Source organism: Canis aureus, chromosome 25 (assembly GCF_053574225.1).
Source record: "Canis aureus isolate CA01 chromosome 25, VMU_Caureus_v.1.0, whole genome shotgun sequence".
Classification (NCBI taxonomy): Eukaryota; Metazoa; Chordata; class Mammalia; order Carnivora; family Canidae; genus Canis; species Canis aureus.
The window spans coordinates 7,447,171-7,591,349 of NC_135635.1; the positions used below are offsets into that span (position 1 = coordinate 7,447,171).

General features: G+C 41.9%; 1 protein-coding gene and 1 long non-coding RNA gene across 16 annotated transcripts; one reads left to right on the top strand and one right to left on the bottom strand.

Annotated features, from left to right (window-relative positions):
- Window positions 1-22,187: 22,187 nt before the first annotated feature.
- On the bottom strand, window positions 22,188-83,444 carry PCED1B (PC-esterase domain containing 1B). Of its 8 annotated transcripts, none has more exons than XM_077870332.1 (8): window positions 83,291-83,444; window positions 71,254-71,512; window positions 57,947-60,403; window positions 46,676-46,837; window positions 37,119-37,241; window positions 34,458-34,662; window positions 27,015-27,114; window positions 22,188-23,785 (listed from the first exon to the last, which is right to left on the bottom strand). In XM_077870332.1, exon 8 carries the CDS (start codon window positions 23,729-23,731, stop codon window positions 22,493-22,495), a length of 1,239 nt encoding a protein of 412 aa, XP_077726458.1. In that variant the 5' UTR covers window positions 23,732-23,785; window positions 27,015-27,114; window positions 34,458-34,662; window positions 37,119-37,241; window positions 46,676-46,837; window positions 57,947-60,403; window positions 71,254-71,512; window positions 83,291-83,444; the 3' UTR covers window positions 22,188-22,492. The 8 variants fall into 8 exon arrangements, with proteins under 8 accessions (XP_077726458.1, XP_077726460.1, XP_077726459.1 ...); XM_077870334.1 differs by having other exon boundaries at window positions 22,188-23,788; XM_077870333.1 differs by lacking the exons at window positions 34,458-34,662; window positions 37,119-37,241; window positions 46,676-46,837; ... (1 more) ...; window positions 71,254-71,512; window positions 83,291-83,444 and adding exons at window positions 28,445-28,645; window positions 30,219-30,389; window positions 30,507-30,949.
- On the top strand, window positions 30,399-91,966 carry LOC144296937 (uncharacterized). Of its 8 annotated transcripts, XR_013363871.1 has the most exons (8): window positions 30,399-30,735; window positions 31,376-31,610; window positions 33,460-33,580; window positions 35,038-35,157; window positions 36,752-43,743; window positions 80,412-80,483; window positions 82,982-83,020; window positions 87,874-90,440. It is a non-coding gene; the product is annotated as an uncharacterized LOC144296937 (long non-coding RNA). The 8 variants fall into 8 exon arrangements; XR_013363872.1 differs by lacking the exons at window positions 82,982-83,020; window positions 87,874-90,440 and adding an exon at window positions 90,447-91,966; XR_013363867.1 differs by lacking the exon at window positions 82,982-83,020.
- The last annotated feature ends 52,213 nt before the right edge of the window (window positions 91,967-144,179 follow it).

A 144,179-nucleotide genomic window follows, 5' to 3' on the forward strand; every position in this document is an offset into this window, starting at 1 on the left:
GTCACGTTCCTCAGCATTTCTTCACAAAGCCCTTTGTCCCTTAGCTGGGCTTCTGCTCCTTGTCTCTCTCAGCCAAGACCCAAGGCCAGCTCTCAGGAGACCTGCCCCATCTCTCTCTTCTAGAGCAGCCACTCTGAAGACATGTGGTTTCTAAATGTCTCCTTTAAGCTTGGAATCCACATGCACAGAACCTCTGATTAAGAAAAAGACACTTCAGGGGCACCTGGGTGGCTCAGTGGTTGAGCGGCTGCCTTCGGCTCAGGGCGTGATCCTGGAGTTCCAGGATCGAGTCCCACATCAGGCTTCCTGCATGGAGCCTTCTTATCCCTCTGCCTATGTCTCTGCCTCTCTTTTTCTGTGTCTCTCATGAATAAATAAATAAAATCTTTAAAAAAGAAAAAGAAAAAGATATTTGAGGCAGCTTCCCAGAAGTCTTCCCCTGAAATATTGTCCTCGTGGTGAAAACAAATCCAAATCATGACCAGATAGATGTATCGGGGGCTCCACTCATCAGACTTGGTTCACAGAAACTGAAACTGATAAATAGAAATTTGCCCAGACATCTTCCACATATGCTTGTTCCTTTCATGCGTGGTAGCTCTGGAACAACTGCTCTTACAGAAACAGGACGTGTTCTTCACTTGGTCCCCTCCCATCACTGCAGTGAGCCCAAGTTCCTCCTGCCCATGATCAAACAGGTTTTCCTGTCTTTCTGTCCACTTAGGAAAATGCCTCTTGCTTTCCTGGGGCTGGCTTTCCAATGGGAAGAATTTAAAGACACCAAAGAGCTCAGTTGATAAACGTGATCATCTTTCACTTCAAAACGGACATACTCTTTCCCATATGTTGGGAATTATGGAGAGATTCTTTATCATCCCATTATACTCAGCTGTTGTTTACTTTTGGTGACTCGCATGTTGACAATTATAGTTCGAGTGGTTTTTTTTTTTTTTTTAACAGCATATGCTGAACAAGATAAAATATTTAGAACAAGTTACTTTGGACTTAGTAATTATGCTACATTCTTTCAGCCCATTTATGACTAAATTAGAACATTTAGTAATGTTTGGTGACAACTCCCACACTTTGTAAGCACCAAGAGGAAAAATATAATTTATTTAATTGGTTTTCATTTGGAAGGGAAATAATCCCATTTCAAGCATCTCCGTGTTAGAAAAGACGCTATATTCTCCAGGAAAATACACAGATGCTCATACATTTGGGAAATTAACATATATCTTCCTTCAGGAAACTTCTGAAGGCTATTTCGTTACATTACAACCGCTCCTCTATCCATACATTTTTGGTAAGATCACTGCCTGTCACCTCCCATGCACCTCCCATATTCTTCACAGAAGCTGTGAACTTTAGACAAGAGATGAAGCTATTAAGCTATTGTTGCTTTTGGTGTCACCATAGACAGACTACATGGCATCATACAATCCGTAAGCACGTGAGGAATGCTTGTTCTATTAGGCTGGGACTGTGCTGGGCACTGAGATTCTGAGATGAGCCAGATGTGGTCCCCTCTTCCAAGACCTCATGACTTAAAGGTAGAGACAACGAGGAAAAGGCACAATTACAGCTCCGTAGAGCAGAGGAGACACAGAGTGACACCTAAATCAGCCAAAATGGGAAGGGAGCTGGCAGGAGGGCAGCTGAGAATAGTACAAAGAGCACAGCGGGCGATATTTGAGTGAGGGAGAGAGCACAGCAGGAAACCCCCCACTCAAAATCCTGGAGGCAGGAGAGCACATCCCCAAGTCCGTAACAGCTATCAGGGGCCAGTCCGTGCTGAGCTGAGGGGAGAGGGGATTCAGACTGAAAAATTATGTGCAGAGTACATGGTGCTGGGCTTTGCACTTGAACTTGACTCTGAAGGCTCAAGGGTGTGGGGAACCCATGAAGCACTCTGCATTTTTTCCTGGTGTCTGAGAGGATGGAAGGAAGCCAGATAGAGGGCAGTCCGTGCTCCAGGAACCTGAAGAACCAAGACTGTGACAAAGGGGTGCAGAAGCGAGGACGGATTTGAGTGAGATTTCAGGGTGGGTCAAATATGTCTTAAATGTAGAAAATCTTGTTTGTAGGGAAGTGTGGGTAGAAAAACTGGAGAAGAGACAAAAGTGCTTCTTCTTCTTTCCATGCCACCCTTCTGGGCTGCCAGGGAGGGTCATCTTTGACTGCAATGATGGGTGATTACCCAGGAGTGACCACACCCAGGACTAGGCACTTCCCACCGACAGGGATCAGACTATGCCACCCCAAAATGGCCAACATCTCTGCCCCTAGACCAGGGAGGCAGGAATGACTCTAAATCTCTAGAAATGGAGAGTTGACATCAAAATGCGTTGGCATAAGCAGACCTTGCTAAAATAACCCTCATCTTCCTTTAGATCCCCCATATATTTCCTAGCTACCTTCCCATGGTTTATCACTGCTTGAAGCTCAAACCTCCTTTCCTTAGTTAAAATGGTATGTAAGCCCCTGAGTCTGTTTCTTGGACCTTCACTCCTTTCTGTGGACTCCCAAGCATTTAAATAGAAATAAGCACGGTGTGCCTCTTCTCTTGATAATCTATCTTTTGTTAGTTTAATTCTCAGGTGCCCAAAGACAAAACAGAAGAGTGTGGAGGGCAAGTTTTTCCTCCCTGACAACATATATCATCTCACTGAATCCTCATCCCTCTTAGTGGGGAAGGGACTGCTATTATTCCATTACATGGATGCTGGAACTCAACCAAGAGATGTTAAGGAGTTGGTCAAGTAGCTACTGGGTAGCAGATCTGGGATTTGGACCCCTGGATATGTCTACACAGCCTGATCATCTAACAACTATGCAGTAATCCCAGCACGATGGAAAGACAGCCTAACAGAGCCGGCAGGGACGGATTAGGTGCCAGGAAATCCAGTCTAATCCTGGTCCTGCCACTACCGACGATAAAGTTAACCATGTAAATATCTGTGTTGTCCTCCATAGTTCAGATAATAAAATAATAATAATAATTACTGCATGAGATGTGGTGTGACTTTGAGCAAATCATTATACTGGGCTGAATTACGTTCCTCCCCCACACTTCACGTTGAAGTCTGAACCCCTGCACCTCAGAATATGACCTTACTCCAAGATACGTTAGGTTGAACCCTGATCCAATCTGAATCGTGTCCCCATAAGTAGAGGACATCGGGACAGATTTAGAGGGAAGAACCTGTGAAAACATAGGGATAAGACAGCCATCTGCACAGCAAGGCCTCAGAAGAACAAAGGCCCCAGAAGAAACTAACCCTGGCCAGAAAAAAAAAAAAAAAAAAAAAAAAAGTCTTGATCTCAGACTTCTAGCCTCCAGAATTGTGAGAAAGTAAATTTCTGTTGTTTTAGCCACCCAGGATGTGGTACTTTGTTATGGTAGCGCTAGCAAGCGAATGCGATGGCAGAATCTAGCTGTGTGTTACCGACACCGTTTTCAAATTCCTGTCATGTCCCAGGCGCTAATCTTTTTCATCCACCTTGAAATGGCAGCGACTACCACCCTCCAATGGTGATCCCATGAGCTATCACAGACATCTAAATTCCGTGGTTCCAAGAAAATGAAACCAGAAAGAGGTCCTTTCAGTGCTCTTACGTCTAAAGCAAATACCCAGGCAGCCCGGGTGGCTCAGCGGTTTAGCACCACCTTCGGCCCAGGGTGTGATCCTGGAGACCCGAGATCGAGTCCCACGTCGGGCTCCCTGCATGGAGCCTGCTTCTCCCTCTGCCTGTGTCTCTGCCTCTCTCTCTCCCCCTCTCTGTGTCTTTCATGAACAGTGAATAAAAATCTTTATTTAAAAAAAAAATAAAGCAAATACCCATGTAGATGAGGCTGGGGGGCCTCAGGGGTTGTGCTTTGACTGAGGCCTTAACCAGGGTAACTAAGTGGTCAATTGCCCTAAATTGAAAGAGGAAAAGGAAGCAGCGGGGCTCCTGCTGAGGACCTGAGTTTGGGCAGGTGAGTACTCCGCCCTTCGCTGGGTAATTCGATTGCCTCGACTAAACTGTGATGAGCCGGTGGATCACATTAATACCCCTCACCCAGTCTCGAAGCCCTGAGGGTGGGCAAGAGAGCCTCCAAGGAGAGTCATCTTTGATAGGGAAGGTGAGTAGGGGCCAACTGAAGTCCCCGGGACTTTTGGACAAGGCTCTGGTGGAAAGGATTCAGAGGGAGGGGTGGGGGAGCAGAGGACAGCCAGGGGGAGAGAGAGAGAGCTCAGCAGAGAGGAGAGATGGGGAGAGACATGGCACCTGCTGCGGGAGAGAGATTTGAAGAAATAAAGAGAATTTGGAAAGGTTTTGTTGTGTGATAAGTATATGAGTTCCTCTTTAATTTGTTGACAGAAATGGACAGGAATAAAACTCTTCCTTGTAAAGGTGGTGCTGGCTGGTCGCCTGTTTGCTCTCAGATCCATTCCCTGCCTGCGCTCTGTCCGTCTGACTGTCCATCTGGCTGTCACAAGCTCTGCTTCTCGGGCTCTCTTGACCACCAGCTCTAGACGAGGTTTGCCAGCCAGAGACATTGTTGGAGACTGGAGTTTGGGTCAAGGTATTTCCCACGCTTTCCCTCTGCTTCCGGAGGCCTAGCCAGTGGCAGCCACAACACCTGTGTGGCTCCAGCTCTTGCCCAAATAGGCCCCTTTGATGCTAAGGATCTACAGAGTGGTAATACCACCTTCTTCATATGTCCCCCCTGCCCTAAAAGACATGTGTAGTGGCTTCCCAGTTGTTGGTCTTCAGGATGCTTCCTCCATCCAGAATATTCTTTCAACAATTCTAACACCTTTGTAACCAATCCCCTGTGTTACATACCCTCTACTGAATAACCCTGGCATGGATTTTGCTTTCCTGGCAGGGTCCTGCTTGATAACAGGAAAGAGAGGTATCTTTCTCCTTTCCCGGTTTCTATGAGGATTTCCCTAAACACAGGTCTTGTCTCTCTTTACCCATTTACTCATTCCACTCCTGGGGCACTGAAGTGAATAATCTGATCACAATTTTGGAAGAATTCCTGGACTTCTTGGTTCAGCCCTGCTTCTTCCTTTTTGGAGTGAACCTTCCAAGAGAATACAGTATCTCTCTGTACTATCTGTCTTGCCTGGGCCTGCCCTGGTCCAGCAAATGCCTGCCTATGGGCAAGTCTGCCTAATTTCAGCCCACTTGACCATAAACCTACTCTTCCAGTCTGGTCTCTAAGGGTAGCAAAATTGATCCTCATATGCTCTACCTCTGCTTCATTTCCCCAATTTGCTCAGAACCCAGGTGGGGAGGATGAGTCTCCTCAAATGAGACTCCTTCAAAATCCTAATATTATTCACCAACTTTTTTGAGAACTGGATATATGGAGCTTTTCCACTTGTTTGTTTTGTTTGGTCTTTGGCTGCTAAAACAGCTGAGAAAGGCTAAAGGCGGGGGCATCTTGGTGTAGCTAATTAGACAGTGTTCCCCTCCTCAGCAATTTCAGGAACCCTCCAGTCGGGCTCACATGTGTCCGTGGATCAGCCCTGCTTATTGCAGACTTCCTAATTTCTCAGTCCCTGGCCCGATAGGTCTATAGTGATGTCACTGAGCTAGAATATTGCCCCTAAATACCAAGTTGATGTGACTAAAATTAATGTCTGCCTCTGAGGTTAGAATCCCACCATATGTTTTTGCTGTTAGAGTCCTGCTATACTTGAGTTTCAGTAACACTGACTTCTAAGAAGTATAAGGTTCCTAGTGATTCCTAGAATCACCAGTGCCTGAGCTCCCAGGGCCAGAGAACTTCCTTCCTCATGGAGTGTTCTCCTCAGTGATCACCATCATTATCCCTGTAATCTGGCTGCTTCAGAACCACTGGAATGTTTTGAACACACACACACACACACGCACACGCACACATGCACGCATGCATGTGTGTGTCCAGTCATCTAGGGTATACACGATTCAAGTCTTTTCTGAGGAGGCTCCTCAGCTCCCATGTAAATCAAGGATTCACATATGTGTACCAAACTTTCTTCAGAGCATCTGAGCCTCTGCCAATGACCTTGTGCCAAAGTACACTTTAAAAGTTGAGCCGAAGGTGAAAGAGTCCTGCCTTCTAGAGAACTCCTGTACTGTCTCCCCATCCTCCATTCTCTTTGGTCAATTCACATGAACATAGTGGAAAACATCTGAGCTCCTGGAATGAGGTCCGATGAGAATATCTTACATAAGAGCATATTTCTTCACAATTCTCTTTGAATCCCATGGTGGGGCCAGGATTCCAGGACAAGAGGTAATTTAACTGAGACACAGATTAGAACTCTGCTGCAGAATTATTTAGTATTTATTTATTTATTTATTTATCTATCTATCTATGATAGTCACACAGAGAGAGAGAGACAAAGAGGCAGAGACACAGGCAGAGGGAGAAGCAGGCTCCATGCACCGGGAGCCCGATGCGGGACTCGATCCCGGGACTCTAGGATCGCGCCCTGGGCCAAAGGCAGGCGCCAAACCACTGCGCCACCCAGGGATCCCACTGCTGCAGAATTCTAATGCGCTTTGACCTCCAGCTGGATGGGTGAGGTCACTTGTGATTGTTGCACCGAGAAGCCCTTTGGGCTGGGTCGAAGCTTCTGGCACTTATAACAAAATTCCAGCGACAGAGAATGATTTGGAGTGTGGACTGTCACTTCCTTATGTACCTGTAAGCCCAGCACCAGTGTAGGGGACACCCGGTAGCCGAGCAATCCATGATGAATGAATGAGTGATGTTTTAAAGATCTGCAAATTCGAATGCTCTGGTAGAGAGGACAGCCACGCCTGGTGCAGCAACCCAGGAGCAGCTGCTCAAAATGCTGATTTAGCTTTTTTCTTTTACTTCTCAGACCCTGATTTGTCTTCTACCCTCTTCGATCTCTGTCCTCATTTTATTTCATTCTCCCTTTAGACTCTTCTATGGGCAGCAAACTCCTTGTTGTGTGATATGACTGGAGAAGAGAAAATTATCTTCTGGTGAACAGATTTCAGAAAGAGTGGAGCAACCCTATCCGCCACCAAGTTGCTTAACCGGCCTGGGACTTAAAGTTCTCACCCCTAAGTGAGGGTAGTAAGAGCAGTTCTATGAGTCTCCTGGTGGAGTGTGAGTGGAAGATAAAATGACAATTGAAAATATTTTCTTGAGGGGGCGCCTAGGTGGCTCAGTCGGTTAAGCATCTAACTCTGGATCTCAGCTCAGGTCATGATCTCAGGATTGTGGGATTGAGTCCTGCACTGGGCTCCCCACTTAGCAGGGAGTCTGCTTAAGATCTTTTCTCTTTTTCTCCCTCTGCCTCTCCCCAGCTCGTACTCAATCTCTCTCTCTCTCTCTCTCTCAAATAAAATCTTTAAAGAAAAGAAATAACTTTCTCGAAAGTTTAAAAGTAAAGGCCCTATCGTATTTGCCCTGATCATTGCTTCCAGTGTAACCAAAAGGGGCCAAGTGTGCACAACTGAGCACAGTGGGAGCCAGTTAAAGTAAAGCTTCTTTCTCAGAGGTCATGTGTGTATGCATTTGTCACCAACATCTCATCCTCTGAATGAGAGATGCAGAAAAACATATCCGTGAGAGAAACAGAGATGGGAAAAGGTGTGGTTTTAATGATGCAAAGTTCAGGAAGGGAATACCTTTTCTCCAATGTAAGTAGGGGTTACGTGGGAGCAGGGAACAAACATTCCTGTGTGGCTCCCATGAACTGGGCAGTGTTGTGTCATGTGGCCACATCCTTCTGCAGACAGAGGAGAAAAAAACCACTGAGCAAGGAAAAATCAAGGTATATGTATGTAAGGGTGAGAAGATTGATGGTGTGATGATGATGATGGCGATGGTGGCAACACTGTCATCAAGTGCCTTCCACATACCGGGTATTTTACTCAGCTTTGGGCCCTATTTACCTCATCTTCCCACAGCACTATGACTTAGGTTTTCTTATTCTCATTCTGTAGATCAAGACACAAGCTCAGAGAGGGTCTTTGCTCAGTCGTATGACTACCAAGTGGTGGAATCATGATTTGAGCCTAGATCTGTGGCTCAACTCTTAAGCCTGTGGGGTGTTTTGGCTTTGTGCTTTTATTTTCTACTTGGCTAGACTAAAATTTCCAAGTTCCTGGAGAAGAGGGGAGCTATTGGTGTTTGAGAGGAAGAGAGGAGGAAAGGATGGTAAGCATACCAAGAGATGTTCAAAGGGTCTCTGTAGGGATCCCTGGGTGGCGCAGCAGTTTGGCGCCTGCCTTTGGCCCAGGGCGCGATCCTGGAGACCCGGGATCGAATCCCACGTCGGGCTCCCGGTGCATGGAGCCTGCTTTCCCTCTGCCTGTGTCTCTGCCTCTCTCTCTCTCTGTGTGACTATCATAAAAAAATTAAAAAAAAAAAACAAAAAAAAACAAAGGGTCTCTGCATATTCACAGGGAAGGAACTGTGTCTGTCTTTCCACTGTTGTATCCTCACACCCATTCTCCACACAAAATAGGAGCCCACCAAACATTTTTGAATGAATGGATGAATGAGTAAATTAGTGAAAACATAAATAAAATAGCACAGAGGCTTTTCAACGGGTATAGAAGAGAAAATAAGGAACTTTTTATAAGAATTAAGTCTTGAGCGGAGATGTGAAAGACTATAAAAAGTAGGTAAGATGCAGAATGGCCGTTTAGGGAGTAGGAAAGAGAAGCCAATAAAAGGTCAAGTCCAGAATGGCTGAGCAGTGATGACAACCATCCAGAAGTGTGTATGAATTTGCCAATTATTTCTGAGTAGTACCCGTACCCTCTTGGTCAGTGGGCTATAGAGAAGGATTTAGTGTTGTGCTCTAATCCCACATAATCTGATATTGCTATCATTAATTTAAAAAAAAAACCTCTCATTAAAAACCTGCCCCACACAAGGTAATTTAAAAAACGATGATGATGAGAATTATGATTTCAATTAAGTCTTCGAGAAAGTTAATAAAAGTGCCGATAGAGCCAGGAGTCAGATTGCTTTTACTTTAAATACACATCTTTACACGTGTATTTAAATTGTAATTACTGCTGTATATTTCCCATCGCACCCATAAATCTTTCAGTGTGTATCTATGGATGGTGTGGTCTCTTTTTAAAAACATAACTACAATATAATTATCACACGAAAAAGAAATTAATAATTATTTAAGAGCATCAAATATCTAGTCCATGTTCAAATGTTCCCAGATTTTATTTTTTACAGGTATCTGATCAAATTGGGATCCAAACATGATACGTTCAAACATTACTATTAGTTTATATGAATCTTTTAATCCTTAGGTTCCATCTCTTTCTTTTTCTCTTTTTCTTTCTCAGCTTACACGTGAAGGAAATCAAGTGTTTTGTCTGTTGAGTTCCCCACGGTCTGGATTTTGCTGCTCATGCTGCCATGATGTCATGTAACATGTTCCACTGGTCTCTTATTTTATTCCAAATGGTATTTGGTTATAGAAACTTGAAGAGATTTGATTCTTCTAGCAAGAACATTACAGAAGAGGTGATGTGTACTTCTATAAGGAAGAACCTGGACACCTCTTTCTGAGAAATCTGCATCCATTGATGGTCATGGCTTAAATTCATTACTTTGTTGAGGACTGTAAAATAATGATATTCTAATTTTATTAACTCATTCATTTATTAGTCAAAAATTTCCTACAAAGAGAGATCATTAGCTATCCTAAGGTATAGTTTAGACACATAAGGGCAGAATAAATACCTGCTTCTATGTGTTTATTTGGCATTTTAAAAAATAGTGGGTTGGTTCTCTAGCATCCTCCAGAGGTTACCAGTGAGGCTTTTCCTTGTGTTTGCTTAATTTGTTTTGTTTTTGTTTTCTGAGTAGAGACTCTGAAACCAGACTGCCTGGATCAGAGCCTCAGCTTTGTCACGTGACTTTGAGCTGAGCAGTTAATCCTTGGGAGCCTCACCTTCCTTATTTATAAATCGGGGATACTTAATGATGTCTTCATCACAGAGTTGTTTTAGGATTAAATGGAAATATTTGTAGCCCTCGGGAAAATGTTTGGCACATTGTGAGCCTAGTATAAGTGTTTGCAATTATTGGTGTTCCTGTTGTCGTTTTTAAGTGGTCCTGAGTGGATTCCAGGCAGTGGTATTTTATTAAAAGTCCATGAGTGATTCTAATGCCAAGCCAATGTGGAGAACCACAGGATTGTGGGTTTTAAAGAGATGATGTTTGCAAAGCAGGGGAGTAAAATGACCACATTTGTGTTTTTTAAAAATTGCCCAAGGGGACATCTGGATGGCTCAGTGGTTGAACGTCTGCCTTCAGCTCAGGATGTGATCTTGGCGTCCTGGGATCGAGTCCCTCATCAGGCTCCCCATAGGGAGCCTGCTTCTCCCTCTGCCTGTGTCTGTGCCTCCCTCTGTGCGTTCTGTCATGAATAAATAAATAAAATCTTTAAAATATGTTCTATACCAATGGCTGGAATAGAAAGAAATCTGTGCTCAGTGCAATGAACAGCTACATAATCTCACACTCCAGTAGTTCATGGTAGGACATGTTAACTGCAATGATGTTTTCAAAGGGAGAAACTTAAAATTGACTAAGCAAATAAATAAAGGCCACTAGAACAGCTCCGTGCCCAAGACCAGATGGATTTTCTGTTATCTCATTTGTGCTTCTTGCTTTGTCAGATATTTCTTCTGTCTTCCTGTTGTATGGCTTTAAGTCATTAGTTTTGGTTATCTACACACTCCAAATTTGGGGCATTTCGTTTGAGATGCCGTGTGCTTTAAAAAGAAGGTATTTTGTTTTTTAATACCCTAATTTGTCATCCACAAAGACAACAGAGAAGATAGTCTTTAAGAGACAGATGCTAAGGGATGAATTATTGATCAAATCATAAACAAGCTGGAAGATGAAATGCATTTGCCAAATCTATTTTTTCGAATCTTTTCCTAACTTCTCATCCTGCAAGCCTAGAGATGTGTCAACAATAGAAAAAGAATGCTCTCTACTATGGATGGAACCAACTGGAATGCTTGGAAGCCACGTTTTTTAGGGTAGTAGTTCCCAATATTTCCAATACTGGGATCCTCTTTTATGATTTCCTCTCCCTATGGGCTCCGTGTTTGGAAAAACTGAACAGACCAACCTGCATTTATCAATATTTAATTTATTTCCCCATGTTTTATTAATCAAAGTCGTCTATAACCACCAACTGGAACATTCAATCAGTACGAGACAGCCTGGGTCATTATACTGAATTGCTGTAATTCCAGCTAAAAGCAAGAAAATATTTGCTTTAAAAAATAAAACATCTTTAATCTGAAAACAGACATTGCGTTTTCTACCCTAGTATGAAAAATGAGGATGACAATCCTGACACTCAGGGCCTTTGAATCTGTGGTTCCAGTTTATGGTAGGCAGAATAATTCCCCCTCCCCGCACCCACACAAAGATGTCCATGTCCTATTTCCCAGAACCTAGGAACATGTTAGATTTTGTGGCAAAGAGGAATTAAGGTTGCAGAAGCAATGAAGGTTGCTAATTGCTGATTTTGAGATGAGGAGATTATCCTGGATTATCTGGGTAGAGCCAGTGTCATCACAAGGATCCTTAAGTGTGGAAGCAGGAGGCAGGAGAGGCAGTGTCAGAGTAATGTGATTGGATATGATGTGGGAAAGACCCAACCAGCCATTGCTGGCTTTGAAGACAGACGGGGTAAGGAGTCAATGAAGGGGAGCAGTTTTTAACTGGAAAAGACAAGAGAAAAATGGTTTCTCCTTTAGAGCCTCCAGAAAGGTTACAGTCTGGTGAAACTCTTTGGTTTGAGCCCAGTGAGACCCATTCTGGACTTCTTTCCTCCAGAATTGTGCAATGGTAGAGTTGTGTTATCTGCATCCACCAGTTTGTGGCAATTTGTTACAACAGCTGAGAAAACTACCACAGAACCCTTTCCCCCAAATTCTTGACCTCTCTTTCCCTTATAGGCCCTGTGCTCTGACCAAGAGTGACTTCCTCAATCCTCCCCCACCCCAGCATGCTTTCCTGCCTGTTTCTGGATCCCTGTTTATGGTTTCCCTCATTAGGATGACACTCGACCTCAATGTCAGTGGAGGTGACTCCTGTCATCCTTCAGGATGCTGCCAGGATGCCTCCCCTGCCACAGGCTTCCATGGCTCCTGCACCTGTTGGATGCATGGAATCTCTTCCCTTGAACTCCCATGGTGCGGTAGCTGTCTTTTCCAGCACTTACTGCATTTCTCCCAGCCTAGGGTTATTTGCACCTATGTCATACCTTCTCTACTGGATTTTAAGCTCCTTGATGAGAGGGCTGGTTTTTATGCATCTCTAAATCCTCTACAATCCCTAGCCCACCACATTTATGTCCTACCAACTTATATAATTGCAGTCCTTTTCATGTGCATAAATATACATACACATGCATGTGTATGCATATATATGTATATATACATATATGCAAATGACATTATAGAACATCCGTACGCCTTCACAAGAATAAGAGGAAAAAGAACACTCAGGTTTTTTTTGTTTTTTTGTTTTTTTGTTTTTACCAACTACCATACAAATGTTAATATTCCAGGCATGCCTATTTTTTAGAGCCAGAAGAGCTCTTGTCTACAAATTGGAGGTGGAGGCATGGGTGAGTATGGGGGAGTTTATTTCTCAATTGAGGAGATTGATAGTAAAAGTAGAGAGCTGTACCAGAGACATGCCTGTGTTCATGCAGAGGATCTGAGCAAAAGAGGAATGGAGGCCCATGAGCAACTGTAGGAGGTTTGGGGCCAGCAGTGTAATTTTTCATCTTGTTTGGGATCCAGCTACCAGAAAAGAATGCAAAACATTTTTTTCCTGCCGAAGTTGAATATCTTTCTAGAAAGAAAGAAACTAAGAATGAAACTAAACAAGTTATGACATCAAATGGCCGATGACACGCTTGGCTTGTACATCTGTAAGACAGGGCATTCTTAAAAAAAGAAAAAGGAATGTTTGTCTCCAGGATAAGCAGGTATCTTTGTGATACCATAACTTCCAGTTCTGTGAAGACAGAAAAATTGTTCTTGTTAATATTTTGCCTGTTGGAGCAATTACTTTAGCTATTTTTAAGACTTTTGTTCTTCAGAAATAAACATCAGGCCCAAGAATACACTTCCCTCCAAAGACTATCCTAATCCCGGCCCATTTTCAGTCTTCTAAACCTTCTGGTCCATTTAATGTCTTCTCAGAGTTGGGAAACGATAGCTCACGGATGCCTTTTTAGTTCATTTGTATTCCTCGACTGTTTACTACATGCCAGACACCATGCTAAGTGTTTTATAGACACTTGTGCTATTTACAAACAACAATTCTGAGAGGTGGGTTTCATGTTACAGTTTGGGTAGCTGAGCCATAGCATGTTTAACTTCTTGCACAGGCTTTCATCGCCAACAAAGGGCACAGACTCAACTTACCTGGAGGTACGGGCATCCGCAAGCCTGTGTTCTTGACCTCAGTGACGTGCAGACCTCTCTGTGGGCTACTTGCTGGGCAGAAGAGGCAGTTGTATCCCTCCTGTACACAGGTGTCAGCTTCTGTCCTTAGATATTAGAATTATAAGGAAACTCCAGAGCTGGACTTCCCAGCTTTTTGGACAACAACCTAAAATGAGAATTATGTTTAACATCTAGTCACTGAACACACACCGTGAAATCATACCATTACCGCTGGATATGTATTCTGATGTCTTCCTCTTTTATTTCATTTTTTAAAAATTCTGGTCTGGATGCACTAGATTGTTTACATAATTCACTGATGGGTCATTACTTTAATTTGAAAAAAAAACACTGCACTAGAAATAGCTGGTTTATCTTACACAATTATCTTTTGAAGAAAGCTCTACCATCTTGGGCAAACCGTCTGATTTCTGAGTCCTGTGTTCACATCTGTAAGATGAGGTTGGACCAGATTTCTGATTCTTATTCCTGGCTGCACATTACAAATATTTTGAGAGCTTTTAAGTACACTTATGTCCAGGTTTTTGCCCCAGAATTTCTGATAATTATTTGTTCTGGAGTAGGGCCTGTGGATTATTCTGTTGGTTTGTTGGTTTAACTCCCCAGGTTACTATACCATGCCACTAGAGTCAGGAACTACTGGACTAGATGATTGTTACATTTTCTTCCAGCCAACAATTCTAGGCTATTCTGATAAGGTACACTGATTACATTTTTTAAATCATTTTTTAAGTTAGTATTTGTACGGAGAAAAGGGCATTAACCTTGAGCAGTATCCCTTGCAACAATGGTTGTCACATTCTTTTTTTTTTTTTTTTTTAAGATTTTATGAGGCAGAAGCAGAGAGAGAGGCAGAGACATAGGCAGAGGGAGAACCAGCACCCTGGGATCATGTCCTGAGCTGAAGGCAGACGCTCAATCACTGAGCCCCCCAGGCGGCCCTGGTTTTCACATTCTAGTTACATAAGGAATTGGTGTTTGTTTAAAAATCCTGATGCCCTCAGTGCAGCCCCATTGATTCTGAGTGTACACATCCAGGCTGGGGCCACGGACACTTTATTTTTAACGAACACCTTAGGTGATTCTAATGGAAGTGGTCTATGAAACACTGCATCACATCATCTCAACAGCTGTTGTCGCTCCCGTAGTCCTCAGTACCTGGGAACTCGGCCTGGGGCTGGTGCTCTGAAACGTTTGCTAAAAGCTATGCCACCAACCTGTCCGGACACCTCTACTCTCTGCCAGGCTCATGCCTTCCTGTCTGTTTCCCTCTGCTCTTTGATTCCTTTTGTAAGTGAGCCCAAATAAACGATCACATTCTGTATCTTCTCTTACCCCAACCGCAATGACAATCTTAAATATTAAAATCACACTCAGGATACCTGGGTGGCTCAGTGGTTGAGCATCTGCCTTTGGCTCAGGTCGTGATCCCAGGGTCCTGGGATGAAGTCCCACATCAGGCTCCCCATAGGGAGCCTGCTTCTCCCTCTGCCTATGTCACTGCCTCTTTCTGTGTCTCCCGTGAATAAGTAAATACAATCTTAAAAAAAAAAAAAATCACACTCAAACCGGGTTACTAACACTACATGAGGTATGGTGATAGGTAAAAAAAAAATAGGATGAATTTGGAAAACATCTTTAATTTTTTTAAACAAACACTTTATGGTGCCAACTATGTGCCAATCACAGTTGCAAGGACTTTATAAATATTAACTGTAAGAATCCTATGAGATGGGTGCCTTCCTCCTGTTTTTATAGGTTAGGACCCTGAATCCCACTGAATTTCTGTAGTGCTGATTCTATTCAATGCTTTGAAGGGCATTTTTACTATTTTAAAATATAAAACGAATAATGATACCGTATGGAGTTGAACATAGAATTTCAGTTAATATATTTTTAAAGATTTTATTTATTTGAGAGAGAGAGAGAGACAGCACATACGAGCAGGGGGAAGGGCAGAGAGAGAGGAACAGGGACAAGCAGACTCCCCTCTAAGTGCAGAGTCAGACTTGGGGTTCGATCCCAGGACCCTGAACTGAAATCAGATGCTTTACCGACTGAGCCCCCCAGGTGTCCTTCAGTTAATATTTTTTTTTCCTTCAGTTAATATTTTAATAGGAGGTGTAAAATAAATTTGATCTTGGGGTCAGCTGCTACAGGCAGACCTTCTGTGAATAGAGGTTCAATCTCCTCCACCATTAGAGGTATTTCAGTGAGAAAATTTGAGACTTTGGTATTAAGGAATTAGTAAAGCCTTCTTAAGCTAATCCACCCAAGTAACAATTTTCTTGAATAATATTATATAATAACGGCTTTCTTATTTAAGTTTTATCTCTAACCATGAAAATTGAATGTTTACCCAATATGTTTTTTGAGTTAATATGTGTTTCTCAATAAACTAATAAAAGACTAGTCTCTCATTTGCCAATTGGCATAGATACATATATACCCTCACTCTGATATGCAATAATTTATTTATTGGTCAATTAGGAAAGATACAATCCCCAAATGAAGATGACTTACAGGCAAAGGGAATTTTCCGCTTTTAACATTCACTTTAACTAGCCTATGGGGTTGGTTTTCTATAGTCTTTCTAGAATTTTCCAGGAGACTTTACCTCTTTCTCATCTTTAAAACCAAGACCACTTCATCCTATCTGCAGTCATCCCCATCTGGTCTATCTACTTGCTGCCAGTCCAGCTCTGAGCTTATTCCCCAATGTCAATATCGGGTTTCTTGTGTTGTTTCAAACACCCAGCTTCTCCTTAGAACCACACTTCAGATGATCAGTGTTATTTCTTTTCCTCTGTGTCTGGGTCCTTGCCAATAAAGCCCCAGCCGATTGGGAGGGGGAGTCTGAGAGTAGAATCCAGTTGTACCCATTGGCATGTCTTACAGTGGCCACGTTTTTCTGTAGGAAGTGTATCTCAGAGTCACCAAATAGTTCTGAATGATGAAAAAATTTCTCTTTTACAAAAGAACGTCGGGTAAGAATTATATAAGGAATGGCAAAACTAGAAAATCACTGCTTTTCCATCCCTAATGAGGTTACCATTTCAAGCAAGAACCATCAATGGTTGCTAACACCGTTAAGTGAAAGATTGATGAGGAACTGGAATACTGACGTGGTGCCAACATATCACCCACAGGACACTTGCTGACTGCAAGTAGAAAAATAAAACTAAAAACGGAGGCTCAAGCTGTCACCTTTTATTTGGTGATCAATCTTGGTACTGAATACTAGGAACCCTGCTATGTGCTTCTTGTTGTGGTACAATGTGAAATATATTGCCTTGCCTGTGAAGTATTCTAACAAAAATGTTTAACTTGCATCTAAACAAAACTTTGAGGCTAACTTTCACTTTACAGGAAGTACAGGGGATAAAGTAAAAATTAAATTACATCAGACAAACTCAAAGTGGAGCATTCTATGGGACATCTCTTCAATGAGTCAATATCATGAGAAAAAAAAAATCACGTGGTTGGGTTCTCTTCTAGAATAAAGGAGATTCAGTGTGTGATTCTTTAGTGGCTCCCAGTTTGAATAGCCTTAGAAAACATTTTTGGGATTGAGCATCTGTTTTAGTTCAGGCCAGTGTAACAAAGTACTGTAGACTTTGATATATAAACCAATGGCTTATGAACAATAGAAATTTATTACAGCAATAAAATAAATGAAATTTATAAACAATGTATAGAGAGAACTTTAGAAATTGATTACGTTGATTAAATTAAAATTGATAAACAAATTTCTCTAGATGCTCGAGATCGAGGTGCCAGCATGGTTGGATTTTGGTGAGAACTCATTTTCCAACTTTCATTGTATTGTCAGGCGGAAGCAAGCTCTCTTGTCACTTTTATAAGGGCCCTAATCCCATCCATGAAGATTCCAACCTTATAACTTCATCTCATCCTAATTATCTCCCAAAGACCGCCCCCCTCATCACAGTGGGGGATAGAATTTCAACATTTGAATTTGGGGAGAAGGGGACACAAACATACAGTCCATAATGGTATCGTCATTGTCAGTTTTGTTAGATTTAATACGTATGGTTATGTAGGAAAATGTCCTTCTCTCCCACATACAAAATATTTAGGGATGAAATATTATGAAGCAATTTCCTTTAAAATACTTCAGAAAAAAAGGTAAAGAAAGTATGGCAAAATGTTAACAATGGTTATAAATTTAGGTTATGGCTACAGAAGTGGGATTACATGCTTCTCTCTACACTTTTGTTCCTTTGGTGGTTTTTTTTTTTAAGTGTGGAAGTTATTAGAAATGCAGATTCCAGGGACCTACTGATCAGAAACTCTGCTGGGGAGACGGCAACAGAAGTGTCTTCACAAGCCCTCCAAGATATTCTGACAGACCCAAATAAAGTTTGAGATCCAGCGCCTTCTGGCATGGTGCGGTTAGGAAGGAGAGGATGGTAGGGAAAGGATCCATCTGGCAGTGCGACGGAATACTGAGATGAAATATAATATCAAAAATTAGTCCATGTGACGTAGACATGGGAGTGGGAAGGGAAGATAAGAAGCCAGGTACCTCCCAGGTCTGAGGCATCACTGCAGCATGATGGAGGGGACCTGTTTACAGCCTGGACTTGATGTCCCAGGCCACATGGCCTGGTGGGGTCTCTTCTTCATTGAGGGTGTCTGGCTCTGCCACAGCAGCTTCCGTGGGTGCTCTCATTCTTCCAAGACAGGCCCCTTCTTAGAGATTTGGGGCCTGCTCCCAATAGTCTTACATGCTGACAGAAGGTGCTGTGTTGAATGAATGTCACCTCTCCTGCACACCTTACTCGTCCGACTGGACTGGCCCAGTCTTAGCCCCAGCCTCCCACCTCAGAGCAAGAAGAGGGCCATCATTCCTGGTCCATTTCATCCTACTTCAGTTAACTAACCAATCTCCGACTTGTCACAGGCTTACCTAATGAGTATTAGCTCATATTTGGGCACAGATTATAATGCTCCATTGAAAAAGGGCTTCATATAGCACATGTCACTAACAAGCCTTCTTTTCACTTACACCAGCTATTTTCCTTGGCATTCTCTAGAATGATGTTTCCCCTAACATGTTCCTAAGAGCTAATACATATGAAAATGGTCTGCGGCTCAGTAAATCTGGAAAATACTAGGCTAACCATGTTTAATCAAGTGCATTTCATGCAGAACTTCTCAGAGCCTCTAATCCACTAAAAGCCACTGTAAATTTCCACACCGGGCAACTGTACAACAAACCCTTACAAGTATCCTTGCCTGTCGAATGCATGTACAGATTATGGCTCAGAGAGGCATGTTTTAGGAAATCTTTCTTTAAAGTTTAATGGGTAAACTCTTACGAAAAACTCTACGAATTAAGGAAACAGCGATAAGAGGCCTTTTTTTGACGTACTAGTAATGAGATATTGTTTCTAGAGTTTTAAAAACAATCATACAATAGTTTAAAATAATGGCAGATCCTTTCGATAAAGATCCAAGTTTTCAAAATAACTTAACTTTGCAGAATTCATGAACGTAAAGAGATGGAGCTGCCACCGTGAACAACTCAAGGAAATAACATGAATTTTGGGTCCAGGCATCATGCAGTGCAGAGGCCCTACAAACAAGAACTCTGCAACTGACCAGGGGAGAGGGAGCAGATTCCCACCCTATGGCAGGATAGAAGATTCCATTTGTTTTCAAATGCTGGGCTTTGCTTAGTGCTTAGGGAAAAATAGTTACAGCTTTGAAGTTTTGGCCTCCGACAGAACAGTATACCTTATTCTAGAATAAGGTGAGAATCATATACTGCTTGGATAGTGTTAATTTAATCATTAATTTTACTTTTTTCTCTTCTTTATCCAAAGGATAAAAAGCTTTGAGCACTGTCATTTCTTGACACTGGAGAATAGGCCGAATGAACCCTGCATTGTAAGGCTTAACAATAAAGCAATTTCTCCCATAATTGTTGAATAATTTAGGGTCTTTTTTACCAGACAATAGCTTGATTGCCTTGCTAGGTTTCTTGACTTAAGGAGAAAGGTAGCAATAGCAAAAAATGGGTAAAGAAGAAAGCTTGAGGCTGGAAGATAAGGCCAGGATATGTATGCAATTAGCACTGAAGGTGCTATCAAGTTAATCCTCTGGGGGTGAAGAGACTCTGGAGGTGTCAGACACCCAGGATGACTTGCAGATCAAATTAGGAGAGAATTCTAGAGACATTTTATTTAAAAAGGCATCAAATACAGCTCAATTTTAATATAAATTATGTCTTTGTGAGTACACAATGTGAATTAACTACGTTCTTGAACATTTACCTGCAGTAGGTACATTTGGACACCTTCCTAGCCAGGCACTGTGCAATGAGACACGGTGAGTTTAACAGTGAGCAAGACTTGGGGAGCTTACTTTCTAGTGGGGGGAGGGGCTAACAAGCGAGCAACCACTGAAGCCACTAATGAGAGTGGTAAGCCATACAAGGAAAGAATGCATACAGTGATAGATCCTAGTACTTTCAGATGAAATGACCCTATAAGGCCTTTGAGGAGAGGACTTGAAAAGTGTGAATGGAAGGATGAGAAGTGAGATATCCAAAGAAATACAGGGGATGTGGAACATTCTAGGCAAAGGGAATAATAGCAAGTGGAAAGACCCACGTTATGAAAGAGCTTGGCAGGTTGCATATGAACGGAAAGAAGTCCAGTGTGGTCGAAAGTATAAGGATCAACGAAGAGAGTTCCAGAAGATGACTTTGCAGGGGCAGACAGAATCCTGATCCTGTAGGACACAAGGAAACCCTGCACAGATTTTGCTGGGGGTGGTGATAGTGGATTTTGGACTTTTGAGCTCCAGAACCGCTAAGAGAATCAGTATCTGTTGTTTTAGGTCACCAGGATTGTGGTAATCATCACAGCAGCCCTAGGAAATTAATACACTTCGGCAGGAAAAGATTTTCCCTGTCCTGTGCGCGTCTACCCGCACCCCTACCCATCTGAGAGAAACAGGACCATTAGGTGATTAGTACAATCAACTGAATCTATAATATAATATAGTGGATTCCTCATCGATTCAGTGTATGGTCCTCAGTCCTAGATCTTGAAGAACTTTCTCCTAGCCTTATCGGGCATGATCAGATTAAGGAGGAATAATACACTCGTAAGAGTGTATAAACCACACCGCTGATTAGTTGGTTTATTCATGAAAATATAAATACCAAATGACTCTGCTTACTCAGATGGGCCCCTAATGCACTGCTCTGTCTGGTCTGGGAAATGCAAAGTCAGAATGAGGCAATGAGTTTATCTCGATGGCTGATGTTACCAAATCTCACAGCCTGGTGCATTCACCTCCTCTTTGGGATTAGAACATTTACATTAGACAGGTGCTCTCTCTCTCCTGACTTCGCTGGGAGGTTCTGGCAAATTCTGTCTTGCAGATACCATCTTTCTAGAGTCCTTGAATGCTGTTTCAGCAATGTTCCTTTAGATGTGCTACAACGATTCAATGTCCATATATAGTGCCTCCTCCGAGACTTGGGTCAGTGTCCCCGGGAACGCTCGTACATCACCTCTTCATTGACTCATGGATTCATTCACAAAACGCTATTCAGTACTAAGTGCTAGACACTGCACTAGGATTTGAGACACAAAAGTAAGATGAAGGTCTTATTCTTCATGAATTTTATGGTTTCTTAGTAGATTAAATGCTTCTGTGTATTTCTTCTCAAGAGAACTGATCTCATCTATTTGTTGTGATTTCATGAATTTCGTTTTTTGCAGGATAACATTTCCTGACACTGTCAACTTTAGGAAGGGTTCAACTGAGGACTTACAAACCAATCAAATCAATCCAATAAAATAATCTATAATTCAATGTTAGTTATGTCCTGTTTTGACTATTTTATACAAGTAATAACATTTCACTAGTCTCGGGTGATAAAAGCCCTAGCACATGAAGTCTTCATGATGTTAACATTTCTACAAAATGGTGAAGAGATGGTTGTGGCTGTCTGTCAGAGTTGTGCCCTGGGTGGTCCCTTCTGAAGGGTAGTTTTTATTCTCTAAGGGTGATAGACATTGTCATTGAATGCAACTTACTTTTTCCTAGTTTTTCTCAAATCCAAACCTCAAGACTATTCAAGCAAATCACAAAGTCCCAAGCATGCCATCCACTGTAGTCTGCATACCTTGTACATCTAACCAGTGAACTTCTGGAGTTATGGAGCCATAGCGGTTTTCGCCAACATTTTCACAGAAAGACCCTGTCTGGTAAACTGTACTTCTTGGTTTGATATTATACGTCAGTCCCTATGGTTTAAAAGTCAATGTCGATCAGAAACGAGTATAAACTAGGAAAGACTAGTGGAAGAGGGATTTTGTGTGACCTAGAACAGGTTATATACGTCTGTTACCTTGTTTCTCCCTTTTAGTTAAATACTATATAGTTTTCCCAGTTTTAAAATTGAACGATTCTTCGAGAATCTCTGGAAAATATGATCACAAAAAGCAAAAAGTTCTTCTGTCTATTTGTAAGGAACCAGGTCCATCTTACGGAAACCTTCAGAACAACTTCAGACAAATTCCACTTTGAGTGGTTTATCAAGCAGATGAACAGCAGACAGTATCCTCGCTTTTTAAGAAGCTAACTCTTAATGGAAGGGAGAGACACCACTAAATATAGACACACCCAACACCCACGGCTACTTTTAGTGAAACAACTTCTTTATTTCAAAGTTCTGTTTACAAAAAGACAAAAGAGGACAGGGAGTGGGGAGGCGGGAATAATGCTTGGTCACCCCCCAGAGAGTAGGGGAAGAGGGGGGTAGTCAACAAACCTGGGTGTGAGACAGCCTGCCCTTCCCTGCAGTTATCAGCGACCGCAAAGACCAGAAAGAAGTCCAGGCACGGACTGTGGGCTTGAGTTAACCGGATCCGTCTGTTTTCGGGGTGGCGGGGGGATGTGTCCGGTCCACGGACACCAGGGGGAGAAAGGCCGCGCGGGCAGGTTACTGAGGCCTTGGCTGTGGGCGGGAATGGGCCCGCCTCCTGGAAGGTCTGGGCCGCCCACCCCAGGGCCCGTAGGGGCCACGCGGGGCATAGCGGGGGACACCCCTGTGGACCACAGGGGCTCGCTGCAGGTAGGGTAAGGGGAAAGGGGGCCCAGGGGGCCCAGGGGGCCGGGCATCCATCATTAAGTCATCCTCAAAGGAAAAGCCCATCTGGGCAGGGAAGGGGACATCTGAATGGAAGTAGTTGGAGGAAAACTCATCCGACTGGAAAGACGGGCCGGAGGAAAAGTAAGCATCCTGGGGACCGCACAGGTACGGCGGCCTGGGCTGGGGGAGAGGAAAGGGCCGGGGCGGCGGGGGCGTGGGCGTGGGCAGCAGGGGGCAGCACCTGGCGCGGGGGGGCGCGCGTCCCCGCACAGGGAACCCGGGGCGGGCCCTGACCCACGTGCTCACGCGGTCGCGCCGGGGCAGCTCCACCCCCCAGGCGTCGGCCACGTGCGCCAGCAGCAGCTGCGACAGGTGGCGGTGCGCGCGCTCGTCCCAGTGCACCCCGTCGCGCTGCAGGTGCTGGCCCGCGTGGCGGAAGTGGAAGTGCAAGTCCAGCACGTCGAAGCCGTGCCTCTTGGCCTCGGCGGAGCTGTAGAAGTTGGCTTCGATGACGCGCTCGATGAGGGAGCCGTCGCCGGGCTGGTGGTCGGGCGGCAGGAAGCCCGCAGTGATCTGCTTGCCCACGGGCATGGCCGTGTTCCAGACCAGGAGGCACGACTCGGGCAGGACCTGGCCCAGGCGCCGGAACAGGCTCGCCAGGTTCTCCCGGTAGCTCCGCCAGGAGTCCGGGCCATACCTGGAGAGGTCCCAGAGGCAGGAGTTCATGATGACCACGTCCGGGGGGCCGTGCTCGCTGCCCTGCAGCTCTTGCAGGACGGTCTCAAGGTAGCTGGAGTACACGCGCGTGAGGAAGTAGAAGCGCACCAGGTGGTGGGCGTCGCAGAACTGGCGGACCTCCCGGTACTGGACGCCGTTGTGCATGGGGCCCATCTGGCCTCCGTCCACCAGCTCGTCCTTCTCGAACGTCTCCTCCCCCTTGGCCTTGAGCTGGTTGGTCGTGAGCAGGCAGTCCTTCTGCAGCAGGAGCACCAGGTCCTTGTACACGGCCCTCTGGACGGAGTCGCCCAGGATGACCACGAACTTGTTATGGAGCAGCTGCTGCACTTCGGAGGCCTGCAGGTGGACCATGACGCCCCGGGCGCGCGGCCTAGGTCTGTCCTTGACACGCGGCGGGTCTGCAGACTGCTGGGACACAAGAGAGAGCGGCTGGGAGGGCCCCACCCGCACCCTGGGCAGGCCGTCCGCAAGCCCAGGCCTCGGGGAAGGGGATGGAGGGTGGGCCTGGGGAGTCCAAGAGCAAGAAGGGAGCCGGAGCCCCGAGCCCTGCTTGGCCTGCTCTGCCGGGCCTCCCCTTGAACCTGCAGACTCCTGCCCCGAGGCTGGTGGAGGCCCGGCTTCCCCCAGGCCCTCCCCTGGCTGGAGGCGGAACTGCCCCTGGGAAGGCAGCTCGGGTGCAGAGAAGTGGAGAAGGGCGAGGCCGGCTCTGCAGCTGCTCAATAACCGGGACTGTGAGTGAGCAAGAAAGCACAGAGTGTTGTGATACGTTAAGCTGAAGAAGTTGCATGCCCCATGGGTGCCCTGTGCGGCTGAAACTATAGAAGAATAAGTAACATTGGAAGAAAATATCCCAGAACATAGTTTTTCATAGAAAACGAGGATTACGGATGACTTGCCTTCCCTCCTTTTTTTGCAAATGTATTTTATAGAATCGTACATTTCTTTTAATAACTTACAAAGAATTCAATGAAATGCAACAAACAACAGAAAGGAAAAGTATGGGGCGGGTGAGTAGCTCAGTGGGTTAAGCGTCCGCCTTCAGCTTGGGTCTTGGCATGGATCCCCTTGCAAATAAACAAAAATCTTTTTAAAAAAACAAGTACGTGTGCCAGGTCAGAAAACACAGAAACAGATTTAACAAGGAAGCAGCTGGTTTTTGCCAACAGGACTTGTAAAAAAGGGCAATAACACTGGAAATTGTTCACATGTTGCAGCTGTAATATTCTTTGCTTCCCACAGGAAGATCAGAATCTGCCATCCCCAAATATGCCATTTTGGCATAAGGATTATTTTGAGCTCAAGGCAACTAAGAATCAAAAGACACAGGAAGAGTTCTCAGCACTTCCCGTCTCTGCCCAAAAGCGGTGTATAAATTTCCCTTTGAGGCAGGTGCGCCTTCCCCCACCAGGAAGAGTAGAGTCAAGGAAGAAGACGGGGAGCTGTCGACACCAAGATGAGTTTGCATTAACAGATTTTACTAAAATAGCCCCCATCTCCCATTAGTTCCCTCATAGATTTCCCAGTTCCTCCCCACAATTCTTCATCCCGTGAAACCCAAACCCCTTTTCCTTTGTTAAAATAATAAGCCCCTGAATCTGCTTCTTTGAATTTCCATTCTGTGAACTCTTGTGCACACAAATATTAATAACAACTGTGTGCTTTTTTAAAAATTTTCCTTTGAACCCATCTTTGTTTAATTCACAGGGCCCTGGGTATTGAACCTAAGAGAGTAGAAAGTTTTTCCTCCTCAGCACATTGCATAAGATGTTAAGAGTTGTGAAAGCCATCTTCAAAACTTCGGTTTATTTTAAAGCTGCCATTTGTAACCATATCCATTAATGAATAAAAGGTAAAAGTACACTTCGATATCACCAACAAATCTCAGAAGGGGAGGACCACGGCATTCACTTGATACACTTACACAGAAGCCAATAAAATCCATTGTGCCTTGATATTTGTAGGCATTTATGCATCAGTAAGCATTTCAATAGGGCCGGGTGGATAGCTATGATGAAATTACACATTCAGTTTTTAAAAGCTATATTGTGTGTGTTTAAATGGGTACAAGTACAAAAATGAAACCATGAAAATGGGTAGCATATAAGAGCTGCCCTAAGAGAATAGTCGAAAATAGTAGCTTATTTTTTTCCCAAAAGAATCTCCATTCAAATGTTTTTGCTATCAAAAAAAAAAAAAAAAAAGGCTTAAAAAGAGGATATATAGCTTAATGTGGTGCAATAAAATAAAACCTTAAGCAAACTCCAAATCCCTTTGGGGCTCTGGGATGTTCCTTTGTTGACAGTCATTTGTCACATTTGTTAGGTGTCTACCAATTGCTCCATGCCGTCGGGGATATAAAAATGAGTAAAACCTGGTCACCCGGCAGGAGCAGATCAGAAATATTGACTGGTGGCTAACACAGAGTGCCAAGTACCTGAACGTAGAAGGAAATAGGTGCTTTGGACTTTCAGGGTCTCTGAACAAACAGCACTTCCCTGCTCTAGGTCCCAGTCTCCAAAGTGCTAAGTGAAGGGGGAAAACCTCCTCCTGGGGTTTCTTGGGTCCTCACGGGGCGCCCGACCTGCGTGCCCTCTCTGGGCTGGCACTCTGGTCCCACCGTGTGCCTAGTGCCCTAGGATACCAAACACCGTCCCCTGCCATTAGAGTTCTCTCCCTGCGGCGGGCAGCTCTGATGACCTGGTGGCTCTCCATTAGGGTACTTTGTTTCCTGGGCCTAATGCATCCCTCCTCTGGGTGTGAAGCGCTCTAGACTGGGACTCACAGGTGGGAGTCCAATCCACTACTTAAAAGCTGTGGGAAAGAGAGGCACTGAAATGCAGTGGTGAAGAGCACTGCTTTCGGAGCAACACAACTTGATGTGAGGACTAAGTGTAAAACGGTTAGAACAACGCTTGACATGTAGTAGGCACGGATAAGGGTTAGTTATTATATGACTGAGCAAGTTTCAAAACACCAGGTTAATGATCTATAAAAGGGGGAGGAGGGCTTACAGTGTTTGTCCTGTGCGTCTAGCAGGGTTCTGTGAAGAGCAGAGGAGATGATCCAAGGGAAAGGATAGAGCAAAATTAATGTTTGTTGAATGGCTATGGGATGCCAGTTGCTTCACGAATGAAATCCTATTTATGAGATGACTTTTATGATTTCTGTTTTATAGGGAAGGATATTGATGGGATGGAGCTAAAATTTAAAACCACAGACGCTGAAGTCTGTCTCTGTAGGGAGACGTCCTTTACAGCAGATGCCCTGCGGGCTGGGTCTGAATCCAAATGCTTGGCTCCAGTAGGGGAGATATCGGAGACAAGATAGAAGGGGAGTGCCTCAGTGTGTCTCTCCCCACAGGCGGGCAACCATTTCCTCTGCCTGCCCAGAAGAGGTGGTTTATGTGTATTTAGCAGGCTGGGGTGTGTGTGTGTGTGTGTGTGTGTGTGTGTGTGTGTGCTTTGAGTGACAGTATACATATTTCATCCCATACCTTGATCTCAACCAAGACACATACAAAAATTAAGTGACCTGGATTTTAAAATAACCAAAACACAACTCTGCAGACTCCCAGGCCCCTCAGGGTTTGAGAAATCCTGGCTGCCCTGTATCCCCACCAGTGCACTTAACCTACCCAGATGCTGCTCCAAGAGCTCAGAGTCCACACTAGGCAAGAATGTCTCCCTGGGAATCTCTCATTGTTCTTCTGGGATGGAACAGGAGAGCGGATCAGACTGTGGAAAAGAAGGGAGGAGGAAATGACTGGAAAGAGCCCTCTAGTTAGAAGTTAAACTGAAAGGAAATTCATGAAATTCTTGATAAAGAGCACCGGAGACTGTAACAGGATTAACAAATCAGACACCCACCCCCAGGACTATCGCCCTGAGAATCATTTAGACTAAGATACCATGCGCTAAAATCAAAACCTAACAAAAACGAAGTGACTTTTTTGCAGGGGTGGAGTGGTGAATGAAGACTAATTGAGAGCTAGAGCTGCTTAAAAAAAAAAAAAGGTTGGTAAGTTCCATTTTCAAAGCTTTTTATTTCCCAAAAAATGAAACAAAAAAGGGCTTTGAAAAACAGATTACTGGTCTTTTAAGCCTAGGCTTCTTTCTTCAAATTTGCTTAACTCACTTATTAGTTTTCATAAATATTTTAGAGATAAGAGTGACTCATTCATTCATTCATTCATTCAACATCATTGCAAACCTGACACTATGCCACATGGAGGGCCTAGCATAAAAAGGTAGTCTCTTCTTTCAAGAGCAGCAAGGAAAAGGACGAGTAAAAGGCAAATACAGAAGAAGGTGCTAGCAGCTACAAAGGATGTATGCAAATCAAGTGCCAAAGCCAGCGGGAGGAGGAAAGAGGGAAGGAGGAGGTATGTATACGCGTGATCCTGGCAGTCTTGTTATTTCAACCTCAAATTAAAACCCCTTCCCCTTAAAAAAAAAAAAAAAAAAAAGGGTTGCATGATGATTCCTAAAATCATAAGTTAGTTCCATGCTTTCTATTTGGACTTTGACAGAAATGTGCATTAATAATGGCTACTGCTATAATAAATGACTTTCGAGCACTTTGCTTACATTTCTTTGTTGGGGGTAATTAATTTTTCAAGAGCTTCATAAGCCATGACCTATAAATCACAGACTATTGCTGTGTGACTATCACAAACCAAACACGTAACATTTGTTCTTCATTAACCAATGTGTTGTAGAAATTAGGTTTTTTTTTTTTCTTTTCTTACTGATCTTTAGTTACAGGAAGACGGACACAGAAATAGGTCGGTTGCTCTAGAGACCCTGCAGTGAAATCTTAAATCAGAGGTAATGGCTAACGATTAGGATGTTGTTTTGATTAGTTGTAGGAAGTACTTGTAACTAGTTTAAAAGTTTCTTGCATAAGACTAACCATCTGAATGCAACATTATACTGGGAATACAAACAGTTCATTTCCTTCTAACTGCATTTTTGGTAATCAAAGCAATGTTTTGAACTTTCCAGGATCCCCCTAGGTTTTAACAGAAAAGATGATACAAAATAAAATTATTTTCCATGAATTCACCTCAATGTCTTGGCATTTGCTTAGTTTTCGAAGTGGGCTTTAAACCTGTCACAAATTAAATCGCGCGTCCTATAAAATTTTCAAAGAAGAAAAACGATTCAAACTTCTCCTTTGGGAAAGCTTTACGAATGGCCTGAGGTTTGCGGATTCTCAAGAGATTCATCTTTTTGCTCTGGGCCAACTCAGGTAACACACACTCTCCTATATAACACAGAAAGGGGGAAAATAATGCAGGCCTACTATTTTAAAAAGTGCTTTTAGGGGTAAATTTACAAAAACACAGAAAAGTACTGTGAGATGCTATGGTAAATAATGCAAACTATTTGCAAATATCAGCTACTAGAAAGTCCCATTCTAATCCCCCACTCCAAGTAACCTGGCCTCTAAAAAAGGCCTCAGCTCTGAGAGCCATTTGGCCCATTAAGTCAGTAAAAATTTAGAGAACACACCTGTGTCTACCTGGCACTGTGACAGTTGTCATTCTGCAAATGTGACCCATGCCCGCCCCACAACCACTGTCAGGGTTCCTCTACCCCGTTCCTGGGTCACCCAACCCTACCATATGGCCCACATTTCTAACTTGGCTCTTCAGTGGGTCCTCACACACCACATCTAACATCTCAAACACACGTGATGTAAATGGAAAACTGAAACTAGAATCATAATCTTCAAAGTGGGCTTCACGTAACCACAAGTCTTCCCGGTGGAGGCAGGAATCACTGCAGGCCTAGGCAATTTGCATCATCTCCATCCCTCCGGGGCCACACTCTTAAATCTGTGATTCTTTGGCAAATAAAAGATCCACGGGAGAATTTCACACATTTTCAGGGTCTGAAAATTACCAAGTTTAAAAATCTGCAAGGCGGCATCATTTTCCCCTAGTGATAATCTAACCAAAAGTTCTTCCTGGGGACTTTAGAAAAAAATGCAGGTGACATCCCTTACAAATGAAGGGGGGAGGGTTCATAATACCTGATAAGTGGGTCACTACCATAAAAACGAGGGACGCCTGGGTGGCACAGTGGTTAAGCATCTGCCTTCGGCTCAGGACGTGACCCTGGAGTCCCAGGATCGAGTCCCCCCATCAGGCTCCCTGCACGGAGCCTGCTTCTCCCTCTGCCTCTCTGTGACTCTCATGAATAAATAAATAAAATAAAACTCTTAAAAATGAAAGCCTTTATCCAAATAGCCCCCATTTAAAAAAACAAAACAAAACAAGCCCACACAACGCTTGTTGGATCTCCTAAAGTAAAAACAAATCAAAGCAATTCACATGAAGCAAAATAGGATTTCAAATCCTGTACAGCCTCTGACGAACTTCCACATTCTGGTCTCAGACCATTATTTAAACTACATCCGCTAACTTGCTACCCGTTACTGCTCTAAGACTGAGAGATAACGGGGAGGCAGCGGGCCGGTCCCCCTGCCGGGAGGCGGGGAAGTCACACGTGGACTCTGACCCCACACAGCTGTGTGCTCCTGGGCCCAGGGCCCACTGCCAGGCCACCGTTCCCTCCGCTGTCACACGGGGGGGGGGGGGGGGGAGGATCACCTACCTCCCTGGACAGCAGTGAGGATGCAAAGAGATCACCACTACGTCCTGCCAGAGCCTAGAACGGAGCCTGGCCCAGGTCAGGGACCTTTAAACCTGGGGCCCGGCGCCCCCTCCCCGCTGGAGCCTGCAGACGGCACCTCTCTCCCGTTGCCCCCGTGGAACCTTCCAGCCCACGCCCCCCCCACCCTGCTCCTCCCTCCCTGGGGGGCAGCCCGGTACCTCCTCAGGTGTAAAGGTAATTCCTCAGCCCAGGTGGCTCGCCCTTCCACCTCCTCAGGAACTTTGCTCCAGAATGTCCCCTGGAGAGGGGATAATTATGCATTCTGCTTTTTCTTCACCCTCCTTGGGCTGGTTCCTTCCTTTTAGCACTAGACACACTCTAGTTTCTTGCTTTAAAAAAAGAAAGGAAACTTCTTTGACTCCACCTCCAGGACAGTCCTATCTTTTGCTTCCCCTTCAAGGCCACTTTCAAGGAGTAGTTTGCACGGCCTGTGGCCGGGTCCTCACCTCCCACTCACTCCTCCTTGGACTTTTATTCGGCTTCCAGCTCCACCAAAGCGGGGAGACGTCGGGCAGTAAATCAGCAGCGATTTCCCGGCCGCTCCTGTCCAGGGCCACCTCGTGGTCCTTACCCCGGGCAGCAGCATCCCCAGGTCCTCGGGCCGGGGCGCCCGGGGTCACCTCCTTCCGAGAACTGACACCCTTGGCCCCTGGCTCACCTGCCCCGCGATCCTGGGTGAGTTTCTCGTTCTCGGGCAATCCCCCAATTGTTGGGCTTTCTCAGGAACCCCACGAATGGGCTCCTTCCTTCTTTTCTTCAACCTTCTTCCCTCGGGTAAATCCCTCCAGCTCTTGGCTCCAAGACGGCGATCCTGCTTCTCAGTCTGCCCCCAAACAGTCCGGGCTTACCCCCTGTTTTCCCAGAGCAGTAATTAAGGGCACCCCTCCCCCCCATCACCTAAAGCAAGCCCCCCCCTCCTTTGGGATGAAAACAAATTATTCGGTCTCCTTATCAATCACCATTTGTATGCAGATGCCTCCTGAATTGAGGCCCGGCCCAGGGGCCCCTAGGGGGGCCTGGAGGCAGCCCCCTGGGTTTATATCCGGTTCCACCGCTGGCTAGCCCCTGTGGCCCCTTCCAGTTTCAGCGCATTTGGGGGTTTTTTGCACTTGAGAAGCCTCATCAACAAATTGAGAACAATACTATGAATTTCGTAACCGAGCATTTTTTAAGTGCTCAATAAACGTAGCCAGCCCAAGCTTGTCCCTCGAGCTCCAGGCGACATTCAGGTGCGCAGGCCGGTGCTCCCAGGGGCCGGGGAGGGGTGGGGGCCCAACCGCCTGGGTGGGCCTCTTATCACTTTCAAATTCTCCAGAGGCCCATTTATCCTGCCATCAACCTGGGACTGAATTCCTAAGATAATTCTCCTGTGACCTTTGGATCATCCTCCTAGAGGTAAAAAATGGATCATCTGTTGGAAGGACGGCCGCAGGTCCTTGCTGGGCGTTTTCTGAGAGCTGCTAGAGAATGTTCTCCGGCAACGTCGGTCGGGATAACCTGGTGCAAGTAACCTCTGCTTCTCAAATGCTTGGATCAAGTCATTGTTTACGGTTCGTGACCGGTGGCTGTTGCCACTGTATGCCCCAAAACCTCAAAAATCCTTGAATGATAGCCCAGATGGAGAACAGTTCAACTGCTTCTTGGCATTAAAAATAATCATCATCATAATAATAAGGTGTAATTCTCGGGGCTATGCTTTAGGGAGGAGGATGTGGCAGTGTGTTTTGAGCGCAGTTGACCAATGTCACCTCTGTTGTGGATTTTATGATGAACTTTTTTACTTGCCCTCAATTATTTTTAATTCTTGAGGAAGTGCGTCTTCACTTTGAAAGCCTTCCAGAATGGTATGGTTTCTATGTTGGGTTTTCTTCATCTCAAACGCGGTCATCTAGGGTTTTGAATGTTGTGACTTCACTTTGATTTGATAATGCTAGCCTAGCTCCAACATTCTGTATTAGGAAACTTCGTTTTTTTTACCCTAGGATAGGATCCTGCCTCGTGTGCAGCTCCCCAACACCCGAGGATGGATTTTTTTTAGAGCCCGTGTATACCCGGTGAGCCTTTTCTCACCTCTTCGTGTTTACCCTGTGACTCAGCATCAGTGTCCCCCCAACCCTTCCAATACTGAATTCTGTTTCTGCCTTAAGATCCAGTTTCAAACGCACAGCTGTCTGAAGACCTCCCCCTCTGCCCCCTCAACAGAAAAGTCTCGTTCTTCTGATTTTAGTCCTTGATTCTATTTTGTACTATGATTAACCCCTCATGTGCCATCCCACCCCTGTATATCCTAGTCCTGGATGGCAGAAGTAGGTCTCACCCATCCTTCTAGAGCCTTCGCAGCCCACTGCCTTCTGCATAATGGTTAGTGTTCACTGAGCAGTTACTATGTGCCAGGCCTGCTGCTCTCTGCCCCCAGCCTGCTGAGGGAGAAACAATTATTGTCTCCATTTTATGGATAAGGAAACTGAGGCCTGGGGAGGTTATGGACCTCCCCCAAGGCTGTCCAAGCTAGCAAAGAGCAGAACTGGTCTGTCATTGCCACTGAATCTTCTGATTGATTAGATCAGCTTAAGATACTGTTTTGTTGTTGTTGTTGTTGTTTTGGGAGGAAATAAGGCTCCAGCGCCTGAGCTTTTCAACAACCCAGCTATAAATATTAGTTGAGGTTGAGAGGAAAAAAATAGTCTTATCTAGAAAAAAATATATTTGCATATCATTTTCCTTCTCATTCTCTGTTGAAAACCCAAATGAAGCCATGTTTTGTACACAGCTTTAAGGGTTTTTTTGTTTTTTGTTTTTTCCCCCTGGAAGAAACCGAGCAGAGATGAAGTTCACTTGGTTCGGCCTGCATCCCTGATGGTTAACTGTTCCCCCTCGTGGGTCGGTGGAAAAGCCAGTGCTGTGCTAAAGCTCTATTTGTGCTTCAGAGTTTTTTTATATTTATTTATGCTGACTACTCCAGATCCTAACCAGTGGCTGAATCACAAGTTCCCATGGTTGCAAAAGAGCCAATAATGACTAAGTGGCTTTCGACCGATGGACAGGTTGGGTTCAGAAAATTCTATCTCCGGGAACGACCACAAAAGGCAGTTTCACCTGTGATGTGAACATTCGGCTGAGTCAGCAGGTTGGGGTTTCGCCACCCCCAGAGCTCACTTCATCTCTGTGTCTTCAGCATTTCACCGGGAGAGGTGGCCTCCAATGCTCCTCCAAGGAGATTGCATGGAAGAGCTTTTAAAATGGAAATTCTTTTATGATCGTTGTTATTATTATTATTAACAGTGTAGTGTCTGAATGCCAAGTACAATAGTGTTTCTATGGGGGAGAAAAAGGTTTTGAATTTAAGAATGGGATGCTAAGAGTCGGTCCCTGTCTGCCTCCTCCTCCCTGCCCATGCAGTGTTGTAGAAGGATCTGGAAGGCCTATGTGGCTACTGCTCAGTGTGCTGGCAGCAGGACTGAGGATTTCTCCAGTGTGAGACCCTGTGGCTTGGAATCAGAAGAGAGGCAAGGTCCAAGAGGTGAGGAGCTCTGCGGGAGAAAGGAACGTGGGGACTCACTCTGACACTGGCTTTTCCCCAGTCCTGTTGTCTCCCTTTTGAACCCATGAGCCTGTCTTCCTCCAGCTGGGTTCAGCAGGCCTTTCAGCTCCTCCCCTACCCCTCGGTAACAAAAATACGTCAGCAGCTCTCAAGCTGCCTACCTTAGGGTTAATTGTGGAAATCAGATGAATGCTCTGTAAACTTTACAAATGTTAATTATTGTTCTTCTGAGCCGCCTCAGCACATTCGAGGGATGGGTTTTACTAGTTCAGAGAGCTTTCCAGTTGAATGAAGGACTTAATTTATCATTTAGAAACCCTGATTTAACTTGTTATTCAGTGACATTTAGTATCCACTCCATCAGCGCGGTAAGTGTCTTACCTATCCATTCCTCTTAAGAACCCTGTGACATTTGTAGTTCCTTTTTCTCCATTTTACACATTCGAAAAAAGTTTGGAAGATTGAGTCATCCGCCCAAGGTCATCTATTTCAGAAAAAGCAGAGCTGGGAGTCAAAACTGATGCCAAGCCTTTGTGGTCAACCACAACATACACGATTGCACAGAAAACAGATGCTTCTCATCCTTTCTCCTGTTCACTACTGTCTGTCACACTTCTGTACGTTTTGAGAGAGAGAGAAAGAGAGAGAGAGAGAGAGAGAGCAGAGTTCATCCAGCACGAATCCTTCCTTTGACAAAGTAACAGTTGTCCCTTGCGGGCTGTCCAGTTAGGTGGGGGGTGCAAGGGGTTAGGGTGCTGACTGCTCTAGGCCCAAGAAAGGAGGATCCTAAGAAAGGCTGGTCAGAGTTGGGAAACTGTTACTTAAAATAAAGTGGAAAAAACTGGAAAGTACTTACTCATTAAAATACCTGGTGATTAAAACGTGTACCTCTCGGTGGACTCTAGGTCTCTTCCCCAGACAGGGTCCTTTCTCGGCCGGAGATCAGAGAGGCCGGGGTGGAGAGCCCAGGGCCCCGCGCTGCTCGGCAGATAAGCTCAGGTCTGGGTGCTGCTGGGTTTGTGAGCCAGCGGCTGGGGTGAAGATGCCATTTCCGGTGGTATCTGAGGCAAATGACATGAGTCAGCATTTACTTCTCTGCATTAGGAAGCGGAAGACTAATGACCAGAGCTTTAAGGCCTGACAAATGTGAAAGCGCAAAGTGGCAAGGAAATCCCGCGTGTAGCATCTTCCTGGAATTGGGCGCTGAGCTGGTTTGCAGTTGGCATTTCTCAGTAATCGGGGTGGAGGCCCCATGGACTCTTCAACTTGGTCCTGTTTGCACAATTCAGACCCCGGGGTCTTAACTGTCTTGGAGCTTGGGTGCGCGGAGTGGGGAAGGGGAGAAGGACAGGCGGGGAGGGGAGGCGAAGGGGAAGTGAGAAAGAGAAATAAGGAAATGATAAGAGGACTGCTCCCTTTTCTAATTAATTTTTCAGAGTCGTGATCCTGCATTTTGGTGTGCTGCATCAGCTTGCCTTAGTGCTTTCGAATCCTTTCCCTTGACCTTCCCGCGGCCCTGTGGGTGGAGGAGCAGCCATGGAGAACCAGGGGCCTAGGTGAGCCCAGCAAGTGGCAGACCCATGAGGACCCCCCCCATGTGGCCTCTGCTGTTCCCCACGAACCAGGCAGGGAACTGGGGGCCAGAGGGCGGGGTCTTTGGACTGGTTAGGTGTGTGCAGTGCTCCCTTTTCTTGGGTTTGGAAGGATGTGACTTGGAGGCCCAGGAGTACCCTTCCCTACAGATGCCAAGATCAACGAGGAGGAGGAAATGAATGAGAAAAAAAAAAAAAAAAAAAAACAGGAAAAATGAGGAAATGATGCTCCAAAACAGTTTTCCCTAAACTGTGAACCTTTTATAGGTGTCTTCAATGCATTAAGTAGGGCATTTCTCCATCCCATCTAATGGCATAAAATAACAAGAGTTATTTTATTTATTTTACAAGAGTAAAAGGCTCCAGAACAGTCCGGAAATACATGCCCTGTGCACTTAATTTTTGTTCTTTTTTTTTTTTCTTTAATACTATGCTATTTAGGTAAATTGGCCTATAAGGAAACCCAACTACCTTTTCTTAAGAAATGTCATTTGATGTTACTTCATTGACTACTCAGTTTGTGGCTCAAAGATTCCACTCATTACATATTGTTTTTATTCTCTTATAAGTATCCATAAGTCAAGTTATTTTGCATTTTTCCCCATGATTTTTCAGATTATCATTATGTTCCCAAGGCAAGGCTGCATCTAGAACCCAACTGATAACTTCAATATTTTAAAATTCAGAGTAGTATATTACACAGCTGAGAATTTGCCTTTATTTGATTCTAGGAATGAGTTTCATATCTTTCCAGTTCTCTAGGTTCCAGCTAGTCTGTGCATTGTGAAGGTAAAAGGCCTTGCCAGGTCTGAGGAAGCATGAACAAAATTGGCATAATTCCAAGACCAGACACTAGAGGAGCTGGAATCATGCAGATGATAATCTTGGTTATACTCTTTGAATTTAAGATAAAATTGTTTAAGACCAAACAACAGATTTTCTACCCATTTTCTTACGTCTAAGAACTTATAATGGTATATGGAGACAGTTACTGCTGTTCTTCTGGCCCCGTTTTGTGTTCCATAGCTCAGTGAGCTGGCTTTCTTTCTTATCCACCAAACTTTTCCTAAATGATAATGAACACTGATGCATGTATAAGGTTTTATACTCAGAGTCTCACAATAGAACCCGCTCATAAGGTCAGGCCAGCTCTAATCATTATTTTCACATTGCAGTTGGTAAAACTGAGGCTGGGAATGACCTCGAATGCCTGTGACCTTGATGGAGTACCCAGGACTTGGGCACACGTAGACAGCAGTGTGTCCTCTTTTCTGCCCTCTCAGTGGGAGGCCAGGCAGGGCGCACAGCCATTATTATTTTGCTTATTTTTGGAAGGTATTTAATACTAGGGCACAGAACTTCCAAATGTACAAGTAAGAGTGAGGGGTCCCTCTCCCTTTTTTGTTTCCTAATTCTTCATTTGTTCTTACAGAAGTGGTACGGTCATGGGCTTCTCATCTATTCCATCAGAAATATTCTATGCAGATAACCTATATCTCTCTGAAATATTTTATTCTCCTTCTTCCTTCTTAAGAGTCAACTTCCCTTTTTATTTAAGGCAGATGTCTGGAAAGAAGAATACAAATACCACTTAGAAGAGATGTTCAACTGCAGAAAGTCTTTGGTAAACTGACCATCCAGATTGTTCTGAATATTTAGTTGTTTGAAATGGATCAGAGAACTCATGACTCATGACAGCCTCTAAAAGGAGTTAGGTAAAAAAATAAAAATAAAAATAAATAAATAAATAAATAAATAAATAAATAAAAATAAATAAATAAAAGGAGTTAGGTGAAGCTGTCCCTATGGTGCGGTACTGTAACTGACCCAGACCCTCGTACTCTGTCTGGAGACCACTTAAACCTTGATACGGATTTGAGGTATGGTGACTGCATGGCTACTGATGGTGTGAATTGAAACCAGACCTATGATGCTGTGAATCAAGTAGCTTTGGGGCCACACAGACTTGAGTTTGATCACGAATTATGTCATTTATGGCTGCATGACGTTGGTCGTCACTGAACTCCTTGTGGCTTGATTTTTCTCATCTGCAAAATAATGACAATAACAATCACTACATAGAGGCAAGGGTTAGATGAGAAAATCGACTTCGAGCACCAGGTATATACTAGTGTATTATAAAATATATCCACATCATTAACTGAGGCCATTAGTTCTTTCATTCATTCAATAAATAATGTGGCAGACACTGTTCGAGGTATAAGAGATACAGCTGTGAATGACACATTAAGAAAAAAATAAACAAACAAAAAAACCTTTCCCTTATAGAGTTGATATTTGGGTTGGGGGAGTCAGACAACTAAATAAAAAAAAAAAAAAAAACCTGATAAGGAAAATAATATGTTAGGTAGAAGAGGAACATGATTGTTGGATGAAGAAGATGCAGGGGCTGTGGGTTGGAATTTTAAATGGTGTAGTGACGGGGTTTGAGACCCACTACCCCAGAATATGGTACCTCAGCATGCTGAATATTTTAAGACCAAGGGACTTGAGAAACAGCAGGTGCTAGAGTGACTCTGACCTCCCCTGAAGCAGGTCACAAGGCCCTCTTGTGAAAGGTGCCCTCCCCTTACCTGGAACAAAGTAGCATCCTTATCTCTGAAGACACCAGGACTCAGAGAGGAATCCAAACAAACAAGTTTTGTTAAATTCCCCCAGTTTATCAGCCTTAGCTGGTACCCTGTGTTCTACCAGAGTGAAAAACACTTAGGCTTAACCTTGCTATGTGTCTTCCGTTTTTTTGTTTGTTTGTTTGTTTGTTTAAGATTTATTTATTTGAGGGAAGAGAGCAAGCAAGTGGGGGCAGGAGGAGAGGGAGAGAGAATCTCAAGGAACTCCCCACTAAGTGTGGAGCCTAATGTGGGGCTTGATCTCATGACCCGGTGATCCTGACCTGAGCTGAAATCAAGAGTCAGGCACTTAACCCACTGAGCCACCCAAGTGCCCCTCTGCTTATAGGCTAATTTGCATGCTTTTCTCTTGTTGATCTGTCTTTTGTTAGAGACCCAGCTGGGAACCTAGAAAGGTTAGAAGGAACCAATAGTGGTCTGGAGAAGGCCTCCCAGAGAGGATGACATTTGAGCAGAATCCAGAGGGAGGTGATGGAAACACTGTGTAGAAATCGGAGGGGGGAGGAAGCTCCAGGCAAAGTGAACAATAAAGAGGTGAGTCTGACTAGCTTGAAGTGAACTAAGAGAGGCAGACACAGGAGATGGAGTCAGAGGAGAAAGGGCGGTAGGTTGTGGACCATTGAAAGAACTTGGGCTTTTATTCTGGGAGCCACTGTGAGGGGCCTGAGCAGAAAATTTCCACCACCTTACTACAGACTGTGTGGAGCAGGAGTGGAAGCAAGGAGACTACCTCAGAAGTTATTGAGTAATTCAAGAGTTGAACCAGAGTCACATTAGCTGAGGAGTGAGGAGTGGTCAGCTTTTGGGCCATTCTCGCCCATGGAGAACAAGGAGGGAAGGCAAGCCTAGCTCTGTGGTTTTCTGGCCTGAACAACAGAAAGGATGGAGTTGCCATTTACTGAGATGGAGAAAATTTAGGAGAAACAGATTTGGGGGGTGGGAGTCAAGAGTCTGATATGGGGCTTGTTATATCTGAGATTCCTTATAGATATCTAAATTGAGTTGTTGAATGGAGATTTGAATATATAGGTCTGGAGCTGGGGGGAGAGGGCCAGGCCTGAGGTTTCAGTTTGGCTTGGATGCTCTCACCACAGGAGTAGGTGAAGCTAGAGAGGAAAAGAGGTCTGAGAATTGAACCATGGGGCACTACAGGTAGAGGAAGCCAGGAAGTCGAGAAGGAAGGCCTACAGGAAGGACTCTTAGTCCTTCTCAAGGAAGAAAACTAGGAGAGTGGGAGGTCCTAGAAGCCGAGGGGAAAGAGTTTCAAGGGAGGACTCAAGAGACGTTGTCTGTCTCAGAGATAGTTGATAAGTCAAGTGGGATATTTGGCCATTGGCTGTGCAGGACATTGGTGACCTTGACTGAGTGGTAGAGACAAAGGCTGCTTAGAGTGGTAAGAAAGAATAAGAAGGGGCAGCTCGGGTGGCTCAGCGGTTTAGCGCCACCTTCAGCCCAGGGCAGGATCCTGGAGACCCGGGATCGAGTCCCACGTCGGGCTCCCTGCGTGGAGCCTGCTTCTCCCTCTGCCTGTGTCTCTGCCTCTGTGTGTGTGTGTGTGTGTGTGTGTGTCTCATGAATAAATAAATAAAATCTTAAAAAAAAAAAAAAGAATAAGAGGAGAATGGGAAATGGTACCACCCTGGAGGAGTTTTACTATGAATAAAGCTGGAAAGTGGAGGAGAAGTCAGCTGGAAAGTGGGGGAGCCCAGGGTAGGATGCCCCCAATGGCATAATGATTATTTTTAATTAACATTATTTAGGAAACAGCCAGTATAACAAAAACACTCTGACCCTCTTAGGTCTCTAGAAAGCAGATCATAAATCTCCCCTGTGAAAGGTCCCCTCCCTACAACCAGGAGGAAGAGAGGCATCCTTATCATCAGAGACAGGGAATCCGGGGCTGAAGAAGCCACATAAACAAACCTTGTTAATTTTGCTAATTCACCACCCCAGCCCAAATTCTGCTTAGATTCCTTACTAATTGATGGTCCCAAACATAAAGTATTCTTTGTCCTGTCAGTTCCTCATAAACCTGTGTCCCTTTGTCTAGAAAGTATAAAAACTGCTGCCTTAGTCACTTCTGAGGTCCCATATCTATGAGACCTCTGTGTGTATGAATTAATTTTTTTGCCCCGTTAATCTGTTTCATGTTAATTTAATTCTTATACCACCCAGAAGAATCTTGAAGGGCAGAGGAAAATTTTTCTTCCTCCACAAGGGGGAAGGGAGGCCAAGAGAATTTTATTTTCTTTTAAAATAGGAACGGGGTTGGGATAGGGGGCAGCCCAGGTGGCTCAGCAATTTAGCGCCGCCTTCAGCCCAGGGCCTGATCCTGGAGACCCGGGATCGAGTCCCGCATCAGGCTCCCTGCATGGAGCCTGCTTCTCCCTCTGCCCGTGTCTCTGCCTCTCTCTGTGTCTCTCATGAATAAATAAACAAAATCTTAAAAAAATAAAAAATAAAAATAAAATAGGAACGGGAGCTCCTGGGTGGCTCAGTGGTTGAGCATCTGCCTTCGCCTCAGGTCATGATCCCGGAGTCCTGGGATCAAGTCCCACATCAGGCTCCCTCTGCCTGTCTCTGCTTCTCTCTCTGTGTCTCTCATGAATAAATAAATAAAATCTTTAAATGAAAGAATGAAAGAGATGGGAACAATAATAGTATGTTTGTATACTTACAGGAATAAGTCAGTGAGTGGGGAAAACCAGGTGATGCAGGAGGAATGCGGTGAAAGGGTTGGGATCTATGCCTAAGTGGAGGGGTTGACCTTGGACGGGAGGACACACAGGTAAAGGCTGGGTACTGGGGCCTGAGGCTGGTGTATGGCTAGGTGTGGGGGCGCCAGCTTGTGGAGTTTTTGCTGACTGCTATGTTCTCAGTGAAATAGGCAGCAAAGACAAGGTCACCAGTTGAGAGTGATCCTGCCTCAGGCCCTATTAGAGGTTTGGGGATGGAGGAGAAGGTATGAAATTGTCCTCTGGGAGATGAAGGGGGCTGTCATTACTGAGCAGCTTGGAGGCCCACTTCAGGCTGGGAGCCCCTGGTCAAACTGGGAGTGTTCAGCATGGATGCTTGATTTTCTCTAGTCTATCTTTTGTTGTTGTTGTTGTTTTTAAGATTTTATTGATTTATTCATGAGGGACAGAGAGAGAGAGAGAGAGGGGCAGAGACACAGGCCGAGGGGGAAGCAGGCTCAGTCCTCATATGGGACTCAATCCCAGGACTCCAGGACTCCAGGATCATGCCCTGAGCCGAAGGCAGGCGCTCAACCACTGAGCCACAAAGGCGTCCCTTCTCTAGTCTGTTTTAACCACATGGAAGGCAGATAGGAGATTAGGCAAAAATTGTATTTAGTTAGGACTTTTGGTCTCTACTGATGTATGTTAAATGTCATTACAAATTCATAATGTGTTTTACACTCTGATTTATTTAGAAGCAAACCCATAAAAGCCAAATATTTTAGACAGTGAAAAATATTATGAGTATCGGGACAAAAAAATGATGTTCCTTTAACATTAACAACTCTTTTAGTAGTTTCAGCCACAGATTAGTTTAAGTTGATCTTTATATGAGCTAATATCATTTTATTCACATTTCCTGTTTCCAAGAACACTGATTTTTCTTATCTAATTGGAACGGAGTGCTTCAAGCAGGCCAGAAATCAACCTATGACATATGTACTTATAATATACTTATTTCAGCAAGCTGCTGTGTGTTTATGTGCAAATCTGTGAGTGGCTACCTTAAAAAAAAGGATCAAGTTTGGCAAATCACAAAACACTATGTGTTTTCTTTGCTTGTATGACTTGAAACAGTCTGCATGTTCTTGATAATTTCTCTTCAAAGCACTTGCATTTTGAACTTTTAAGCACATGTGAGTAATTTGTTTCTACTGAGGCACAAAGTCTTCTCTGATAGTATACTAAGAATTTTGAGACTGGATTAAAACTTATCATGCGTTCAGTGTAGTGATTGAATTAAGTTCTGCACAAAGCCAATCCCTGCAAACTTCTGTGTTGTCGAGGAGGGAGGCTAGAGTTGGAGTTTGGGAGGTTATAGGTTGAGAAGAGCCAAATTGGTGGTTTCACCAGGATGCATGGAGTGAGAGGTGAATTTATAGAAGACCTCATTCTGTCAGGACTTCTTAAAATTTTCTATGAACTTTCTTAGAATTCTGATGTTTTATGCAAATTTTCTGTCCGGGTCCAGTATTGCTTAGGGGTTCAGAGCATGGCCTTTGCAGGCAGAAAAGTTGAGTTCAGGTCTGAATCCTCCAAGCTGGCTGATTTGGGGAAAGTTCCTTAACTTCCCTGGCCCAAATCCAGCAGTGGAGATTGAATATGCAAAGCGCTAAGCAGAGCAGTTGGCACTTAGTAAATGCTCAATTTGTTCTAGAAATTAGTATACATATATCCATGCTTTAGTAATATAAAAATAGGCTTTAAATGACTACCACTGAATAAAATGTAAACACTGACAAGTATCCCGTTCGGTGGCACAGCTCTGAACTGGTGTGCCCTGATCCATGCAGGAACAGACTTGACAGGTGGGTAAGATGATGGCACCTTAGGCCAAGCTGAGATTCTAAGAAGGTCAAGCAACTGCCTGAATCACAGCCAGGCTAGCTGCTGAGCTTGGACTAAGGACCAGGCCTCCTGAGTCTCAGTCTCAGTTCCAGAGCCACAGTTCATAAATTCCAGAGGGGCAAAAAACAAACAAAACAAAACACAAAAAGATGGTTAACCTTTTCATAAAGAATAATTTAACATCCTAGGAGAATTGGGCCTTGAATTATTTAGCAAAGTCCCTTACCTCTAAATAATATTAAATTTTTTTTAGAGGACTCCTAACTACTGACTTAGTCTTCTGATTCCAATTGTCTCTCTCTTTTGTCTTGTTTTTTTTACCAACTAAACCATGTGTAAGTGTGCCGTTTGGTAGTGTTGAGTGTATTCACAATACGACAGTATCATGCAGCACACCTCGTGAGGATTTTCATGTCATAAATCTGAAACCCTATATCCACTAAGCCACCACTCTACTTTGCTGATCTCCAAAGCCTCCAGCAACCACCCGTTCCACCCTCTGTTTCTCTGAACGTGATTGCTTTAGAGACTCCACCCAAGTGGAATCACATGATATTTATTTATTTACTTATTTATTTGCATTTTATTTTTTATTTTTATTTTTTTTGTATTTGCCTTTTCTGACCGGTTTAGCTCACTTAACACCATGTCATTGAGGTTCATCCATGTTGTATGTGACAAGATTTCCTTTTTAAAGGCTGAATAATATTCCACTGCCAAGTTCACTACAGTTTCCTGGGATACCATCTGCATAAGAACATAGCTATGTCAAATCCCAGGCCAGAAGCTTTCAGATCCTCTACTTGGGCTGTTTTATGTTACAGGTCAGTTGATTTAGCTATTTATGAGCTACAACAACACTTCCTGTCCTTGATCCATGTTCGCATAAACTATGCAAAACAAGAAGCTCCAACCTAGACTCAAAAAATGCTGGGAGCATCATCCCTTTCCCAATCAAAGAGGCTGGCAAACAATCTTTCTTCACCTTTCACATTTATGATCTGCATTTTTTTAAAGATTTATTTATTTACTTATTCATGAGAGACACAAAGAGAGAGGCAGAGACATAGGCAGAGAGAGAAGCATCTCCATGCAGGGAGCTCGTTGTGGGACTCGATCCCAAGGCCCTGGGATCATGACCTGAGCCAAAGTCAGGTGCTCAACTGCTGAGCCACCCAGGTGTCCCCATGATTTGCATTTTTAAAAAGGTTATTTTTAAACTGTCTTTTCCTTCAAGTCGTCATATTGGAAGAGGCTATCCACAACACTGTGAATTTTTTAAAAACCTGGATATTTCAAAAAAATGCATGCTGGTAAGTGCATTTTAAATTAATTCTAACAGGGCTAATATTATTTTTTCCTGAATCAAAATGCTATATATATATATATATATATATATATATATATATATATATATATAAAACTCTTCCTCTTCCTATATTTACATGATGGGATGTGGATGCGGGAATTTTATTTTCAGAGCTATCTGAAACTTGGCCAAACTACATTTATAAAGAAAAAGTTCCAATATTTTCAGAGATATTAACTGCTAACTTGCTGAACATGAGGTTTCTTTGTCCAGGAAGGTAGACATTGCTTAGTATTTTTGACGCATGCTAATTTCCCTTTTCTCCTTCACTGGATAAACTCTGGCTGGGGGGCTCTGGGGCCAGGCACAGTGCTTGGCCCCCTGCTAGAAGGTCGACTAAGGCATGGTCTCTGTGTTCAGAGAGGAAAAAAAACAGAGAAGTTGATGATTATAATTCATTGTTGGAAATGCAGTTATGGCCTTATGTGAGAGTATCACTTCTATTATTGAAAAGGGTTTTTAAAAATTTTACTAAATATATGAAAATAGCACTGGGAAAAGTGGTCTCTGGTCAGACTCTTTACACATGGATGTTTTTGCTTTGTAATTATGATTGACCCAAACTGCATTATATATATTGTTTTATATATCAACTGTGTGTCACTATTCCATTCTATCAATAAACAGTAGGCTTTTAAATATTTTTCCAAATTACAATTTACAAAACTAATGTCACTGTGTATGTTTTTTACTTTCCCCTCTTTCTCCTTTAGGATATTCTTTTTCTTAAAATTTTGTTGTTGAATCTCTGAAATATTCGAATAAATGAAAATGGAGAATAAAAGGGCAGCTGGGTGGTTCAGTCGGTTAAGCATCCGACTCTTGATTTTGGCTCAGGTCATGATCTCAGGGTCATGGGATCGAGCCCTATGTCTGGCTCTGGCTCAGCACAGAGCCTGCTCGAGATTCTCCATCTCCCTCTCCCCCTCCCTCTCCCCCTGCCCCTCCCACCACTCATGCTCTCTTGCTCTCGCGCTCTTTTCTCTAAAATAAATAAATCTTTAAAAAATGGAGAACTATAAATTACTTTCACTTCTCTGACTCTGATGTTTACCAGTTTCACTGACCTCTGCCTATAAATCTTTGAGTCATATGTCAATATCCCATTTTCTTAGTCATGATTTCTAGGTGTTGCTTAACTGTCGACTCAGTCACCTTATATATTTGTGTGAGAACAAAAGACTGTTTATTTTCTAGATAGGCATTTACTCTTGGTGATGCATGCTAGTTAAATCATGGGGCAGTGTTAAAATGCATGACAAAAATAGCTAAGAAGAAAGAAATGTCTCCCTGTTCCCGGTTGAATAGACTCTGTGATGGTGTAAGGATCCAATTTAAAGTAAATTCTAAACTAATTATGTTACTCCCCAAGCTTGTTCCTCCTCTCAGTAAGTGAAGTCAATATTTACCTAATTGCTCCATGACAGAAATTGCAGGATCATCTGGAATTCCTTCCTTGCCTTCATCCACCAGGAGTAGAGTAGATGCTCCTTTCTAGACCATTCTGTGGTCAGTCCACTTCTCTCCCTTAGAGCCTCTACCTTCGTTCAAATCTGAAATCCGGCTGTGGCTTCCTAATTTATCTTCCCACGTGTGTTCTTTTCTTCCCCTACCCCATTCTCTAACCTGCAGCCTTTGCTCTTTCTGGATGTGCATCTTCTCATTTCATTTCCCTTTCAGAGGCTGAATACAACCTGCTAAATCATGTCAAGATTTCTCTGAAAACACCCAGCCTTTTGCCTTTTCTTAATCAGGCGTATTAGTCAAATACCTCCAGAGCGTTACCTTAGTGTGAGGTCGGAAGATCCCAAACTGACAAGGCATCTTAGATCATGATAATAAATTACAAATATATCCCGAGTATATCCTTCTGAACACACACTGAGTATATCATGGACTGAATGTTAATAATTTATATTAACTCATTTTACAGAGTCTGCAACAATAATTACTCCGGCCATTTACTGGGCGTCTCCTTTACATTCCAGGCATAACATGTTCATTAGCCGTTACTTTTTAAACCACCCTACAGAGTGCCAGCCCAGGCCAGTTCCCTAGGAAGTAGCAACTTTGCAGTTCCAGCCTGCCTCAGCCTCCCCCTACACCCCTCCCTCCCCCTAATCAGGCACTGCACACCTCCTGTTCTGAGGCTGCTTCCATGCCCACAGGGTGCCCCATAGAGAACGGTGACATGCAGGATTAAAATATTGTGGCCAAAAATAAATAAAATAAATAAAATAAAATAAAATAAAATAAAATAAAATAAAATAAAATAAAATATTGTGGCAAAGATGAGCAGACTGCTTAATTATTTCCTGTGGGGGCAGAGAGGCTGGCCCCGAGCGGACAGCAGCACCTAGTTTACCACCTAACCTGTCACAGCTCTGGTTTCAGGCATGCATGTTTGGTGACAGCAGGTTCACAAGTCCTTGACACTGGGTGGAGTTGCAGATGCAAGACCCTGGGAGAATTTCTTGTTCCTCACTTATTTTTGTTATTCTGATTGCTGATGCTCCTCGGGGAAAAATCAAAGAACCAAATGTGGAGTATTATTCATTAGCCCACAGTCTGAAGGAGGAACTGTCTTACAGAGCTTACCCAACCACAAACTTAAATTTTAGGAGGAAATAGGCAAAGAAAAAAATCTGAGACCTTGCCCATCATATGCTTAGTTCGTTAAAGGAAACTAGAGAGGGAGCTTATTATTTCTTCAAATGGGAAAGCCCCAAGCAGGGGAAAAATACTAAAATGTTTCATCTGGGTAGGTTCTCAGTGGACCTCTTAAGAAAACACAACCTGTGGGCCAGGACCCAGCTCCCAAGGCTGATGCAAATTCTTTACATTGTGGTTGTGTCTGATGAGGGACCCATACTTACCTGCTTATGCAAGGAAGGTTTCCTTACTGTCCTGTCCTTTTATCACTTGGTCCAGAGGAGGAAGGAAAAGGGGGGGGGGGCATGCCACACTGTCACCTGTGCAGCAAAAGGCAGTCGGGAGCTCCCCTTGGCCACTTGCCACTGTGCCTGGTCATGGTTGTCCTATGAGGAGAGAAACAGCACTCCTGTCAGCAGGCTTGGCGGGAGGCAGCAGCATCAGCCGGCTGGAGGGCATGCCCCCCCCAACCTGACCTCCCTGGGGAGGTGGCTCAGGGCTTCCTCTTTGATGGCACTAATTACAGCTACTTTGGACTCCTCTGTGGTAGCGGATGAGCCCAGCTGCCAGGTCCCAGCTTCATCGTGACCAGACCAGCGCACTTACTCAAACCAGCACTGACTATCCTAATCATTTCTTTTGCATTCTGGAGACAAAGACTTAAACCCTCAGTCTGGCCACTTTAGGCTAAGGCCTCTTTACTTCCTTGGTGCTTTGACCACGGGAGGCCACCTAGGACCTGAAAAGATGTACCCTGGGAGGCCTTCAGTCGGAGCCCACACCAGGGTAACCTCGGTCTACACCTTCTCCTGATGAAATTTTGCTGTATCTTGTCGTTTGCTAACATCCTCTGAGTGCATGCAGATCTGTTCCTCGCTTTCCTTTCCAAAATACAAGGTCCTTAAAAACTGGGATTTTTTTTTTTTTTTCAAGTGCCAACTCATTAAAGAGAGAGTGCAGAAAACAGAAGTGAACTTTTGCCTTGTCTCCTGGAAGCTGAAGGAATTACCAAGGGGAGAGGAAGTTGAGCACAAACCCCTAGGCCTGATGCCAACTAATGATAATATAACGGTTTGCTGAACAATTTGTGTTCTGTTTCCTTTCTTCTCCCTCCTTCCTAACTTTTCTTTTTTTATAAACAAACAAACAAACAAACAAACATAACCAAAACAACAACAACAAAAAACTATTGGCTAAATTCATTGATGGTTATAGTATAATCTACACACAACCACAGTTATAAGATTAAATGAGTAGGGAGGTAAGTGAGCTAGGATATCCAGATTCTTTTATACTAAGAATCATGGATTATCTACCATTTATCACTAAATTAGAAGGAAATGTTATGGCCCATCTGCGGAAATCAGCTTATATGTAGACGATGAGGAGAAGCAATTGGAGGCACCCAGAACCTTTACTATTAGATGTATGATTTGTCTCTCCTGGTCTGTAGGCAGGGGCAAGTTAAGGAAACGAGGCAGCAAGTTAGGATTGGGAATAAATCCAGAACATAGTAACCACTCCAAGAAAATCCAGATGTCTAAGAACTAGACCAGGAGTCATAAACTCCAATGGCTGTAGGCATAGACATGAGATATAAGAGAGTACATGGGCAAGGTCTGTTCTTTGTGTGTATACTCATTTTTCATATTAAATATTTAGAAGTAGTCTTTGTTTCCTCCAAGAAAGTATTTTCCTCCTTGAAATTCTTAAAACCTCACATATCTTGTTCCTCCACTTCTTCTAAAAACGTGGGAAGAGAGAAACCCCTCTACCACAAAGAAAAAACAAAAGTGAAAGTAGAGTGGTAAACGACAACTTATTCTCAGCCTCATTGTAGGGGACAGTAGGGAGTCGCGGGGATTGTGGCAAACTGGAAAACGCACGTCATTCAAGTAGCCATTAGCCATTCTGTCCTAGCAGATTGCTCCATAAGAGAATATGGTTTCAGTTATTGACAGATATTCCAATGTTTCAAAAAGAAGAAAGCCATAAAAGTTTTTAAGAGATATATCCTGATTTTTAAACATTGGTCCAAATAAATAAATGAAAGTACTGTGCAGGCAAAACCAAACAACTTTGCAGCCATTAGGTTTTTACTTCTGTCTAGATAGTGAGAGAGTCCAATTCAAGGGAACATCTGGGAATCACGGACCACACAGAATCAAGTCAAATGGGATCTGGGATAGAAAACAGGTAAGCAGGGAAAACCGCAGAAACTACAAAAGGGCCGGAGACAGAATTCTGATGCCATTCCTGCCTCAGGAACAGACATTTTCCCTTTTAGCTGTAGCAGAAACCAGTAATGGTTTCCTAGGCAACATCCAGTCTGGCTCTAGCCTGGAAACCCACGTGCTTCTGCAATGCAGCGACATTTCTTGATAGGCAAATTTGGGCACAGTTTTGGAGTCTTACAAGCCAAAGGAAGGAAGCTGAGATGTGCTATTGAGTAGCAAGTCCCTGTCATGGCAAATTTTAACCTTTCCATTAAGTATAGAGTTTTTCAGGAATACTCATTTGTCTTTGCAGTTCATTGAAATCAGATTCTCAAAGCCTGAATCCATCATAAGCATCTTTTAGGTTTTGTTTTTATTTAATTTGTGGTGCTAACAATGAAGATAGATAATGAGATATTTGTAACACCAATATATTGATAGTGTAGTTGATCCAAATGGCTTTTAATATTTCTTCACAATCGGGCAGAGCTCAATGGCCTGTTTTCAGATAGAAGCTCAGGTTTACTCAAAGATAAACTGAAAAATACTTGTTTTCTTTGCTAGGGAATAATAATAATAATAAGAAGAAGAAGAAGAAGAAGAAGAAGAATATTGTTAGGGCAATATTGATAACCATACTATGGAGAACTTTAAAAAGCCTTCTAAATAACTTCCAGCAATTCTCTATTCTGTTTGTAAAACACTGGGGAAGTAGAATTTATTTATTTATTTATTTTAATTTTTTAAGATTTTATTTTTTTATTCATGAGAGACACAGAGAAACAGCAAGAGAGGCAGAGACACAGTGAGAGAGAGAAGCAGGCTCCATGCAAGGAGCCCGACGTGGGACTCGATCCTGGGACTCCAGGATCACGCCCCGGGCTAAAGGCAGGCGCTAAACCGCTGAGCAACTCAGGTATCCTGGGAAGTAAAATTTAAATGAGCAACTGTGCCTTTTAATCCACATCTCATGCATCCCTTAATGTTTAACTGTCATCATTATTTTTCCACCTATTCTGACAAGCTGGACTGAGATCAGAGTTATTTATCTGACATACCAGGAGAATGCTATAGGCACATTGTGTCCTGATCAAGGCCTTTGGAAACCCCTGTTATTAAGACCTTATAAATAAGAAGGAGAAATATGGCTGTGCTACATGATGACGCACTTTAGTGCGTTCAATATTCGACTATCATTCAACAAACATTGAGTTAGCAAATATTTATTGGGTATCTGCTATGCACTAAGTAGTGCAGTAGGTTCTACAAGCATAGGAGTCAATAAGGATTTTTTTGTAGAGGGCACTGAGAAGCAAATAGAAATTTTAAAGTAGGTACACACAGGGGCGCCTGGGTGGCTCAGTTGGTTGAGCATCTGACTCTTGGTTTTGGTTCAGGTCATGACCTCATGAGTTGTGATATTGAGCCCTGCCTAGGGGCTCCAGGCTCAGCGTGGAGTCTGCTTGTTTCTCTCTCCCTCTTGCTCTGCCCCTCCCCCCACTCTTGTGTGCACTTTTTCACATAAATAAATAAAATCTTAAAATAATAAAGTAAATACATACACACAATTATATATATAAATACATAAGTGTAAATGTATACTGTATTTGAGTGGAGAGTAAATTTCATCCTAACAGTAATATTCATCCTCACTATTATAATATAAAAATAATTTTAAAATGTCATAAGTAAAACATGTTATATCTTTATATATAATGATGTATAAAATATATATTAATCGACTATTTTTAGAGTAGTTTTATGTTTATAGAAAAATTGAGGGCAGCCCCGGTGGTGCAGTGGTTTAGCGCCGCCTGCAGTCTGGGGCGTGATCCTGGAGACCCTGGATAGAGTCCCACTTCAGGCTCTCTGTGTGGAGCCTGCTTCTCCCTCTGCCTTTGTCTCTGCCTCTCTCTCTCTCTCTCTGCATCTCTATGAATAAATAAATAAAATCTTAAAAAAAATAAAGAAAAATTGAGTAGGAAGTACAGATTCCCATATACACTCTCCTCACCCCGACCCCCAAAGTTTCCCCTATTAAATTTTACATTAGGGTATATTTGTTACACAAATATTGTGTATGATGAACCAATCTTGATATCTCATTTTAACTAAAGTTCTCCGTTTACATCAGGGTTCACTCTGTTGTACATTCTGTGAGTTTGGACAAATGTATGTTTGTATCCACCCTGTTTCCTGGTGTCACAAGTCATCATGTATCACCATATCATGTATCCACTATTAGAGTATCATACGGAATAATTTTATTACCCTAAAAATCCTGCCTGCTTCACCTACTCATCCTCCTTTCCCCCAGGAACCTTGGCAACCACTGATTTTTCTATTGTCTCTATAGTTTGCCTTTTCCAGAGTGTCATATAGTTGGAGTCGTATAGTAGGTAGCCTTTTCTTACTGGCTTCTTTCACTTAGCAGCATGCATTTAAAGTTCAAAAACCAAAAAAAAAAAAAAAAAAATAGAGGCTTGGTAGAAATCTTAGCTTTGTAAGAAACTTTGAAGAGGCTGTGCTATTTTGCATTCTCACCAGCACTGATGAGCTCCCGTTGCTCCCCATCTTCGTCAGCGTTTGGTGTTGTCATTGTTTTGGACGTTGGCCATTCTAAGAGGTGTGCCATTTTTGTTTTGTTTGTAATTCCCCAATGACATATGATATTGAACATCTTTTCACAGGCTTATTTCTCATTTATATCTTCTTTGGTAGCGTTCACATCTTTTGCCTACTTTAAAAATTAGGTGGTTTTCTTACTATTGAGTTTTGAGAGTTCTTTGTACATTTTGTATATAAGAATTTAATCAATTATACGGTTTATAAACAATTTTTCCTAGGGGCGTCTGACTGTTGCTTTCAGCTCAGGTCATAATCTCAGTGTCATGAGATCCAGCTCCAGGATGGCCTCTGCACACAATGGGGAGTCTGCTTGAGATTCTCTGTCCCTCTCCCTTCCCCTCTGTACCTCCCCACCCTTTCTCTCTCTCAAATAAATAAATAAATAAATAAATAAATAAATAAATAAAATCTTTTTTAAAAGATATTTTCTCCTAGTCTGTGGATTGTTTTTTTCCTTCTCTTAATGATGTCTTTTGTAGAGCAGAAATTTTTAAATTTTAATGAGGCCCCACTTACCAATTTTTCTTTCATGGATTATGCTTTTGATGTTGAATCTAAAAACGTATTGCCAAATACAAAGTCACCTAGATTTTCTCCTATTTTATCTTCTAAGAGTTTTATAGTTTTGTATTTTGCATTTAGGTCTGCAATCCATTTTCAGTGAATTTTTGTGAAAGGCGTAAGTTCTATATCAATTCTTTCTTTTTCTTTTTGCCTGTGGATGTAACTTTCTTCCTGAAATATTTATTGAGAATACTATCCTTACTTCACTGAATTGCCTTTGCTCCTCTGTGAAAGATAAGTTGATATGGGTCTATTTCTGGGCTCCTTATTTTGTGCCATTGATCTGTATTTTTTCTCCAATACCACATCACTACAGCTTTATAGAAAAATTTAAAGATAGTGTCAGTTCTCTGAATTTGTTCTTTTTTAAAAAATATTAAGTTGGCTATTCTGGGTGTTTTTCCCTTTCCATATAAACTTTAGAATAAATTTATCAATAGCCAAAAAATAACTTGCTGGGATTTTTGTTAGGACAGAGTTGATCTGCTGATCAAATTGGAAAGAAGTGGTATCTTGACAATATTGAGTCTTCTTATCCATGAATACCCCTCCATTTATTTAAATCTTTGATATCTTTCATCAGAGTTTTATAGTTTTCATCATATAGATCTTTTTTACATCTCTAATTAAGGATTTTTTGGTGTTAACATAAATGATGTTTGGTTTTAAATGTCAAACTCCAATTGTTCATTGCTTCTATATAGAAAAGCCATTACTTAAGTGTATTAACTTGTATCTTGTGACCTTGCTATCATCACTTGCTATAGTCACAGGGTTGTGTTGTCATTGTTGTTGATTCTTTGGGATTTTTCTACACGAAGTGTCATGCTGTTTGTAAGCAAAGACAGCTTATTTCTTCCTTCTTAGTCTGTATACCATTTACTTCCTTTATAAAAAATTATAACTGCATAACTTAGGACTTCCAGTACAATATTGAAAAGAAGTGATGAGAGGACATACTCTTGCCTTATTTCTAATTTTAGGGAGAAAGCATCTAGTTTCCATTATGTAGGATGTTAGATGCAGATATTTTGTAGTTAGTTTTTATTTATTTATTTATTTATTTATTTATTTATTTATTTAAATTCCAGTATAATGATTATACAGTATTATATTAGTTTCAGATGTCCAATGTAGTGATTCAATAGTCGCATGCATTACTCAGTGCTCATCGTGTACTCTTAATCCCTTTCACCTATTTCCCCTATCCTCCTTTCCACCTCCCATCTGGTAACTATGTTTGTCCTTTATAGTTAAGAATCTGTTTTTTGTTTATGTCTTTTTTCTTTGTTCATTTGTTTTGTTTCTTAAATTTACATATGAGTGAAATCATATGCTCTTTGTCTTTCTCTGACTGATTTCTTTCACTGAGCATTATACCCTCTCGATCTATCTATGTTGTTACAAATGGCAAGATTTCATTCTTTTTTATGGCCGAGTAATATTCCATTATATATATATATATATTATATATATATATATATATATATATATATATATATATATATATATTACCACATCTTCTTTATCCATTCATCTGTCAATTGACACTTGGGCTGCATCCATAATTTGGTTATTGTAAATAATGCTGCAATAAACATAGGGGTGCATGTATCTTTTTGAATTAGTGCTTTCCTTTTGTTTGGGTAAATATTCAGTAGTGGAATTACTGGATCATATGGCAGTTCTGTTTTTAACTTTTTTAAAAATATTTTATTTATTTATTTATTTATTTATTTATTTATTTATTTGACAGGGTGGAGGGAGGGAGAGCACAAGCAAGGGTAGCAGCAGGCAGAGGAAGGGGGAGAAGCAGGCTCACAGGGGAACAGGGAGCCCGATGTGGGGTTTGATCCCAGGATCCTGGAATCATGACCTGAGCCAAAGGCAGACACTTAACTGACTGAACCACCCAGGCGCCTCTATTTTCAACTTTTTGAGGAATCTCTATACAGTTTTCCAGAGTGGCCAAACCAGTTTGCATTTCCACCAACAGTGCACGGGGATTCCTTTTTCTCTACATCCTCGCCAACACTTGTTGTGGTGTTTGATTTGTTTTGATTCTGACAAGTGTGAGGTGATATCTCATTGTAGATTTGATTTGCATTTCCCTAATTATGAGTAATGAGGTTGAGCATCTTTTTGTGTGTCTTGCATATATTCTTTATCAAGTTGAGGAAGTTCTCTATTTCCCTCTATTTCTAGTTTGGTAAGGTGTTTTTTGTTTGTTTGTTTGTTTGTATCATGAATTGGTGTTGGATTTTTTTCAAATGATTTTATGCATTTATTGATATTATATAATTTCTTTTTATTGGTTGTTGATGTGATGAGTTACATTAATTGCTTTCAAACGTTGAAGCAGCCTCACATACCTGGAATAAAACCCATCTTGTCATGGTGTGTAATTCATTTTATATATTGTTAAATTTGATTTGCTAATATTCTGTTGAGGCATTTTACATCTACGTTTATGAGATACATTGGTCTGTAGTTTTCTTTCTTTAATATTTTTGTCTGGTTTTGCTACTAGGTAACAGTGAATTCATAGAATGAGTTAGGAGGTATTTCCTCAGCTTCTATTTCTGGAAGAGACTGTAAAGAATTGATATCATTTCTTCCTTAAATGTCTACTAGAATTCACCATTGAACCCATCCAGGCCTGGTACTTTCTGTTTTGAAAGATTATTAATTACTGATTCAATTTCTTTAATGGATATGGGCCTAGTAAGACTATTTCTCCTTGGTATGTTTTCATAGATTGTGTCTTTCAAAGAAATAGTCTATTTCACCTGAATTATATTTGTGGGCACAGAGTTATTCATAATTTTCATTTGTTATTCTTTTAAAGTCCATGAGATCCATAGCAATGGCCCTTATTTCATTTCTGATATTAGTAATTTTTTCTCTCATTTTTTGTATGTGATTACATTTTAATATGTAATTCTATTACAAGTGAGGGCAGATATATTTCCATATAGCCAGTTTTATTTCTTTAATAAACTACCAAGGCATGTACCTTTGCTTGTTTTTCTACTTTATCTAAGGCCTATGATATATTAAATGTTAACCTTTTGAGTGCCTGGGTGGCTCAGGTGGTTAAGTGTATGCCTTCAGCAGAGCCAGGATTTGAAGACAGATGCTCTAATGCCAGAAACTTAATCCCTGAGCTCTACTGGGCCCTGAACCCAGGATCCTGGGATCAAATGCTGCATTGGCTCCCTGCTCCGAGGAGACTCTGCTTCTCCCTCTCCCTCTGCCTGCCATTCCCCCTGCTTGTGCACTCTCTCTCTCACTCTGTCAAGTAAATAAGTAAAATCTAAAAAAATAAAAAATAAATAAAAAATACTAATGAAATAAATACAATTTAACCTTTTGTTCTGTCATACAAGCTGTAAATTTTTTTTTTTTAAGACTTTAGTTATTCATGAGAGATAGAGAGACAGGCAGGGAGAAGAAGGCTCCCTGCAGGGAGCCTGATGTGGGACTCAATCCCGACATGCCAGTATCAGGACCTGAGCCGAAGGCAGATGCTCAACCACTGAGCCACCCAGGTGCCCCACTGTAAATATATATTTTTAAATATATTTAAACTGGTGCCCCGGCTTATTATCTTCCATTTAATTGAGTGTTCATATTTTTTCTTACATAAGGTTTACATAAAATCTTTTATTTTTGACTATTTCTTCCTGTGTTATTATGCTAAACAATACCTCACATTTTCTGACAATTTACTATGTGTCAAGCATCTTATAAAGTGATTTACAAGTATTATTGAAGTTCAACTTCAAGCAGTCCTGATGGTAGGTACTATTATTTCCATTTTATGGATGAGAAAACTGAGAAAACAGGGACACCTGGGTAGCTCAGCAGTTAAGTGTCTGCCTTCAGCTCAGGACATGATCCTGGGGTCCGGGGATCGAGTCCCACACCAGGCTCCCTGCATAGAGCCTGCTTCTCCCTCTGCCTGTGTCTCTACCTCTCTCTCTGTGTCTCTCATGAATAAATAAATTTAAAAATAAAAAAAAAAGAAAGAAAGAAGGAAAGAAAGAAAGAAAGAAAGAAAGAAAGAAAGAAAGAAAGAAAGAAAGAAAGAAAGAAAGAAAACTGAGGAGCAAATAGGTCAGCATCTTGTTTTAGGTGAGCAGAGCCAGGATTTGAAGACAGGTGCTCTAATGCCAGAAACTTAATCCCTGAACTCTACTGACTCCTAGTAAAGTGCTCCCACTGAAAGATGATATGGTTTACCTATATTTTTTATGGTTTGCCTATTTTTTTAAAAGGACACTCATAAATATTCTATTTCAAAAATGGCAATATTTTCAAATTTCATAACAGAACTATATGTCATAGCCTTCATAAATCTAAAATAATTCATTTTATTTTTAATATTAATTTATTTATTTGAGAGAGAGAGAGAGTGCATGGTAGAGACAGGGGAGGAGCAGAGGGAGAGAGTCTCAAGCATAGAGCCTCCTGTGGGGTTCAATCTCAAACCCTGAGATCGCAGCCTTGAGCTGAAACCAGGAATCAGATGCTTAACTGACTGAGCCACCCAGGCACCCCTAAAATAATTTATTAATTTGGAATCAGAATTGACACATTTCCTAGTTTGACAGATCTTGTGGAAAACTGGTCTAATAGAATCTTGGAAGGTGTGGGAAGAATTGTAATGGAGACAAAGAAAACAGCAATATTTTTTAATGACAATTATTACTTACAGGAAAAAAGAAAATGGTAAGAAAATTTAATAATCACTGTGCACTCAATATTAAGTTATGAATGCTATTTGCATGGGCATAATAGAGTGAAAAAATAAATATTTAACTACACACACACAAAAAAAATAGAATGGAAGGTGAGGAAGTGGAGAATAGAAAAAGTAGAGGAGATATCTCTGATGGACTCAGGTAAGATTTTCTTAGATCTTCCTGACTTGCCTCGTGTCTGTTATGAAACTGGACTGGGCTGCTCTGAGCCACCTTGTTTTTGACTCTCCCTGCACCATGTTACTTATGGCAACTACACCTTCTAGAGAATAATGCTCACCCCTCCTCCATCTACCACCATGTAGTCTTTTGGGATTTGCTGCTTCTAAATGAATTTGGACAATCAGAGGAGGAAGAAGGGTAGGTAGAGGGAGAAGGAATAGCTTTACAGTCATCAATTATTAGATGGAATTGAAATGTAATAAGGGCACCTGGGTGGATCAGTGGTTAAGCATCTGCCTTTGGCTCAGGGTGTTATCCCAAGTTAGGGACTGAGTCCCTCATGGGGCTCCCTGTGCGAGGTGTGCTTCTCCCTCTGCCTATCTCTCCCTCTCCCTCTCTCTCTCTCTCTCTCTCTCAGGAATAAATAAATAAAATCTTAAGAAAAAAAAGAAATGTAAACATAATGAATATGGAGAGAGATCGTGTCCTCTCCTCATGACCCTCATTTACTCCCTTGAGACAGCTCCAACTTTTAGAAATATTCCTAAACACTAATTCCAAAAGACGAAAGCAGGCTTCTTTTCCTTTCACATAAGAACAAATTTCTTCATTTAACAAGTGAAATGCATAAGGCTAATAAATAATTCACAGTACTCAAAATGAAGACAATAAGTTTAAATGGAATTACAAAACAGAATAAATGGCCAGTGTTATTTTTGAAGAGCACAGTTTCATTCACTATCTCATATTGCCACATCACACCTTTCCCTGCCTCATTAAAACCCTGGCCATCTATTCCTGCTCCCCCATCTAAGGAACATCTGTTCTTTAAATAGCGTATGGAACTCCTACCAGTGTGACCTTCCTTCCTGGCAGGTCATCTGAGAATATTAACTAGACTACTTTGTTCCACGGTTCCCAGAAGAGCAGGAGACCATAATATTCGGAGAAGCTTCATTGTTGCAACAGTCTGAGCAGTCTGCCAAGAATGACCGACTCCTTTTGCTCTGAAGAAGTTTCTCTTGTGTTTGCAATAAGTAGATATCAATGGGACATTTACGGATCTGAACTTGTTCTCATGCTTGGAAGGGGACCCACCTCTGAGATGAGGCAGGCAGCGGGGAGACAGATCTGTTTCAGGGCCATGTGAGAAGGTTACCTGAAGGATGATGGCAGCAAAGGGCAAGCTGTCAGCACTGCAGGGACGTCTCAGGGCAGCGTGACCAAGTGTCCCCCTTCTGGGTGGCAAAGCACAGGCAAAGCACCTCCTTGTGGCATTTATTCAATGGTAGGCAGGCAGGACACCAGGAATTCCACCTGTGGAGCAATACAAGGCTCCAGCCTTGGAGGAACTCAAGCAATGAAATGGGTTAAAAGCAACCACAACTCCAGAAAACAAGTGCAGTTATCACAATTAGGTCCTAAATGGCAATGACATAAACTGGTGAAATGCGATGGGCAAACGAGATTAGAATCCTGGAGACTATCCGGCTGCCTCCTATGATTTATAGGACTAGAGCAGTGTGCTGATCCTCATACCAAAATTTATGTCAGTGGGTGAAAATACAACTCTAACTTCCCAGTAAATCATGATTTAAGCGATTCAGGACCGAGGGTGTGGAAGTGTCTTTGTCTCTAAGAGAGACAATAAGAAATGCTTAGAGTTTATCAAAGTCATTCCCAATTCTTTATATCTTTTTGTTTTGGAGGTCAGCCAGTCTTCTCCTCCAAGCTGTCATGGTAATCTGGGTAAGTGGAGGCAGGAATCTGAATTACAGTGGCGGGGGGGACAAAATGATGAACCACACGGTGAATGGAGTAGAGAAGAGCCCAAGAATCACAGCCGAGGAAGAATTGCAGAGGACATTTCCCTGGTGTTAAAAGATAAACTGAAGCATCCAAAATGTTAAGAGTTTATTTGAGCAAAACTCAGTTCTCATGGGGTGGTGTCAAATCAGAAGTGGTTAAGGGGACTCTGCCAACAGGAGTTCCCATAGAGATTTTACTTATAGTAAAAAGGTAGAAGCCAAGGGAACATGTCACTGATGGGCTCTGGCTTAAAGCCCAGCTGGCCCATTGTGATCAACTATCCTTAATTTCAATTTTGTAATCTGGGCTTAGGTTATGGTTTGCTTACCTAGGCTGCCATGGCATCAGAGCTGTTTCAATCGAATGGCCTCCTAGTTTGGCTCATTTAACAGGGGTATCTGGATTGGCTTGGACAACTGAATGGATGGTGATGCCAGTACAGAATAGGGACCTTCTAATCCCTGGATACAACACCTGACTCTGCTTTTTTATTTTCTATGCCAAGTTGAGCCATTACTTAGCTTCTCAGAGCCTTTATCTGTAAAAGCAAGAATAGTTCCACGTACAGATATGTTGTGAGGACTAAAGAGTTTATACCGCTAAATCGGCGCATTTATTGTCTCTAATTGCCAAGCCAGGCGTTCAAAGCACTCTCAGGGTGCTGGGGGTACAATCCACACACACCAAAGGGAAGAAGCACTGAAATATCAGTGCACGTGAAGTGTTCGAGGAGTGCAGAATCATGCACTCTGCTGCACATGTGAGGAAAAAGGGCATTTGAGCTCAGGTTGACTGAATATGGTTTCACCAAAATGCATTTCCCCATGATCCTGGACAAATTAATCTCTGTGAGCTTCAGTTTCCTCAATTGGGGATAATGATAGTACCTATCTCCAGGAGCGGTTGTGAGGACTAAGTGAAATAATCCATGAAAAATGCTCAGCACAGGACCTGGTACGCTGCAAGTACTCCATCGGGGTTAGCTATTTTTATTAACATTATTACTGTAGAGACTCTGGGAGTCTGTGAGCTCTGATGGCCTCAATGACATATCAAGGTCACAGCTAGTTCATAGCAGGGCCTAGACTAGGATACAGGCTACCAATTTTATGCCCCAACATGAACGTAGACCTGTGGCCTCATCCAATTCAAATTCTTCTACTGGAGATTCTAAAGAGAGTGTTGGAGCCTTTTGGGTAAGGGGGGGACTCCAGCAACTTGTCCCAAAGGGAAGTTTTGAATGAGATCATTTAACATTTCGGTGAGTTCATAGCTAGAAGAATTACCCCCTTGAACAGGTCATCATTCTGCGGTATTTATAGATTCACTTTTGCTTACTGGACATCTTCAGGTTTTTTCCAGGCTACATACTTCTCTTATTTCAGCCTCTAAACACCCTGTTCTCTGCAGTCTATTTAATCGACTTTCATTACAAAGGGAAATGAAAGCAAAAAGAATAGGTTTTCTTAAAATCAGCATCCATTTACTGTCCGTGGTGGTTTAGAAGCTATTTGCGGAACCACGGAAAGAGGCAAAGAAGAAAAAGTATAGCCTACGTCTTCGAGATAGTTACCAGTTCGTTTAAGTAGAGCAAATCTATATGCAATGAGAAAACAGTAGTTCTAGAACAACGTGTGGATATTCCACGGTGATTTGGGGATAGATTGGAGAGAGTCACACAGAGGAGACAACATAAATTGATGATGTTCTGTTGGTCGGGAGGTAATGAGGAGGTATGGAGAAGGAACAGCCATCTCTTTGGCCAGGGCTAGGTGGTCCAAGTAGCCTCTGGATGGTTCTGAGTCAGCTGTAGAAAACGGTAATGAATATGGCTTAATAAAAAGAAGGGCAAGTAGGGGTTCTCATCACAATCACCTGGAACTAGTGAAAACCAGCTACCCCCAGGACCCACCTAGAGAGATCCCGCAGCAGTTACCCTGAGTCTGAGAGCCCAAGCATCCAAGCTTTAGGGGAGCTCCCTATGATTAGAACATGCATCCAGGGCTGAAAACCTGTGGCTTAGGGCAAAGATTAGCTGATGAATATTTCCAAGTCTTGTGTGGAGAGCGGCAGGCCTGGGGTGAATGTTTCTTCTTTTGGGTTGTAATGAAAATGTGCTTTCCTCCACTTTGCCTGGGGTGAGAGTAAAGGGAATGCCTTGGGCTGTGAGCAATGCTGGTTTGTCTGGGGAAGCTCAAGCTGAGGATTTGGGGGCAGCGACCCTCTGAGATCTGGTAGGTTGTTGAATGGTTAATGCTGGGCTACGGAATTTGGGAGAAACCTGGGGAATTTAAGCAAAAACTGTGCGTCTCTGAAGATGGATTTAGTGAAATATACGGAATTGTGAAGCTGTCAGAAGATAGAGAGGTGAAACAAGCCTGAAAACAGACAGCACATGGCTGTGAGGCCAGCTAGGTCTTTTTGATAAAAGTGGCATAAATTTAGCCTAGCTTCCTCACTTGTTACTCTTAGTAGCACCCTTCCGTGTTTGTTGTGAGATCAAATGGGAGCACAGAGTGCCATGCCTGGCCTACAGACAGGAATAAGCATTAGTTAATATTACTGTTGTTTCCAAAAGATAAAGATTCTGCGTGAATGACTCATGCGTCCCAGACTCAGGATTTAGGTGGCTGCGGGTAAAGAAGGTTTCCCTTGGAAACTGGCATCGATCTAAAGGTTTCTAGTACAAAGGGAATTGAGAGGAAGCAGTGCACCTTCAGCCTGTGGGGAGGGTGGGAGTCAGAGTGAAGGTGCAGAGGTCACAGGTGTGAGTTCCAGGCCCAGAAGAAGTGGGTCAGAACAGACAAACCGGGGTGAGACCTGCACCCATTTTGGAGACTGAAATGAGGCCACATGGGGCGGGGCTGTCACTTGTGCCTTTTATGAACCAACCTGAGCCATAGAAAAGGGCGGACTGGGGGGGATCCCTGGGTGGCTCAGTGGTTTAGCACCTGCCTTCGGCCCAGGGCATGATCCTGGAGTCCCAGGATCAAGTTCCGCATCAGGCTTCCTGCATGGAGCCTGCTTCTCCCTCTGCCTGTGACTCTGCCTCTCTCTCTCTGTGTCTCTCATGAATAAATAAATAAGATCTTTAAAAAAAAAAAAAAAAAGGTGGGCTGGGACTGACAGCTTGAAAGAAAGTAGTCTGAGTTTATGCATTTCTGCTTTTTTTGGATGATAATTCCAGCTCCCGACCACTTCAACTAATGCATAGGAAAATATTTTCCAAAGGACAAAATACTATGTGAATAAAGCCTTATCATGTTTTTTTCCGTGCGGAGTCTATACCTGGAGAGTCTCTCAAATGGTACTGAACTAGTCTGTGCACTTCAAGCGGGTTTCCGAGCACATGGTCATGAAGCGGGCATGTGGGCGGGGAGCAGGGTGCCCAGTGGCCACGACAAGTGCCAGGTGGGGCTGGAGGAGCCAACCCAAGGGCTCTCTTCTGTGGCTCCCAGGCCTGGAGCAGCGGCAAAGCTATGCCAAGGGCTTGCCAAACACCTCAGGAGCTTTCTGGTTGGAAATTTCAAGGACGCTCACTTCGTCATAAGGCTAGTTGAAGCGAAAATGCCAAGCTGGAGAGACACAAGAGAACACGGATTAAAATGTCTGGCTCATCATCTCCGCCCATCAATTGTCTGCTGAGATGAAGACAATATGCGTGATGGCAATATAGCACCGAGAAGAGACGGCTTAGCAACTAAGTCCATGGTGCTTGCACTTGATGTTAGGGCTGCAGAAAGCCACCGTGCAGCCTTGAGTTAATGTTTAAGGACCTGTACGTTCCGAAAGCTTGAAGAAATAAATGTGTGTTCAAGGCCACTCATCCGCCGAATGGCCTTTGAAGAATATTTTCATTATGAGAAAAAACGGTCACTGTCACCATTTATTTAAGCAAGATTACGGACTCTTCTGAGCAGGACTGTGCCTTCCGGTTGGGCAGGTTGTTCATGGCACCAGAGTGCACACTGGAGTGGGTCCTGAGATCACTCTGCCCCCTGCTCACTAAGCCTGTACCCTGGTGCAGGGCTGCATCTGCCCAGAAGGAATGTCTTTCTCCGGTTCACAAAAGGCCCCCCACGGGGCCACGGCAGTCCTCTCAAGGTCTAAAAACACAACGCATCTCTTCTGCAGAGGGGGCTTCTTCGGGTCACTTCCAGGTAGGAAACCAATGATGTGAACAATAAAGTGGAAGAAAATAAACATGATCAGAACATAAGGTACAAGAAATGAAGAAGTAGCACAGCCAGGTGAATCAGGAGAAATGGTAGGTGGTCTCAACACAGGTGGAGGGCCCCCCCCCTGCACACTTGGGGTGTGAGGAAACGTGGACAGGAAGTTCATGGTGACCTCACAAATGGCAGAAAGGAAAACAGGGCAAAATGCCATGCGGGGGCACTTCGAAGTAAGAAGCAACAGGACTCTGGGACTCCTGAGTCCAGCAATTGTGTAAATCGGGCTGGAAATAGTTCATGTACCAGCAGCAAGTCTGGTTTTAGGGGGAACACGGAAAATGAGCATGTTTCCAACAGTCTCTGGACTTCTCTTCACTTGCAGCCAGAGCCCTTGGGTCCTCTGGCCACTGTGTCACCACAGCAGAGCCCTGTGGCCACAGGCCCCCTGTGTGGCATCTCTACTTGGATGACCTGAGCTTCCACGCCACGCTCACAGCTGCAAGGCTCTGCCCTCCCGGCCTTCCGACTGCTAGTGTTCACATGGGCGTTCAAAAAAGGAAGTGCTTAGCCCTGAGAAGTAGTGTGGCCTTGAAACATCCTAAGACACCGCTCAGGTTCCTTTCAATTTCTCAGGACAGCAGAAGTCACACCTTAGAAACAGATCACAACCTCTCAGCATTGACTTTTGGAGAAATAAGTCAGACCACTTCCAAGGATGCTGGGCCCATGGCTCCCGGTAGGTCTCGTGCTTTTCCACGGTGTGGCCCACACCCTTCCTGGACTCTTTCCCTTGTCTGGTTTCTGTACACCTGAGGTTATGGCTGCAGAAAGCCACCGTGCTTTAGCTGAGGCATGGATGAGGTGATCCGCCTCCCTTGGGGTTGGCCTTCAATTATTTATTCATCCAATATTTAATAGGCCCTCAACTGTGTCAGATGCTGGGAATATAAAGGTAAGGAAGGCATGGCTGCGGCCTCCAAAGTCCTTAGTAACGTGAGACAGACAGGTAATAAATGCCACAGTGGGCCTCGGGGCTATGACAGATGTATGTCTGGGGAGCAGAGGGGACCCCAAGGAAGAGGAGGTGCTCCTGGGCAGAGCAAACTGAGAATAAAGCACCCATGGTCAAAGAACTGGTGCAGTCAGGAAAAGGCAGTTAGATCACTGGGCCAGTAAAAACCCTACTCTCGGAGCCGGTGGGATAAAGGATAGGTCCCAGTAGAGGATGCAGCAGAACGGGCTTTGACTGGCACACCTAGGAAGATTCCAGTGCAAGTTAACAGTCTTTACAAGACTTGGCCTCCAGACAATGTAGTGCCCAGATAGGCATTCGATGACTTTATAATGTTGGAGAGGAATTCCAGAATGTGCAGAGCCGGAGTTGCCTAGCAGATGGGATGCTTGGGCAGCTACTCACCTTGTCACCTCTGGTCTTTGGAGCTAAATCCTTGAGCATGCTTAGTCTCTGTCTTAGCTATTAAAAAAAATAGGTTGAACAACACTGATACATTTACTATTTGGTGCCAGGTTCAACTGTTTAGGCCTGTAACTGAGTGAAGATTCAAAATGCGTGTCTTACTATGTGTTGCTGCTTATAGTTAAACTAGGGTGACAATTCCCTTGGAGTAAGGATGGAGGATTTTCCTTCTTTCTTTTTTTTTTTTTTTTTACTTTTTTTAGGATGGAGGATTTTCATCAGCACTAGATCGTTTCACCGATTTCCAGTTTTCTGACACTACATTTCCTCTAAATTTGCCATCTCTCTCTTGGTTTTCTCTCTCTCTCTCTCTCTCACACTTTCTTTTTTGAGTGATGTCTCCGTGCCTCAGTCTTCTCATCTGTGCAATGGGGAGAACGATAGTGCCTACTGCAAAGACTTGTGAAAACTAAATGAAAAAGAAATCCAAGTAACGTTCTTAGCATGTGTTCATTTAATAACTGTTCGCTATCATCGTCATTATTGTCCATGCTCATTGTAGAAAATTTGAAAAAGAAAAATCAAAGGGAAACCTATAAGCCATCAAAAAAAAAAATCTCACTACCTGGGGGTAATCACTATTAACATTTTGCTGTTTTCTTCCCAGGATTTTTAGCTAAGGAACGCTGGATCATACTGAATGGATATTTGACATCCTCCCACCTCCATTTTTGCAAGTAGTCTTGCAAAGGTTGTTACTTCATCTGAAATGATACTTTAGCTATTATTAGCTAAGTAAAACTTCTTTAAATTAAGTTTTTAATTTTAATTCCAGTTAGTTAATGTACAGTGTAATATTAGTTTCAGGCATACAATTTGGTGATTCAGCACTTCCATACATCGCCCTGTGCTCATCACAAGTGCCCTCCTTAATTCCCATCACCTATTTCCCCCATCTCCCCACCCATCTCCCCTCTGGTAACCACCAGTTTGTCCTCTATAGTTGAGTCTGTTTCTTGATTTCTCTCTCTCTCTCTCTCTCTCTCTCTTCCCCCATCATGATCATTTATTTTGTTTCTTAAATTCCACATATGAATGCAGTCATATAGTGTTTGTCTTTCTCTGACTGGCTTATTTCACTTAGCATTATATTCCAGCTCCATCCATGTCATTGCAAATGGCAAGATTTCCTTCCTTTTTATGGCTAGATAATATTCCATTGTACACACATACCATCTCTATCCATTCATCTATCAACAGGCACTGGCTGCTTCCATGACTTCTCTCTTGGTTTTAGATGAGATCACGTGGTCTCTTCCTGTGAATACTATCTCTCAGATCCCCTCATTTTTCTAAATTCTTACACGGGAACCACCAACCTGGATCTTCACCTAAATCTCTGAGTCCTTCTGGAGAATGTGAAGATCTGTTCTGGGGTGAATCTCAAGCACTGTTCTATCAGGCAGCATTTTTAACGTGTTGCCCAGAAAGCAGCAAAAACAATCTATCTTCATGAATAACAGTCACTGGCCATTGCCTCCTCGAGGCCATTTCCCCTTCTTCCAGTGTGTTCAGATGGTGGGGAGAGATCCCTGGATCACGGAGAGTATGCCCTACCCAGGCTCAAGGATGAATCAGGACAGGTCATGGAAATGTCCTCTTCTTGGCCCTTAATTTTTCTAAGTTTGGGTATCTGACCCAGTTCTCACCAATGGGCCCTACAGGGAAATCTGGGTACTTCCCAAGAATAGGCTTTTCAATGGAGAGGCTCGTGTTAGTTTCCATAACGTACCACAAACTGGGGCCCCTGAAACAACATAAATTATTCCCTCACAGTTCTGAGGTTAACGTCTGACATCAAGGTGTTGTTCCCTCTGAAAGCTCTAAGGAAGAATCCTTTGCCTCTTCTTTCCCTCTGATGGTTGCCAGCAGTCCTCGATGTTGCTCGGCTGGCCAGCTGTATCGCTCCAATTTCAGCCTCCGTCTTCATGTGGCCATTTTCCCTCTGTGTCTCCTCTGTGCCTTCTCAAGGAGTCCTACCCTCTGTGTCTGTTTTCTCTTCTTCAAAGGATACCAGTCATTGGATCAGAGCCTGCCCTGATGCAGTATGACCTCATATTAACCAATTATATTTGCAAAGACTATTTCCAAAATAGGGTCACATTTATAGGTACCTCAACATACCTTTTTGGGGGGACAAAATTCAACCTCCAACAAGGCCTTGTGCACTTTTCCTTTTGCCTTCCTGGAAGTACAGAAGCCATCTAATGACTATGAGGTTACAAGCATGAGAAAACAGAAGTAGGCTGAAGATGATGGGAAGAGGAGCAGGAGTGAGGGAAGGTGTCTGACAGTATCACAGCGCAGTTGAACTACTGCCAGCAACTACTAACCATTAGACCTCTTGATACGCAAGAGAATGACCTGAGGTATTTAAGCCACTGCCAGTTTTTTTTTTGTTTTTTTTTTTTTTTTGTGTCACTTGTAGCCAAAAATATTCTAATGGACATCCCCAAATTCCACTAGTTTATAATAACAATATTAGAAAAATAAGGTAATAAAATTTTCATAGATCTAGATTCATTAAATTTAAAGGGCTATTCTTTATTCCAAAATTATGTTGCTTTCACTTGTTATTCAAACATCCTTTCTTTTATGAAATGATGGTGATGATAGATTGTCACTTTTTTAGTCCTTGTCAAAGAAGGGAAGGAAGGAGAGAGGGATAAGGGGGAGGAAGCGGTTTTAGTTTATTCTTCCTTGAATTTTCAAAAATTTTTTATTTTTGCTTGTGAAATCCAAAAGTCTATGTCAAGAAGAATGTTGGCTGGAAGATCTAAAACTTGCCTTGAGGATCTAAAACTGATGATGTGCTAGAGTCTCTGGTACTGGCTTGTGGAAGCAGATGGTTAAATTTCTAGGAGGTGGCTTGATGTCACCTTGGTAGCTTGAAATCCAACATGGTGGGAGTAATTCCATCCTGGGAATCTGAAAATAATAAATCAAACCTCCTTCCCCTCAGTTGTTTACTGGCACACACCTGCTTCTTGTCCAGGAGGTCGGGGATTTCTTTGGAAAGCTAGCAGGCCTATTTTCTAGGATAAGTAAGGTATCAAAAGCTAGACTGGAGGACTGTAATTGGTGTGTGTTCAGTTCCCTTGACAAGTATTTCCCGTAAATGCAGGCTGACTTATGTTTAGATCTGTGACATGAGCTGGGCACTAGGGTGGCCTCCATTTTGTGGGTCCCCAACATACAAATTAACTTTATCACAGGAAACACAAGCACATATCATCATCTTAGATGTCAAAAAGATTTATGCCAATTTCTTTAAGGCTCTTTTCTCTAAGGCATTAAGGTAAAATATATTTGGGAATTCCACCCTCAGACATAGCAGAGATAGTTCCAAAATTTTCTACGTGCTTTCTGCCTACCTCTTTACCCATATAGAATCACCCAGACTAGAACACTTACCTGACATTATAATGTTAAAGTACCTGAATTGTAGGTACTCCAGTTTTCCCTAATTGACAAAAGTTCACTCTCTAATTAGGTATTTAACATTCCCGGGATATCAGTTACGTTATTTAATCAAAGTGTTAATTTTCCTCCTGTCACCTGTGTTCTCCAAATGGTATAATAAGTAAAAATCATCTTTCAATAATTACCAGAAAAAAAAGAGACCCCTGCTAAGCCATTTTAGTTATTTCCCTTTTAGCTTTCAGGCAGACCTGAACCCCATCCATCTCAATAAGACATTCTATTCCATTTACAATCTTTGGGGTGATGAGTTTTGAATTCTTGTTTGTTTATATGTCCTCATTTATTTATATCTTATGGACAGCTGGCTATTTCTGCTCTTAAGGCTATATGGTATAGCAATTAAGATCTGAGGACTCTGGAGTCAGCTTGGGTTCACAGCCCAGTTCTTCCATTATTAGCTATGGGCCTTGTGCAAGTTAGGAAAACCTCAGTTTTCCTCAACTGTGCAGTGGGAATAATAGCAATAATCTCTGCCTTCTGAATTATTGGACGGCTTCAAAAGGATAATGCACATCAAGCACTCAATGCACTATTATTATAAGTTTAGCTCTCTCAGCATTTCGGTCTATTGCTTGCATTGCCTCGCTGCCACGCATCTTCGAATTCCTCTAGATGCACTCCATTACCCGGCCAGCTCAGAACAATATTTTTGATTCTAGCATCTCCTCACCAGGAGCGCCTCCCAAGCTATCGGCCATTTCAGCTGCTCTTTTATGAGCTAGCTTCAGGCTTCACTGGCTCTTTTCAGTTTTCAGATTTCTGAGCTCAGCCCTCTGCAAAATGATGGCTTGGAGACGCAGAACCATTTGTGACTTTATTTATTTATTTTTTTTTCCATTTGTGACTTTAAAGTTACATCAAACTGTTCTTTGAAAAGGTTTGTGAAGACCTCAGCCTTTCTGTTATCAGTGGGAGTGGACTATTATTAGCTCCCCAGTTCTGCACTGATCTTGGATTCAGTTCTGATTTTGAAGGGGGGAGTGGGGAATTACAGGATGTTCCTTGACAGGACTAAGATTGCAGAAGGGTTGTGATTGGTTGGTAATGATGTTCCGTCCTCTGTTCAGCCCTGGAAAAAATGGAGCTGCTTTACTTAAAACATTTTTTTTCCTGTAGAGGAGATAGCTTAGGCTGAAGAGGTGAAAATAGTTCTAGATTTAAAAGGATTTAAAGATTCAGTGTTCTTTCTAGTATACATGGTTTTTCTCTCTTATTGCCCATAATTAAGAGAAATACAATGGAAAATACCTTCACTAGCCAGGACCCAACTCCCTGAAACTATATGTAAAATAAATTGGAAATATATATTTCAGGAGAAAGCATCATATAACATCAAGCTAGTTGACTTCCATGATTAATCAATAACCAAGTATAAGGGCATGCCCGAGTATAACCTAAGTCAGTCCAGCTTATTATTTCTTATACATAGAACATTATACTAGAAGTTAATCTCCATGGAAGCAATTTTTGCCTGTTTCATTCTCTGTTATACCCTTAGCCTCTAGAAGAGCACTTGGCACATAGTAGGCACTCAGTAATATTTGTCAAAATAATGAATGAATGAATGAATGAATGGTACTGAAAAAATGAGACGTGAGAGTTCCGAATTACGAAGCAGAGGCATTATAATGTTTGTAATCATCGACACGGTATCAGTTATATGGAAGGGAACTGGACCTCTTAAAGCAGGACAGTTGACTAATAAAGTATTTAGAAAGATGCTGACAAAATACTGAGCTTTTTTTTAAAAAAAAAGGGTTGATGAACCAGAAATATTATTTCATCAGAATGGTCCACCAATTTCCATTAATTGAGGCCTCAAGTTTAAGAATAAAAGTGCTGACTCGGAGGTTATGAATTATTTTAATTGGTACAAACTTTGATTTGATAATAAAACCTTATGGAAATTTCTCCCTCAGCTAGCATCGCCAGATGTTCTGATGAACTTTGATAGTCCCTTATTTCATCTTTGAGAAGAGGTCACCCCAATTTAAACTCCGTATTAATTTTCTTGCTCTTAATTGAGACTAACATTGGCACAGAAGGTCCTGTGTGACCTTTCGGAGATGTAGAGGATCAGAAGCACAGAGGGGAAGATGGGAGATTAGTTGTGGTTGTGGCTGTATGGTTAGTAAGCGGGCACCTCTTAAAACAAATTATGGCCGTGCTTCCGTTTGTGATTTGTATCAGCTAGATACAAATTTGGATCATTAATCCTGCTTTACTTTTCAAAACTAAAAATGGTTAGCTATTGCTTTTGTGGGCTTTTGTAAACACTTTATAAAAAAAATGTAATGCATTTTTATATCATTCAGCATGAAGAGATTCACTCTTATACCAAATTCATGACACTGGTAGATTTGAGGTGCCTTCCTCTTTTCTATTTTTTTCTTCTTTTTATTTTTTGAGATGATGGCAAGAGCTATATGGGATATGTGACGATTGTCTTTCCAATATTTGGACCCATAAACCCAGTGTTACCTGGCCTCACCAGCCTATGAGATTTCCTGTGGCAACACTCTGTTTCCTCAAATAGTAACTCAGTATCTCTCCCCACCCCACCACCAACTGGCTCCTATTTGTTTTGGGGACTCCCCAAAGAGATGCTTCACATTTGCTCACAGACCTGTCAGATGGTTACCACATGGCATCCACCATGTCTTTCTGCTGGCTGCCATTTGACTTACCTACCACTGCCAACCGCCATGGTCTGAGCTAAGGATGTCAGTGTTCATGCCAAGGGTGCCATGTTCCTGGGTGTGAGTGTGGTACTGGGTTTAGTGCAGAGAAGAGGAGAAAGGCCTTTCTCTAATTCCCTGCTACGCTGGCTTACGTGGGTCCTTGTGCAGATCTGACGATATCCAGGGTACTTTGTACTCCTCCAGCTTCTGTACTGTACCCTCACTCATAATCTTCCCAGTTGTCTCATGGAAATACTTCTGTCAGGATCTGGCACTCGTTCCTTGGCCAGAGTCTCAAACATTCTTTTGGAAACATTCCCTAACTTTCCAGTTGCCACCCTCCAACCTCCTGAGGCTGGGCTGAGGCATCATTTGGAGCACAGACACCCTCACCTTTGGCACTCCCACTCCAACCAGACTCAGTCATGGAGCAGAAGCTCCTCATGCACGTGAGAATTTAACGTGAGGGTGATGGGAACACAGTGAGGAGACGGGGTGAGTGGGTCCATGAGCAATCAGTTGGCTGCTTGCTCTCCTACAGAAGGAAATCTTTTTCTCGCATTTCCGCAGGTAGGCGACAAAATCTAACAACATTGGGCTGTGCACAAAACATAATTTCCTCCGCACATCATTTAGGTGGGCACTGCCAGTGTGTAGGGGTCAGACATCCCCTTGTTGAATATTAAGAGTCTCTGTGGAAATTTTTCCTAGGGACACAGAGTTTCCTCACGCCCCCCCCCCTCCCAGATGCGTATTTGTGTTTGTTAGGTGTCTTGTACCTAGTAGCATCCCTTTTCCTCTTCCCCAGAGCCCCGAAGAGCATGCAGGCTAAGCCTCTCACCCCTGCTCAGAGGCTTCTCTGAGTTCATAGCTGATGCTCCATCTGGGACTGCTCAGTATGCTCCCAGGGGATGGTCTCCTATTTGTCTTCTCTCCTCCACTCCCTTCTGTACTCAGCATCAACTGTATCTTCTTGCTATCCCAACGTGGATGGCTTTGACTTCTCTTCCTCAACTGTATCTTCTTGCTATCCCAACATGGATGACTTTGACTTCTCCTCCTCAAGTTTTCCTGATTTTAGCCAGTTTGAAACCTAGATGCTTTTTAAGAAGAAAAAGTGCTCAGCAATAACATTATTATTATAAGAACCATCAGCCAGGACACACCAATATTAAAAGGAGCAAACCGGTTTTGAAATTCCCAAATGGGATTTCTATACATAAGAAATGTCTGACCTGACATCCAAAAACTATTACGATGTTCTAGATAATGACCAAATAAAATTAATTATGAGGTTTGGCTCCTTTGGAAAAAAAAAAAGGCTTGAACTAATTTAATTCATGGATGTGAGGATATTGTGCAAGTTAATATTGATTTACCAACTCAAGTAATACGAGAGCCCCAGAGTGAGTAAATACTTTTACATTGAACTTAGTTTTGTTGCCCAGATATTATGGGCACTTGGCCACTTTGCTTCGAGGATAATGTAATGCTATAAATAAATAAATAAATAAATAAATAAATAAATAAATAAGAAAGAAAAGGAAAATTAAATTTCTAAGACCAGTTTTCTAAGATAAAGCCAATACCATATGTTAACTGCAAATATTCTATTCAACTAGCAATTCAATTTCTCATCATTTATGATTCAATATCCTCTACTAAACACGAAAAATACAGAATAGGAGAAATTTGAGCAGAGATGGTAAAGGGATATTTTAAAAGACTTATAAGTCTTATAGTATCTAGTTATACTAATTTTGTATATAAGGTATAAACAGGTATATATTTAGAAGTGTTACAAGTAACAATAAATGTCACTTAGGCTTACTATGTACCATACTTTGCCAGAACTTTACTTACAGTATCTCATTTAATCTATGCATTAGATAGTTATAATTCCCATTTTACAGACAAGGAAACGAATGCTCAGCAATATTGAGTAACTTGCCCAAGTTAATACAGTCTATTAGTGGCGGGCCCAGGATTTGAACCTGTGCATGTCTGACCTCAGAGATTATGCACTTAACCAATATGCTACGAGACAGGCAGGCCAGGAAGCCACTTAAAAAAGATTAATGCTCAGGTGTGCAAAGTATATATATGAATTACTTTTCTCTCTCCTTATAAAATTGTTACATTCGTACAAATTAGGTAAAGCTCTGAAAAAGCAAATGCAGGAAAAGAGGATGAGCTGAGAGCAAATGGGGCTGATGGATGGCAAACCCGGTGGGTGGAGTATGCCATTGAGCAACCTACCAGAACAGAGGAGGTGGAAGTCTGAGGGAGTCAGGAGTCCGTGCAAGAGGGGGAAGAGGGCAGAGATGCTCCTACAGGACGAGCACACACAAGATCCGGGGAGAGCAGGGTTTCAAGAGACAAGAGGGCACGAGGAGCATCCAAAGCAGAAGCACGAGCCAAGGAAGGCTGATTGCGGCTCTCCTGTCCCTGCATCCCTGGTTTCTAAGAGTTCCCCACGTCAGTAGCCAGTCCCAGCAGAATCAGTCTAGGCTGCTGGCATTGGAGTGGGAACAGGCAGTGTGAGGCACGAAACTGAGGCAGAAGGAGGAGCCTCATCATCTGTGCAGGAGAAAATCCTGGGGAAAGCCTGTGATTAGAGGGCACCAGGTAGATGAAGTACCAGGAAGCCGGATGTTCAGGATGCTTTGCTCCCCGAGTCTCCGATAGTCCCTGCACTTAGCAGAGCTCTACTAGATTATTGCCCACATGCCTCCCTCCCAAGGGCAAAAATCGGTTCACAGAGACAGTTCAGTTCAAGCCCATACAGAAAACCTTTTCCTAGCTACGTTGTAAATCTCCCTCTCACTCCCTGAACTCAGTGATTCACAAATGATTCAGAGCCCTGTGCCTGCCACAGGTTAACCGTCATCTGTTCCCATCTTGCAGAACATGCCCGATCTGCCAACTGTCCCCTTAGAAAGTAGTGCTGGAAACTCATGTTTCATCCTACCTGAAGCTTCAGCAGCAGAGTATAGTGCGTGTGCTACTTCCCTGAGCCACATCTCAAGCTTTTGGCACCTGTCATTTAAATTGCCTTAGCATTTCAGGCCGCCACCATCACACCTGCCCCGAGTGTGGGCCACTGAAAACTGCTGGATCTTTTGCACTTAAACAGCGCCTAGCAAACCAGATATCCATCCTAGACGTAGGAAAACCCAGTTACGAATAAATTTTACATGGGTCTTTGCCTGTATTCCTATTAATTTCTTTGTGGCTTTAGCGACCTAACATTCCAAATGTCAACCCGGCTGACGTCAGGTTGAATTCCAGCCAGCTGATCATGTCATCGACACCAACAGTGCCAAACTCTTCAAGCTCTGTAATACCCACAACATAAGATAAACTGCCTTCTATGTCTTCAGTAAATTAAACAATTTTCAACCAAAGTCAACACATATTTATGGAACACATATTGAATTAGTTACTCTCCTAAATGCAAGGATGATTGAGAGATAGTCATGAAGTGTGGATAAACTAGACAAGGGTCTGGTGGCCCAGTGGGGGAAATGGGTGTGAAAATGGCCAAGTAGGACACCATATGAATCAAGTCTTATGAAAGCCTAGAAAATGCAGCACCTTACTGAATTGCTTTAGCAGTCGTTTAAGTTTCTTATATATGTGATCTTCACTAAACTTCTCTGTTTCAAATTTCCAGCTGGTTGGCATGGTATCAGTTCAACCTGAAGCTAGGTCTGCCTAGAGCAACTAGACCAACTGGTTGACTGAGGACTTCGTACCACATGTGCAAATCGCAACAGAATGTGTGAATTCGATTTGATTAAGAATGTTGATGGCCAGGACCAGTATGTTAGATATATACAAATATCTCATCCTGGGACACCTGGGTGGCTCAGTGGTTGAGTGTCTGCCTTTGGCTCAGGGCATGATCCTGGAGTCCCGAGATCGAGTTCTGCATCAGGTTTCTTGCATGGACCCTGCTTGTGTCTATGCCTCTCTCTCTCTGTTTGTGTCTCTCATGAATAAATAAACAAAATCTTAAAAAAACAAACAAAAAACCCCCCAAATATCTCATCCTACTAGCACTTTCTGTGACTTTAACTGTAAGACAACAACAATGTGAAAGACAATCTATAAAGTGGAGTCATCTCACATGCTGTCCTTCCAGAATTCAAAGATAACTAGGAAGCAATAGGGAACAAAGGGACCTCCATCTGCAAGGATGAGTATAATAATGGCAGGGTGTCCATTAACTATTTTACAGTCTCAATAATAGTTCAGATGTGCCACATCTCTGCATTTTGTAGGCAGCCACTCTGACCACACAAGTTTTGGGAGCTGAAACCCAAATAATTATTTGGGTGGTTGACTAATTGTTCCTTCATGTTGCCTTCCTGCTAGAGGGAGGAGGAGGGAGAGGAGGAGGAAACCTTCCTGCCCAGGGTTTTTACTAGGCTGCCAGATTGACATCCGTGTGCCTGATTCACATTTATTAATTTGAATCTTAGCAAGAACAAAAGATTACCTACTCAGGTGTGGGGGTTCTTGGCATTTCACACTGAAAACAATGATTCAAACCTGGATATAACTAGGTAAAACTGAAATGATTCTTTCATAGCCTCTAGCTCCCATTCAGAGCATACTTTTCTCTCTTGACACCCTTTATCCTTGGAGCACTTTAGGCAGTGGGGGTTGTCCAAGGGCCCTGGTTCTGAGACAGGCACCCGATTACAACTTCTCCAGGCAGGACGGCAGGCTCTCTCATTCAGGCACACCACGACTGACAGCCCAAATATTTTCAATGGACATTCTGTTTGTTTTGCTCTTTACTTCCTTCCCTCCCTCTCATTCTTCCTTCCTGAATCATTCAAATGTTTTATTACTAAAGCTCAAAACTCAGTCCTTAGCCAAAGTGAATATGAAATAAGATTCTAGAAAGATATAATAAACATGAAATAAATGTTAAGAGAATCAAGGGAGCCAATGGACTCAGGAAGTGAATAAAAGGTGTTGGACATTCATATGCAAAAAAGAAAGAGAGAACACATCAACAGTACCTTGAACCATATATAAAAACGAACTCAAAAAGTCCATAGACCTGAATATATAATGTAAAACTGTAAAAGTTCTAGAATAAAACATAGGAAAAATTCCTTGTGACCTTGGGTTAGTCAAAGATTTCTTAGATATGGCACAAAAGCACAAACCATAAAACAGAAAATAATCAATTAGACATTACCACAACTGAAAGCTTCTCTTTGAAAGACAGTGTTAAGAAAATGAAGACTAGCTACAGATGGAGAGAAAACGATTGCAGGGCAATGCATATCTAATAAAATACCTGTAGCTAGAGTATATGAAGAACTTGCAAAGCTCCACAATAAGGAAACAAACAACCCAGGAAAAAAAAAGTAGAAAAAAGATTTAAAGACCCTTCACCGTAGGTGATATATAGATGGTAAATGATCACATGCAAAGAAGCGCAAGATTGTTAGTGATTAAGGGATTGCAAATTAAAGCCATAATGATATTAAAAAAAAGCCATAATGATAATGGCTAACAGTTAATGAAACTGCTAATACCAAGAACTAGGTTACAAAGAAACCAAACCAAAATAAAATAAAATAAAATAAAATAAAATAAAATAAAATAAAATAAAATAAAAAATAAAAAGAAACCAAAACTCACACATTTTTGGTGGGATGGTACTTTGAAAAGCAGCTTTTTATGATATTAAACACACACTCGGTTTATAACTTGGGGTTCCTCTATTTAACAGATAGTTGAAAATCATATTCACACAAAAACTCATTTCCAATTATTATATTCTGGCTCTATCCAAAATTGCCAGAAAGTGAAAACAACCCAGGTGTCCCTATGGGGGAGTGGATAGACAAACCGTGGTCCTACCATACAATGGAATACTACTCAGCAATGAAAAGAAATGAATTACGGATCCAGGCAATGACTTGGATGAACCTCAAATGCATTCTGTGTGAAGAAAGCCAGACTCAAAAGGGCACGTATTCTATGAGTCTATTTATACAACATTTTGGAAAAGGCAAAACTATAGTGCCTGACAACGAATTAGTGATTACCGAGTCTTGGGGGACAGGAAAGGAAATTGACTGCAAGGAGGCACAGGGGAGGGGTGACAGAAATCTTTATATCTTTATTGGGATAGTGGTTGCATGAGTATATACCTACATAAAAATTCGCCAAGCTGAACATTGAAATTTGTGCGTTTAACTGAAGGTAAACTGTTTCTTGATTAAAGTGCTTAAAAAATGAGGGTGAAAGAGAAACATTTTCAGATCAAGGGAAATTAAGAGAATTCACTGCCATATGACCTTAGCTAAGAAATGTTACCACATGGGAACCTGGATGTACAAGAAGGAAGCAAGTGCACTGGAGACGATAAATATAACTATGTGTTTATTCAGTTTTCCCTTCATATATGTGCAGGTGGAGGCAAACAGGATATAAAACACCTACATTATGGAGGGGGAAGGTGGTGGGAGGGGATTTGTTAAGAAACAAAGAGAAAGTCACCAAATCAATTAGGGATTACTAACTCCTAAAAATTTAGTTCTGGCTTGGTGCCATGGTGCAGAGTAAATTCAGACGGGGTCTTCACAACGTTAAACATCCTGATGAATAAAACAAATATGAGCCAGTTATTCCCAAACATTGCATGTTGGGCATCTGACGTCCACAACCTGCTCTTAGCGGTCATTTAAAAAATATTTGTTAACTAATTGTTAACCTGAACCTCTGATTGTAGTTCTCTAAGAATTATTCTATCAAAGCTGGAATTAATAAATGGAGGCCCATCATGGGTAGGAAATGCCAAAGTCATGGGCCAAGATTTAAACTGAGATCCATCTGATTTCAAATTCTGCTGGTCTACCCACCCAGCGCTGGTTTTACCCCAGACTGTGTTCTCCCATATGCAAAATGAAGATGAAATAATCATACTTATCTCATAGGGTTGTTATGAGAATTAAGTAAGAGAATGTCTGCAAGTATGTGGGAAGTAATGAGAATTCAATGAATGGGAATGCGTCCACACACACAAAAAAATCTCTAATTAATACATCTGATAGCCACCCAAGATTTACGAGGGAAGGAATGTATGTGTAGAACCCCCTCTTCTGTGGATCACTGCACTCTTCTATGACCAGAAATAGCACCTTAATCCCAACAGCCTTCTGGTCAACTGTGCCGTTAGGTAATCAATGGATTTTGAAAACCTCAACAGAAATGTTATTCTTGTAACCCACTATATTAAATATTGAAAAATGGAGTGAATTTCAAATAATCCTCAACCTGTCTCTGGGAACTTTCAATAGCCATGGTTACCTTTGAGGCTTACTCCAGCCACATTTTTGGACCCAAATCTGTTCTAAAGCAAAGGTCTGTCTGACAGTATTTTGGATTGAATTTGGATTAAAGGATTTAATTGGATTCCCCTAACATTAAATGAGTTTGTCTTGTTTGCTGGACATCATGCTAGACACTTTTCACACATCTATTTATTTTAATTTGTCCTAATAAGAATATTCTTTAATGCATCTGCCACATTTCCTGCAGATGGTTTCCTCAGTGTTTCAAAACATGCGAAAAACCTGAGAAGTATCTGTGAGGTTCTTATGATCATGTTTCTAAGATCTGAAATCTTTTAGATGAATAATAGTTAAACAACTGATAAAAAATAGTGTCTCTTATTTGGGCATTGTATTTTTCTTCTAGTATCTTAGAGATTAATCACATTCATCCTAAAATTAGTAATTGTGTATCTTCTTTGGCAGGATGCCTCAAATGCCATCATAAATATCACAGACATTATATGTCTCTCCTTCCTCCACCCCATGTTCAAGGGGAAAAAAAATCTATGTGTTTGTGTACAAAGCTAAAAAAATAATATATAATTCTGAACTCCCCAAAGGGTACTGTAAGTTATGTATTAGCTTTGGGGGAACTCTATTCACAACTCTTCTGATGGCTAGTTTCTTTTTTCTATGACTTGTCATAGTTTAAATCATCCAATTCAATGCTTTGATGTGTCTTCTATGTGTCTGACCCAGAGTCCGACATGCAGAGGAAATCTTAGTCTTCTTACTTCACTCTCCTAGTTCCTCTTCCTCTTCTATTGTCTTGTCTTCTCCACCAGCTCTTTCTACAACTTGTCTCCCAGAAAACTGCCCCCACAAACACACAGGTACGGTTTGGTACCTTCCCAGCCTTGTCTGTTTCAAACTGATATCCTCTTGCCATTTCCTCAACCTCATTCCCCCAGTGACATTTCTGTTTCCTCTGGGGTCTCAGGAGACTGTATCCTCCTTCCTTAAAACCAACAGAAGAGGAAAAAGAGTTCACGATATCCCAGTCCTTCTCTTTTACAGCCATGATCTCCTAGCAAGAGCTCTGAGAAAGTATTGCTATCCCACGAGGGTCAGAGAATTTAAGCAATTTGCCCAAGTTCACAAAGTCAGCATTTGAAGAACAGAGATTTATACCCAGGTCTTCCTGACCACAAAGTTGATGCTGTTTCACTATGTCATCTTGTTCTCTACCACTTCCAGGACCAAACTCTATCTAGCACTCATAGATTTCCTTGATCAAGTTCTGATTTTATCCAATCAGTTTTATATTAGCCCCAAACTTCATCCAAGCTACCTACCATATGGCTTTCCTGGTTTTATGTCTTAAGGTAGGATGTACCTTCTGACCTGGAATAACCTTCTCCTCCTCCTGTCCTAACTTTACACCTTCTTCAAGGCTGACTATGTTCGTCTTCCAGAGGATCTAATTCTTCCAGCTTCAGCTTTTCTCCTCTTAAACATTTGATGAGTTTGGAAGTTGATGCCCCTTGTCTTTTCTCCACCACACCAATCCATCTGCTTCTCCCCCAGAGAGGACTGGGTCCTGCAGCTAGCAGGCAAGCTGAAGCTTGAGGGTGGAAGCATGGCCTTGGCCTGAGCTGGGTTAGATAGAGAAGGACTTCTACCCTCTAGACTGAATCAGAGCCTGAAGACCTGCTGCAAAGAGCCCTTGAACTAGTATTGATCAACCCAACTAATCCAAATTCAACTAGCCCTGGGACTAGTATCAATCAACCCAAAGGGAAGAGAGATAGTACTAGCTCATGGAGGTGCTCCTGGGATGTATACTAGTGTCCCTGGCCTTTCAGGAGAGCTGAATAAAGGGGCCAAGTCTGTTCTATCCTGAGGCTGAAAGGCTAGTGGCCAAGGGCACCATCAGGATGAAGATGGCTTCCTTTTGGTGCTCTGCTTAAAAGTCTTATTATTTGAAAAAAAAAAAATCACCAGGACCAGATGGATTCAGAACTAAGTTCTAGCTAATCTTTAAAAATAAACAGATAAATCAGGTGATCCAAATGTAACATACTTTTGCAGAAAAAAGAAAAAGAAATCTTTAGTATCCTCTCACATAACTCTCTTCATTATCTTTCCTCTCTTTAATGTTCAGCTCCCCCTCAAGCTCACCCAGAGCTGTCTTATCCTCCAACCCCAATACACATACACATTTAGCTGCCTTTACAGACTTGCTGGATTCAAAATTATTTCTCCTTGCCCCCTCCCTCATCAAAAAGTCTGTGTCCCCAGGGCAGGTGGTCAGGCTGAGTTTTAGGGTACCCACTTTCCCTGCTCAGATCAAACAGACAATATTGCCCCTGGGGGGCTTGTTGGAGCTGGAAGGCCCCTCCTTCTTCCTGGGAGAGCACTGCCTCCCTCTTGTGGGCTCTGCTACTGTTGGTGGAGAGAAAACCTTATAAAACACTGTGCGGATTCCTGTCTCAAGTAAGATGTCTATGGCTTCAAGTAACAGAATACCAACCCCAAATGTCATAAACAATAAGTGCATTCTCTTAGATAACTTTACGTCGAGGCAGCCTGTAAGGGTGGTTGATTCAGGGGCTGAACAATATCATCTGGAATCCAGCTTCTTTCTATTTCTGCCCTCTATGGCACTAACTTCATCCTTGTTCATGTGCAGGATGCAAAGACAACGGGCTCTTTCCCCAGACAACTCCAGCAAACGTCACCTAACATCTCAGCCCAATCACAGGTAAGTGGCATGGTTGGCTTTTGATGAATCATCTGTGACTTAGAAAGGCAGCCACAATGCCCGTTTGAGTTCCACCTCCTATCCCCAGTTGGTTGGTGAGGGAATTCAGCATGAACATCCCAGGAATGCCCACTGGAAATAAGAGTCATCACCGACAGAAAAATTAACCCTTGGGATAAGGGTGATGTTCTTAAGTTTGACTATAGTTCATTCTCACTACTTGTTTGTCAAGACTTCCCTCTTGGATTCTTTCATTTTATGGGAGGGATGATTGAGATGAGCAGAACATTATTTCAAATGCTCTTCCTAGAATGGATTGCAAGTCACCTGTTGTCATGACTCTGGCCAGTTGCCATTCTACTAGAGTTAATCCATAGACTACTGCTATTGAGATGTTTTTGAGGTGAACTAAAAATATCTAATAGGCTTAGTTGGAGGGTTTTTTTTTCAGTGGAATGTGTTAAAAAAAAAAAAAAAAAGCTGGACACTAGTTAAAGCCAGTAACAACTTAAGACTTTCTTGAGTAACTACTGCTTTAGAGAAAAAGAGCTTGAATGTAGGACTGAGCTCAATGCTGTCCTGCGCAGAGGTGTGGAGACCCAGTGGGAGCCAGAAAAGTGGAATCACAAAGAGCAGGTGTGTATTTGGGGTGGGGGGTGGGGGCGGGGGAGGGGGTGTTGGTCAACATGATTAGGCCTTCAGGATTTGTTAACCGCCTGTTATGGAAGTGGGGTTTCTGCTGCCCCCCAGAGACTGGGGAATAGGGTTCCTGACTTTAGGCATTCACTGGAACAAATAGTAAATTATTTTGTCAACCTTGAGTTTTCCCAGCTAGTTGCTCAACCATAGATGCGGCTTTGACCTGTAAGAAGCCCTGTTAGTGTGTAAGATCTATGTGTGTGCATGTGTGTGGGAGGGAAGGGTTGCAAGAAATTGCTGGTGATGAGAGTAAAGGACAGTTTTCAGATATAACCTAAAGAAGTTATGCTATGGGCAGCCTAGGTGGCTCAGTAGTTTAGCGCTGCCTGCAGCCCAGGGCGTGATCCTGGAGACCCAGGATTAAGTCCCATGTCAGGCTCCCTGCATGGAGCCTGCTTCTTCCTCTGCCTGTGTCTCTGCCTCTCTCCCTCTCTCTCTCTCTTTCTCTCTGTGTCTCTCATCAATAAATAAATAAAATATTTTTTTAAAAAGTTACGCTATGATAATGACCTTAATGTGTACAGCTGTTACCATAGGATTTCCCTTTGTCACTGAATTTATAATTTTGTTTACTAACACAAAATCAAATTAATACTCTACATTGAACTTTTTTTACTTTTTAAAAAGGTTTTATTTATTTATTCATAAGAGACACACAGAGAGAGGCAAAGGCACAGGCAGAGGGAGAAGCAGGCTCCCTATGGGGAGCCTGATGCAGGACTTGATCCTAGGACCCCAGGATTACGACTTGAACCAAAGGCAGATGCTCAACCACTGAGCCACCAGGTGCCCAACCACACTGAACTTTTTAATTGAGTAGAGGACCAATCAAATATTATGCCTCAGTAGCCCCTGAAGATATTGCTGAGTAGCAGCATAATACATATGTCCATAACCAGCTCTAAAGGAGAGCCCTGAGTCAGCTATCTGGAACAACTGTTAGTTTTTGTTTTTTTTTTTTTAAGAAGCAAGGTTTTGTGGGGACATAAGTCAAACAAGTCAGCTTTTGCCTACCAGTTTTAAGTGGTGCTAGAAAATCAAGGAGTTAGTCATACAGGATGGAAGTTTTTAACCTCATGAATCCTTTCATTGTAGAAAAATTATTGAAACAACTGGCAATAAAGGATCTATGTTCTCTCTTAGAGTTGCGAAAAGGATACATGTCAGATTAGTTATCAGAACATTTTCCCAAAGCACAGACACTCTTTGGAAATATGTATGTGAAAATGTGAACACCTTCGTGAAGCTGACAAAGATGAAACACAATTCTAGAAAAATTGGCCATCATTCATTATCGGTTGTAAAATTGTTTCATCTTTGCAATCACAAGAACATTATATGGGATAATATGTTATAGGGAAATGGAATACATGTTTCACTAAATCAGATATTCCCCTGGTGAGATTGGTTCTATGCTATAGGCTGAAGGTCCTACAGGAAAAAAAAAAAAGTCATCTTATTGCTGATCACATTTGGCCTTAGGTGATGCCAGTAGATCCGGGTGAAAATTGAACAAAACAATTCTGTTTACGAATTTGCAAACCAATAGTCCAATATGCAGTGCCCGGCACCCTGTGGACATCAGGAAATATATGTTAGGTAAAGTTTTCAAAATGTGTATTTTGGCCACATGTAAATAAAATATCTTAGATTTTGAGTAATATTTACGTCTCAGCCAGTTGGATCACTGCTGTATAAGCATCTTTTTCAAAGAGAGGATAAAAAGGCAAGAAGCTCCGATTGTTCAGTTACAAAGAAACCACATTATTATCACCCTTCTCACTATTTCTATTACACAGAAGCATTTGATTGGAATATCCTGGGACCAAATCTCCCCGGTAAGAAACAGCTGAGACCAAAGAAAGACGCAAGAATGTTCTCTGAAGAGCCAGCTGACACTCCTGTAGTCAGAGCCAACAGGGTTAGAGTCCTTAAAGAAGCACCCAGAAGCACCCAGAGCCCCAAATCAAGTTTACCTAATCTCATTTAGCACAGGATTTAAATACTTTTATGTAGTTTCTATGCCAAAGGTTAGAAGGGTTTTTACTCAGTGCTAGTTTCCTGAGGGTAGCATTTGAAAGCATGTTTCAAGAAATACTGGATCCTACCTTGGAATCTTGTTGCCTTTTGTCCTTAGTCCTAATTTTAGGACTCTTTGTCTCTCTCCAGTTGACTCCATTGTATAGTTGTTTACAACTCCATTTCCTCTTTTGGGGTAGGTACTTAATATGTTCTATTGCTATTTATATTCCCTTCTCCTTCAAAGTCTTTCCAAAAACCTCCTGCACTGTCAGCGTCCAATGAATGCTTGTTAAACACAATGAATCAAAAATAGAGAATTAGAAGTGTTGATGTTCTGTTGGAAGCAGCAAGAAGTCACATATGGTGGTTACGGTGTAGGAAGAAACTAAAATCGCAGAAGAAAAGCCCAGCCATCTGGGGCCATTCAATGTAGGGACAAAGAGCTTCACACACCTCATTAGCCCCTAGGAATTGCAAGGAGATTCCGAGGGATGAGCACTTGATGCTGGAAATGACCACGCTGAGTCATCAGATCTAAATGAGGAGCTGTGTGATCAATTTATAGAAGGGGTGGGGGGAATGAGATATTTTTCCTCTATGGATTTGGCAAGGATATTTTTAAGATAGAGCCAGTGCCATAAGGGCACAAGATCTGGATATGCTTATACACTGCTGGAAGGCACAAACAGTTCAAGAAAAACATTTTAAGGACAGTGCTGTATGTTTGCAAAGACATATGACACAGGGCTGTTCCCTGCAGGATCGGCGCTATGAAAAATTGTCCATCAATAAAGAACCAGTCAACAAATATTTTGAAAATTAAATTAGAATATTTCAATGTAATATAAACGTATACACGCTCATTAAAGAGAAGGACGTACGCTAACATATTAACAGTGGATGGTAGGATCGCAGATGGTTTTTATTTTGTTTTTTTACGATGCCGTGTTTTCCAAAATTTTCACCAATCTACGCGAATTAATTTAATAAGGAACAAGAAAAGATTTTCTTTGTGCGTGTTCAGGGGTAAGCTGTAGCTATTTGAAACATTCATTTACGTAGAGAAACTCACGCCTTGACCATTCTGTGTTCGACTTTTAGGAAGCGCCTACGATGTCAGGTCCTGAATATTCAAAAATTAAAGACATGGCCCCTGCCCTGGTGGAGTTTTGGTGGAGGAGACGAGTTTCTACTCTATCGTTTACTCAACTTCCCCTTGTGCTAGGCATTTTGTTTAGATTATCCCGTTTAACCCCCACAACTGTTCTGGGAAGTAAACACTACTATTATCCTCCTTTCACATAGGGGGAGGCTGAGGCTTAGAGAGGTCCAGTGACTTGGCCAAGATCACAACTTTCAAGTAGTGAAGGAGAACTTCAAACACGGCCACACCCAGTCTAGATGCCCTTCACCAGGAGTGTCTCAAATAATTATACTCAAGGTGAAGTGTGCTGAGGTGGAGGTAAATACAGAGCGTTATTAGAGCACTTGGGACGCGTCTCTAACCCAGAGTGAGCGGAGGAAAGGATGGGAAGGCTACCTGGAGGAGGTGCTACTTCACTCAATAGAACATAAATAGGAGTTGGGGGCCAGGACAGGTGCAAAGGGGTGTTCCAGGCAGAGGAAGCCACGTGTGTCTGTGCTCGGAGGCCCCAGAGGTGGCCGCCCACGAGGCTGGAGCAACTCCAGGGGGAGAGGGGGCAGGATGACCCGGGCAGCGGGGCCGAGGCTTCATTACAAGGGGACATATTTGCTTCATCTGCCAGTACTGCATGAAATGAGTCTTTCTTTCAGTGTTGCACTAATGGGTAAGAAAAAGGGTTAAGCAGGCTTTACAAAATCCCATCCCTGCTTGACTGATTAGTGCCATGGCAACCCAGCAGCAGCCAACACTTGTCAAGGCCTCTTCTTTGGCTACAATCATAAACAGTGATAAAACATTACCTCAAGGCTTTATATTTTTGCCATCAGTTAAAATTCTGTGTGGTGAAGGCTTCTTCAAATCCCAGCTGAAAGAGGAGGGGGTGGGGGAGAGAAAGGTATATTTTAAAGAATGTGCTAGAAATGCTTTATGCATATGCTTGAAGAATTCAAACGCTTTAACCTCCCAGCCCCTTGAAAAGGCCAGAAGCCTTACTTATCAAGGCAGAGTCCTGAAAGGGCTTTCTCCTTAGGAATAAAGACTTGACAGGAGGTAAACAATGACGCTGCACTCTGCAGCTTCCAGAAGCATCAGCCCCATTGTGTCTCTAGTAATGGTTGCTCTGGGGCGCGCGCCACCCCCTCCTTGCACTTTTAACTGGAGCTTCAAGAGAGCCCGGCAGTCTCACAATGACTGCTGTGTGACAGCTGTGTGGCGGGTGGGACTTGTTTCTAAAACAAATCCACAAATATTTAGATTTGGTACCCTTCTCGAAGGCACTCTCAAGTCATGCAGCTTCTTCAAAGTGACAGCTCCTCAGAGGAACTGCAAGCTTCTCCGTGTGGATCGGAGACTAGGCTGGGACTGAATCTGGAATCCCTTCCCTCCCTCCCCCCCCCAGCAGCTTCCCCTCCACACCTCACCTAACCTCACTAGCTCAGTTTCCTGCTCTGTCAAATGGGATCCACCCCCTCCAGTGTAGCCCAGAGGACCAGAAGGTAAATGGGACAGGCACATGCTGGTATTCAGAAATTCCTAGCTGTCATTATTTATTCAGGGACACAAAGTCACATGCTAAGTCAAACAATAAAGCCCTGAAGTGGCCTAGGCAAACAGTCTGCACCCCTGTCACCATAGGTCATTCATCCTTAGCCACACACTGCTTTCATGCTGTTGTTGTTTTAAGATTTGTATTAACTTATTCATGAGAGACAGAGAGAGAGAGAGGCAGAGACACAGGCAGAGGGAGAAGCAGGCTCCATGCAGGGAGCCCGATGTGGGATTCGATCCCAGGAACCCGGGATCACACCCTGAGCCAAAGGCAGCCGCTCAACCACTGAGCCATCCAGGCATCCCTGCTTTTCAGGTTTTAACATCTCTGAAACTGGAATGTGTCTTATCCTAGGCCCTGTGTCACGGCTACCTGGCAATGGTTTTTCTTTTTTACTGGATCATAAAATACTGGAGCATCTTACAGTGGGCGACACCTTACAACAAACGAAATAGGGTAGTCTCTCCTGGCACAGGGAGCGCTTTTAGTTTGGTCACCAGCCAACAGATAAAAGGAAGAGCCCTAGCCTGCTCCTCTTCGGTAGATCTCAGACAGAAAAGATAAGATCCGTGGCCAAGGCCTCATCTGGTCTTTCTGAGCCTCCGCAACCTGGCCACACATCTGCTCCTAAGAACACACACGTCCGAGGCCTCCCTGTACTCAGCCTCCCTACGTGCTCCATACCATCTGGCGCCGCCTTTCCCGGTCTCCTCGACTGTCCTCCCAGCCGCACGTGCTACCCCCAAACGGAACACAACAGACGGGGAGATTTTCAGAGCAGTTTCTAAAATGGAACCAGGAATGTAATGAATGGAATTTTCTGGGCCTGTGGAAACATGTTGATCACAGATGTCAGGCCTACTGCGAGGGGGGGAAAGTGGGAAGGTGCTCGTGCAAACACACACACACATACACACACACGACTGATGCACTTGCTCTTGTGAGAAGCAGAACCAGATTATGAAGCAGCTTAGGTGGCCCTTGCTTGGGGACCCAATGGGTAAGGGGGCTAAAATGTCATTGCCATGGATTGGAACCACGGTAACCAGCGAAGTCAGGTTTCTGAAAGTCACTTCTCCACCTGGGGGCCGGCTGGAAGACACACAGGTTGGTGCTGCTCCCCTAAATGACACACTGACCTCCAGGAGAAATAGTTAAAAGCACATAGATAAGCAAATAAACCAAAACTTCCTATAGGTGCTAAACTTCTTGTTTCAAGTTGAGTGTTTGTGTGGTGCTTATTGGCAAGTCATATAGCGCAGTTACCGGATTGACCACCAGTCTTAAACTCTCACGCCTGAAATTAGTACCTGTGGTTGGCAAGTTAAAACAACTGTCCCAAACTGTCAAGGATGTGGGGATTCACTCTCCTTGTCTGCTGATAAGTTTTTCTGCCACTGTTTCATTGGATGCTGGGAGGTGACGCGGGTGTCGGGGTCAGATAGGAAAACATGAGTTTCCAGGTCTCTTTGGAACAAAGAGAGTTAGCACCTTGCTTACGAGATGTGTGGAGGGGCCAGAGACCCCGGAGGATTGTCTCCCAACCAGGATCTAGTAATGTGACCTCGTGGAGTACCCTAGTATGCCTGTCCCACTAAATAAACTTACTGAACAGTATATGGAAACACACAATATCGAAACATATATCAAAAGAATATTAATGTGAAGAGGGGATTATTAGACTGAGTAGGAAGCTCACATGGTCCAGCTCTTGCCTAGAGCCATGCAGAGTTCATTTACGTATGGAAATGAACTTGGATAAAAAGATCGACTCATAGAGAAGGAAACAGGACAACGGAAACAAAGAATAGTTATTTTTCCTCCTTTTTCAGAGACGTACATATCATGCATTTCATAATTCAGAGGAAAGGGTAAAACTGGGTGCTCTACAGCAGTTGGAAAAATTTTAGTCTCAAGGTGATCCGAGTTCAGAGTTCAATTATGGAGGGTTAATTTTTGTTCCTCTTTCTGCATAGATGACTGTTCCTTTCTTTGGGTTGGATCTAACGGCTCCTTGTCCTCAGACTTCAAGGATTTGAATGGGGAGAGAGAGTTGCCAGACTGGAGATGAATGGAACTTGAACCGTTTTGAATTTCTACATCAAACTGATTGGAACATTTCACATAATCTCAACACGTGTAATTCTGCTGTAATTCCGATTTTTAAATTCTAAGCGTTTTTTCCTTTTCCTAAAATGAATACATTTGATTAGTGTCTTCCAAATGTCTTCCATTTTTTTTTTTAAAGATTTTATTTATTTATTCATGAGAGACAGAGACAGAGGCAGAGACACAGGCAGAGGGAGAAGCAGAGACACAGGCAGAGACACCGGCATGGAGCCTGCGTGGAACTCAATCCCAGGACTCCAGGATCATACCCTGGGCCAAAGGCAGGGGCTAAACCGCTGAGCCATGGGCAGCCCTGGTGGCCCAGTGGCTTAGTGCTGCCTTCAGCCTGGGGTGTGATCCTGGAGGCCAGGGATCAAGTCCCGCATCGGGCTCCCTGCATAGAGCCTTCCAATTAGTGTCTTCCAATTAGTGTCTTCTACTAGAAGCCCTAGTAGCCTAGCCCTGGTAGCCTAGGGCTATTTTGGAAGATAACACCTCTATACTACTCATAACTCATCTGCAGACCTTACTCAATTTTTGTTCTTTCTGGTCCAACATTCACTCCAGGTCCCACATTATAAGTAGTTTTCAAGTTTTTAAAATCTCCCCCAGTCTGAGACAATTCTTTATTTTCCATGCCTTGATCTTTTCAAGGGCCCTTCAGTTTGAACCGGCTTGAGGCTTTTTCACAATTGTGCAGAGGTTACACATTTTTTGGCAAGAAGATTAAAGCGGTGATATGGTGCCCCTTTCGCGGCGGCCTATCAGGAGGAGAAATCAGTGTGTCTCCTCTTTGGTGATGCTGAATTTGATCGTTCAGTTAAGATGGTGTCTGCCAGGACTCTCTTCACTGTCAAGTTATGGTTTTTTTTCTCATTGTAACTCATAAGTCTTTTGTGGAGAGACACTCTGTGACTACGCAAATATTCTATTTCTCATCACATTTTGTCCACTGGTTCTGGCAGTCTTGCTAGCCTGTGACTATTATTACCGTGATGTTTACCAAAGAATAATTTTTATCATTCCTTTGGCATTCATTAATTGGAATTCTACTGAGTCCAGGCTTATCCCTGGACTTTCCCTTGCCAGGCCTGGAATCAGCCATTTCTCCAAGGAGCCCTGATTCCTTTGATTGAAGAATGATGTTCAGAAACAAAGAAATGGTGGGTACCAGGGGTACTCATCATTACTGGGGTGTCACCACTTCCAGCCCTTTTCAATGAAAGATCTAGAAAACATCTGTATGCCCATGCACATGTGCACGTACACACATATACACATCTCTGTTTAAAACCATGATTCAGGGCAGCACTGGTGGTTCAGTGGTTTAGCACCTGCCTTCAGCCCAGGCGGGATCCTGGAGACCTGGGATCGAGTCCCACATCGGGCTCCTTGCATGAAGCCTGCTTCTCCCTCTGCCTGTGTCTCTGCCTCTCCCTCTCTCTCTGTCTCTCATGAATAAATAAATAAAATCATAAAATCATAAATAAATAAATAAATAAACCATGATTCACATTCATATCTCTGATTCCAATCCAACACCACAAGGTTGCTTGCAGTCTCCCCTTTTCCTTCTTTACGTCTTCTTTCTCTTTTATTAAGATACTTGGTTCTCATTATCCACAATCTATTTACTTATTTGCACAATCCTATAATGCACATAGAGTCGTTTCAGAATTGTTAAACATACCTCTGTGAAAAACAAATGCTCCAATTCAAATCAAATATTTCTTTAAGTTCTTTTTGTTTTAAGCCTTACATTATATCACATTACATGTATGTAATGATTAATTTTATGTTTCAACTTGACTGAGCCATGGGACGCCCAGATATTTAGATGACCATTATTTCTAGGTGGGTCTATGAGGGTGTGTCTGAATGAGATTGACATTTTTTTTTAAAGATTTTATTTATTTATTCATGAGAGACAGAGACAGAGGCAGAGACACAGGCACAGGGAGAAGCAGAGACACAGGCAGAGACACCGGCATGGAGCCTGCGTGGAACTCAATCCCAGGACTCCAGGATCATACCCTGGGCCAAAGGCAGGGGCTAAACCGCTGAGCCATGGGCAGCCCTGGTGGCCCAGTGGCTTAGCGCTGCCTTCAGCCTGGTGCGTGATCCTGGAGACCCGGGGATCAAGTCCCGCATCGGGCTCCCTGCATAGAGCCTGCTTCCCCCTCTGCCTGTGTCTCTGCCTCTCTCTCTCTCTCTCTGTCTGTCATGAATAAATAAATAAGATCTTAAAAATAAATAAATAAATAAACCGCTGAGCCACCCAGGGATCCCTGAGATTGACATTTGAATCAGTAAACTGAGTAAAGCAGATGGTCAGCACCACCCTCCCACCCCATGTGGAGACCAAACACAGTCTCTTGAAGGGCTGAATAGAATAAAAGGCTGGTAGGGCATAATTATTTTCTCTCTGCTTATCTTCCAGCAGGGGCATTGGTTTTCTTCTGACTTTTGGAGACTCAAGCTAGAACTTACACCATCAGCGCTCTTAATTCTTAGGCCTCTGGACTCATATTGGAACCATTGGCTCTCTTGCATCTCCAATTTGTGAACTGCAGATCCTGGGGCTTCTCAGAACTGTGTGAGCCTGTTTCTTAATATATCATAGGGAGGGATGCCTGGGTGGCTCAGCGGTTGAGTGTCTGCCTTCAGCTCAGTGTGATCCTGGAGTCCCCATATCGAGTCCTGCATCGGGCTCGCTGCTCTCCGCCTATGTCTCTGCCTCTCTCTCTGTGTCTCTCATGAATAAATGAATAAAATCTTTAAAAAAAATAAATCATAGGGAGAGGTAATACAGATCACAGGGTATCCATCTATCTTTCCATCATCTATTAATCTCAACCTGTAGTTATATCTATATCTGTATCTATCTCCTACTGGTTCTGTTTCTCTGGAGAACCTGGACTACTTATATACAATATATAATTAAAATATTATTTTCTGAAATTACCCAGGTTAGTACTTTTCTTTGGTATTCTCTTCACCGTGGTCATGTTGTTCATCTGTAATTGTCCATTTGGTACCATTTAAATTCTTTTAAAAAATTAAGTCAGGGGATCCCTGGGTGTCGCAGCGGTTTGGCGCCTGCCTTTGGCCCAGGGCGCAATCCTGGAGACCCGGGATCGAGTCCCACATCGGGCTCCCGGTGCATGGAGCCTGCTTCTCCCTCTGCCTATGTCTCTGCCTCTCTCTCTGTGTGTGACTATCATAAATAAATAAAAATTTAAAAAAAATTAAGTCAGATCTTATCTGCACAAAACCCTCCAGACTTGCCATCTTACTCTAAGTCAAATTAGAAGTATTTCCATGTTCTAAGCCTTGCATGATCCAGCCTCCTTAGGCCCCTCTGACCTCATCTCCTCGCCACATAACCCCTTGCCTACACTGGTCTAGTCACACTGGCCTCCTTGCTCTCCCTTCAGCATCCCACATGTGCTTCTGCATTAGTGCTTTTGCACTCGCCCTCTCCCAGTTGTCGACACAGGCAGGCCCTCACTTCCCTCAGGCTTCTGTGCAAGAGGCACTTTATTATATATTTTCTTCTTTATCTGTCTTAGTTATAAAAATGTAAGTTGCACGAGTGCTTTGTTCTGCTCGCTGCCACACTCCCTGACCTAGGATGGTAGCTGGAACTTAGTGGGAACTTAAATATATTTGTTGTTGAGTGTTATTGAATTAACCTGCTTCATCTTTCTTTAAGGAAATATCTTAGATGTTTCAGATGTCGATGATTAGTGTTAATTTGATAACAGATTGCCAGCATAAGGACTGACGATCTGTATTTCTAACTCGAATGCATATTACAGTAACTGCACAAGTATCGTATGTGACTCAGTCTTATTCATTAGAATGTTTGCCTGCAATATAGTCCTCCCAGTCTCTTTGATAGCTGTCTGTCCATATAAAGGAAATATTTTTTTCTCCTAAATTCTCTACAATGAACGTGTATTATTTTTAAAATTTTTTTTACAATTTCATTTATTCATTAGAGAGAGGGGCTGAGCTCAAGCAGACAGAGTGACACGCAGAGGGATAGGGAGAAGCAGGATCCCTGCAGAGCAGAGAGCCTGACATGGGGCATGATCCCAGGGATGACCTGAGCCAAAGTCAGACACTTAACCCACTGAGTCACCCAGGGGCCCCTAACATGTATTACTTTTACAATCAGGAAAAAAAAAAAAAAAAGCAAATGCTATGCAAACAAGCTCATATGTTAAAGTGTGAGTCCCCATCAAAGGATTCTTTTTTTTTTTTTTTTTCCCATCAAAGGATTCTTGTGATACCATCCCTCACTCCTCATTCTCTTGGACAATCTTTCATGTTGAGAGGCTCCAGAATCAACCTTTAAGGCAACTGTCTGAAAAAGGACCATGAAGCATATTTGCACCCCTCCAGATAGGCCATCTACTATTGGGTAAACCAGCCTATAAAAAGACAGTTATCCCGAATCATTTAATGGGAGGGCCAGAATAAGGGGACAATAACAGATCACAAAAGTGCGAGGCAATTATTGAGCTGGTTCGAAGGGAACTTGACAAAGGGAGACAGAAGTGAGAAGAAAAAGGAATTGAGCTCTAATGGAGGGTCAGGATATTGCTGTCTCCTCTTGCATTTAAACACAATAGGGAGGGTGGGTGGATAGGGGAAGCACTTAAGATGAGTGCAGTGCATTATCAGCACTAGGAGACAGTGTTTGGAAGCCAGATACAAAACACCAAATTATGAAAGCAATTGAATGGTTTTTCAACTGAGAAATAATAGCTGGAAAGTTCTTTCCACCAGTTGAGAGCACAGATTTATTTCTGTAAATTGAAAAGACTGGGACTAGCTAGCCAAAGGGATTGTTAGATTAATGGAATCCTACACCGAATTTCACTGGGGAGGGTTCTCAGCCATCCCATTTCCTGACGGAACGTTACCAAGCCTGAGGGTATGTGGATGATGGAAAATGAAATGGGCAAGGGGAAGAGAAAAAGAGGATAGAGAGTCTTAATTTTGTAAGATCTCATGGGATGAGGGAAAGACTCTGAAGGCTGACAGATGTGAAAATCTCTGTGGTCCCTCTGGTGTTGGAGATCTGTCTGAGATTTAAGGGACTCTAGTCAGAAACGCCAGCACTGGGGCCAATGGGGTGGGAGCATCTGAATTAATAATGAAGACACTGGTGAGATAAAGGGTGTGCTTCCTTCCTAAAGTCAAGGACTCTCCTTTGCAGAGAACATCTGGCAAAAAGCAGGAAGATAAAGCTTATATGAGCACAAAACATGGCTTCTTTAGGCCTTTGGCCTTTTTTCCTAGGCATCATTTAAATTCAAGAAACTGAGGCATCTTGAATGACCCTTGAGATTTCCCCCATGAAGACTGGTGGTTTTGGAAGCTGTGGAGTCCCCTCTGCTGTTCTGAACAACCTGGCAGTATGCTGCAGGAGACAACTTTGGTTGCCTATCCAATAGCAATCCCCAACTCACTCTCTTCCAACAGAACCTGATTTTTTTTTTTTTTCCTAGTATCCATACTTTTCCAAGGAACCATGTGCTTTAGGGAATGCTGGTCCCCTTCCCAGTCCCAGATGTGGAAGCTTGATTACACTAAGCCAATGGAGAAAATTTAAATCCCTGACAGCAATTGGCTTAGGAAGAAGCTGTTTTGGCCAGGGGTATGTCTAGAAAGCCAGTGGCAGAGGCTTTTGGGAAAGGGTTTTTTTTTTTTTTTTTTTTTTTGGGGGGGGGGATCTGGAAAAGGTTTTATAGCTCTTTAAAAGAGACACAAGAACATGAAAGACTCCTAACTCTGGGAAGCAAACTAGGGGTGGTGGAAGGGGAGGTGGGCGGGGGGTGGGGATGACTGGGTGGCGGGCACTGGGTGGAGGGCACATTTGACGGGATGAGCATTGGGTGTTATTCTGTATGTTGACAAATTGAACACCAATAAAAAATAAATTTATTTTTAAGAAAATAAAATAAAAATAAAACCCCCAGATAATTAGGTAATTATATTTAGTATAATGTCTGTATCACTGTCATAATTAAAAAAACTTTTATTCCTCAAAAAAAAAAAAAAAGAAACACAAGGAAAAGTCTCATTTTTGTGTTTGAATAATGGACTGCAAAGATGTGCTACCTGGACCTCGACAGCCATATTTTTAGGCATGAGGAAGCTAACCAACATGATGGGACTGAAAGAGCAGAAGGAAGAACTTGGGTTCTTGATGATGTTGTCATGGTGCTGGGTTGAACAATCCTGAAGCTGTAATATCCCTTGTTATGTGAGCTCATAAATCCCTTAGCTGTTTCAGCCATTCTGAGTTGAATTCTCTGTTGCCCAAGTTGTTCCATTTTCTTTTTCTTGCTCTTATAATGAAACTTTGAATGTGCCTGCAATAAAGCCCTTACCTCAGGACCGGTCATGGAGTAACAGTAAGGCCTCTCTCCCTCTCACTATGTGGGAGGTCTCCCAGAGTGCAGAGAGTGGGGATGCTCCCAGCATGCCAATGGGCCCACGGTTGAGACAGGGACTCCCATCACAGCTAGATTCTAAGGCAGCTTTTCCAGGTGCTGGTAGCCCACCGTAATAGCTGAAAATGCCCATAGGCCTGGAGGATTGATGTATGGACCAAACTTAGAAATGGTTCTTAGGGGGATCCCTGGGTGGTGCAGCGGTTTGGCGCCTGCCTTTGGCCCAGGGTGCGATCCTGGAGACCCGGGATCGAATCCCACATCAGGCTCCCGGTGCATGGAGCCTGCTTCTCCCTCTGCCTGTGTCTCTGCCTCTCTCTCTCTCTCTCTGTGACTATCATAAATAAATAAAAAAAAAAAAAAAAAAAAAAAAAAGAAAGGTTCTTAGGCTCACCTTTGGGCTGGACCACTTCTGCGTTACCTCCTGCTGTCCTCTGGTATCCTCAGGATGCCCAGACACTATCTCTCTGCCATGTGATCCTTTACAGGATTAGCACAGCAGACTTGGAGTGCTCAAACCATGCACATTCTAAACGCAGGACTGGCCTTAACTCAATTCTGGCAGATAAACTCTAGGCCCTTGGAATATCCTTCCTGATGAGAGTGTCTTTGTATAATTGATTCTTTGGTCTAAGCCAGATAATTTATGCTAACAAAATGATTTATGGTGAACATGTGTTCCATCTGCCTGGGGCGCTGGGCCCCACCATATTTGTTTGACCCATGGAGACCTGGAGAACTGAGTAGTTAAGGTCAGCCACTCAGGTGCTCCATGCCTTTGTGTCTGACCCCCAACAATAACCCTGGACATGAAGGCTCAGGCGGGTGCCCTGGTGGGCAATAACACTTAGTGTGTGTCATCACACAGTGTTGCTGGAAGGATTAAGCACAGCCTGTACAATTCCTTTGGGAGCAGACAGCTGGAAGGTTACACCTGGTTTCTCCTGCTCTGTGCATCTTTGCCTTTACTGACTTTAATCTGTACTATTTGCTATAAAAACCATCACCATATGTTTACTAGCTTTTCTGAGTTCTGTGAGTCCTTCTAGTGAATCCTTGAGCCTGCAGGTGGTCTTGGGGTTCCCCAACACCCCCATTACACAGAAACCTAGAACTTCTGTTGAAATCTCTTATATTCTTTCTAGAGTCGCATATCAACTCAGTGTTTAGCTGGGTCAACTGATCCCCTGGAAAGAGCACTGGGACCTGGAAGACTTGGATTCACATCCCGGTTCCATGACATGGCACTGGCAGGGGCCTTGGGGGAGTCACAGATCTCTAATCTGTGCTTTTTTGCCAAGTGGGACAAGATCTGCTCTACTACAGTAGGTTGTTGTGTGGACCACATAAGATAATGCTTGTGACAACGCTTTGAAGACTGTATGGATTTTTAACGATTAGATGTTGCATATACTTTTAATACTCGACACAGAAGTGGAATATTTAGTAGCTAACACCGAGTGTTGAATTTGTGCCAGGGACTTGAACATGTACTGGCTCATTGAATCCCTATTCTAGAATTAGCCTCATGTTATATCTTAAATAGAAACTTTGCGAGGAGGAAATTAAACAAACTTCCCAGGGTTCTATAACTAGTAACGAGCAAAGCTAAAACTCAAACCACAGCCATGTGATTGAAGAGTTCAAGCGATCAACCATTTTACAATGCGATTCTATCAAGTACCCCCAGTGAATTCAGTCTCTTAAATATAAAACACCTTAGAGATGTGTAGTCTGTCATCTGAAAGCACCAATAATGATCTAGAAGCTCTCCCTAGACCAAGGCCACTAGAGGAAATATACCAGTCTTACCTAAGATGGTTGTCTTTGGTTCTGGGTCAGGATATTCAACAAGTAAACGTATCTTGGGACGTGTAGAGACACACCAGTCAACACCACCAACAAGAGGAGGGGGATTCACTGCCCTAGCTCCCTTTTCCTGTTTGCCCAGTGTATTTTGAATAGATTTTCCTTTTGGCATACAACTGTCACAGTCATGACTAGGGGAGAATTCTATTATATCATCTGTCAAATGTATGAAGCATTTTTCACTGTCTTCTGAGATAACTGAAAGCTTGGTGGTGAAGCACATCTTTACTACTTCAGTCCTGGTTGTGTTTTCTATGTGGGTCAAGATGGAGACAGTATATCATTTCATTTCACTGATTAAATGAGGAGAGAGGTTTTGGGTACAGATATTAATACATAAAACAGAGTTGAAAGTGACAACATATTTTGCTGTCCCTGACACTTTGATACACATTTCCTGGCAGCCCAAGATGCCAGGGGCATAAGACACTAGATAATATAGGTCAAGAATCCTTGGGCTTCCAAACTCACATTTGAAACAGAATTATAAACAAAAGAATCTTAAGACTCTGTACTTTCTTGAGGTGTTTTATGGATTTGTTTTGGAATATGTGCTTTGCTACATTACGCATTTACACTGTCATGAGGGATTCGACTTCAATGATCGTGATGATGTAGCAGAAGCAAAACACTGTTCTTTCTCAGCAAACATCAATGAATTATTGAAAATCTGGATTATCTGATAAGCAAGATTCCTTATTAATATGCAGTAACATATGCAAGGTGGTCTTTTAACCTGTGAGCTTGTTCAGAAGGAAAGAATCAGAAATGAAATATTTCTCTTCTTTTCAAGCTGAGGTTTTGAAACAGGCCAAGTAGTGTGTCTGACAAGCGTTTGTTGTTAACTATGATACTAACTTCAATACACACATACACCACCACCTACACACATGCCACCCCACAACTCTCCCCTCTCACACCAAACACACCCACACACACTACACACAATACATACACCGCACCGTTACACACACACTACACACCTGTACCATACACAGTGTATCATACACACATATTTCCCTTTCCACCAAGTGCAAATCCACTACTCATGCTCGCCACACTGTGCCACACACCATAGTGCACACACACACACACACATACACTTCTCACATCAACCAGACATGCATATACACACATCACACCACACCACACATATATGCATACCACACACACTCATCCTGCAAACAGGAGACTTTACCACACACATGCCACACACACTATACCACATGCACATGTCCTCTCACACCAAACACAATATAGCCCCCTCCCTACCTAACCCTAACATGATCTGGCCACTGGCTACCTCCTCACCTAACTTTCAACCCTCTCTTCCTTGTTTGTTATACTTTAGATACACCTGCTTCCCAACCCATTTCTTGAACACTCCAAGCACTCCCGTCTTTGCATCTGCAGTCCCCGCTACTGAATTTCTCCCCTCCTGCCCATGCACATGACTTGGGCTTTCTTCAGAAAGCCTTTCCCTGACTCCCCCTGCCCAGGGAAGCACACAGATCACTCCCAGCCTGTGTGTCTGCCCCTTCCCATCCATTCTCCAAACTGGCTTTAGTTATTTGTATGCTCAATCCCAACCATGAGTTCTGAGTGGTCCTTGGAAATCATCTAATCTAGTCTGAGAGTCTCATTTTTTGTAGAGAACGACTTGGAAACCGCAAAAGAAGTGACTTGTCCGAGGTTACACAAATCATTTGTCCATCCTTTCATCAAACATTTAGTCAGCTCCAGTGTGCCGGTTGCTAGCTTGGTATTGGGTATCGGAGGGGTATCCAAAGGGCAAGAAAACTCACATTCTCTTCAGGGAGACAGGTAATAAACAGGGAAGTGTATAGTGGATGTGAGGGAGTGATTAATGCTTAAAAATAAAACTAAACAAAACAAGAAGCAGGAAGGAAAAAAATAAAACCAGAAGTAATAGCCAGGAATAGTTGAGAAACATTATCCCAAAGGCACATGGAGATGGAGTGTGTTGGAAGTTCTCCAGATGTTAAAACATCTGTTCTTTCAAGACAGTAGCCAGGTGGCAGCCTAAGGTATGAGTGCGGAAGATTTAGCAAGGGCTTCCTTTGGACTTGAAAAGAAGGCACAGTTTCCGACTCTAGGTTCAAGGTACCTGGGGCGTAAAACACCCTTAGATGGTGTATTGGCTTTCTCTGTAGCAATAATTGCAGTTAAGATAATGGTGAAATCTGGACTGGATCCATTCAAAACACGGTACATAAAGAACCCTCACAGAGTTTAGATATTGTAGTTTTAAAGTCAGTTGCCGCTAGTAGCTAGAGCCGACTTGAACACCAAGAATCTTCTGAGAAAATCATCAGCCGTCTGAAAGCAGAAGCCAGGCTGCTGAAAACTGGGAATTCAACCGTGGTCACACCCAAGGCCACAGCCAAATCGGACCACTCATCCAGGAATGGCCCAGTCTACACCCATTTTTGGATCCGTAACAGCCTACTGGTGCCATCATGAGCGGAGACCAAGTAACACAGGGGTAAGGAAGACCAGATCTGAACAAAGCGAGAGATCACAAAGCAATGGCTCCTGAGAAAATGACCTACCTGGAGCTCAGAGACTCCTTTTATCTTCTCCCCATGCTTGAGGTTCTATCTAGGAGACAGGCTCCAAATGGGAACATCTGAGTGTGTCTGTGTGTGTGTGCGCGCGCATGTGTGTGTGTGGTGAAAGAGAAGGCATATTTGGGAAGAGTCCCTACATGTTCATGAAATGTCCTATCTGCCTGTCTGGCACAATTAACTCAACTCATCATCATTTTATGGAAAGAATTCTCTCGTGAATGGTAGCCTGGGCTTTTATGCTGCTGGGACTTCCAGAATGAGGGCTGCTTCTCAGATCATCACAACTGTTCCCTGGCAATTTCCACAAACTAGACCATTTGCACTGAAATAATAAGTCCCTCTTTGATGACAAGGTTGAGTGTTTCTGAATAAAGTTTCAAATCTCTAAAGTGGCTCAAACCTCTCAGCTTCAGTATGAACATCTCTAGGTACAATGTAGGACTACATAATCCTCATAATTTTAAGCATTAAAAAGATGCCTTTTTTTGAAAAACAAAAGAGCTTTTCCTCCCTAAATACTTATATTTAGAAATTAGAATAGAAACATTTTAGAAATACTTCTTATATAGAAATCTTTCTAATAGTTTTCTTGCAAGACTTACTTTATACACCTTAAATATTTTATTTCCTATAACAGATAAGTCATCTTTGCAAAGGAATGCTTTGGATTTGTTGATGATTCTGATTCTAATCATTCTTTAATTTGAAGACATATATTAAACGTGATAAAATAAGAAGCCATAATATACATATTTAATCAAAAATATACCATTGTTTAAATATGAAGAAAATAAAATTAAATTAAGCCTCTGTTTATATCTACATTATGGGAAAATTTTATATTAGTTTTTGTGATCAGTACCACAATCTTTCACGAGCTGGAGAACAATCAGGAGGCCAATGAGACGTTGCTGAATGTGATTTATAGATACGTAACTTTCCAACAATTAAAGTAATTGGGAGTGCTATATGGCTTGCAAAAATGTTTTACTTCAAGTTTTTTTAATAAAGATTTTATTTGTTTATTCACGAGAGACACACAGAGAGAAGCAGAGACATAGGCAGAGGGAGAAGCAAGCTCCCAGTGGGAAGCCTGATGTGGGACTCGATCCCAGGACCCCGGGATCATGACCTGAGCTGAAGGCAGATGCTCAACCACTGAGTCACCCAGGTGCCCCACCATGAGATCTTTTAATTTGCAGAACAACTATTTGATAGGTAGGAAAGTTATTATTTTAATTTTATAGATGAGAAAATTGGGACACAGAGAACCAGAGGGAGTTACCTAAGGTTATATGACAAGAAAGTGACAGAGACAAGTCCCCCAACCCTAATCATAATGGCCATTCTACAGCATAGTTCTCTTGCTGTACTATGCCCTTAGAGTATAAGTTGATATCATTTTAATTGAAAGATTTTTGTAACATTATTTTGCAGTGATACCAAGGTATTCAGAATAGAGCTTAACATTTGTCAGTGGTATCACTTAAAATTAGAAAGATTCAGGATTCTGGAAGGTATTGAGGAACCACATGAAAGAGTCAGCTTTTTGAAGTTCTGGTGTGCAAGTTTTATGCAGATTATAAAGGCATGAATATTTGGTTGCTTTCCCAATTCTTATTGATCAAATTTCCCTTGAGTACATCATGCTGTCTTCTTACTGTTCACTTATCCTTTAAAGTGATAGTTTGGCTTTTGTCATCTCCAATATCTCATTTTTAAATGGGATCCGGCTGAAACTCTTTTTAAAAGCGGGCTTAATAATTCCATCTGCTAAGATGAAGGAAGATAATTTATTTTTACCAGTAGAAGCTTTTGACAGATGGACAGGCTAGTTTTCTTGATTTACAAAGAGATCATTCAAATAAATTAAAAGGTGAGCAAGCCAAGAGAAAAAAATGGGTATAAGATATGATCATGAACCTTTTAGTACAAAAATAAATATGGCCAATAAATACATGAAAGATGTTTATAATAAAAGAAATGAATAGCAAAACAACGAAAGACCTATTGCATGGGGCGGGGGGAAGTTGGGTGGTACTTACTCCTGGTGAAGGTTTGGAGGAATAAAGGCTCTTGTATCCTACTGATGGAAATGTAAATTTGAATACCCTTCTGGAGGGCAATTTGTTATTATCTATAAAAATTTTAATCGCGGGCAGCCCCAGTGGTGCAGTGGTTTAGCGCTGCCTGCAGCCCAGGGTATGACCCTGGAGACCCGGGATCACATCGGGCTCCTTGCGTGGAGTCTGCTTCTCCCTCTGCCGGTGTCTCTGCCTCTCTCTCTCTCTCTCTGTCCCTCATGAATAATAAATAAAATCTTTAAAAAAAATTTTTAATTGCATATATCCTTGAAAGAAATAATCCCATTGCATGGATCTTACTATATAGATATATTGATGGAAGTTCACCTAGATCTATGGACATCAAATTTCATTAATTACAGCATTATCTGTAATTGCAAAAAATTATAAACAACCAATTCCTATCAGTAGGAAATTAGCAAAATAAAAGAAAGTTAAGTCCATAGATACAAATACTGGTACATGAAAGATAATATAGATCTGTATATGGGAAGTTTTTCAATATTTAGTAATAAGTTAAAAAACAAGGAGACATATAGACTCAATGGATTAAAAAAGAAGAAAAATAAATAGAAAAATACACACGAACATATGCACATGCATATATGCATATACAAGTCCTTTTGTGTCATGAGTGAATCACAAAAACATTATTAAGTAGCAGTTACCTCTGATGTGAAATCCTGGACAGGAAGGAGTCAATTCAGGAGAGGGGACATGGCTTGTCATTTCATTCTGTTTGTTTTTGCCTTGTTTAAATTTTCTATTTTCTAACCAGCTACGTGTATTATTTTCTGTTAAGTGTTAATAAGGCATGTCTTCTCTCTATATTAAAATGGAAAAAAGGCTAAAAGGGAAGAAAAGGACCAAGAAAGGGGTTTTGTGTTGATAAGGAACATAAACACGTAAACAGTCCTATCTACAAAGTAAATTCGTGGTCATCTCCTGTCCTAATCTAATAAAGGCCTTGTGTTTTCTAAATCCCCTTCTATTCTTCCCTGGGGCAGAAAATGCCATGTTGCTCTGGATTCCGTCCTTGAGCATCCGCAGACGCTCTCACATCTCAACTGACAATTCACATCAGGAAGCAATCAGGGATCTTGGTCACTGGAAATTGTATCTTAGAAGTCACCAGTAGGGCTTCCTTTCTTTGTCTTGCCCTGGCTGCTGTGAGGCCTCTTATGCTTGTATCATGATTTCGGTCTGCAAGGAGTGGGGATGTGTGTAATATGCAGCAGGATCATATTAGTGCAAAGTCTGAGCCATGACAAAGGCTTTCTCCTTGACCAAGCTGTACTCTGGCTTCTCTGAACCCTCTTGTCAGCTAATCTGAACTTCAGCCTATAAAAACTACAGACCCTCAGCACAAATGACTTCATCCATTCCCATTTGGCTGGAATTTGATTCTAGCACAGTGTCTGACGGCTCAAGGCTGCTCTCCTAGGTTTAATCCAGCTCCTCTTAAAGGACCTGACTGAAAAAGCTCAGTGCTCCCCAGAGAATTTACTCTCTGTTCCAAGCCAACACCCGGTGATGGACAGATCTGCCTCTGAACCCCATCTTCAAGCAGATTCTTTAGAAAGCTTACAAGTAATTTTTTTCTCTGCCCTTTTAGATATAATGCTACCACCCAAACTGTTTTCTTGGGGACCTGAGTGACTCTGCTACAGACTCAGTGGGAGGGTGTCTTGCTTTAGCCTCTACCGCTGCCTCCTGTTGGTCATTAGGATAGGAGACGTGTGTTTCTCTTCCAGGTAAGCACTAGTTAACAAAACCAGATGATCTAGTCACATGGACCAACCCCCCTCAACCCCCTCCAGGGCTTTTTCCGTAGCACATCCCAGCCTTTACAAAGGCTTCTGCCTTTTGGCAGAACTGAGTTCAGTTCAGGCTGGATTCTCTCTCCTATTGCAATAGTTTGTGACTGAATAAAATCTCTCCCCACATCTTTACTCCCTCGCTTTGTTTATCTTTAACAACAGGTCTCAGGGGCACCTGGATGGCTCAGTAGTTGAGCCTTCGGCTCAGGTCTTGCATTGGGCTCCCTGCAGGGAGCCTACTTCTCCCTCTGCCTATGTCTCTGCCTCTCTCCCTCTCTCTCTCTCTCTCTCTCTGTTTCTCTCATGAATAAATAAATAAAATCTTAAACAAACAAATAAACCAGGTCGCAATGAATATCAGATGATCTTGTCTGGACTCCAGAAACTCCACAATGATCTTCCAAACCTCAGTGGCATGAGGTACCTCACCCCAACCAGTCCACTCCCATAATTCAATCTAAGCCATTATTATCAAATTGGAAATTACCTAACTGCTTTTGGTCCAGTTATTTACCCATCTCGTTTCTGTTCTTTCAGGGCTCCATATGAGGGGCATCCATCAGGGCAAATCCTTTTAGGACAGGGATAGAGTCTTTCCTCTTTTTTCTCTTAGTACCACTTCTGCGACAGAAATCATGGTATTGGAAAATATGTTTGCTGCGGTCATGTTGCCTTGTTTGGCTTGGCTTTTCAAGGACTAAATTCTAAAACTTGTGCAGATTTATAAATGTGGGAAAACAGTCAGCAAATAATGTTTGTGTCTCAAGTGATTTAAATTAACTTTGTATTATTTTATGGGACAATGCACAAAGAAAATATTCTCCAGAGTCTCCTTTATAAGAAAGAGGGTGGAATTACTTTTTAATCTGTATTTTTAAGCTCCAAATATGAAATATTTTAAACACATATAAAAGTAGAATAGTGTACTACACCATTCTCTACCCATTAGTGTTACAGATTACCATAGTATCATATTTCTTTTATTATTTCTCCCTGAATGTACTATACTCCTAATGATAATCTTTATGAAAGAGCTAATTTTTGTGCATTTTTATTGAAATTCTAGTTAGTTTACAGACAGCGTTAGTTTCAGGTGTACAATATAGAGATTCAACACATCTGTATATTACCCGCAGCTCATCACCACAAGTGCACTCCTTAATCCCCATCACCTATTTATTTATTTATTTTTATTATCTTAAGTTTTTATTTAAATTCTAGTTTGTTAGTGTATAGTGTAATATTGGTTTCAGGAGTAGAATTCAGTGCTTCATCACTTACATATAATACTTAGTGCTCATCACACAAGTGCCCTCCATAATCTCCATCACTCATCTAGTCATCCCCTACCCATCTCCCTCCATCAACCTTTGATTTGTTTTCCATAGTTAAGAGTCTCCTATGATTTGCCTCCCTCTCTCAAAAAGAACTAACTTTTAAATTCCACAGATGTTGATTGTGTACCAGCTGGGTGTTGGTTCTCCTTTGTTCGTGATGGCTGTTATTCAGTGTTAAGAGGATATTACTTGCCAGCCTCAGAAGGCCGTGATTTGGGGTTTATTCCAGCAAGAGTGATGCATGTGGGCTGAGTTGTGTGTTGTGTCCCCTTCAGTCTTTCTCCTAACTGACAGCAGTTTCTTAGGTCTGGGATAGGGTTGAGTGTAGTTAGGACCATCTGAAAATTAACTTACAAAGTGCAATGGCTAACATGGCTTCAAAAGCCTGCCCCTTAGCCACAGGATTTCACACAGGCCATACTGGGTGTGATGTACTGTTTCCTTGATAATATAAAGATGTTATTCAAATTCAAACTATAAATCCAACAGCCATTTAATTTCTCCATAGCATTAGGGCATTTATACAGGAACATTTATTTAGAAGAAAAAGTCTTACTAAAATTATATGAGGGCCTCGTTTTTATTTTGAATGGACTGTATCAAAGCTCCAGACTACAGGATTCAGTACACACAGGAATAAAAATTAATCAGTGCAATGTGTTTATGGCATGGTTATTTTTTGCCCCATAACTATGTTTATGCATAGCCACTTAAATAAATCAAGGCTCCAGCTTAACTGACTTGTTTAGAAGAAGTTCATTTGCAAATAAGAGAGTTCACCAAAAGGGAAGGGGCGATTTACTATTTATTAACATGAGTACTGGCAGCCAATTATTGTTTTATTAAAAGACCAAAGGCATTGGAAAAAATTGCAATGTTTCCATCGTTATTATTTGTCTTTGATGCAAATGACTTTCCTTTTTGTTTTTACTTTGTTTTTTGTTTGTTTGTTTTGTTTTGTTTGCAAATGGCTTTCCATGTAATGCCCAAGACAGCTGCTCTCATCCCAACCTCCTCATTTTTTAACGTAAACATGAAGTAAAACCTGACAATGGAATCAGCACAATCAGGATGTTGGATAAAAGTGGAAATGGTCCATGCCCCTGTTGCTCCCTCCAACCTCCGTTCTCTTTCCCTTCTGTTCTCAGCAGAACCAACAGTGAGAATCTGCCCCTATAACCCCAGCCAGGACTGAGTAGGTATGGAACAACAAAGTGTACCTCTGAGTGTTCTGTTGGATGAAGAGTGCAACTTTTTACATGTTCACTCTAACAAGTGTCTAGGAAATATGACTGGTTGAAAAATTTTCTGCTGAAATCAGACACCAGGAGTCTGAGAGGAAGCAAAGGAAGGCTGTTGCCTTGTGTGTATTAAAGAGGGTATTTGAGGAGCATTCTAAAGGAAAGGATCAATCCGGGGTATTTTTGCTCAACCTAAGGAGTGGAATGCTTAGACGAGAGTTTCAGATAGTTTTATTTGCCACTTCAATAAGTCACTGTGGCTCGACGGTTTTACTGGATGAGTTATCTTTTTAAAATACATGATAGGTATTGGGATGTCCCAGTCATAGAGTGAGAATGTGATTCCTTAATTAGAAAAGTAATTCATAAAATTATTCACCATGACCAAGTAGGATTTATCCCCGGGATGCAAGGCTGGTTCAACACCCCTAAAACAATCAATGTGATTCATCATATCAGCAAGAGAAAAACCAAGAACCATATGATCCTCTCATTAGATGCAGAGAAAGCATTTGACAAAATACAGTATCCATTTCTGATCAAAACTCTTCAGAGTGTAGGGATAGAGGGAACATTCCTCAACATCTTAAAAGCCATCTACGAAAAGCCCACAGCAAATATCATTCTCAATGGGGAAGCACTGGGAGCCATTCCCCTAAGATCAGGAACAAGACAGGGATGTCCACTCTCACCACTGCTATTCAACATAGTACTGGAAGTCCTAGCCTCAGCAATCAGACAACAAAAAGACATTAAAGGCATTCAAATTGGCAAAGAAGAAGTCAAACTCTCCCTCTTCGCTGATGACATGATACTCTACATAGAAAACCCAAAAGTCTCCACCCCAAGATTGCTAGACCTCATACAGCAATTTGGTAGCGTGGCAGGATACAAAATCAATGCCCAGAAATCAGTGGCATTTCTATACACTAACAATGAGACTGAAGAAAGAGAAATTAAGGAGTCAATCCCATTTACAATTGCACCCAAAAGCATAAGATACCTAGGAATAAACCTAACCAAAGAGGTAAAGGATCTATACCCTCAAAACTATAGAACACTTCTGAAAGAAATTGAGGAAGACACAAAGAGATGGAAAAATATTCCATGCTCTTGGATTGGCAGAATTAATATTGTGAAAATGTCAATGTTACCCAGGGCAATTTACAAGTTTAATGCAATCCCTATCAAAATACCATGGACTTTCTTCAGAGAGTTAGAACAAATTATTTTAAGATTTGTGTGGAATCAGAAAAGACCCCGAATAGCCAGGGGAATTTTAAAAAAGAAAACCATATCTGGGGGCATCACAATGCCAGATTTCAGGCTGTACTACAAAGCTGTGGTCATCAAGACAGTGTGGTACTGGCACAAAAACAGACACATAGATCAATGGAACAGAATAGAGAACCCAGAAGTGGACCCTGAACTTTATGGTCAACTAATATTCGATAAAGGAGGAAAGACTATCTATTGGAAGAAAGACAGTCTCTTCAATAAATGGTGCTGGGAAAATTGGACATCCACATGCAGAAGAATGAAACTAGACCACTCTGTTTCACCATACACAAGGATAAACTCAAAATGGATGAAAGATCTAAATGTGAGACAAGATTCCATCAAAATCCTAGAGAAGAACACAGGCAACACCCTTTTTGAACTCGGCCACAGTAACTTCTTGCAAGATACATCCACGAAGGCAAAAGAAACAAAAGCAAAAATGAACTATTGGGACTTCATCAAGATAAGAAGCTTTTGCACAGCAAAGGATACAGTCCACAAAACTAAAAGACAACCTACAGAATGGGAGAAGATATTTGCAAATGACATATCAGATAAAGGGCTAGTTTCCAAGATCTATAAAGAACTTATTAAACTCAACACCAAAGAAACAAACAATCCAATCATGAAATGGGCAAAAGACATGAAGAGAAATCTCACAGAGGAAGACATAGACATGGCCAACATGCATATGAGAAAATGCTCTGCATCACTTGCCATCAGGGAAATACAAATCAAAACCACAATGAGATACCACCTCACACCAGTGAGAATGGGGAAAATTAACAAGGCAGGAAACAACAAATGTTGGAGAGGATGCGGGGAAAAGGGAACCCTCTTACACTGTTGGTGGGAATGTGAACTGGTGCGGCCACTCTGGAAAACTGTGTGGAGGTTCCTCAAAGAGTTAAAAATAGACCTGCCCTACGACCCAGCAATTGCACTGTTGGGGATTTACCCCAAAGATACAGATGCAATGAAACGCAGGGACACCTGTACCCCGATGTTTATAGCAGCAATGGCCACAATAGCCAAACTGTGGAAGGAGCCTCGGTGTCCATCGAAAGATGAGTGGGTAAAGAAGATGTGGTCTATGTATACAATGGAATATTACTTAGCCATTAGAAATGACAAATACCCACCATTTGCTTCAACGTGAATGGAACTGGAGGGTATTAAGCTGAGTGAAGTAAGTCAATCGGAGAAGGACAAACATTATATGTTCTCATTCATGTGGGGAATATAAATAATAGTGAAAGGGAATATAAGGGAAGGGAGAAGAAATGTGTGGGAAATATCAGAAAGGGAGACAGAACGTAAAGACTGCTAACTCTGGGAAACGAACTAGGGGTGGTAGAAGGGGAGGAGGGCGGGGGGTAGGAGTGAATGGGTGACGGGCACTGGGTGTTATTCTGTATGTTGGTAAATTGAACACCAATAAAAATAAATTAAAAAAAAAGAAAAGTAATTCATATTTATAAATACCATCAGGATGCCTTCAGGCTTTAAAAAATGTTCTTAGCAGATGATCATTCTATGCTTAAGACTGAGCATAACAAATACGATTGTTATAACAAAATATATGTCTTGACCTAACATATAAGTAATGTGTATGATCGCTGTATTGTATCCCAGTTCATCAGAAATAGTTAACTGTTAATGCAACTAGCAATTAATATAAACTTTTACCCTGATGTGGCAATTCTGTATCTGTAAACCAAATAAGACAAAATAGTTGTAATAATATGTTATTTTAACTTGTTGAGTGAGCAATCTGTTCGTGGTCATCAAAAATTTTATCCTACTCATCAAATATATATTTACACAGTTATGATTAAGCAATTCTCACGATAACACTCAAAACACAGAAACAGAAACAATTGGGCTAAGAAATATAATGTTAAATAAACTTCTTCTATTTTCCTGTTTACCCTTCCCAAAAGCATTTTACAGAAAACTAAGTAAAACACATTAAGTGATTCTTGTATTTCAGCGTATTCCTTACTAACTTTATGCTTTGATAATGAAAGTTACACTACTTGAAAAAATTACCCAAACAAAAGTTTTTCTGCTCTTAGAGCTTGGCAGCTCTCAATTCATTATTTGTTGGTAGTAGGATCTTATCTTCAAACGAAGTTTTATTTAAAATCCTAATACGTAAGAGTGAATTGTATGAAACTGCTCTAGGTTGAAAATGGGCATAGGGAGCTCAGAGTCCTACCCACTGTCTCCTGTGGCCAGAACTCAAGACTTCCTGCCCAGCGCAGCCTGAAAAGCACTGCTGTAGCCCATCATAAGGAAACGTGTTCTTCATCTGGTACCAAGCAGAGGAGAAGTGTACACTATCCTGTTGGGAGTTGGCTGTCATGGCTGGATCCTGTTCCCTGCCAGCCTGGTATGTTGCCCTCTGCTGAGGTCCTTCAGGGTTCCTGCCAGACACATGGTACATCCTTTGTACTTTGTGATTCTGCAACCTTAGCCACAGATGATTGGACGAGGGATGGGCACCTGATGTAAGGACAGCTATCTATAGGTTTCCCAGTGACATTTAAGTAACCTGGCACAAAAATTCTGCTCAAACGGGCACTGCATTCTGGAGGATCACTCATTAACCTATCACTGTCTATGGGAAATTTGAACTTGGGATGTACCAAGAGGAAGGTAATAGGGAGATATACAGAAAAAAGGCAGAAAGCAGAAGACTTGAGACAACATGAGTTGGAGTTAGTTATAGCAGGAGAAGTGAAAGAAGAGAAGAGAGCCGGGAGGTCCTAATGACCCAGAACACTGGAGAAGGAAGCAGCCGTCCCCACTTTAGTTCCCTTGCCAGATGATTGGGACCACTGGCCTGCCATGAAGGAAACTCTGGGATAGTTTCCCACTTTCCTGTGTATCTTTATAGAAATCTTTATCCCGCAAGGTGACCTATGCACACTCTGAGATTTCAATTTGAAAAAAATCTCACTGACCCCCACTGGGTCATTTTCCTGCTTTAACAAACATATCATTCAATTCAAGAGATCACATGTACCACCAGGTTTAGACCCCTGTATCTCAGGACCCAGAACATCAAATGTGAAGCATGTGTCCTTCTGAAGTTCTACACCTACACCCTGGGCGTACATCAGTAATCGAACATGACCCTTTATTTTACTGTTGAGACAGGAATCAATTTCAGAAACTTTCAAGTAGTTCACTAGGCAGTTTATCAATCCATATTATTGATGCAAGAGTTGAAATCTATTTACCTTGCTTCAGTAGGTGTTTTGAGTGGAATTCTTTTTCTTTTCTTATTTAGCAGAATATTTGGATAGATCTATGGTTTGCAATACTTCCTTTAGTATCTGGAAGCTCCAGCTGGGGTATCTCAGGGGTTGCCTCTGGGGGAAGGAGAGGAAGGCTCAGAGCGATGCTGAGTAATTGAAGTCTACATAAAATCTGAAGAGGTCCACTTCTGTTGGAAGTGATATATGTGGGATCCCTGGGTGGTGCAGCGGTTTAGTGCCTGCCTTTGGCCCAGGGTGCGATCCTGGAGACCCGGATCGAATCCCACGTCGGGCTCCCGGTGCATGGAGGCTGCTTCTCCCTCTGCCTATGTCTCTGCCTCTCTCTCTCTCTCTCTCTCTCTGTGTGACTATCATAAAAAAAAAAAAAAAAAAAGGAAGTGATATATGTATTGAAGTTCCAGGTAAAATTTTATATGAGAAAAAAACCTCTGCAACTAAACATTTTTTTTAAATCACTAAATTATTATATCATCAGCAATTGGGCCACAGTGTGTTTACCACCATAACATTTTTCATGGGTTGATCTGACTGGAACCATCCACAGGTATAATCAGCCAACTATTTGAACTTTTCATTTTAAGATAAAAATTGGCAGAACAACATTTCTAAGTTCTGCTTTCAGGTCTTTGATTAATGTAATACTCTTTCACACATCAATGACTTGAACATCACGACCAACCCATTTGACCTAATGGTTAACTTACAGAACACCTCACTCATATTTCTTTTCAGGTACTCACGAAACATTTACCAAGACAAACAATATTCTGAGCCATAAAAAATGATTAAATAAATTTAAAAGGATTTAAGCCATGCAAAGTACATTCGTTTACCACAGTGGAATTAAATTAGAAATCAATAACAAAGATAAGAAAGCTGTCAAATATCTGGAAACTAACACACTTCTAAAAAAAAAAAAAAACCCTGAATAATAAAGTAAATTAAAGGGAAATTAGAAAATATTTTGCACTTAATGCAAATGCAATCAAAACATATCAAAATTTGTGGTATACATTGAGATTCAGCTGACACAGTTATTAAAAGGGTAGTTTCTAGCATAAAAACGCCTATATTCGAAAAGAAGTTTCTGAAATCATTGGCTTCAGCTTTCACTTTAAGTATAAGAAAATAAAGAGCAAATAAAATCCAGAGTAAACAGATTGAAATAATTAATATCAGAGTGAGAATCAGTGAAAGAGAAAACAGAAAAGCAACATAAAATGAATGAAACAGCAAACCAGTTCTTTGAGGAAATCAATAAAATTAATTAAAAAAAAACAAAAAAACGCTGAGTGAAGTAAGTCAGTAGGAGAAGGACAAACATTATATGTTCTCATTCATGTGGGGAATATAAATAATAGTGAAAGGGAATATAAGGGAAGGGAGAAGAAATGTGTGGGAAATATCAGAAAGGGAGACAGAACGTAAAGACTGCTAACTCTGGGAAACGGACTAGGGGTGGTAGAAGGGGAGGAGGGCGGGGGGTGGGAGTGAATGGGTGACGGGCACTGGGGGTTATTCTGTATGTTGGTAAATTGAACACCAATAAAAAATAAATTAAAAAACAAAACAAAAACAAAAACAAAAAAACAAAAAAACCCCCACAAAATTCCAGCCAGACTGATCAGGGAAAAAAGAGAGAGAGAAGAAGAAGAAGAAACAAGTCACACAATAAACAACATCAGGAATGCGAGAGGTAATAACACTATAGACTCAACAGATAATAAAAGGATAACAAGGGAGTATTACTTTAAAAAATGTTATGCCAATAAGTTTGGCAACTTAGATGAAATTCTCTGAAAGACATAAACTATGAAAGCCCATTTTACAAAAAATAAATAACCTAAATAATCCTGTATCTATTAAAGAAATTGAATTTGAAATTAAAACTTTCCCCCAAAGAAAACTTCAGGCTCAGATGACTTCTTTAGTGATTCTTATCAGATATTTAAGAAAGAAAGACTACCAGCTTTACAAAAATTCTTCAAGAGAATTGAAGAGAAACAAATATTTCCCAACTCAGTCTAACAAGCCAGCATTATCCCAATACTGAAAGAAATTATAAGACAAGAAATCTATACACTAATATCCTTCATGAAACTTAGTGCAAAAATTCTCTCTTTTTAAAAGATTTTATTTATTTATTTGAGAGACAGAGAGGGGAGAGAGAAAGAGAGAGCAAGAGAGAGAGAGAGAGAGAGAGCAGGGACAGGGGCAGAGGCAGAGGGAGAGGGAGAGAATGTCAAGCAGACTCCATGTTGAACACAGAGCCTGACATGAGATTTGATCTTATCACCCCGAGATCATGACCCAAGCCAAAACCAAGTCAGAGCTTAACTGACTGAGCTACCCAGGAGCCTCCTTACTGCAAAAATTCTTAATAAAAGTTTAGTGAATTAAATCCAACATTACATAAATAGAATAATATATCATGGTGAATAAGATTTGTCCCAGGAATGCAAGGTTGCTTTAACATTAGAAAAGCAATAATTATAATCCACCATATTAACAGATTAAAATGAAAAATTGAACATCTCAGTAGATATGTTTGGCAAAATCCATTTGTATTTGGCATTTTGCCAAACCCAACATGTATTCCTCATAAGAACTCACAGTAAGTTAGGATTAGAAAGGAAAATTCTCAACCTGAAAAATGACTTTTACAAAAAAAGCTTATAGCTAACATTATACTTAATGATGGAAGACTGACTGAATGTTTTCTTTCTATTATTGAAACCAAGACAAGGATGTCCACTTTCACTCATCATTGAACTAGATATTCAACCAATCCAATAAGAAAAAAAGGAAAAACACTGCTGAGAAAAATTAGAGACCTAAATAAATGGAGAGATATACTATATTTATGGATTGGAAGACTCAATATTAGGAAGATGTAAATTATCCTCAAATTCATCTATAGATTTAACATAATCTCAATCCAAATCCAAGCAGGATTTTTTTTGGTCAAAATTGGCAGGTTGACTCTAAACTTCATAAAGAAATGCAAAGGACTCAGAAGAGCTGAAACAACTTAGAAAAGGAATAGGAGGAGGGCTATATCCCTAAATAGAGGGCTTAGGCTTAACTGTAAGCGAAGGCCAATACTATCTGATATTAAGACATATTATAAAGCTACAGTAATCAAAACAGCATGATGTTCTCATCAAAATAAACAATTAGATCAAAAGAACAGAATAGCAAGTACAGAAAGTCCAGAGGTCTACACACATATGGGCAATTGGTTTTTGACAAAAGTACAAAGTGCAATTTACTAGAGGAAGGGAAGTCTTTTCAACAAATGGAAATAGAACAATTTACAATCCGTATACAAAGAAAAAGAACAAAACTCCCCTCTTCATTCCATACATCGCACAGTGTACAAAAATTAACACAAAATGGATCATTGATCCAAGTATAAAAATCTAAAATTATAAAACTTGGATAACAGAAGAAATTCTTTGTGACCTTGAGTTAGGCAAAGACTTCTCAAGTGCAATATCAAAAATAAGATCTATACAATAAAACCTGAGTGAGACTTTACTAAAATCAAGAGTACCTACTATTTAAAAGTAGTTTTTGTTTTGTTTTCTTTTGTTTGACTGAGAAGTCATACCATAGACTAGGAGAAAAATGTTTACAAGTGATCCACCTGATAAAGGATCTGTATCCAGAATATATAACGAACTCTCAAACTTAATAATAAGAGAACAAATAATACAATAAGAAATGGAAATATCTGGACAGGCACATCACTGAAGATGTTACACAGATAGCAAATAAGGATGTAAAAAATGGCTTACCATCATTAACCATTAGCAAAATGCAAATTAAAATTACAATGTAATATCACCATACCCTATTAAAATATCTATTAGAATATCTAGATATTTTATATATCCCACTCTATTCGAATATCTAAAATGAAAGACTTACTATAATAAGAATCAGTGAGATTGGAACAACTGGAAATGCCATCACATCTTGTTATTGAAATTCTGAAAAACGTAAATACATGCTTACCACGTGACCCGGCCATTCTGCTTCCAGTTTCCTACCCAACGGAAATAAAAGCATACGCCTACACAAAGATGTGTACATAAATGTTTATAGGAGCTCTATTGGTAATAACCAAAAATTGGAAACAACCCAACAGTTCATAAATAGATGAGTGGAAAAACACATTGTGATATTTCCATACAATGGAACAGTACTCAGCAATAAAAGAAATGAACTCTTAAAACATAAAACAACATGCATCAATTTCAAAATAATTATGTGGAGTGAAAAAATCCAGACAAAAAAAGTATGTGCTTTATCTTTCCCTTTTACCCAATTCTAGGAAATACCAGATAATATATAGCGGCAGAAAGCAAATTGATGATTTTCTGAGGATGGGGGCAAAGTCCAAAGAAAGATTAAAGAACATGAGAAAACTTATTGATTGTAGTGATAGCTTTATGGGTGTATACACATGTGAAAACTTACCAAGTTCTACATTTTACATACAGTTTATTGTATGTCAATTATAATCAGTATTATTAAAAATATATGCATAAAGATGTTCATTGCACTATTATTTATAGTAACTCAAAATGGAGACAACAAAGTGTCTAACAGTAGAGAAATGGCTAAATAAATAATGATGCATACATGAAATATAATTATCATGCAGTCACTAAAATATTTTCAGAGGATATTTAATAACATGGGGAAAAGGTCACATCACAATGCAAATATTAATAAAGAGAATTCAAATTCTAGATTAGAATGATTTGATTTTGTAAATTAAAATAAAATAGAGACAAAGCAGAAAAAAAAATGTGACTTTAACATCTGTGATGCGCTGGCTGTTAAAATGCCGTTTTAAGAACAGGCATTTTAACATCTATCTTCAACTTTTGTTCTTGGTTTCTTAGATCCACCTATCTGTCACTTGAATATATAGTATATTAAGGAAGGGGAAAAGAAACTGTTAATAAAACTTTTATATCCTGGTAAACTTAATAGAATTTTGGTACATCGTTTTGTTGATTTTAATGAAAGTGTATATCTGAACCATAGATCAAATAGGATCTTTAAAAGGCAATTTTTTGCAATCTCTGTTCTTCGCAGATAACTAATGTCGTGAAAAATTAATCACTTTTTCCTGACCTCTGCTTGGGCAGACTTGGATATATATGAGGCTGTGTTTATACACCGTTTAGAAGGGGCCATTCTAGAACCCAAGTAATGCTGTTATACCTTGCACAAAAATTTTAGTGTTCAGAAACATGAAAGCATCTTTTTTACCTAATAGAAGTTGTAGCAAAGTTTTTTTGCCCATCAATTGTCCCCGAACATGGATCTCTTTAATGTGATTGCTATCAAAGGGAACACCTGATTTTGTGAAAAACCAACAAACCCCGTATTTGGCCGAACAATCTAGGCTATGACATAACTGTCAATTATCCTGGAAAGTGGGATTTCTCAATCAGCAGATATTAAGTCCTTCATTCAAATGTAATAAACTTACTTTCTGCATTCTGCCTCCCATATTACGGCATGCTTCCCATGAAGCTCAGGCATTCCCCACTCTAATGAGAAAATAGCGAAAGAAAACGGGCATATGCTATTTGGTTTTGATTTAGGGAGTTCTAATCTCCAGGAGGTCACTAATTCCTTTGTGACTTCTCAAAAATGCACAGGACATCCCATTGCCCTTAATAAATCTTTAATCATCAAACAGCTTTTGACAAGACTTGCACTGTACAGCCAAGTTCTGCAAATGAAAGCAAGATAAACTTGTAAATCACCTGTCACCCAAGTACCAAGGATTGTGCCCCCATCTCCAATTCTTCATTTTCCAGATTCGAGGGACCGAACTACAGCCTACAGAGAAGCTGCTTGGTGCCTTGGGGGAAGTGTTCATTTTCTAAAGAAGAATGGTAGCCGTTGAGAGCAAAGGTTGGAAGGGGAGAGGCCTCATCAATCTAGTTTTCCATACTATATATCTTGACAAAAAGATTCCAGCAGCTGCAAGATGTATAAGAACTTTCTATTACTGAGGACATAAGGAAAGCACTTGTTTTTTGCACTTAACAAAATGTGGTTTGAGCAATTACGATGTTAAGTCGCACCCTGACAAAGTGAAATACCAAGTTCTGGATCCAAGTGTGTGTGACTGGCGTCCTGCCCATCTTCAGGGAAACATCGTGTTGGCTCCAATTACAAATGAAGCACATTTTCTGGTATAAACACTGAAGTCAGTGGCAAATCTGCCATGATGCTTGAAAGGAAAATATAAGGGCCAGAATGAATCACTAGGTTCTATACATTCCTCCGATAAAATACTTATTAGGCCAAGGGATGAATGCCTAACTGATAATAATAACGATAAAAAGCCTTCAGGGTGATTACTATATATAAAATGTATCCATTTTATTATTCCAATTGATTTGCTTATGACTTTCTGGAGAAACTAGAATTATACCCATTTTGCAGCTCAAGAAAGAGAGACTGACAACTCCTTTTTACCGTGGCTTTGACAGCCAGGACAGAAGCCTAAGTCCATGGTGCTTTTAAGCTCTTCTCTACTATCCCATCCCTTCCTCAGACAGGTGAGCCTACCCATCCAAAATATTCTCTTTGGCCATTTAATTAGATTAAATTACCATTTTATTATAAGTGTATTAGCACATCTCCAACAGGCATTCTTATTCTTACATATTGGGGAAAAATTACACAGGAAATTTTCCTTTAAAAAAAACCCCACCTCGGGGATCCCTGGGTGGCTCAGCGGTTTGGTGCCTGCCTTTGGCTCAGGATGCAATCCTGGAGTCCCGGGATCGAGTCCCACGTCAGGCTCCTGGCAGGGAGCCTGCTTCTCCCTCTGCCTGTGTCTCTGCCTCTCTTTCTCTCTGTGTCTCTCATGAATAAATAAATAAAACCTTTAAAAAAAAAAACCCACCTCTGATATTTTTTAGTAATTAAAAAACCCAGTTCACTATGGATTTCAACATACTTTACATTTTATAAAATCTGGAAATGGTTTTGTTCCTAAAGAGTCAGTGGTTTTAGAGCAGGTTTCATCTTACAGGGCAAAGAGCACCCATTAGTGACATAAATTTGTAGCCAGTTAAGGAACCTGGGAAAGCCACATAGACGCCTCTGCCTTTTGTGGAAGCCTCGTCTATAAACCATCCCCCACAGTGTACCAGCACAATGGTTTCTTTTCCAATGTGTAAGGAATACGATTTTCATTCACTTTTGCCATAGCTTTATTGATATGTAATTCACACAACATACATCTCATCCCATTAAAATGTACGATTCGGTGGCTTTATTTTTTTATTTTTATTTAAAAAAAAATTTTTTTTTTCGATTCAGTGGCTTTAGTATACTCACATGTCACTGTCTTAGAACTGTGCATTACCTCAAAAAGAGACCTTGTATTCTTTAGCTTCAGAAAGAAACCACGTTCCCATTTTCTCCAGCCCTAAGCCACCATTAATCCACTTTATGTCTTTATAGGTTTTCCCAATAGGAACATTTCTGGTCAATGAAATCATATGTTGTCTTTCACGTGGCATGTTTTTAAGATTCACCCATACTTTATTCCTTCTTTATAACTGCATAACAATCCACTGTAGGTCTATATACCACTTTTTGTTTGTCCATTCATCAGTTGATAAGCATTTGGGATGTTTCCACCTTTTGACTATGTGGATGATGCTGCTAGAAACATTCATATGCAAGCTTTTGTGTAGACATATGTTTTCATTCTTCTTGGGTGTACACTCAGGAGTAAAATTACTGGACCATATGGTAACTCTATGTTTAAATGCTTAAGGAACCTCCAGACTGTTTTAGAAGGTTGCTGGACCATTACAAATTGCCATTAGAAGTGTGTGAGGGTTCTGATTTCTCCACATCCTTGCTCACACTTATTTTCTGACACATTCACTTTAGCCATTCTAGTGATGTCAAGTAGTATCTCACTGAGGTTTTGATTTGCATTTCCATCAGGATTAACTAATAATGTTGAGCATCTCTTCATGTGCTTATCGGCCATTTGTCTATCTTCACTGGAGAAATGTGTTTTCAGATCCTTTGCCCATTTTATAGTTGAGCTGTCTTTTTTATTAGTGAGTTGTAAGAGTTCTTTATAAATTCTGGACACAAGTCGCTTGTTAGATATGTGATTTGCAAATATTTTCTCCCATTCTGTGGGTTGTCTTTTCACTTTCTTGATGGTGTCCTTTGATACACAAAAGTTTTTAGTTTCAATGAAATCCAATTTATCTATTTTTTTTTCTTTTTTTGCTTTTGCTTTTGTTGTTCTAAGAATCCATTGCCAAATGTGAGGTCATGAAAATTTAACCCTAAGTTTTCTTCTGGGAGCTTTATAGTTTAAGCTATTTAATTTAGGTCTTTGATTCATCTTGAATTAATTTTTGTATATGGTGTGACGTAAGGGCCCAACTTGATTCTTTTTCATGTAGCTATCCAACTGTCCTAGTACCATTTGTTAAAAAGATTGTTCTTTTTCCTTGAATGGTCTTGGCACCCTTTTCAAAAAAACCCAAAAAAGTTGACCATAGACATATTGATTTTTCTAGACTCTCAATTCTATTTATCTATATTCTATATGTCTATCTTTATTCCCATGCCAGTGCCATTGTTTTGCACAGGATAAGATTTTACAAACATCCATGGTTGACACAATCCAGGACTTCGCAATTCCAATAATGATTAACCAGCATTTAGTTTGGCAGATAATTTGGCTCAAATGATCCAACCACTTTTTGGAACCTTATACTAAACCAGTAATAAACTGCCATAAAGTTGCATGCTATCTACCACGTTTAGGATAAAATTTGCATGACAAAAATGTCACATTTCCTTATTGATTGCGCTTTTTGAAAATCAAAATCTCGAAATAAAATAAATTATACAATACTGGAAGAGGAAAAACAACTTAGACATTATCTAGGGCAATCTATTTTGTTGTATGGTTTTTACAGATTAAAAATCAGACCCTGACTGTTGAGTTAAGCCTAGCCTAGGGTTGGGGCATGATTAGTTTTGAGGCACTCTAGATGGGTAGAGAATGAAAAGATATTCCATTGTGAGTTAAAGTTTGCAAAGACTTGCAAGTCCACACTCAGTTCTTGGAAGCTATGTTTGGCCTAGCTGGATCGCGAGTCTTGGACATTGAGCAAGTGAGCAAAGTCATACTCGAACTAAAGGTTCTGGAACCCTCGGGCTTCACGGAGGTCATGGTTTATGACTCTTACTTGTACAAGCTCTGGGCCAGGTGGATGGTCCAGTCCTTGGCTGAGTGGCATCACCAGCAACAGGAACAAGGAATACTCAAACTTGAGGATACCATGAAAGCCCTATAGCTAAGTGCTTGGATGAAGCAACCAAGGTACCTGGAATCAGGATTTGAGGAGTAGACTATGTCTTCAGAGTTGGACTGGATCTGGTCTGGTTGAAATTATGCTCCAGCCTGACAAGGAAAAACCAGCTGATTTTGGGTCTCCACCTTTGTCTATGAGTCCTAATGCGGCTTTTCCCCACAAGCTTACTAATTAAAGAATAAACTTCTAAATAAATTAAAAAAAAATCAAACCTTGACTGTTTTCATAATAAAGGTGCCATCTTCTTCCAAAGTGTGACCCAAAAGGCATTTGCTCCATTAAATTTATTTGCAGACTAGAAATAATTCAGGTATTTTGACAGACTGAATCTCTCTAAAGGGAACAACAGTTATTGGTGTGAACAGTTTATCAACATCTTTTTTGTAGCCAAGACTCATCACACAGAGGGTGTGTCAGCAAATATTTAGATGACAGACTTTTGTACTTGTCTTCTGGATACTTGGCCCCATGTGGACCCCAGAAAAATCTCATTAGTAAAGATAATTTTAAAATAGAGACATAATGAGAAAATACCTGTCATATTTTGAAGCAAAACACTAACAAAATAAACTAATAGAAATCATAGAACGAGTGATTTGGGAATATTTTCTTATTCTGTATACTTTGTGTATTTGAATTTTTCATTAGTCTGATTAATATAGATTTTTAGTGTGTTCATTTAAAAGAATATGGTTTTATTGATATTGAACAAAAGCTCCAGTGCTCTGCTATGAACTGAATTGTGTCTCCCTCAAATTCGTATTTTGTAGCCCTGACCCCCAATGGGACTATATTTGGAGACAGGGCCTGTGAAGAGGTGATAAAGGTGAAATGAAGTCATCAGGGTGGAGCCCTGATCCCATAGGGCTGGGGTTCTTGTAAGAGGAATAAAGATGAGAACTCACTCTCTGTCTGTCTGTCTGTCTGTGTCTCTCTCTCTGTCTACCATGTAAGGACACAGCAAGGAGGTAGCTGTCAACAAGCCTGGAAGGGAATTCCCACCAGAAATTGAACTTATCAGCAATGAGATATAGACTTCCTAGCCTCTGGAACTGTGAGAAGTAAATTTCTGTTGTTCAAGCCACACAGTCTATGGTATTTTTATTACGGTAATCCAAGCTGACTGGTAAAGGCTCTTTGATGTCAAAAACCAATCTAGACAATTGTTCAGGATCAGAGTCTATCCAGCAGTTCAAATTATTGTATGTAATTATTTTTCATTGTAGTTACACATGAAAGGATTATATGAAGATGTAAGAGGTATAAGCCAGAAAGGGTGCCTCCAATCTGTTATAATCATTCCATCACTTAGAGAATAGATGGTTGCACATTCCATGAATATGAAACTTGATATGTAAGATGAATAAGGACATGCAACTCATACCACATCTTAAAAAAATTATTTCAGAGAGAGAGGGCATGAGCGGAGGGAGGAACAGAGGGAGAAGATCTCAAGCAGATCCTGCACTGAGCACAGAGCCCGATGTGGGGCTCAATCCCAGGACCCTGAGATCACAACCTGCTGAAATCAAGAGTCGGATCCTTAACCGACTGAGCCACTCAGGTGCTCCCCCATACCACAGTTTTTTTTTTTTTTTTAAAGATTTTATTTAGTTATTTGATATAGAGAACACAAGCAAGGAGAGAGGCAGGAAGTGGGAGAGGGAGAGGCAGTCTCCTGGGGGAGCAGGGAGCCCAATGCGGGGCTCGATCCCAGGACCCTAGGATCATCTGAGGCAAAGACAGACACTCAACAAACTGAGCCACCCAGGCAACCCCATACCACATTTTTTTTTCTTTTTTCGCATTTTTTAATAGCAGAAAAATAGAGTATTTTTTAGTTGAAAACATTTCTAGAAGAAGGAGGCAAAGAGGAAAAAAAGGAGGAAGAGGGAAAGAAGATTTTTTTTTAAGAGAGAAAACAGATAAAGAAAATAACTTTTTCTTCGTGTTTGCTTGTCTGTAGGCATCAGACGGCCCTGCCTTTGAAAAAGTTTAAAAGCACACTACACTATTTAAGTACCAATACAGGAAAGCTGCTTCAATTATAGAACTGCTACGCATACATTTAGGCTGAGAACTTAAATGTTCCACATGAACTCATGTATGGTTGAAACGAAAGAACCCCAAGCTTGAATATTTTTAAAGAAATCTAATCAAGGCTAAGGAAAAGAATTTTAATCTTAAAAACATAAGCTATTTCTGGAACTACAACAATGTACTTGAACTAATGCAAACCAAGGAAAAATCTTAATAATCAAAACTCTAGGACCTAGAAAGTCATCGAAAAATTCTTTAAGATATTAAAGATTTAAAATTCCCAGTCAAGATTTTCTTTTTCTTTTTTCTTTTTTTCCCCAGCCAAGATTTTCAAAGGAGGTGCAATACTGCAGGCGAGGTGAAGAAGGCCATGCTATGCACCTTACTGAACTGCTTAACTCATTCGCCTGTTAATCCACCCATTTATCAATCATTTTTAGAGACTCTTGGTCCAATTCCCCTTTGTATGCCCGACTCTGCTAACACAGATGACCCAATGAGTGATTATTTTAACAAATGGGACCACTGTAATTGCACTGAAATTCCACTAACTCATTTCCAGAGGACTTTACCACTGACGGGGACAGAAAGAACTTGTGATGTCTTTCAAATTCTTACGAAAACTCTCTCAGTGTCCAAGAAAGGGATCTGCTCGTGGAGCCCATCGCCAATGAGGTCAGATGTTTCTGCCCAAGAAAAGGTCATTCGGCATTTGCGACACCTGCCTTTTTAAAAACAGTTTCCAGTTTTACCTCGTGACTGTGGCTATGGTTTTAAGACAAACCTCCCATGTTTGTCTCCTGAAAAGTGCAAAATGGGAAGCCCAGATCGTCACAGACATTGGAAGAGAAAAGAACCCACCAGCAGAGGCCAGAACTGGGGACAGATCGCCCTTGTAGGTGGTTCACCAAATGAGTTTGGCAGAGACTGAGGAGCATTGCTAGAAGATTCTAACTCCTCTCTGACTCTTGCACCTGAAATTTCCTCCACTGTTATTATAAAAATTCTGAATTAGGCCTAATGCAGAGAAGGCCGTCATCCTCGGTTTTGGCAAGGCCCTAAACCCACCACCCATTCATTCATCCAAATATTTATTGATAACCTCTGTGACAGGCTCTGATATATAAACCCCTTTATATACCTAGATAAACTGCTAACTGCACGTTACAGTCAGACCACAGTGAGTTGGACTAGAATTGATTTAATTTGCTCTATGTTTTCTTTATTGTTTTGAGAAAGACATCAGCTTTGGAGTACTTTAGGGGATCCCTGGGTGGCTCAGTGGTTTAGTGCCTGCCTTCGGCCCAGGCCGTGATCCTGGAGACCCGGGATTGAGTCCCACGTTGAGCTCCCGGCATGGAGCCTGCGTCTCCCTCTGCCTGTGTCTCTGCCTCTCTCTCTTTCTCTCTGTCTCTAATGAATAAATAAATAAAATCTTAAAAAAAAAAAAACCAAAACTTTGGAGTACTTTAGACAAAAGTTACAGTCTCCATGTGCACACAGTCTAACTTGCCAAACCTCTTCCCACCTGAATCTCCAGACCATGTTGTTAGAGCTGGCTTGAGGGATGGCAGGAAACATGACAGTGAAACGTCTTCAAAACCTGCTGTGCCCTGGAGTAGGATGGTGGCTACAGAAAGCCAGATGCTGGCATCCTCTTGTTCTTAAAGGCTTACCCTGAGGCCTGTCCCTTGCTGACAGTCCCTGGTGATAGTGGCTTTCATTCCCTAGCTGGAGAGCTTAATGGCAGCAACCTTAAGGCTTCTGAGATAGGGATATTTTCTTTTTCTTTTCTTTTTTTTCTTTTTTTGAGTGGGGGAAAGCTTTGCAGGTCAAGCAGCAAGAGGAGTATCGGGGAGGCAGCCTCCACTAACCCAGGGCAACCTAATTTTGAGCTAGAATCAAAGCGTGTGTGTATGTGCTAGGAGCCAGCCAGCCAGAGATCTGGTCCCAGGGGCGGTGTCTTCTGTCTCTTGTCCAGTGTGCTAAGGAGACAAAGCAGAGTGGGGAAGAGAGCTGTATTTCCAGCTTTGATAGGCCAGATTATAATTAGCTAAAAAGCCTCTCTGCCCTGATCTCCAACATATTTGTTTTGTAAGTTATGAGCTGTCCTTGGGGGACCAGGACCTGAGTCTGACTATACACACTCTCACTTACTAGCTATCTGGGCCTCATTTCCTCATTAGCATCCAACTCCCAGGTTTGCTAGGAAGATACAATGTAAAGGATAAGCCCCTAACCTCTGGTGCATAGGGGCACCCCAGAAGATGTGTCGAGCCTGAATTTCCATAGTTGCTCTCTCTATGTGTGTGTCCCTTTGTTTACTTTGGCTTTGTGTCTCTTCCTACTCTCAGTAGATCTTTAGTGAGTTGCCCAAGTCCCAAACTGAGTTTTTCCCCTTCTGAATGTTAGGAGAATGATCCTAACATACAAGGAGCTTTACCAGTATGTTTTTTTTTTAAATAAAACATATGACTAAAAAAACAGAAAACAAAAAACAAAAAACAAAAAAACAAAACAAAACAAAAAAAACATATGACTCTCAAAACCATGTTCTTCTTCTTCTTTTTTTTTTTTTTAAGATTTTATTTATTTGTTTGAGAGAGAGAGAGAGAGCATGAGAGGGAGGAGGGTCTGAGGGAGAGGCAGACTTCCCATTGAGAGGGGTGTCTGATATAGGGCTCGATCCCGGGACCCCAGGATCATGACCTAAGCTGAAGGCAGCGGCTTAACTGACTGAGCCACCCAGGCATCCCTCAAAACCATGTTCTTAAAAAAAAAAAAAAAATCACATTTTTGGTCACCCTTTGGGCACATGTGTTTTTCTGCATACGCGTCCCACAACTTTCTTTTGCAAACTAGGAAGCAGTTCAAATCTAGGAAAAGCTGCTTTTCTGAAGTCTCCTCCCCATCTTTCCCTCCTTTTTTTTAGGGGTGAGAATCAGGATGGATGAGGGACAGGAAGCAGGAAGTTACCAGCATGAACTAGTGCAGTATAAAGCGTAAAAGCTAAGCAAACAATCACACTTGGACAGACCTCGGTGTCCTCATTTCTCAATTGGGGGGAAAATGCCTAATTACATCAAGGTTGTGAGGACTGAAATAGATAATGCAGGTAAGCTGCCCGACACATTGCCTGGTATATAGTATGTGTTCAAGAAAAGTTGGTTATTTTCACCTCTTGTCTGTGACTTCTAAAGTCACAGATTCACTCATTTTCTGAATTCCCATAGCCTCCTCTTCTATCATGCTTTGTGACTAACTTGTATTACAGTAAAGGAGTGTAACTCCTCTCCCTTCTCTTCAGGACATGGACTCTGCTTCATCCTAGTACATCCCAGACACCTAGCCCCGTACCCAGCATTCATTTATGGAATGGATAAGGCAGCCAATGTAATTGGGAGGGGACTGTGTGTGATTTTAAAGAAAGCAAGTTCTAAATAAATAAGTAAATAAGCAAGCAAGCTCTAGTAGGCAGTAGACTCTAAAGACAAACCTTCCAGGAGTGGGGGAATATTAATTAAGAGGAAGGGAAAGGAATTTCCATTTGGCTTTGCACCCAGCAAGGCATTAGGATGTGCTGGGGGCAGATCAATGGCAAGCTCTTGCATGCTTGGGATGCCGGCTGCAAACTGAGGTTCTTTTTTTTTTTTTTTTTTTTTTTAATTTTTTTATTTATTTATCATAGTCACAGAGAGAGAGAGAGGCAGAGACACAGGCAGAGGGAGAAGCAGGCTCCATGCACTGGGAGCCCGATGTGGGATTCGATCCTGGGTCTCCAGGATCGTGCCCTGGGCCAAAGGCAGGCGCCAAACTGCTGCGCCACCCAGGGATCCCAAACTGAGGTTCTTTACTGTGGAAATGGAATGTTAGTGTCCAGGTTGAAAGAAGGAGGCACTTGAATACCCCAACACTCCCCGGAGCCCAGGGCAGAATGGGCGAGTCTTTCAAAGGGCATAAGAGAAAGGCAAGTAGTATGTCTGTTGTGCGTATTTACAAACAATGTGACTTTAAAAAGTTTTTGTTAAAAATGTACAGCATCAGAAGGCATTCTGGTAAAATAATGTATCTTGGAAGTGGCTTTCCTATGAAGAAAACACAAATTCCTATTTGCTGAGGTCAAACACATAGATTGTGATTAAAATCACAAATCTTCAGCTGAAATCACTGTTTTGTTAAATAGAAACAGTGAGGGGTAGAGTGGGTGGAAACGCTTGCTTCATTTTCTGCCCTAACTTCACAGAATATGGAGGGATCTATTTTTCTCCAAGACAGAAACCTAATGAAATATGGTGAAATTTGCCTAGAGACTCTCGTTGGAATGGCACTTACTTAAAAAAAAAAAAATTCTATAGCACAGCTTTTAGAGTTTAAACAATCAAGATACCATATTTGAAAGGCATTAGGAAACGAGGCTACTTTTCACTGGCCTGGAGAAATCAATCCCCCAAAGCAAATTTGGCAAAATTGTCCCTTGTGTAATAGAGAGGGGGCTGCATGGAATAATTCCAGGTTTATGCTGTGCTTGGTGCAGTGTTGGCTATATAACGGGGGTTAAATAAAATAATACCAACATGTGACAATGGAGCCTCTCATTCTTGCTGCTAAACCCACATACCAGATGGTTATACGCACCCGTAATCAAGCTCAGAGCCGTGTGGCCCGGGGGTTGGCGAGGTAGCTCTGAGTCAGGCCTTCTCCCTTCCTCTTGTGGAAGAGCTCCCCTACCTCCACAAACAGTTATTAAAAGCCATGCTGGTGGTTGTGAGAGCTCAGAGAGCCTTGGATCAGTCCAGACAATTCATGAATGACACTGATTTCCCTCAACTCTGGGCAAAATGTCTCTTGACCACCTTCAGAAGGGACTTTCTCGTGAGATCTGTAAATAAATTGGGCCACCTCCACTAGAACAGTTGAGGCTGGCTGTTTAGGAGATGTCTGAAAGTAATAGCTCCTTAAAAAAAAAAAAAAAAAAAAAAAAAGTCTTCCTGGAGAACACTGGGCTGAGTGAAATAAGTCAGTTATGAGAGAGCAAATCTTGGATGATTTCACATACAGGAGGTCTTTAGGATGGTCCAATGCATAAGAGACAGGAAGCAGAATGGTGATTGGCAGGAGGTAGGGAAGGGGGAAAGGAGAGTCTTTGTTTAATGTGTACAGTCTCAGTTTTGCATGGTGAAGATGGATGGTAGTGATGGTTGTGCAAAAATGTGAATGTCCGTAATGCCGCTAGGCTGCACACTTAAAAAATGGTGAAGGTGGTGAATTTTATACACTGTGCATTTTACCGCAAGTTAAAAATACATAAAATAAACATATAAATAAAAATCTAGTAAGTGGTTATTTTCTCCTGAGGGTCAGTGAAAACCATGGAGATGTTCTTCTTATCGTAAAATGAGAGCAATGCATTTTGGAATATTTTAAAGGTGGTTTTCCAGAAGACTCTTTCATGTCAGTGTTGGCTCCTCCTAGAGAATGAGCTCTTCTGGGGCAGGGCGATGCCATCTTCATCTTTGTGTCCTTATGGCTCAGAAGACGAGGTCCACAGTGTCCCCAGGCTGCTTAAGACAGTCCAAATGTCAAATGGGTTCTTCCATTTTACCAAAAATTAATTTAAAGAAATCAGATCGCTTTTAAAGCAACTGAATTCAGTGGGAGGAGAAATGTATTTCTCTCTGAAATTTGAAGTTACGTAAGTCAAACTTCAAAGAACACCAGCACATTCTTTCATGCCGCATATGGTTTTTGAATTGAAGAGCTCAAACCTTTGGCGCTCTGACCTCATGTTTCCTCATATCTGCAGCCTGGGAAACTGAACTTCATATGGGACCGAACTGCGTTATGTGTCAGTTATTGACTCAGCAGAGAAGGGCCTGATCAATAATTACCTGAAAGAAAATGCTAGTTTGAATTGAAAAATGAAGCTCATGTTTTTATGATCAAAGCACCTTCTCAGAGAGGCTCATACCCTTTCATTGATTATGCCCCCACTTGGCACAGAGGGCTCCCAAAACATTTCTCACTTGAAGTTCAAGGTAAGGCTGCTTCTCTTGTACTTGTGGTCTGTGCCATGCGATTTAAAGAAAGGGAGTATCTTCGTGCCTTAGGGTTTTGTCTCCCCAGTAATATTTTAGTTGTCATTTTTATATCTGAATTGCGATGAGTCCAAAAGATGAAAAAAATTCTACCTCTTATCAGAAATCTGATGAAGGAAGACAAACATCATCTGTGTGTGCCTTGAAATATTACACACTTCTAAAATCAATAGGTTAATCAGGACCATAAAGAAGAGAAGAAAACAGAAATGAAATAACAGAATTGATTCTAAAGATGATTCCATTCTGCTGTAGAAGTCAAATAATGGAAACCCAAGAAGAAGTGCAAATGGCCAATAAACATGTGAAAAGATGCTCAGTCTCACTGTCAGGAAAATGGAACTTAAACCATTTTTTTTTAAATCAGATTAGGAAAAAGCAAAAAAAAAAAAATTTGATAACATCCACACTGGGTAAAGATGAGGAGAAAAGGGCAATCCAATGCACGTTTGGGAAATGTGCTCCTTCCAGACAGAGCCTGAATGACAGGAATGTGCAGAGTACATAAGGTCCTAGGAGAGGAAGTCATTGGGAAGGATCATTGTTCTTCACCAAGCTCATTATTTTATCTTCCACTGAGATTGTTGACCTGCCCCATCAGACACCCTAATCTTTGCTTAGTGTGTCTGAGCTGCTGCAGAATCAATTTCTGAGGAGCTCAGCAGTGTTTGGGCTACTCTCTTTCCCGCTTGCCTCTTGATCTCACTCCTAGCCCACTCCAGCAGTGAATCTTGGTGTTCTCAATGGGAAAAAGCAATGCCCACTCACCCTACTACATTTTGAATGCCCCGTCATTGTGCAAGTCGGCAGGTCCTATACCCCTGGGTAGGGAGCTTCTCACCAGCTCAGCGCTGGATGTGTACCTCCCTACCATCCCGACCATTTACTGAATGCTTGCTGTTATCAGGCAAAACACTGCATTTTGTCATCTGTCATTTTTGTCCTCCAACAGTCCTATAACATAATTATTATTTTTATTCATATTTACAGATGAGAAAACAGAGATTTAGAAAGTTTAAATATCTTTTGTGAGGACACCCAGCTTGTAATTGGCAGCAAAATCCCTATTTTTCTGGTTCGGCAGTGTCACCTGGATGTAAAATTTGAGGGGTATGAAAACACACTTTTCTACCATTTCTTCTCCCAGATGATACTGCCTCTGACCAAATCCTTGCAGAAATGGCTAACCTCTGGGGTGCTAACCACAGGCTGGTGACTCCAATGCCTAAGCCTTAAACCCTAGGCTCTGCTTCCTTTCCTCCCTGAGGCACTGGGCATCCACTGCAGAGACTGGCTCCCACCCTGCCATGGTCACTGCCAGTCCTGTGGGCATGTCAATCCCTGTGCCCCTCCACTGCACATTCATTGGATAAAGAGGCCACTGTTCTCACTGCTGCCACTGGTAGAACCTGGTCTCTGCCCAAGCTGACGTCAGGGGCCTCCCCATGGCCCTCCATAGTGCTCTAACTTTGATCTGTTGCACTCCTTGCTTCTTCTGGGAAAACGGCCAAAACTTCAATGAGTTTGCCTCAATTTTCCCTCTTAAATTTGAGCCGTGAGGGCTGCCACCTTTGTGTCCCCCCCGCCCCGCCCCGTGTCCCATTGGGAAGTAGAGAGAACAGCCTCCTTCTTTCTATGGCAGAGTATATGCTGTTTTGTCCCATAGACCTGTCTGGAAAAGCAAGATAATGGTCCATGGATGTGGGCAAGACTCTGTCCCTATCAAGATCTCCAGCCTCTTCATACCGAGGCAGCATGGTGACTCCTTTGACTTGCGACACTTGGCACAGGTATTCACCAATCAGAACTTTAGAAATCTTTTCTGAGTATGAATCAACACTGAGGAATATCAAGACACCATCCCGCTCATCCCACTGACTTTGAGCAAAGAATTAGGATACTTGGTATAAAAAAAATTTGCTTCAAGGAGACGAAGCAAGAAAATTAGAACTTTAGTGGACTCATCTGAAGATATGCCCAGACAGCCCAGCCACATGTAAAAACCCATCCTAAGAAGTATTCACAACATTAAATGCTTGCTTTCTGTATTAATATGGACTTATCATGAGTGACAGTCATTGACTCAAACTCACTTGAGCTGGAGAGAGGAGTTTAAAGTCTCCTGTATCTGAACCATGGAAAAAGTCATAGAAGACTGGACTTTGGTATGTCTGAAGCTAGGAACTCCCACCGCTCTGGGGTTCTCTTTGTCTCTGATCTCTGCCTGTCTCTGCATATTGGAGTCCCTGTAAATTCAGGGTTACCATGGAAGAGTTTGAGTGGAGAGGAGGTTGGGCACAGACCAGAGCCCCCCAAGCTCGCATCTCCTCCACCCCACTGCCAACAAGGGAAAAACCTTTCCAGCAGCTCCACTTAAAAAAATTCCAAAGAAAGTTTCAAATAGTCCTCTTTTGGATCATGTGGCCATCGCTGATAACTGGAATGGGCTTTATTATCATGAGAAAGAGAAAAGAGTGCTGGGCAGAAATGGAAAGTGACCATTACAGTTCTATGCAATGAAACAGTGTTTGTAAAACACACATTTATTTTATTTAACTCCCATTATCCTCTTGCTTTTTAAATAGTTGAAATAGGTATCTACAGAGAGGATTCCAATTGATAAGATCGCAATCATTGGAAATTAGATCTTAACGTATTATCCATATTTTTCCCTTATGCCAAATCGCAATTTTAATTATTTGCTTATCCTATGATCATTTGATTATTGCTTGTCTGCTCAGCTGGAGTGTGAACTCCATGAGGGCAGGGATCACAAGTTCTTTTATTCACCACTATTTCCCCAGCACCTAAAACATTCCTGGCACGATTGAATCAATCACCCGCCTTGAAAGATCAAACGAAGAATCCGCTCAACCTTGATGCTAGATTCCTTTTTTTTTTTTGATGCTAGATTCAATCTAAGGCCAGCCCTGGATGATTCCAAAGTTAAAGAACCATGAATTAAGAAACGCTGACAGAAAGCAAGAGAAAATGAGATGAATGCCTAGAACTAGAAGATCCAACCAGCTTCACTTGACAGGGAATCCAGAGAACAGAGACACCGACATACGAAAAAAATAGTGTCTGAGGAGCTAAATGTCAAAACCTTAAAATGGCTAAAAAGAAAGAGGTTCGAGAAAGAAAAAAGAAGGTTCAAAGCTTCAGCCAGTTCTGAAAATTTTAAAGTTTACTCAACAAGTTGACATTTATATTACATGAGGACAGACCTGAGCTTAAGAAACTTACCACCTGTCACCATATTTCTATTTGACCCAATTTTATAAGGGAAGTATCATCAAGCTGGGCATCCAGATAGAAGTCTCCATTAGTCTAGGTTTAATGGAATAACAGCCTAATGAAAACACACTACCTGAGTACTTCCCTGGGTTGTGCGAAAAAATCATGGCCTTTCAGAGACTCTCGGTGGCACGTGTGTACACTTGCCCTGTGTGCACTTTAATAAAATACAACTGTTTGAGTTTCTGTTCATTAGGCCTGCAGCTTCCTGCAACCAGGACTTCCTGTGCCTGCGCCTGGGCCAAGTCACTGAGACATTGGTAGAGAGAGTCAGCTGCAGTTACCTGTGGAGGTTACCCAGACACCCCCCCTTCTTAATCTGCCAAGAGAGACCAGTGGGGAGAGGTAAGTTCCCTGGAGGGGGCTGCAGGCCCCAGAGGCAGAGGAACCAAGGTCCTGCTGCGGGTTCACCTCCCTGTGGTGGAGAAATGCGATTTCAGCTGAGAGCCAGGGCCTGAGCATAAAGGAAATGGTTGGAGGATAAAGAAAAGCAGTATGGACTGACAGACTGAATTTAGTTTTCCTTTAAACTTTTTCTAGGAAAAGCAGAGAACAGGGGACTGAGGCTGATGGGAGCCCTGTGAGGTCAGGGAGGGGAGGCCCCATGAAGTAAAATAAGAAAGATAGAAGGGCACCTGGGTGGCTCAGTCGGTTAAGCCTCTGCCTTTGGCTCAGGTCATGATCTTGGGGTCCTGGGATCAAGCTCCACATTGGGCTCCTTGCTCCCTGGGGAGCCTGCTTCTCCCTCTCCCTCTGCAGCTCTCCCTGCTTGTGCTTTCTCCCTCTGTCAAATAAGTAAATAAAATCTTGAAAAAAAAAAAGAAAAGAAAGATATATTGGATGTTCATCCCCAGTCCCTGATACTGGGCTCCTAAAACCCTTGTTGATTCTTAAGCGATGAGAGCACGGGGGCAACTCTGGATGGGCTGGATGGCGGGGGTGGGGGTTGGGGGTGAGGGGGCCGGTCACCAGAAAGACCAAGCCATCATTAGAAGCTTGGGATTTTCAGCCCCACCCCTACTTTTCTAGAGCAGCAAGAAGGACTGGAAATGGAGTTAATCATTGATCATTTATGGACAGGAAACGTCCATAAAATCCCAATAGCAGGGGGTACGGAGAGCTTCCAGGTGGGTGAACACACAGATTCAGGGAGAGCAGCGTGCTCCGAGTGAGCGTGGAAGCTCTGTGCCCTTTCCCCATACCTTGCCCTATGCGTCTCTTCCATCTGGCCATTTCTGAGTTATGCCGTTTTATAATAAACTGATAATCTAGGAAGTAAAAATGCTTCTCAGAGTTTTGTGACCTGCTCTAGCAAATTAATCAACTCAAGGAGAGGGTGGTTGGAACCTCTAATCTGCAACCCTGGGTCAGAAGTCCAGGCAGGTAGTGTCACAATGGAGTTGAATGGTAGGACACGGAGCCGGTGTTAGGAGAATTGCTTTGTGGTGTCCCTCGAGTTGGAAGTGGTACTAGAATCATCGTAGGCCCTCTCTGAGAACAAAGAGCCTTGCACAGAGGGGAGGAGGCTGGAGTGACTCCTGTGACTCCCTGGCAGGAGGTGCCACCTCTTAGGGGCCTGGGCTGACAGTGCGGGCACATGGGGGTTCGGAGCCAGGGGTGTGCTGATGCTTTGTGAATTTGCCCTACCTTGAATACCAGTTGAGCGGGCTGGCCAGAGTACTTTCCCATATATACCCACTTTCCTTCCTTCTATAACTGCTTGTCCCCTGGGGTAAACCTACCTTCAGCCCACAACGTACCTCGGAGTTAATTATTTAATTCCATAAACAGGAAAAATTATGCAGTTTGGAGTAGTGTGAGAAATTCATGCAATTAAATGCTTCCTGACTTTATTTATTTATTTTTTCGCTTCTTGACTTTAGAAAGAAAATGGGAAGTACCAACCAACACGTCTATGTCAGCAATCAAATGACCCTCGGGGATTGTCAAGGCCAAACAGAAAGAGCCCTAGACCAAGAGTCCAAGCCGTTACCTCCTAGCAATGGGTCTGGCTGGCTGGGTGGCCCTCAGGGGGTTGTTTACTCTCTTGTCCCGTTTCCCCTTCCATAAAAGGATGCAAGGTATCTCTCTTCCAGATTTAATTATCTGAATTTCCATGTAAATGTTTCAATTAAAAATGATAAAACATATTTAAAAAGTCTTAAAAATGATCAAACTTGCTGATTGCATCATTATTAGGCTCTTTTTCTGCTCTCGATAGGAAGATAAAGAAAGTATTTCCCAATAGTAACGAGGGAGTGATATTGTACTTGTCACAGGAGTCATCAACTCACAGTGTGTCCTTTCCCAAGACAGGAGTGCTTTGTCATTCTCACTCATTCCAGCTCCGCCCACTTTCCTGGTGACTTTGATTCTTCCAGAAGCAGTTTTAAGCTGCTTTAGACTGGACTTTTTTTAAAGGGGCAAAATATTTTCTCTACGAAAATCCAATCAGGATTTATGGGCGTTCTTCATTTCATTGCACTTCACTTTATTGAGCTTCCCAGATAATTGTGTTTTTCACAGATTAAAGGTCTGCGGCAGCCCCGTGTCAAGCAAGTCGACAGGTGCTGTTTTTCCAACAGCGTTTGCTCACTTTGGGTCTCTGGGTCACGTTTTGGCAATTCTTGCAATATTGCAAACTTTTTCATTATTAGGATCTGTGTTGTGGTGTTCCTTGAGCAATGAAATGCTTTGAATTAAGGTGAATACAGTAGGTTTTTTTTTTTTTTAAGACATAATGCCGTCCTACACTTACCTGACTACGGTATAGCTAGTGTACGCACCACTTTTCTGTGCACTAGGAAACCAGAGAATTCCCTTGGTTCGCTTCACTGTAGTGGTCTAGAGCAGAACCCACAACATCTTTGAGGGAGGCTTGTACTGAATGACAGTATGGGGTAAAGCATTGATGAAAATAAAATTTTTAAGGCTCAGTTGTGAGCAATGGTCTCCACCCCCCTTTGCATATAATCAGCCCACGAAAGCAAGCACCTAAGCAGCCCAGTGTACTATGCATGGTCCTTGTCCATTACCAGGTCCCCAGGACCACAGGCCCTAGACCTTGCTCGCCCACCCTATTCCCACTGATTGCACATGCACAGCACTGCACACTTTCTTCCCCCTGAAATGCTGCTTCCGCCCTCCAAAGTTTATATTGGTTGCAGGATAGTCTAAGGCCTTAACACAACCTTTAGACTGCCCCCCCCCCTCCCCCCCCCCGCCAAGCTGGTCCGGGTGGATCTGAGCAGCCCAGCTACCATTACTCCCTTCCACAGTCTACGTATGGTCACTGGGAAGATTCCCTGTTCTGGGCACATCTCGGATCCTTCCCACTTTGCCCCTTCTCCTCACTGACTTGGAACATCTTCTCTCCTTCTCTTTTGCAGTCGGAGTCCTACTGATCTTTTAAAAACTAGCCGAGGGGCACCTGGGTGGCTCAGTGGTTGAGGGTCTCTGCTCAGGTCGCGATGCCAGGATCCCAGAATTGAGTCCTGCATCAGGGTCCCCACAAGGAGCCTGCTTCTCCCTCTGCCTGTGTCTCTGCCTCTCTCTCTGTGTGTCTCTCATGAATAAATAAATAACATCTTAAAAAAAAAAAAAAACAGCTGAGATTACCTTTCCTCTATAGAGCTTTCCCAGAACTCTGCCTCTTGAAGGGTGCCAGCCCGACTTTGTGAAGTCCACTGCCTGGCACAGCAAAAGACAAGACCACATTAGACTGGGTGGTTTTCTCCCCTGTTACTAGGATTTCCTTAGCATGACTAAGGCTAAACTTTCACCCAGCACAAGCTTAAGGTCTCCCTACAGCACAGTCAGGTGGGACAAGACTCAAAGTACTGAGGTGGGCCTCCGACTAGATTCAGCAGAACAGGACCGGGAGGCTTAGGGTAGGCCGGCTTCATGACAAACGGAGACTCCCAGGAAGGGCCAGGGACACCTTCCCTCCCCAGGAGTGGTCTTCTGGATCCCATCTATTGTGTCCTTTCACTTTCTACCATCTCCAACCTTCAAAAAATCTTTTTAGAGTGATTAGAGAAGAATGGGGAAAGGTTGAGCCCCCTTAGGTCCCAGAGGCATGGCTACCTGGGTGTTTCTCCAAGGCCTACCATAATTGAACTTTGATCTTGGTCCCAGTGGGTCCAAGTGAGTGACCTTGAGCCAGTCGTGAGCAAGGGCACTGCAAGTGGATGAACACCAGGCTGGAGCCCGACACCCACAGCGTTCAGAAGAGGACTTGTCCAGGGTGATAATGAAAGTGATCATGTGATTGATTAGCACTTATTGAGGCCTTCCTGTGTGGCCTTGCTCTTGCAAGTACTCCTCATTCATGCGTGCATTCGATGCTTACAGCAATCCTCTAAATTGGTTATTGTTATGTCCATTTTACAGTTGAGAAAAATCTTTCCTGTGAAAATGCTAGCTGCCTTTCCCCCAGCCACACAGCCAGTGCGCCCCAAAGCTGAGCCAGCAAGTGTTTTCCCAATTGTTTTGTTTTGCTCGAACTTAGGGAAAGAGCCTTAGCTGAGCCTTCTTTACCATGAGACCAGAAGAGAGACTCCCATGTTCGCAGGAGGTCCTGACTTATCACATGGTATCTCTGGGATCTGAGGGCCTCTCATCCCCTGAAATATGAAAATGGCGTAAGTTTAATTATTCATTTTCCATCACCCTTAATGAGGGGATTAACTGCCATGTGAAACAAAAGGAAATGGTTTGACCTTCAGGCTGTCAGGTAGTGATCATTAACCAGAACCTGGACTCAGTTTAAATGGATGAAGGCAAGTGTTTTACTGATCTTGATGCAAATGAACGATCAGGGTCACTGACTCAGTCACAGGAGGGAGCACCGCCAATGAGAAGATAAACATGTGCTAAGAATAAACATGTTTCCTCCATTATGTTCTCAGGTGCTCTTCAGGAGTCTCTAAAGCTCCTTCGGCCTGAGTCTTAGGGTTGTGAGCGGGGATGGAGAGAGGGTTGCAGGGCGGTGGCTGGCAGGCAGGTGGGGAGGGGAGGCTGTGGGCCCAGGGTAGGGGCTGGGGGGCAGGGGGCAGGAGTCCAGCTCAGATGGGGAAGAGCATGAGGAAGGTAGAGACCAAGCAGAGACCCGCTCATCACAGCTTCAGGACCAACTGGTTGGTTTCTCATCACTTGGATGATCAGTTTGACCACCAGTTACTGTGGGAGTGATTCCTGGAACCATTCTGAACTCGGCATGTAAACACAGCCTTCCAATCTAGAGCCTCGCTATTCAAATGGTCATAAATAGCTGCGAATTACTACAGTTGTGCAACTTATGACTTCATCGTTGGCTTCTGGCGGAGCAGATGGGAGCTGCTCAGCCCCCCAGCCCTGCGCTCTCCCTCCGCCACTAACGAGCCCAGTGTGCAAGGGGGTGCTCCCGTGCCAGCGTGGCATCCTCCTTGCCCTGCTCCAGTCCGGAGTAACACGTTTTTCAAAGGGCCATCGAGCCCCAAAAGCCTCGCCCAGGCCGCATAAGATATAAATATATAACTGCCAAAAATATGGCAAAATGAGTCACTATTAATAACTCAAAGAGTCATGGGGATCCAGGCAGTCCAATTCCTCTGCCAAAAGTTCAGACTGTTTGCTTAGTGCTTTGATGTGTTTTGTTTTGTTTTGTTTTGTTTTTTGAAACTCTGTTCTTGATTTGCTTCAGTACATTTCCTATTTTGATACTCCACCGAGTGTGTGTCAAACTGCATCTGTAACCTTACTAGGACATACCAGAGCGTTCAGGACAGGAACGGAAGGCCTTTAAAGCTAATGGGACTTGAAACATGAGGCTCGCCTCACAAACATGTTCCATTTCTCTTTGCCATGGCGACTGTCACCTTTGTCACACATGCAGAAGTTGCTAAAGGGAAAGGGAAGAAATGCCCTTAATTACTTACATTGATAATACTGTTGCATTATCAACTATTTTTCAAACATTTACTGTTGTCAAGCACAGTGCTTCTATAGTCGCTGCTGAGCCTCACATCAACCATCCAAAGTAGGTGCTATTTCCATTTTGCAAGCCAGGGGTCTGAAGTTAATGACTGCTCTGAGCTGACATGCATGTGACCCTTGGGGCTGGAATTCAACCTTAAGGCTCTCAAGTATGGCATTGCCAGTGGTCCATCATTTTTGACCGATAATGCCAATTTTATGGTTCAAGCTACTACTATAATGCATTGGCCCTAAAAGGAAACCTAGAATCTCCTCTTGATATCCCAAAGACTCTTCACAGACAGGCAGTGTGTTGATTGGAAAAGTGTCTGATGCAGTACTGGGGGTGGCGGGGGGTAATATATAACTTATTATCCTGGCACAATTATTATTGCAAGTAAAGATATAATGTGAAACTGCACCAAAAATGATAAAGAATATCAAAACTCATTAATCTTTGTGTATTCTCTGAGACATTCTATCTGAAAATCTCCACATGTAATCATGCTCACCAGACTTTTCCAAGCATTGAAATGATTTCTAGTACTTATAATTTAATGATGTTAAGTCGGTAAAAGACAAATACGATATGATTTCACTCATATGTGGAATTTAAGAAATAAAACACATGAGCAAAGGGGAGAAAAGAGAGAGGGGAACCAAGAAACAGACTCTGAGCTATATTGAATGAAAGGATGGTTACCAGAGAGGAGGAGGGCAGGGGGATGGGTAAAATAGGTGATGGAGATTAAAGAGTGCACTTGTGATGAGCACTGGTGCTACATGGAAGTGTTGAATAACTACTTTGTACACCTGAAACTAGTATGTTAACTATACTGGAATTAAAATTAAAACTTTAAAAATTTTTCAAAAATTAAAGAAAATTTAATGATGTTTATTTTATTTTATTTTTTATTTTATTTTATTTTATTTTATTTTATTTTATTTTATTTTATTTTATTTTATTTTTAAGCTGTGAGTTTATAACAGAGATATAGTAAAAGGATAATTTGGTAAGAACAATTTGGTTTCTTGAGACTTGCCTGAGAGCCGATAGCATAATGGGTCAGATAGAAGCTATGACAATATTATTTCTATGACAAATTATTTCTTTGAGTTCCCTTCTAGTAATAATGCATAGTATGCCCAAATCTTCTTTTTAATTCACAGATTTCTCCATTGGCGTAGTTAGAATGCGAAGTATTAAGGTGGCTACCAATAATTATTGCAGTTAATAAATGATGGCTACTGAACAATGGGTTGATAAATGCATGATCATTAGGAAGATGTAGCAACACAAGTTTCAAAAGATAAATAATAAGGAAAGGGTCAGTGAGTCTTAGAATATTTCAGCTGGAGGAAGAATCTCATTTTACTAAAGGGGTAACTGAGTTATAAACAAGCCAAATAAATGACAGAGGCCTTCAAATAACTGGTAATGTCATTGTGACTAGCATTCAGTTCTTTCGATTCCTCGGTCAATGTTTTCTCCTCTAAAATCATAGTTCAATTCCCAGTAATATTTTGTTCCTTTCTACCTACATTTTTTTTCCTTGAGGCTATCTGGAACATATAATAAAAGATGTGCCCACCAAACTAATATATTAAAATGAACTCTATCCTATATGTCTATGTTTAAGATGGGATAAACTAGATTCTTCAGATTTGTTGAAGCAAGATGATTGAATAAATTTTTAAGTCAACTCATACGGATTTATCACCAGAATCCAAAGTCTGAGTGGCCTTTCTTGGGGCCAGAAAAGGTTTCTTTTCTATCCTATCCTTTCTGGACTCTGTTGACCTCCTCCATGGAAGGCATCAAATCTGAGATACTGGAAGATTGTGTGTCACTTGATTTCTGACTCAATATTATAAACAGGAATCTGAACCAACACAAAGTTAATGACAGCTCTATTGTAATATTTGTGAGTCAAACAAAACGATCAAAGGAGAAGACTTTAAATGAAAAAGTTAATATCTTTTTTCATATGATGATAAACATATAGAAGAAGAAAAACAAGTATATTGATGGATGGATGGATGATTCAACTGGTTTCTGTACTAACAATGACTTTCCATAAAAGTTCATATTTAGGAAATGAGTTACACTATTGTACCACAAAAGACAAGGATATGATATGTTAGATAACCAAACATGTTCAAAGCATAATTTTCTTTTATTTTTGTATATGACTTTTAAAAAAAATTTTTAATAATAAATTTATTTTTCATTGGTGTTCGATTTGCCAACATACAGAATAACACCCAGTGCTCATCCCGTCAAGTGTACCCCGTCAGTGCCCGCCACCCAGTCACCCCCACCTGCCCTCCTCCCCTTCCACCACCCCTAGTTCGTTTCCCAGATTTAGGAGTCTTCCATGTTCTGTCTCCCTTTGTGCTATTTCCTACCCATTTCTTCTCCCTTCCCCTCTATTCCTTTTCACTATTATTTATATTGCCCAAATGAATGAGACCATATAATGTTTGTCCTTCTCCGATTGACTTATTTCACTCAGCATAATACTCTCCAGTTCCATCCACGTGTAAGATGGATATGCCGAAAAGACAAAGAAGTGCAGATCATGGGGAGAAAGGAAATCGCCTGCATTTATGCACCTTACATTGAACTTGAGTCCCCTGGTACCTAGCTCAGTCCTCCATCTGTAGCAATTAAAAATATCAGAAATAAGTCACATGTTTATAAAGATAGAAAATACATAGATGTGTAATGATCAGTGGTTCTTTCGGGGAGAGTAAGTGATAGATACTGAGGTAATAGATGATATTCTGCAAAGACTCCTCCCATAATATACTCCAACCAATGCCAAAAATGGTATCGTGAGTTGTTATTCCTTAGTATCTAATGTTGCCTTCTCAGGGCAGTGCTTTTCTAAAATGTTACTGGAAAAGGCAGCAAACTAAGCATTGGATAGCATGGAAGTTGTTCACATCACTTTCCTTCCTTAGGGGAGAGAGAAGAGCCACACCAAAGCCCTGGGTGCCGGGGGAGAAGGGAAACTCGTTAGTCCAGAGATTGTCGGTTGCTAGGCATCAACTCTAATTCAGATGAACTCAAATTAAAAAGAGGAGTTACTGTAAAGATAAAGCCAGCAAATCTTACAGACACACAGAAGCAGGAAACAAAGTCCAGCTGGACTTCACAGCGACCAAAGCTGAAACTCAATTCAGTGCATCTCTCATCTCTGACTCTGATTCCTTTTTTCTCTCGTTTGTTTATTGGCTCTTTCTCCTTTGACTTTTCTTGCTTTTAAATGCCCATCTGATATCTTCTCTGTTTATTTATAGTTTTTGCTCTTGAGTCACTTTGGTTGTCCTCAATTTTGGTGAGCACTGATACCAACCTCAGCCCTGCTGTTTGTGAGCTTTCAGAGAAAGTTCACAACCATTGAGTGAAGTTTCTGTGATTTGGTTCAACTTCTTGAAAGAATCTGATCATTGTTGTCTCTGAGTCTGTTCCTGGTCTATTCAGAATGGGGTGAGGTGGCCATGGTTTGGGGTCAGGGCCACTTAGGCTTGCCCTTCACAGCAGAGATGGAACTGCAGGAATTCTGAGATGGGACCTGGGGAGATAGCACAGATGTCCCAACACATGTCAACTACTTCGCCAAACCCAATGTTTTCTCCTGACACTGTGACGGTGGGCAGGAGTTGGTTATGGCACAAAACCAAGTCGGATAATGTTTGAAGCATGGATAAAAATTTGATTTCTGATTCTTTATCCTTTTTCTCCCTCTACTACAAATTTAACAGAAAGTTAACTGCTCCTCCAAGGGTGACACAGCCATCACTGTGAACAGGGTTAAGAGAATCTCTGGGTAAACTGAAAGCTAGGTACTCATGTACTTTTAATTCATTTATTCATTCATTCAATTAATTAACCTTAGCAAGCACCTAATCTGCCTAGGATAGATGAGCAGAAGAGTCCTAGATACTCTGAAAGTTTATTTTATTAATGGCTCTTTGGGATATGTGTTTGTTGGTCTTTCCAGAGAATACAATCTAGATAGGTTTCTCCAGTGAGAAGTTCCAAAATACTCTTGGAACCAATTTACCTAAAAATTTCCAAAATCAGAATATTAATAAATTTAGATACACAAACAATAGTCATTTCTGGCTCTGAAAACTAAGTTCAGTCCAGTGCCTGGAAAGAAAGCCTAAGCAGAGAGACTAAAACAAACATAATATTATCAGCCTCACTTTCCCTTTCCCATAAATGTATGGCATTAATGTGAGCTTCCAGTTATAAAGAAACTATGTTTAATATAGGCAGATATTAATGTGTGTTTTGATGTTTTAAAATATACTGACAAGGAACTATAAAGGAAAGACTAAGAGAGAAAGAGGAGGGTGATCATTTAAGAAGTTGTAATTAAACTGTGTATTCTGAGAAATGTATTTTCTATACATCTATGTATTTTCTATCTTTATAGACATGTGACTTATTTCTGATATTTTTAATTGCTATAGATGGAGGACTGAGCTAGGTACCAGGGGACTCAAGTTCAATGTAAGGTGCATAAACGCAGGCGATTTCCTTTCTCCCCATGATCTGCACTTCTTTGTCTTTTTGGCATATCCATCTTACTAGTGGGATCAACTGAGAACTGAGAATGTTAATGCTCTTTGAAAACTGCAAAATCCTACTCAGTAAGTGTTTGAATTTGACTAAATTCATTGGTTTATTGAAAAATCAATATTATTGCCCACCTCAATAGTGAAGTTGTCTTACACAAACTTACAATCTATTTTTGGTGACTTTTTAATCAAAACTTCATCTCAAATATATTTAAACTAGCGTACTTAACATATAGTTGTTGTGCTGCAAGTCTATTTTCTAAAAAAGTGCAGGAAGGAATAAAAAACATTGGAAAAGGTAAGTGTATGGATACTTATAAATGATTATTGACTGTACAAAACAATAATTAAAATTTCCTTCGTAGTATAAAATCTATGCAGAACTAAAGCAGAAAGGAAAAAGAACACAGAAGTCAGGAGAGGTAAATAGTTTAAAATGTTTAAGGCTCTAATATAGGAGTCCTAAAAATAACAACTTGTATAATTATTGAATAAATAAAGATATATGTCATAAGCTCCAGGATAACTATTATCAGAATAAAAAACTAAGTTTTTAGAATGAGGACATTAAGTAATAAGAGTTTTTACAATAATTTAAAAGAGGCAAAAGAGAAAGAAACAAGGAACATAAAACGAAAGAAAAAAGGCAATATAAAAGAGAAGAGACTAATAGAAAATTTAAAATAAGACAGTGGCTGGAAACCCAGTTGGGTCAGTGATTACACTGCAAATAGGTGAAATAAATTTGAGGTAAAAGACTCTGATCATTAGACTAGATAAACAACAAACCCAACTATATGCTTTAAACAAAATGTTCAAGAAATGTTTAATGTATATGGAAAGACAATACACCATGCAAATACTAATCACAGTTAGGATAGCTCTACCAATATCAGGCAATGTGAATTTTAAGGCAAGAAATATTGTCAGAGGTAAAGAGAGGTGGTTTGTAATTATAAATGGATCAATTCAATAGGAAGATTGAATTTAAAAAAAAGATTTTATTTACTTATTCATGAGAGACACACAGAGAGAGAGGCAGGGACACAGGCAGAGAGAGGCAGACCCCATGCAGGGAGCCTGATGTGGGACTCGATCCCAGGACTCCAGGACCACACCCTGGGCTGAAGGGAGGTGCTCAACCAGATGAAATTACAATCTTAAATTTCTATATACCCAATAGCATTGCTTTGAAATAATTTAAATAAAAAACAGACAGAAAATGAACTATACATAAATCAATAATCACAGTGAAAGGCACTAATATATCTTTCTCAATAGCTGGTAGAACAAGCCAAAAGTAAAAAATCAGTAAGAATACAGAAGATATTAACAGCACAAGTTCTCAAACCTGATCTAATTGCCACACAAGATTGCATCTACTAATGACCAACTCATATTTATTTCAAGTGCACATGAAACATTTATTAAAATCAATATAGTGTAATATAAAGTCTCAACAATTTCAAATTATTAGAATCTTTCAGAATATCTTCTCGAGGTAGGAGGAGCTAAGATGGTGGAGTAATAGGAGGACCCTAGCCTTGTCTTGACCCCTGAACACAGCTAGATAAATATAAAATCATTCTGAATATCCAAGAAATCGACCTGAGGACTATTAGAACAAACTGCACAACTAAAGGGAGAGAAGAGGTCACATCATGGAAAGTAGGAGGTACAGAAACATGACTTGGGGGAGAAATGGATCACAGGTACTGCAGAGGGGAGGGAGCCCTGGTGAGAGAGAGAGAGACAGAGAGAGACAGAGAGAAGAGCACACAGGGGATTGCACAAGGAAAACACTTCCCCAAAACCACTGACTGGGAAAATGAGAAGGGCTGACTTTTGTGAGATTCTATAACCAGCAGGGCTTAAAGAGGTCTGTGGCATGGCTGGTGTGGAACCCTAAGGTCACTGTAGTGCTCTTGCAGAGAAGGAAAAGAGATTGTCCAGAAGCAGATGGCACAATCACCCTGGAATGAAGTGGGAGAGACGATTCCCCCTTCTTGGAGCGTATCTGGGAGAGGTGGCATTGCCTCTCTGGGGACAAGGGTCAGCAGGTGCCATTATGCTTCCCTACCCTTGACATAGGTGTAGAGACACCTGCTGAGAGTGGCTAACCTAGACACCGGCTTCTTGTTATGCCTTACTCTAAACACTATGCCATTGTGCTTTGGTGCAACTACCCTCTGGGACAAACCTGCATCAGTCCCAGTGTGGCAAGACCCTCCCCCACAGCCTGGGGTAGAACACAGTACACTGCACTGCTGGGTGCACAGATGGCCTGGATACAGACAGAGTGAAGGCAGGGATCTGAAGGACCTCTGGGACACATGAGGGAAGATTACTCCCTCTTCTGGAAAAGTTTCTTGGACAGCAGTGGGGGCAAAGTCTGCTCTTTGGGGACAAGGGAGGTAGTTGCTACCATTCCTTTCCCCCACCCCTCAGCAGGAACTAACTTTAGTAAGCAGCACAGTGCCGACAGTGGAGGCCTAAACTGCTTACAAGGCCCAACTCCCTGCGCTCTGCAGGTGCTGCTTTTCTCAGGCAAGTGGGCACTGGGTCCTTCCCCAGAAGAGTAGCACTAATGTCCCTGCATGTACCGCCACTACCGACCACAGTGTTCTGTAAAGCCTCAGTTCTAGGGGAAGTAGCAGCAAGTCTCTTTTAACAAGCAGAGCAAAACACACTTAGTTAACATTCTCCACACTCTGGCTAATGGTCAAACACTCCCCATTGCAGAGAACCTCTCTAGACAACTGACTTAAGGGAAAAGCAGCCAAAACAAAGCAGCAGAGTGTATGTAGCA

Excerpts from the sequence above, each read along its gene's own strand:
- PCED1B (XM_077870332.1), bottom strand. The coding sequence starts at position 23,731 with ATGGTCCACCTGCAGGCCTCCGAAGTGCAGCAGCTGCTCCATAACAAG.